This window comes from Macaca mulatta, chromosome Y, assembly GCF_049350105.2.
Source record: "Macaca mulatta isolate MMU2019108-1 chromosome Y, T2T-MMU8v2.0, whole genome shotgun sequence".
NCBI classification, from domain to species: domain Eukaryota; kingdom Metazoa; phylum Chordata; class Mammalia; order Primates; family Cercopithecidae; genus Macaca; species Macaca mulatta.
In genome coordinates, this window is record NC_133427.1 from 10,122,460 (window position 1) to 10,266,638 (window position 144,179).

The window sequence follows — 144,179 nt, forward strand, 5'->3', positions numbered from 1 at the left end:
ATTTGCATTTCTCTGATGACAAGTGTTGTTGAGCATTATTTTATTATTGACTTTTTGTTGTTATATTTATATTGTTGCCCCCAGAAAAGCATGCACGTGTTGTGCCACAGAAAACATTTTTTAAAACGTACTCTAAGCTCTACTTAGTAAAACCAAAAAAATTTATGCTAGTACATATAGCATTTATTTTTCTTAAATTCATGGTTTCTACAATGCTATACTAAACTGTAGTGAATGAAACAATCTGCTTAATTAGCATGATGCTGCACTATATAGAGAACACTTTCAAACAAGTGATTCCTTTACAGATATTAAGGCAGCAACAGGAATTTCTAGAGTACAAATTACTTTCTGTGGGAATTGGCAAAAAGCACTGATTTCCATTTCACAATATATTTTGCAATGCTAAACACTTGACATAGATTATAAGTCTGGAGGTTTTGCTTTTCTAAATCTGATTTTTCAAAAGTGAACCAAAAGGTGAAATCACATGTTTTTGGTCTGTTAGCTTTTCCTTACTATTCACAAAACATGCCACTGCCTCTGATTCAAAATTGAAGACAGACTTATTTATCAAAATATTCATCACTGTTCTTTTACTTTTTGCTTTTAGGTATCACAAGTTAAACTTCTGGAATTTCAACAGTGCATGCTTTAAATAAAAATAAAAGCCAGCAGAGATCTGGAAAGACGGCCAATTAGGAATAGCTCTGGTCTGCAGCTCCCAGTGAGACCAATGCAGAAGGTGGTTTACTTCTGCATTTCCAACTGAGGTACACAGTTTACCTCATTTGGAATGGGTAGACAGTGGGTGCAACCCACAGAGGACAAGCAGAAGCAGGCCTGGAAGACCCCTGAACTCTGAAGGAAGTTCAGAGTGGGTGTATGCGGGGTGTTGTCTCACCTAGGAAGGACAAGAGACTGGGAACTCCCTCTCCTACCATGGGAAGCTGTGATGGACTCTGCTATCTGGCTCAGATACTGTACTTTTCCCATGGTTTTTGCAACTCACAGACCAGGAGATTCCCTAGTGTGCCTATATTATCATGGCCCTCAGTTTCAAGCACAAAACTGTGTGACTACTTGGGCAGACATTGAACTAGCTGCAGGAGTGTGTGTGTGTGTGTGTGTGTGTGTGTGTTTGTGTGTGTACCTCGGGTGACACCTGGAAGCCCAGTGAGACAAAACTATTCACTCCACTGGAAAGGGACTGAAGTCAGGGAGCCAAGTGGTTTTACTCAGTGGGTCCCACTCCCACGGAGCCCAGCAAGTTAAGAACCACTAGCTTGAAATTCTCATTTCCAACACAGAAGTTGACCTGGGATAATCAAGTTTGGTGCAGGGAGGGGCGACTGCTATTACTTAGGCAAGAGTTGGTGGTTTTCCCCTTAACAGCATTCAGGAAGACATCAGGAAATTTAGACTGCATGGAACTCACTTAAGTGTGGCAAAGTGGATGTGGCCAGACTAGTTCTCTAGATTCCTCCTCACTGGGCAGGGCATCTTTGAAAGAAAGACAACACCCTCAGTCATGGTCTCATAGATAAAACTCTCATCTCCCTGGGAGAGACCACATTGGGGAAGGGACAGATTTGGGCACAGCTTCAGCAGACAAATATTCCTGCCTGCTGGTTCTGAGGAGGGCAACAGATCTTCCTGCATGGTGGTCATGCACTGCTAAGGAACAGACTCTCTCTTAAAGTGAGTTCCTGACTACTGTGCCTCCTGAGTGGAGGACACCTCCTAGCAGGGGTCAAAAGACACTTCATACAGGAAAGCTCTGGCTGGCATCATGTAGGTACCTTTCTGGGACACAGCTTCCAGCGGAAAGAGCAGACACCAATCTTCGCTGTTCTGCAGCCTGTGTTTGTGATATTCAGGCAAACAAATTCTGGAGTGGACCTCCAGGAAACTCCAGCAGACTTACAGAACAGGGGCCTGATGTAAGAAGACAAACTAAGAAACAAAAAGCAGTAACATCAAGACAAAGCACAACCACACAAAAACTGCATCCAAAGGCCATCAGTATTAAGATCAAAGGTAGATAAATCAATGAAGATGAGGAATAACCAGCACAAAAGTGCTGAAAATTCCACAAACCAGAATGTCTTTTCTTCTCCAAATGATCACAATTTCTCTCCAGCAAGAGCACAAAATTGGATGGAGAATGACTTTGATGAATTGGCAGAAGTAGGCTTCAGGAAATGGATAACAAACTCCTCCAAATATGTTCTAACCCCAATGCCAGGAAGCTAAGAACCTTGACACAAGTGTACAGGAGCTGCTAACTAGAATAACCAGTTTAGAGAAGAACATAAATGACTGGATTGAGCTAAAAAACACAGCATGAGAACTTTGTGAAGCAAACACAAGTATCAATAGCTGAATCAACAAAGCAGATTAATATCAGAGATGGAAGATAAATGTAATGATATAAGTGTGAAGACAAGATTAGAAAAAAAGAATGAAAAAGAAAGAACAAAGCTTCCAGGAAATACGGGACTGTGAAAAGACCAAACCTATGATTGATTGGTGTACCTGCAAGTGATGGGGACAATGAAACCAAGTTGAAAAAAACACTTCAGGGTATTATCCAGGGGAACTTCGCCAACCTAGTGAGACAGGCCAACATTCAAATTCAGGAAATATAGAGAACACCACTAATTTACTCCTCAAGGAGACCAACCCCAAGACACATAATCATCAGATTCTCCAAGGTTGAAACAAGAAAAAATGTTAGAGTAGCCAGAGAGAAAGGTCTAGTTACCTACAAAGGAAAGCCCATCAGACTAACAGCAGATCTCTCTGCAGAAACCCTACAAACCAGAAGAGAATGGGGAAAGAATTTTTAACCCGGAATTTTATATCCAGCTAAACTAAGCTTCATAAGAGAAGGGGAAATAAAATCCTTTACAGACAAGCAAATGCTGAGAGATTTTTATCACCACCTGGCCCACCTTACAAGAGCTCCTAATGGAAGCACTAAATTTGGAAAGGAAAAACTGGTACCAGGCACTGCAAAAACAACCAAAATAGAAAGAGCAACAACAATATAAAGAAACTGCATCAACTAATATGCAAAATAGCCAGTTAGAATTGTGATGACAGGGTCAAATTCCCACATAACAATACTAAACTTAAATATAAATGGGCTAAAGGTCCCAAATGTAAGACACAGACTGGCAAAATGGATAAAGAGTCAACACTTGTTGGTGTGCATATTCAGGAGACCCATCTCATGTTCAAAACCCTAGTCTCTGATACAACAGAGTTTAAAGCAACAAAAATAAAAAATGACCAAGAAGGCCATTACATAATAATAAAGGAATCAATGCAAAAGAAGAGCTAACAATTCTAGATACATATGCACCCAATACTTGAGCACCCAGATTCACAAAATAAGTTCATAGAGACTTACAAAGAGACTTAGACTCCCATATAATAACAGTGGGAGACTTTAATACCCCACTGTCATTATTATACAGATCAATGAGACAGAAAATTAGCAAGGATACTCAGGACTTGAACTAAGCTCTGGACCAAGTGAACCTAATAGACATCTACAGAACTCTCCACCCCAAATCAACAGATTATACATTCTTCTCAGTACCACATAGCAGTTATTCTATAATTAACCACATAATTGGAAGTAAAACACTTGTCAGCAAATGCAAAATTCTCTTACAACACAGTGCAATAAAATTAGAACTCAGGAAAAAGAAACTCACTGAAAACCACACAACTACATGGAAACTGAATAACCTGCTCCTGAATAACTACTGGGTAAATAAGGAAATTAAGAAAGAAATAAGTAAGTTATTTGAAACCAGTGATAAAGATACAACCTACTAGAATCTCTGGGACCCTAATATAAAAATAAAAAGAAAAGAGGGCTGGGGGCAGTGGCTCATGCCAATAATTCTGGTGCTTTCAGAGACCAAGGTGTATAGATTACCTGAGTTCAGGAATTCAAGTCCAGCCTGGTCAACCAATGTGGTGAAATCCCACAAAAATAATCTGGTGTGGTGGTGTGCACCTGGAAGCCCAGTTACATGGGTGGCTGAAGTGGTATAACTGTTTCAACTCAGGAGCCAGAGGTTGCACTGAGCCAAGACTGTACCACTGCATTCCAATCTGGGTGACAGAGTGAGACTCCTTCACAAAAAAAAAAAAAAAAAAAAAAAAAAAAAAAAAAGAAACCTGAACAGCAAGAGCAAATTCAAAATGTAGCAATAACTAAGGACACAGCCAAACTGAAGGAGATAGAGACATGAAAAACCCTTCAAAATGTCAATGAATCTAATAGCTGGGTTTTTGAAAAGATTAATAGAATAGAGAGAACACCAGTCAGAATAACAAAGAAGAAAAGAGAGAAGAATCAAATAGACACAATAAAACAGGATAAAGGGGATGTCATCACTAATCCCACAGAAATACAAAATACCGTCAGGGAATAGTATAAACACCTCTATGCAAGTAAACTAGACAATCTAGAAGAAACAGATAAATTTATGGACACATATACCTTCCCAAGACTAAACCAGGAAGAAGTCAAATCCCTGAAGAGATCAATAACAAGTTCTGAAATTGAGGCAGTGATTAATAGCCTACCAACAATAACAACAAAAAGCCCAGTACAAGAGGGAGTCACAGCTGAATTATACAAGAGGCACAAAGGGGACCTGGTACCATTCCTTCTGACAGTATTCCAAACAAGAGGAAAAGAGGGACTCCTCCCTAACTCATTTTATGAGGCCAGCATTATGCTGATACCAAAACCTGGCAGAGACACACACAAAAAAGAAAATTTCAGACCAAGATTTTTGATGAACATTGATGCAAAAATCATCAATTAAATAGTAGCAAACTAAATCTAATAGCACATCAAAAAGCTTATCCATCACAATCAAGTCAGTTTCATCCCTGGGATACAAGGCTGGTTCATCATATGCAAATAAAAAAATGTAATCTATCACATAAACAGAACCAATGAAAAAAAATCGCAGGGTTATTTCAATTGATGAAGAAAATGCCTTCGATAAAATTCTACACTCCTTCATGCTTAAAAATTCAATAAACTAGATTTTGATGGAACATATCTCAAAAAAATAAGAGCAATTATATGGCAAAACCATAAGCATTTCATGGTTGGCAAAAGCTCGAAGCATTCTCTTTGAAAACCAGCACAAGACAAGGTTGTCCTCTTTCATCACTTTTATTCAACATAGTATTGGAAGATCTGGCTAGGCGAATCATGCAAGAGAAAGAAATACAGCGTATCCAAATAGGAAGACAGAAAATCTAATTGCATCTTTTTGCAGATGACGTGATTGTATATTTAGAAAACCCTATCCTGTCTACTCAAAAACTTCTTAAGCTGATAAGCAATTTCAGCAAATCTTAGGCTATAAAATCAATGTGCAAAATCACAAGCATTCCTATACACCAATAACAGAAAAACACAGAGCCAAGTCATAAGGGAACTCCCATTCACAATTACTACAAATAAAATAAAATAAAATAACTAGGCCAGACACAGTGGCTCATGCCTGTAATCCCAGCACTTTGGGAGGCTAAGGCTGGTGGATCACAAGGTTGGGAGATCGAGACCATCCTGACCAACACAGTGAAACTCCGTCCCTACTAAAAACAAACAATGAACCAATGATGGTTTCCAGCTTCATCCATGTCCCTGCAAAGGACATAAACTCAACCTTTTTTGTGGCTGCATAGTATTCCATGGTGTAAATGGACAACACCGAGGCCTATAAGGGTGTTGGGGGTGGGGGTGGGGAGCAAGCAGAGGCAGATCATTAAGACAAATAACTAATGCATGCAGGGCTTAAAACTTAGATGATGAATTGTGCACAGCAAATTGCCTTGGCATGTGTATACCTAGGTAACAAACCTGCATGTTCTGCACATGTGTCTTAGAACTTAAAGTATAATTAAAAAAAGAAAATAAAATAAAAGCCAGGTAAAATGACAGCTTAAATAGTATTCATGAAGTTATGATGACTCTCCATTTGGTTTTTACATGATAATCTTACAAGCTTTGTGGCTTCAGGAAGCAAAATAACAATGCATTGTACCAAACATTCTAAAATAACTTACCAAAAAGCAATTGGAGTCAATTCTTTTATCTCTTTATGGAGACAAGTGTAGGTTGAAATCCAGCTCTCCTAATACTTGGCAGTGCCTCAAGGTTGTTAGGATGAAAATAAAATTTCCAACCTAAGTACACCTCCATAACTTTAAGAAAAGCTGAGAAATAAAGCATCCCACTTCTGGCTTCTTCTAGGACAGCATGCCCCATGCCTTGGGGATGCTTTGGCCCTGGAAGAAGGGCAGAAGTGAGGTAGGTATTTTGACAAAAATCAGTGAACTTAAGTCTGCTTTGGGGTTATCTATTCAGTTTCACTTATCTACTCATCTATTAAATCATTAATGTCATACTCTATTACACTAGCTTTAATATAAGTATTCAGATCCAGTTGTGCAAATCCTTTAACTTTGTTCTTCAGAGTCTTATTTTCTATATTCTAGGTTTAGGAAGAGTTTGTTGATGTCTTTTCCTGGAATTTGATTGGGATTTTGCTGAAACAATAATGAGTGTACTTCTCCTAAACAAGAAACTTTCCTGCCTTTATTTATGTATTGAGAAAGAGTCTCACTGTGTCACCCAGGTTGGAGTCCAGTGGCATGATATCAGCTCCCTGAGATTCTCCCACCTCGATACCCCAAGTAGCTGCAATCACAGGCATGCACCACCACCCTCATTTTTTGTTTGTTTGTTTTTTGCTTTTGTTTTTGTTTTTTAATTTTTGGTAGAGATGGCATTTCACCCTGTTCCCCAGGCTGGTCTCCAAATCACGTGATCTGCCGTTTTTAGCCTCTCAAAGTGTTGGAATTACAGGCCTATGCCACCATGCCTGGTCTAGCTGCATTTCCTTATATTTCTTTTGATTTATCTGAACAGTGACTCGTTTTCTGAATGAATTTTGATTTTTACATTTAGATTTAATGGATTCAATTTTGGAAATACTATAGTAAATGGGTTTTAATATTTCAAATTCCAATTATTCCTATTCATTATTGCCGATATAACAAAAATCAACTAAGGTTTGTCTATTGACCATCTTCTTTGCTGCTTCTTATCTCCATACTCATCAAGGTATGGGAGGGTGGGAAACAAGTGTGGGTTGAAAATCTATTTCACTTCCACTTTCTGAGATTACTGCCTGGATTAACCCACCCTGAACTTCAGAGATTCTCCAGGGCTACCATGAGGGGCGAACAGAGACACGCACAGAGCCAGAGAATCATCTCACTGAGGAGCAGAACAGTATCCCAGGGCTTCCGACAGGGCTTCCTTCTCCTCAGGACATGCCCGGGAGAGGCCGTGGCTTCAGGATATGTGGGGACTCTTGAGGACATGTCCATGGTGATGATGAAGCCTCTTTCTCCTCTGGACCGCCCAGGAGAATCCATTGCTTCAGGCCACCTGGTGCCATGTCCACGGTGAGAAGGAAGCCTCTTTCTCCTCAGGAAGCAGCCGGGAGAGACCGTGGCTTCGCGGCACCTGTGAACATGGGTACAAATCTACAATGAGGATAGAGCCTTCTCTCCTCTGGACTCGTCCTCTCAGAATAGGGTGGCCAGGTGAGGAAAAGGATTCCTGTCTGCAGTACCCAGTGCTGAAGAGGGAGTGGTGCCCTGGGCATTACTTTCCCAGCCCTGGCCTCCAAAGCTGACATTATAAAACTGTTCTTTGAGTAAGTCTGTAACCATGCATCCTCACAGGTACCAAAGTGTGGTTCTCCGATGATCTGGGCTGTTTTCTGGGAGAGATCCTGGTACAGAGAAAGGAGAGGTGCTGAGCAGTGCCACCATGACAGGCCATGGTAGACATTACACACTCCAACAACACTTTTATTCGTGCTTTAATGGCTCATTTTTCTCACTGCCCTAAAGTATTTAAAACAATATAGAAAAATTTTTAAGTAGGCATAATAGAGTTTGAATCATTACTTTAGTTTACATAAATGATGTGTGCTTTGCCAGCAATGTTTTTTTTCTTTTAGCAAGATAGTCACGGTTTAATTGGGAGTGAATTTGTAACGGCACTGAAAATATCTCTGTTTTATAAAGATTGCTGTCCTACATTAGCTGAGATACTAACCATATCAAATTTTGATATTTTGCTATAAAATTAATTGCAGAGAGTTGCCCTTCTGTTTTCTCATCCTTCACGATTTTAAATAAAATCAGAACCTATTAAAGGTCAATTGGTACTCAATTGTGAGCCTGTATGGTTCAAATGTGACTGCCAGTGAAAGCCTTGGAAATATGAACAAATTTCCCAACTATGTCCTGTTGCAAGGAGAACAGACGTTTATTGAACGCTTACAAATAACTATATTGCCATGAAAATAAGAACATTTTATGATATCCAAAATTCTGGAGGAATAAGCAGGGAGAAAAAAGATACATGTGTGCATGAAAGGAGTCAAACTCTGTAAAATATCTAAAGAGATTTATTCTGAGCCAAATATAGGTGACCAATGACCCATGACACAATCCTTCTCAGAAGATCCTGAGAACATGTATCCAAGGTGGTCTGGAGACAGTCTAGTTCTATGCATTTTAGGGAGACATGAGACATCAATTAAATACATGTAAGATGTACATTGGTTTGGTCCAGAAAGGTGGGACAACTTGAAGTGAGCGATGGTGCGGGGCTGGGCATTCAAGTTATAGGTATATTTAAATATGTTCTGATTGGCAGTTGGTTGAAATAGTTATTATCTATAGACATGGAAACAATAGATAGGAATGACTGGGTTACAATACATATTAAGAGTTGTAGAGACAAACTTTTATCAGGATGAAGACGACTCCATGTAGCACGCTTCAGAGAGAATAGATGGTAAATATTTCTTGTCAGACTTAATGTCTGTGTTGATGTTAATAATGGTCAACTTCTAAATTTCAACAGGGAAGAATGTATAACAAAGCATATCTGTCTTTCTTTCCTGTCGGGACCTAAATCAATTTAGGCAGACCCTTGGCCAAAAGGAGGGGACCTATCAGATGTCCGTGGTGGGCAGGTTGCAGGGCTGGGGAACTTAAAATTTTATTTTTGGTGTGCATGTCTTTCACCCTGTCTACGAAAATGTAATATATTAAATAGTTGTGAGTTATAGATAGCCTAAGAGGAGAAAGTGGGGTTTCTTAAACACAGAAAAATAGAATATTGAAGAATCAGCAATTTGCCAAACAAACAAAAAAAGCCATAAGATAATAGTTCTTCATCAGTTTATGAAGTACCATGTAACCGATTCCAGTCTTGCTTGATTTTGTATTAGCAGTTATATGAGCCCATCGGTTTCTCAACTAGAGTTCTGGATATCGTTACTCAGTCTCGTGATATAATCATAAAGTTATTGAAACATTGACATCAGATGCTTGTGACCAGAGGACCCATTATAGGTTTATCCATGGGTTTGAGAGGCAGTCTTTGGTTGGAGACAAACATTCTGATCTGTAACCAATGCAGATGCAAAAGGAAAAGCATGAATTGAAATAATAAGTACCTGTAAATAAAAAAAGGTGTAAAATGGCCATGAATAAAAATTTAATCAGAGCTCATTATATTAATTGACAAGAAAATTTGTTTTCTTCTGTGGCATGCAACATTTAAAATAATGACCGGAGTTATGACTCATGATATTATACTAGGACATATAATAGATAGGTCATTCACAAATTTCCAAGAATTCCATGCAGTTTCCAAAAATAAATAAATAAATAACATTTTACCAATACAAATATAACTTATGGAATATTAAGCATATTTTTCTATTTGCATATTTTGTATACTGCTTATTTGAAAGTGTCTGTCATATGTTAGCATTCCAGAGTGGATTAAATAATTTATGAACACACCACCCCAGAATTTTTAGAAGTGTATATTTCCTCATAGTACACTCTCTCATTATTGTAGAAATAATTTTTTAAATGGACCAAAATACCTTTACTCTCTAAAAATTAGAAGATACACCGCCGGAAGTCGTGGCTCATGTCTGTAATTCCAGCACTTTGGGAGGCTGATGTGGATGGATCACCTGAGGTCAGGAGTTCGAGACCAACCTGACTAACATGCTGAAACCATTTCTACTAAAACTACAAAAAAATTAGCCAGTCATGGTGGTACATGCCTATAATCCCAGCTACTCAGGAGGCTGAGGCAGGAGAATCACCTGAACCCAGGAGGCAGAGGTTGCAGAGTAAGCCAAGATTGCGCTATTGCACTCCAACTTGGGCAAGAAGAACAAAACTCCATCTTGAAAAAAAAAAGAAGCTACAAGTATATACACTTCAACTTATGTTTGATAATTACAGTTTTAGTATTTTATTTATAAATGATCTAGATATTTAATAAACATATTTTGTTTAGCATATCTTTAAAGTTACAAATTACCAGAAAGATTTTATTAATTAATATTAGGCAGGTTTACTGTAACACATTATTATTACAATAACGTTGGTCATAAGAATGACAACTTAATTAGAATCAAACTATAAGTTTTAATATTTTAAGTATTGAGTGAATATAATATCAATTTGTTTGAATGGTAAGTAAATACAACAAAAATATTGTCTGTTTTATATTTAATAGTGACAACTCTGAATACATACTTGTTTTATTAAGCAAAAAATACTACATTAGTTTTATTTACTAAAGATTTTTCCAAATAATTTCCACTTGAAAAACATTTGGATTAGTTCCTATATTTTCTGTGAGTTTTAGAAATATTTAACTTGTAAGTGCTATTTTTTCCAAGCCAACTGAGAACAGAGTACTTCTATATGATTTTACAAATTAATTTTGCATTGCCATTCAGAGATGTGAAAATATCACATGTAAAAAAACCTATACAAACATACATACAAACATATCTAAATAGACATCTTATAGAATTCATTCTAAATTTGTAGCCACAAATCAAGCAAAAAGATTGTAATGTCCAATTTTAGGTGTTCGCTTGACATGATTAAAGGATACTCACACAGCTGGAAAATACCATTTCTGGATATTTTTGAGGGTGTTTCTGGAGGTCTCCACCCACCCTACATTATTAATTATTTTTTCTGTTATGGATCAGCTTTGGTGTCATGTGTTAAAACTCATGACCAAACCCAAGGTTACATAGCTTTCCTTCTATGCTTTCTTCTAGAATTTGTACAGTTTTACATGTTAAGTCTCAGGACTATGTTGAGGACATTTTCGTACAAGAAGTAAAATTTGCATCTGCATTCATTCCAATAACTGTGGCTTCCAGTTATTGGTTCATTCATCATTTTTAGAAAAAAAAAACAAACAAACAGGATAATAGGGTCCATTTCATTTTGAATTATCAAAATGATGTCGCAGAACAATCTGAACTCTGCCTTTATTTGATGTCTCAGGCCACCCAGGAGGGGGCGCATGGCTGCCGCACCATGCCCACGTAGGTATTGCAGTTCCACTATTCTCCCGCACGGGGGCGCGTGAGCACGCCTTTTCAGACACTGGGCATACTGGGGTGGGTGTTCAGCGTCTGCTGCGGGAGAGGACAAGAGCTGCCTTCCCTTCAGGACACACCCTAACCCCTCTGCCTAGCTCAGGGACAGCTGGAGGCAGAGGCAAGTTAAAAACCTTCCTCTGACTGTTGGGGATCATGGGCCTAGTAAAATAGCTTTGTGTGGAAAATTAGAAATAAAAAATCTTACGGTTTTTAGTGCTCCCCAAGGTCCGTTCCCACACTGAAGGCGTGGTGGCCACAATGCAAAGTCAAAGCCATGTCCTTTGACACAAATATAACATTCTTCAGAAAAGTATAAGATCTGTAATACAAATTATAACATCAGTAAACATAACACCCAAAATACAGATGTTACATTCGTACTACAAATGTAACACCTGTAATACTAACACACTTGTACTACAAGTGTTAACACTTCTAAACAATGAAACACTCATAATACCAATGTACCATCCGTAATAAAAATATAACAACCATAATACTAACACTCATGATACAATTGGAATACTCATAACACCACTATATGATCCATAATCCAAATAAAACATTCATAATACTGATGTAACACCTCTAATGTTGTCCTGACACCTGTAATACAATGTAACACTCATAATATCAATATATGATCCACAATACAAATATAACAACTGTAATAGTGATGTATCAACTGTGATACTGATGTAACACTTGTAATACTAATATAACACTCATAATACTAATATAACATTTGTAATACAAATAGAACACTGATATAACACCCATAATTACTTTTGTTAACACTCATCATACACATGTAACACATGTAATACATAACATTTCTACTCTTACCAGGGCCCTTAGTTTTACGTCTTCCACTGAGCTGGATTTGCGTTGGATTTAGCCTCATAATGAAGTTTGAGGTTAGTGCCTTTGCTTTAGTGACATGGTATTGACATAGTTGTTTTTAATAAAAAGTAGTTTACTTCTCAATAATTTCATATTTCAAAGAAATTTGAAATAGCAATTAGTATACTTTATCCTTTTTTTTTTTTTTTTTTTTTTTTTCCAGATTTTCCAGTGGTTACTGCTGTGCTAGATTTGCAGCTTCATGCAAAATACACCAGTGTGTTTTACCAAAAGTGGGAACACTCTTTCGGGTTGCCATCACATAACTACCACATCAGGTAATACACTGTCTCTACATGAAAGTCCAATCCACAGACCTATTTCACTTTAACACCAGCTTCAGCTAGGAGAAAATTGTCTCCTTCCATGCAGGCCCAATTTTTGTTTGTTTTTTTTCCTGGAACTGTTCCAGAGACTCTCAGTTTTCACAACTTTGACTTAGGTAAAGAGCAATGATAACTCCAAGCCAGGTCTATCCAGCATTTCCTCCTGAACAGATGCAGACCTTGCATTCCTAGCTGAAACACCCTGGCATGGTGCTGTACTCTCCTCAGTGCAGCCCACCTGGAGACATACAGATCCATCCTGCCACTAATGGTGATCTCACTTCGTAATGGCTAAACAATTACTTATAAAGAAAATTTCATCCTGTTGTTTCCAGAATTGGTGGGTTCTTGGTCTCTCTGACGTCAAGAATCAAGCCGCGGACCCCTGCCGTGAGTGTTATAGCTCTTATAGATGGTATGTCCAGAGTTTGTTTCTTCAGAAGTTCAGATGTGTCTGGAGCATCTTCCTTCTGGTGGGTTCGTGGTCTCGCTGACAGGAATGAAGCTGCAGACCTATGCAGTAACTGTTACCTTAAAGGCAGCGCATCTGGAGTTGTTCCTTCTTCCCGATGGGTTCGTGGTTTCGCTGGCTTCAGGAGTGAAGTTGCAGACCTTAGCCATGAGTGTTACACCTCTTAACGGCAGCATGGAGCCAAACAGTGAGCAGCAACAACAGTTACTACAGAGAAGGAAATAACAAAGCTTCCAGTGTGTGGAAGGAGACCGCAGTGGGTTGCCCCTGGCTGGCTGGGGTAGCCTGCTCTTATTCCCTTATCTGGCCCCACCTGCTGATTGGCTCATTTTACAGAGAGCTGATTGGTCCACTTTACAGAGAGCTGATTGGACTGTTGTGACAGGGTGCTGATTAGTGCATTTACAATCCTCTAGCTAGACATGAAAGTTCTCCAAGTCCCCACTAGGTTAGCTAGATACAGAGTACTGATTAGTGTATTTACAAATTCTGAGCTAGACACAGAGTGCTGATTGGTGTATTTACAATCCTTTAGCTAGACATAAAGCTTCTCCAAGTCCCCACTAGGATAGTTAGATGCTAACTAATCAGAGTACCAATTGGTGTATTTACAAACCCTGAGGTAGACACAGAGTGCTTATTGGTGTATCCACAATCCCTTAGAGAGAGGTAAAAGCTCTCCGTGTCCCCACCAGACTCAGGAGCCCAGCCGGCCTCAGCCAGTGGATCCCACACTGGGACCCCAGGCGGAGCTGCCCACCTGTTTGTCCCTGAGACTCCAGAGGTCAAGAATTTGCATTCTAGCAGGAAGGAACAGGGGGAGTCATTGCGTTCATGGGGCACATGGATGCACACCTGCCCCAAGTCCTGTACCAGAGTTGTAACATAATTACATTCCCTCAACGCATTTCAATATTTAAATATTAATACTTCACCTCTTTAGATATCTAAGCTTACTTCACTAGTTGTTCATCGTACAGGTAAGGAAGTTTACAAATATTTACAATGTTACATAGATTGACAAGATGTGGGCTATGACATTTTGTCAGTTAACTATACCAACGAACAACATAATATAAGTGTTTAAACCTAGAATGCCTTGTAACTACTAATACCAGGTTAAGGAATATTGCAAGATAATAGTCTGTCCAATAAATTGTTTTGTAATTTCAATAATCAACTGTGTCATTTTTTTTCTTGAGCAGTAAGACTTGTTTGCTAATTATTGCAATCATGAACTTTTATTTCATTAATCATTTTATTTATAAATTGAGAGTGATCTCATCAATGATCTAAAAAAATGAATCATTATTTTAGAAACACCACATTTTCAACTTTACAGTTATATATCACAACTGCTGTGACTTTAAGTACTTAACTGAACAAAGCCTTAGAAAATTAGATAGGGCTAGGCACCAAATGAACGGGTTGAGCGAATGCATACAAAATCCCTGAGAAAACCAAGAACATGTGTCCCTACAAGCTGGAGCAGATAAGAGTGCAGGCAGTAGAGTGGACTGAACCGGAGAAGGAAACAGGCAGGAGCACTTGGGTTCTGCAGCCATGGTGGGTTCTGTGGTCCTTGTTCTAAGGTTAGTGAACAACTATTGGCAAAATTAAATCAGGAGAGTGACAGTGAGAAGTGACAACTTGCTAGTAGACCTCGCTCTTGGCACCTCCTCGGCCTCCGCGTCCAAACTGACAGCGCTTGAGGAGCCCTTCAGCACACCAATGCACTGTAGGAGCCCCTCTCTGGTCTGGCCAAGGCTGGAGCCAGCTCCCTCTGCTTGCTGGAAGGTGTGGAGGGAGAGCCACCAGCGAGAACCGGGGCTGTGCCTGGTGCGTGTCCAGGCCAGAGCGAGTTCCAGCAAGTGCAGGCATGTGCCTGGCTTGGCTGGCCCCACACTCAGAGCAGCCAGCCAGCACTGCCAGCCCAGAACAGTAAGGGGCTCAGCATCCTGGTCAGGAGCTGCAGAGGTTGCACCGGATCCTCTAGCAGTGCTGGCCCGTCAGTGCTGTACTAAAATTCTCGCTGGGCCTTAGCTGCTTCCCCCACGGGTCAGGGCTCAGGACGTGCAGCCTGCCCTGTCTGAGCTCCCGCCACCCTCTCCGTGGGCTGCTGCTGGCCCAAGCCTCCCTGACAGGCGCTCCGGCTGTTCTGTAGCGCCAGGTCCCATAGACAGCCCAAGGGCTGAAAAGCTCACTTACACACTTACTGGGATTGCATGCCTACAGACAGATAGGTCTCCTCCCAAGTAAGAGCTGCAGAGACATCTCAACAATCTTCCCAGGTAGAAGCTTCCCAGATAGAAGCTACCCACTGTGAATTTCCTCTCTACTAAGGGCTTCAGAGATGTTTTCACAATCTGCCTGTCTCCCGAGACTGATCACTCTGGGTCTCCTATTTGCTGAGTGTTGCACAGATGAAGGAATGTCCTCTTTGTAAAATTGATTTACCCACTTTGTGTCCCGTGAGAGCTCTATTTTCTCTCAATAAAGCATCTATTTACCTTGCTTATTCTCCAGTTGCCCACTTACATCATTCTTTCTGGACATAGGACAAGAACTCAGGACTAACTTAATGGCACAACTAAAAGAATAGTAACAGAAATGGGTCAGAAACCCTCCAACCTATAGTTGTTGCATTGTTGGTTACCAGAATTAAAAAAAAAAAAAAAAAAAAAAAAAAAAAAAACTAAACAGGAATAGAAGGGCTTCAACCCTTAGAGAAGCCCATACATAAACATGTTCCTAGTCAGAGCTCTGACACCATCATTGGGGCTCTGAAGTTTCTGGCATTTCTAAGCTTTTGGATGCCACCGCATTCCCCAGTTCCTGTGGAGGAAACAACTTTTGGTAATGCCTCATCCAGCCAAAGACTTGAAGGGAGTTGGCATCTGTCCTAGCACTTATACCAGCTCACCTTATCACAGCCAATTTTGCTAGCAATTTGCAGTGGCTGGACTCAACAGTCACTCAGGCACCTCTCCCTGCTCCGTGCCTGGCTCACCCATAGCAGGAATGGGATCTGAGCCCATAGTTTGAGCTGAGTGGGTTGCAAGCCTGCCAAGCTGAGTGGGTAAAATTAGCTCAGCAGCCCCAAGAGAAACTTGGACAATGCTGTCACCATCCACAGGGATTTTTTGCTGGTGAAACAACAGCCTAGAGATCCTGTGACACAATTAAGATTTTTCACCAGTGGCCAGTAGATTATTCAACAATGGCTATGTAATGAAGCCTCAATAAAAATCCAAGAGGACAGGCTTCAGAGAGCTCTAGATAGCTAAACTTGTAGAGGTTTGTGGAAAATTGTGAGCACATAAAAGCAGACACCAATAATTTTAAATGTAAAAGATAATGAAGGTGTTTTCCTTTATTTTGAAAGAAGTTTCTGCATTAAATTGTGTGTTCAGAATTTTAAATTATTAAATAGAATATACTCCAAGTTAGCCTAAAAACTACACATTATAAACATAAAAACTTAAATATTTCCACATAAATATTTCTATGATTTACTAATACTACACCAATTTTGCTTAGAGAGATAGCGGTTTCTTCATGTTAACTGCGTGAGAACTAGACACTTATGAAAGAAAACAAAATAAATTGATATCTCAGTTTACAATATTGTGTCTCTGAAGTATTTGTGCCTTTGTAAAGTCAAAGGCACTGTCTCAGGTGTTTACGTGTCTCTATTTAGGGGAGGGGAGAGAGAGTGCCCCATACCCCATTAGACTCTGCATTCTATGACATAAACATCAGAAAAACAAACGTTAGTACAGAATATTCTGTCATCCAAATCTAATAAAAGACAATTCTGATCTTTTATATAATAGTAGCCATAAATAAAAATTAGAGCTTGAAAGAACAGTCTAGTGCTCACCAGTCTGCTTTTATATTAGGGCTTATATATGCATAAAATAATGACACTTGGGCAAAGAAACTGTTTCATTAATTATTTTAAAACTACAGTGCTTAAATGCCTTGGTAATATTAAACAAATAGCTTGTACATTTCCAGTTTTCATTTCAATCCTTACCTGTGGGTAATATTGCTTTAGGCTATCAAGATGGATTAAGGCATCTTGCAGTTAACAATGTTTTCTACTTAGCTCAGTTCTTGTGTCCTGAGCAGACAGACTGGCACATACTTTAACATGGATTCTGTCCCTTGTGCTGAGCCCCAGATTTTCTTCAGCACTTCTCACATGGTCACATTGGTCTGTTCCTTCTCCATCTTAATGTTACAGTGAACAAGGGTGTTACATTCCTTTAGCACAACTGGATTACATGAGGCAAACTCCTTAATTGGAATAGTAACCTATTGGGTTATTGTCCACCATTTCAATGCTCGCTGTGTTTCTGTCATTTCTTAAATGCACTGCCAGCTGCACGGAGCAGCACAACAAAAGCTTTGCTGTCATCCACAACAGCCATATTTAGAGCATTCTCAATTGCTCTATTACTTCTTTATTTAGTGAGTTATTCTCTGTCAATCCAGTTGATAGCAATGTCTGGGTAAAGCCATCCTCTTTCCCCACCACAATGTCTCTAAATCTGCTGGCATTTTCTGTTAGCCTTATGGTTAAATACATCTTTTTGATAAAAGGCTGGTCATTTTCATCACCAGTAATCTTTCTTTGCCCACTTGTCACTCCTGGAACAGATGCATGCATGTTTTTTCTTCCGTTGACTGTTAATGGATCCATTAATAACCAATGTACCTTCTTTATTACCTGAGTCTGTGTCCATGGAAGTAGTAATTGAGGCAGACATCTGAGACATTAGTGGGTGTATCTGGGGCCACTTCTCTCTTCCATCCTGTTTTGCACACGGATCTGATAAAGCTCTAAGGGGCTTCTCTGATGCCACATTGAGCACCAGTGTGTCCTGCTAATTTGGTGCAACAGGGTCCAGTTTCTCAGGTTCCTGAAAGCCACTCACTGTGTTCTTGCTGTTAACAGTCTCGGAGTTGCAAACGTCTTGATAGTTGAATTTACTAGTTCCACGTTTTTGGGTTGGAGAGAGGTGAAGCTGCATTTTCCTAAAGTTCTGGCTGGCAGCAAATGACTGGCTGTTTTTGGATTTGTGGCGTTTGCCTGTCACTAGCATTTTAGGAGAGTTCTTAGAAAAGTTGGTATTGGTAGATCTAGAAGTTCCTTTTCTGGCATTATTTGAAAAAAAAAATTATCTATTCTGGTCAGTGTAGTTTTTTTCTGTTTTTCAGTCTGTCATCTCTTACAGTCATAAATACATTTTTTTCAGTTCATGTGGTGCTGCTCTGGTTCCCAAATGTCAGTCTTTTTATCAAACCAAATGTTCTGGCTTTCCTTTTATGTCTTGTCTTTTGTCAATAATAGTTTAAACCTCAAACTCCTGGATAGCCATGAAGAAAGAGACAGGATTGAGGCAGTTGCTGTGTCAACTTTGTTTCAGTTCAGTCTCCACATAATCACTGCTTTCTGCACCAAGTCCTGGGTATGGATGACCCTCTTCCACTTCATGGCCACTAGTATACTTAAAGGTATGTGAAACAGCAGCTATGCTATGTGCTTTGGACTCTGCACACTTACTACATAGTGGGACTCTGCTCAGGATTCTGTTCAGGGTGCCAAGATAGCTGGCTAGGTAGCGTCTGGTAAGAGCAGCTAAATCCACAGCTCCTTCTTGTGGATGTAGTTCAGAAAGATTTCTACCTGCCTATTACTCTTTCCTTCTGACAATTATATTGAACATTCTAAAGTCGTAACACTTTCAAAGTCATGTTGGGTTTACTTTGAATAACATATGAAACCCCTACTCATTTATAGCACAGACCCCATTATTTCACTTGTTGAGTTCTCAAAATTATACCTTTATGCATTGTATGTCAAAAACACAAACCAGACCAGGTGCGGTTGCTCACACCTATAATCCCAGGAGTTTGAGAGCCCAAGGCAAGCTAATCACCGGAGTCCAGAAGTTCGAGTCCAGACTGATCAACATTGAGAAACTCCATCTCTACTAAAAATACAAAATTAGTCAGGTGTGTTGGGTCATGCCTGTAATCCTTGGGAACATTTTCAGGCAGGAGAATCGCTTGAACCCAGAAAGCAGAGGCTGTGATGAGCCGAGATTGGCTATTGTACTTCAGCCCAGGCAATAAGAGCAAAATTCAATCTAAAAAAAAAAAAAGTCAAGCACGGTGGCTCACTTTTGTAATCCCAGTACTTTGGAAGGCTAAGGCAGGTGGATTGCGAGGTCAGGAGATGGAGACCATACTGGCTAACATGGTAAAACCCTATCTCTACTAAAAAATACAAAATATTAGCCGGGCATGGTGGCTAAGCTATTCATGGCGGCTAAGCTGGTAGTCCAGCTACTTGGGATGCTGAGGCAGGAAAATGGCGTTACCCTGGGAAGCAGGGCTAGCAGTGGGATGAGACTGCACCACTGCAATCCTATCTGGGCGACAGAGCGAGACTCTGTCTCAAAAAAAAAAAAAAAAAAAAATGAGGCCACATGTGGTGGCTCATCCCTAATCCCAGCACTTTGAGAGGCGGAGGCAGGCAGATCACGATGTTAGGAGATCAAGACCATCCTGGCTAACAAAGCGAAACCCTGTCTTTACTAAAAATACAAAAAATTATCCAGGTGTGGTGGTCAGCTACTTGGGAGGCTGAGGCAGTTGTATGGCGTGGGACGTGGAGCTTTCAGTGACGATAGGTGGCTTCACTGCTCTCCAGCCTGGGTGACAGAGTGATACTTTATCTGGAAAAAAAAAATTGTTCTTTTTTTTAATTTTAATAAAGTATTGTTTCAGATTATGTGGAGAACAAATTATGGAGATATACATTGTTAATTTTTTTTATAATTGTTCATGTATTTATATTTATCTTAATCTTTAATTATTTATACTGCTGTTTAGTGTCGTTTCACTGTACCTTGAAATACTCCATAAAGCATTTCTTAAAGCATTGTCTAAAAAGACCCCAGCTTACATCTAAGAATGTCATCATCTCTTCCTCACATTTGATGGACTTTATTCGGACATAAGATTCCTGTTTGAAAGTCTTTTCTTACATCATTTGGAGTATATTTGTCTACTGCTTTCTGGCCTCTGAGTTTTTAGATAATAAATCTGCTGATTATTTTGAGTGTCCTTAGTACATGACTAGTTACATCTCTTGCTGCTTTAAGGATTCTCTTTGTCTTTGTCTTAGTTTAATTATATGTAAGTTTGAGTGTGTTTCTTTGAGTTTATCTCACTTTTGAGTTTGTTGAGCTTCCTGACTGTGTGTTTATTTCCTGAAATTTGTTACTTTCTTGACCACTGTATTTTCAGTCTCCTTGTTTTTTTGTCTCTTTGAACTTCAAAATGCATAAGTAGGTCTGCTTGTTGGTGTGCCACTGAATCTAAGCTGTATTCACATTTCTTTCTTTATTTTTTCTTTCTGACTTAACAATTTCAACTGCCCTTTATCTAGGTTTGCCGACATTTTGTTCTTCTATCTGCTGAAGTCTCTTTTTAAAGATACGTAGAAAATTTCTTTGTCATTTGTTTTCCTTTTCAGGTTCAGAATTTTTTCTTAGGTTTAAAAATAAGTTTACTCCTCTCTCTTTATTAATATTTTTTGTTCATGAATTTCTTTGGTTTGAAAGGTAGAGGCAAGAGAATCCTTTTGTTTATTCTAGTCGCTTCTTAAGAACATTAATTTTTTAAATTATTTTTTAGTAAGATGCCTACTGGGCTTTCTAGAAAAAGCTTCTGTTAGTGGGTTTTTTTTCTTAGGATGAGCCATACTTTCTTATTTCACTTTTTGCTTTGTGATTTTGTTGGTGTTGAAAAGAGGCATTCAAATTTTAAAATGCTGAAACTTTGGAAATCAGATTTTCTCCCTCTGTGGTTTGCAAGGGTTTTGTTCATTCATCATGTTGGTTATTTCTGTCCTGTCAAACAGTCTTACTGAACTTATTCTTAGGTCTTTTTTGAGCCTGCACCATTTTGGAGTACATGTGGTTAACAGCACATTTTATTCTAAATTTTCACTTACATATGTTTTCTTTTTAATGTTTTTGTGCATAATTGTCTGTCCTCTTAATAGAAAAAAAAGAAAAATTAAAAAGAAATGCTCTAGCTCTTTAAATCTTCAGGAAAGTTACTTGAGCAGGAGGAGGAAACACCTGCAAAAGATCTGAGGAACAAAATTATGACTCTTTGCCTCTGTTGGGACTGCCATCATAGAAGCAACAATTGGTACCCAAGTGCTCCTGAGATTTGGAGGACTGGGTACTTTTTGTTTATCCTGGCTCTTGCCAGATACTCCAGAAGTATCTGCAAGGTAGCACACCACTGCAGTAGTTGATAACAAATAAATAGCTGCTGGTAATTTACGCTATAAAATTGATGAACTTTAATTGTTGTCTACTATACGAATCTTATTTTGGAAATTGTACACCTTCAGTTAGACTCTGGAGTTCCAAACTAATTGCATCATAACACTTCTGCCACTTGAAGAGACAGATAAATAGTGCTTTAGAGTCCATTGTCATGCTTTTCCAGAACCTGTATGATTTTACTTTCAATCTCCTTGTTTTTGTACCTATAGTAAGACTTGCATAGAAATTATATAAGTAAATCCTTCTTTAAAGGTGCATTTTTGCCATTCTTTGCCTTTTTTATGCAAGAGCTCATATTTAAAGTTATTACAAGTAAAAAAATACTTACTATAACATTTACTTATTTGTTTCCTTCACGTTATCTATCTTACTTGATTCTCAATTCCTCCATTGCTCATTTTAAAAATTTGATTATTTTTTAATTTATTCTTTTCAGTATTTTTATATTATAATTAGTTATATTTGGGACTTCATGTAATATTCTACACATAAAATTACCTACATTGAAGAATATTAACACAAGTGAATTATCTAAAATTTAATTTTAACAATATAAAAGTATGCTGCTCTTGTACTTTTCTATCCTTCTCATTTTACATTATTGTCTCAGATTATATCTGTACACATTGAGCATCCATTAAAGTAGATTTTTTTTTAATGTAATAGCTACCTACCAGAAGTATAATAGTAATAGCTAACTTTGCCAGTGTTGTAATAGTAATACTATTTTCCTTAGAGAAGGGTTAGTCACACATTCCTGTAGCTTTTATCTAGGCGTTTTTTGCTTGAGTATTATTTTACCAGTTGTGTATTTTCCTCATATCTCCAAGGTGTTTTCTTAGTTATTGAAAGCTTAGCATGCATTCCATTAGCATTTTGAATAAAAGCAATATGAAAACTATTATTTTAAAAACTGAATCTGTATTAACTGATTGTCTATTGTATGAAATAACTGTATTCTTTACTCTAAACAACATAAAGGTTTGTGACCAGTTTTTGGCATTTTTAACCAAGAGTGAGTTCTTAGTTAGGCAAAACAGAAATAAATGTGTGTTATCAATTCTTCATTTATCCCCTAGGTAGACTAGAACAAATACAATAAATTAGCACATAAAGGCTTCTTTACTCCTCCCTGAAACAGGAATCTGGGCCTCAGATTAAAAATATAAGTTTCAGTTTAGAAGGCTTCATCTGTGCCTGGGAGGAAGTATGCCAAACATATATATATATATATATGAGAGCTAGGAGGCACTCTGCCAATCCTATATACACACACACATATATATATACACACATATAAGCTGGGACCATCTCTCCTTTTCACATTTTTCTGCCTGCTCAATTTCTGTTAGTTTTTGGGGGCAAACACCTAATAAACACACCCAAGATTAATACTCTATATCCCCCAATCCAATGAACTCAACACTCAGTATTAATCATCACAACACCTTTTCAAGTTGAACTTATACACATCTCTTAAGATCACATATAATCTTCAAATAGACAATAATGAAGTCATAATTACATCTAACATAATAAAACAATCATTTATACAATCAGGAACATCCCAATCCCCAACCAAAATACTATTATGTAAAGTTAAGAATACTCAAATACTAATGTGAAGTCAATTAATATTATGTCATGTGATAAAGAAAATGAAAAAACAAAGATATGTACAGGTATATACATATACAAACATTTTTTAACAAAAGCAGGAACTACTTAGGACAATTAAAGTCCTCATTTCTGCTGCTTATCATGTGGTCATAGCTGGTATTGGTGACGACCTTATTCTACCAACTTTTCTTTGTTTCTTTTGCCTTCAGCAAGCACCTCAACCGGTGTTGTTTATACTTTTTCTTTTTTTTTTTTTTTTTTTTCCTGGTGGAGTGACCCAAACCTTAATCCCTGAAGAGTCTGGAATATTTGTAGCCCTGCCAGGATTAGGGCGGCTCTTGTTATCCACTGACCATAATCACTGGTCATGTTATATTAACAGGCACCCTGATGAATTTCCTCTATTCTATGCATATTTTTCCTTACTTCCATTGAAGTAGTAGATTGATTTCATCTTGATAGTTCAGGTCAATCACTACAGCCAAAACTATAACTCCTTTCTTTCCTTTTTTTTTCACTGATATTTGCATGTTTTTATTTTTACTTTTTTATTACACTTTAAGTTCTAGGGTGCATGTGCACAACATGCAGGTTTGTTACATATGTATACATGTGCCAGGTTGGTGTGCTGCATCCGTTAACTCGTCATTTACATTAGGTATATCTCCTAACACTATCCCTCCCCACCCCCCCCTACCCCATGACAGGTCCTGGTGTGTGATGTTCCTTTTCATGTGTTCAAGTGTTCTCATTGTTCAATTCCCACCTATGAGTGAGAGCATGCTGTTTGGTTTTTTGTCCTTGTGATAGTTTGCTGAGAATGATGGTTTCCAGCTTCATTCGTATCCCTACAAAGGAAAGGAACTAATCCTTTTTTATGGCTGCATAGTATTCCATGGTGCATATGTGCCATATTTTCTTAATCTAGTATATCACTGATGGACATTCAGGTTGGTTCCAAGTATTTGCAATTGTGAATAGCGCTGCAATAAACATATGTGTGCATGTGTCTTTATAGCAGCATGATTTATAATCCATTGGGTATATATGCAATAATGGAATGGCTGGGTCAAATGGTATTTCTAGTTCTAGATACTTGAGGAATCGCCACACTGTCTTTCACAATGGTTGAACTAGTTTACAGTCCCACCAACAGTGTAAAAGTGTTCCTATTTCTCCACATCCTCTCCAGCACCTGTTGTTTCCTGACTTTTTAATGATCACCATTCTAACTGGTATGAGATGGTATCTCATTGTGGTTTTGATTTACATTTTCTCCAAGTCATGAGTGAACTCCCATTCACAATTGCTTCAAAGAGAATAAAATACCTAGGAATCCAACTTACAAGGGATGTGAAGGACCTTTTCAAGGAGAACTACAAACCACTGCTCAGAGAAATAAAAGAGGACACAAACAAATGGAAGAACATTCCATGCTTGTGGATAGGAAGAATCAATATTGTGAAAATGGTCATACTGCCCAAGGTAATTTATAGATTCAATGCCATACCCGTCAAGCTACCAATTACTTTCTTCACATAATTGGAAGAAACTACTTTAAAGTTCATATGGAACCATAAACGAGCCCACATTGCCAAGACAATCCTAAACCAAAAGAACAAAGCTGGAAGCATTATGCTATCTAACTTCAAACTATAACACAAGGCTATAGTAACCAAAACAGCATAGCACTGGTATCAAAACAAAGATCTAGACCAATGGAACAGAACAGAACCATCAGAAATAATACCACACATCTACAACCATCTGATCTTGGATAAACCTGACAAAAACAAGAAATGGGGAAAGGATTTCCTATTTAATAAATGATGCTGGGGAAACTCGCTAGTCATATGTAGAAAGCTGAAACTCTATCTCTTCCTTATACCTTATACAAAAATTAATTCAAGATGGATTAAAGACTTAAATGTCAGACCTAAAACCATAAAAGCCCTAGAAGAAAACCTACACAATACCATTTGGGATATAGGCATGGGCAAGGACTTTATGTCTAAAACACAGAAACCAACGGCAACAAAAGCCAAAATTGACAAATGAGATATAATCAAACTAAAGAGCTTCTGCATAGCAAAAGAAACTACTATCAGAGTGAACACGCAGCCTACAGAATGGGAGAAAAATTTTGCGATCTACTCTTATGACAAAGGACTAATCTCCAGAATCTACAAAGAACTCAAACAAATTTACAAGAAACAACCCCATAAAAAAGTGGGTGAAAGATATAAACAGACACTGCTCAAAAGAAGATATTTATGCAGCAAATAGATATATTAAAAAGCTGTAACTCATTTCTTAGCCTGATGGTTGAATGGTAGGAGGACCCCAAGGTGCCAAGGGGACAATCTTAACTTCCTGTTTAATGTAATTATTCAATGGATCTCATTCAGGATGACGGAAAACATGGTAAGACCAGTGAATTCCATAATCAGGATCCCACTGCCACACTTCTTTAGCCATAGTCAGTGTCTTGGTCAGAGGCAATGCTATGTAAAATAATATGATGGATAAGCCATTTTATGAGTCCACAGATGGTAGTCTTGGCAGAAGCATTGCGTGCAAGATAGGTAAACCCATATCCAGAGTAAGTTTATATTTCTTTGAGGACTACCTCTTCCCTTTCTGTAATGGAAGAGGTCAAATATAATCAACCTGCCATCAGGCAGCTGGCTGATTACCCCACAAAAATGGTGCCGTATAGAGAGCTCAGTGTTGGTCTGTGATACTGGCAAATTGAGAATACAGCAGTGGCCATAGCCAGGTCATCCTTGATAAGTAAAAGTCCATTTTGCTGAGCCTATGCATAACCTCCATCCCTGCCATCACAGCCACTTTGCTTATGGGCCCATTGGGTGATGACAGGGTTGACTTGGGACCGAGACTGTGTGGTGCCCAGAGAACAGGTCATTCGATCCATTTGATTGTTAAACTTCTTATCTGCTGATGTAATCTGTTGGTGAGCACTGACATGGAACATCAATATCCTCACAGTTTTTGACTGCTCAGAGAGGACCACGCACACACCTTTTCCCCAAATTCCTTTGTCACCAATTTTCTAATCATGGTTCTTCCAATCCCTGATTGTCCAGTGAAACCACTGGCTACAGCCCATGAATCAGCATCTGGTAGCACATATGGCTACTTCTATTTGAACTTCTGCTCATTGGGAAGATTTCTCTTTACTGCTGTCTTCAGGAATGGCTAAAAAAGAGCTGTAGTGCTGCAGCTGTCTAATTTTGGGTGGTGGCTGCATATTGTGCAGAACCATCTGGAACCTGGCTATAGTTTTCTCTTATTTTATCAACTGATCATAGGGAACTCCTCATGAAACCATCATTGCAGGTTGAAGGAGAGAAGGCAGGGTGGCAGGAATGGAGAAGATGGACTCTTGAGCCACTTCCTGATATAAGTTAATTGTCCCTTCAGAACCTGCTTGAGCATTGTCACATATTTGCCACTCCCATTTGATGATGAAATGCTGCTGTGCACAACCCATTTTGTGGCTAGATGGTTAAGAAATTAAGCAGTCCATGATAGGCAGTTTAGTTCAAATAGTGAGTTGATGACCCATAGTCAAACATTTGGTTTCCACCAAAGCCCAGTAACAGGCCAAGAACTGTCTCTCAAAAGGAGAGTAGTTATCTGCAAAGATGGTGGGGCTTTTCTTCAAAATACTAGAGACCAATGCTGTGATTCACCTGTGGAAGCCTGTCAAGGCCTTCAAACAGCAACTTTATCTACTAATGATGCCTCAAGTACCATTGGATCTGCTAGGTCATATGACCCAAGAGGCAGAGAAGCTTGTACTGCAGCCTGGAGCTGCTTGCAGAGCTTCCTCCTGTTCTGGACACCACCCAAAACCAGCAGGCTTTCAGGTCACTCAATAGATAGGCCAAAGTAATACACCCAAATCAGAAATATGTGGCCTCCAATATCCAAATAGGCTCCCTAGATATTTTGCCTCTTTCCTGGTTGTAGGAGGCACCTAATGCAGCAGTTTGTTCTTTACCTTAGAAGGAACATCTTGACATGCCCCACACCACTGAACCCCTAGAAATTTTACTAAGGTAAAATGTCCCTGAATTTTAGTCATATTTATTTCCCATCCTCTGGTAAAAAAAAAAAAATGTCTCATAAATAAGTCCAGAATGTTTGCTACTTCTTACTTGCTGGATCAAATCAGTGTAATGTCTGCAATGTAATGAACCAGTGTGCTATCTTGCAGAAGCCAAGAGCAATGAAGGGCTCTCTGAATAAGATTATGACTCAAAGACAGAGTTGATATACCCATGTGGTAGGGCAGTAATGGCATATTGCTGGCCTTGCTAGCTGAAGGCAAATTGCTTCTGGTGATCCTTATGTACAGGAACGAAGAAAAAGGTATTTTCCAAGTGAATAGTTGCATACCGGATACCAGAAGATGTATTAATTTGCTCAAAAATTAAAACCACATCTGTTGTAGCAGCTACAGTTGGAGTTGCCATGTGGTTAGTCTTATGATAATCCACTATTATTCTGCAAAATCTGTCTGTCTTATGCATAGGCCAAATTGGAGAGTTGTAGGAAGATATTTTGCTAATTACCACTCTTGTGCCTTCCAGGTCCTTCCTGGTGCCATTAATCTTCACAGTCTCTCCAGGAATTTGATATTGTTTTTGATTTACTATTCTTCTAGGTATAGACAGCTCTAATGGCCTCCATTTGACTTTCCCATTATAGTAGCCCTCATCCTACAAATCAGGGAGCAAATATTGGGTTCTGCCAGCTGCTAGGTATGGTTATGCCAATTATGCATTCTGGCACTGGGAAAAGGACCACAGGATGAGTCTAGGGACACAGTGGACCTCCAGTGACATTTTGTGTCCCCTGGAATCAACATAAGCTCATAGAGAGTGTCCAGTAGTCCATGAAAAGCCTGATCATTTCCCTTTCTTAAATGCACAATTACCCTGGAAAGCACCTATGCCCAACTTTCCTCTAATGGTCGAGTGCTGCCACTTGACCCCTGCCACATCAGGATTCAATTTTTCCCATTGCATTTAAATTTTGTAGGTTAGTTACTATCTAAGGGTAGTTCCCACCCTTAGATCTAACATACAGAGAAGACAAATTGCAGGACTCTTCAAAGATGCAGGTGCTGATCTCACAAATCCATTTCACAAGGCATTAATCAAGGGTGTATTTTCATAACCTTCGCAACTGGGGTGACTATGTCTAAAATGACAAATTCACTCCACTATCCCAATCTCCCTAAGCCCTAAGATATAAATATCTTCCTTTATATTAAACTAATAAAGAAGAGACATTTATAGCCCACTAATCATGGGCCATGTTTTTATTTATATTTCAGCTAATCAAGCAAATAAACTATTAGAACTTTTTAAAAACGCCCTGAGCTGCACCTTTAAATACAGAGAGCCTAAATAGTGAGCCCTGATCAGTAAATTCAGCCTGATATCTTCTGTATTTCTTCCACTATTTTCTCATACTTATGCTATCCATTGTCATTCTCCAGACTGCCTTTTATATACATTGGAGGACTCAAACAGTTCTTTTTGTGTGTACCAAACCTCCTCAGGGGTCACACTCTAAACCTCAGCTCTAGGTGCCCACCAGAACTTAGTAGGGGTTCAGTCAGGATGGTGGAGAAAATTATAAGACACAAATCTTCTTGGAAATCCTGAAGGTTTTTGTAAAAGTCTCAGGATAAGGCTATGGCTGAAAGCAACCTAATCCTTACCTTGAGTAAACAGGTTAAAGTGGATACAAAGGAAGGCAGAGTAATTTGTCCTACTAGCTTCTTTCCTCATGTGGTCCTAAGACTAAGCTTTGATCCACTGCAGTTGCTTAATTGCTTTCTATTCGGGAATGTTTACTCATGACCTTTGTTATTTAATCTTTACTGTGCAAATGCAAGTCTCACTGGCTGGTATGGGCCATGGTCGCAACTGTTTACAGCATTCTGCATGGAATCTGTAAGTAGCCCAGATGCTTAGTTGAATTGGCAAAGCAGAATATCTTGTGTCAGTTTACTTTATTCATCCATCATTGAGTCATGATGATGAGTCATGATGGGGGTCACAGGACATAGCCAGTGCCCCCATGTAAAGAACGCTGCAAAGGTGGTGGGATGGACCCACTGAAAACAAAAGTACAAGAAGTCTCTGTGGTTAAGTCAGTAAAACAGCAGGCCATTGGTACCCACTTGGAATTTCCAAGTTTGGAGGGCTTGGTCAGGCTGAGGTTGCATCATGGGACAACAGTTATCAACTCAACAGAAATAGTATATAAAAGTATTATATAATGCTAGTGGAGCATCAGCTTCATAGGCTCAGTTAAGGGAACTAAAGCAAACTTATGCCTCACACAATCCATGGTTCCCAGAAGAAGAAATGCTAGATGTAGAACTCTGGGAACAAGTGGGGAGGAATCTGAATCAGTATTATGCACAAGGGCAAATCTTAAACAGCATTATGCACAAGGGCAATGCGTCCCAGTATCATCTTTAATACTACAGGACCCAGTATGAATGGCTTTAGTCAAATTATACACAGAAGAGCCTAAAAGGGGGAAGGCAACTTCCAATAAGTAGGAAAAAAGATGAGAAACATGCTCCAGCCATGAGACCTTGTCTTAGGAAGGTGACATTGAAAAGGGAGCTCTTAGCCTGCTAGGGAATGCAAGACCGACATGACAATTAGGTACACGAACCCATTTCTTTTAACACATATGAATAGCTAAGAAAAATCATTAAAGAAAATAGACTGTTAGACCATTTATGAAAGGAATGATTGAGGCCTTCATAGACAACTTTTGTATGAACCCGTGGGACTGGTTAATACTAGCTAAAACAACTCTGGAGCCTAGCCAATATGTCCTCTGGAAGTCAGAAGATGATGAGATGTGCGAACAACAAGCCAGCAAGAATCAAGTGGCCAGGAAACATATAACAGCTGATGTGCTCCAGGGGAGGGATCCTCATGTCAGTGTACAACAAGAACTAAATTTTGATCCCCAGGCCCTATGATGATATCTCTCTGTGTGCTCTCAGGCCTCGGGACCAAATTTCTGAAACGGAGTTCAACAGGGATCTTTTGTAAATGTTTGAGAAGGGCCTCAGGAGCCACTTGTTGAGTTTATCAATCAGTTAACTCAGGTAATTAAGAGACAAAGTAGTTAAGCCAAAGCCAATGATATCATTGCAACTGGTTTTCGAAAATGCTAATGTGGATTGCCAGTAGGCAATGCAGGTAATCAGAGGAAAGGCAATCACAATCAGGGAGCTAATACAAGGCATGTTATCTGGTAGGAACTAAGACACACAAAGTCAAAATATTGGCTATGGCAATAAGGCCTCCTAAAGTAAAAAGGGAGAGAGACCAAAATTGTGTTCCATGCAGTCAGCCACATCATATGAAGAGGGAATGCCCCCATAGTAGATACCAATGTAATTCAGGGAACGAATACCCCTCTATATGTCCCCAATGTAAGAAGGGGAAGCCTTGGGCAAATCAATGCAGATTCAAATTTGATAGAAATGGCAACCCAATAAGAAGCCAATCCGAAACTTCATGAGGGGCTGGTTTAAAGCCCCACTCCTAACTGGGGCAATGCCAGCAACTTTCCTTGGTCAGATGGGAAGCCCGCACTCCTCTCTCTCAGAGCAGCCACCATTGGGAGCACATGACTGCACTTACTCTGCCCTGGTGAATTAGTGCTAAAAGAATGAGAACACTCTAAAAAGGTTGTGATTGTGATCTGGGGTCCGCTGCCTCTGCGAATAGTGGGATTAGTCCTAGGGTCATGTAACCTACCTAGTAAAGGAATTATTGTGCTCAACATGGTAACTGATAGTGATAATAAGGGTGAGATATTGGTTATGATGGAATGTAAAGGTCTGCATATTCTTCCTGCTGGTTCAAAGATAGCTCAGTTACTGATTTTACCATACTGGGTTCCCAGTGCCCATGGAAAGGAAAGGGGAAAGGGAAGCTTTGGAAGCACAGGAGCCACGGGAGTATATTGGAATACACCAGTCACTGATCAGAGACCCATGATTACCTTAAAATTTGGAAATAAGAATTTTACTGGTTTATTGGACACAGGGGTGGACATTTCAATTATTAGTGATCACAACTGGCCTGAAACTTGGCTTTCAATCACACAGAAACAGAAAATTTTGTCATCGGTGAAGGACACACAGTCAAGCAGAGCATGCTCCCCCTAACAGGATGCAATTCTAAAGTAAGAAAGTTATGCAATGTCTAATCATGCCCATCCCTGTTAATTTTTGGGGATGGGACATTATAGCCCAATGGGGGAAGGGGATTGCTCTGCAGACTGCTTTCTAACAATGGCTACTGTTGTTATTCCTGCCCTACACCTGACACGACTCTCTCAGGATTGGTGTTGGGAAGAATAGTGGCCTGTGAAGGGAAAGAAACTGCAGAGGGCTCATGAATTAGTTGAAGAGCAATTAAAGGCTGGGCATATCAAATCATCTCACATCTCCTGGAATTCACCCATTTTCATAATTCCCAAAAAGTCTGGGAAATGGAGAATTTTGCATGACATACATACTATTAATGCTAAGTTACAGCCTATAGGGTCCCTTCAACAGCCCCCGCCCCCCCCGCCGCACTGATTCCTCAAGATTTGTGTGTAATTATTAGCTGATGTGTTTACAATATCAGCTATCAATAATGAAAAGGTAGCTTGTGGATTTCATTGGAAAGTGCTTCCTCAATGAATGCTAAACAATCTTACCATGTGTCAATATCATGTAAACCAAGCTTTGCTCCATAGTAGAAAAGAGTCTCTGATTGCAAGATTATTTATTTTATGGATGATATTCTACTTGCAGCCCCAATGGAGCCTATACTTTTAAATTTATATTCCTCTGTCATAGAGAATGTACTGCTAAAAGATTTAATTGTTGCACCTCAGAAAGTACAGATGTCTTCTTTGAAATATCCTGAGGACATACTTACTAACTTACACACCTTAAATGATTATCAAAAATTTCTGAGAGGCATTAATTTGCTCCACCCCACTTTGGGGATTTCTACTGATAAACTAGAGAACTTGTTTTCTATCTCAGAGAGCAATCCAGCCCTACATTCTCCCAGATATTTAACCCCTGCAGCAAAAAGGGAAATGAAGGAAATAAAACTAAAACTGCAGCAAAAAGGGAAATTGAGGAAATAGAACTAGCCATACCTCTGAGGCAGATAGGTCACATAGACCCAGGCATTTTAGTGCATGTTGTTATCTTTCCCACCAAACACTCCCCTAAAGGGTCAATAGGACAAATGGTCTCTGGGCTACACTTCCTAGAACGGGTTTTTTGCTCACATAATGGGACTAAAACACTATTTCCCTATATTCAGTTAATTAATAAAGTTATCTATTCAGGCTGCAAATGATGCAATTATTTGCTAGGTTATGATCCTGATGTCATCAGGATTCCTTCAAGTAAAAAGCAATTTGAAGCAGTATTGCCATTATCAATAGATCTGCAAATAGTTTTCTCTGATTACATGAGACGAACAAATCATGTGCTTCCTGCTGATAAACTCCTTCATTTCTCATATCTTGGTAATTTTGCCCGCAGAAAGAGTTCAGTTCCTATACCTAACTCTTTAATACTGTTTATTGATGGGTCTGGTAAACATGGAAAGGTGACAATCTAGTGGAGACCACATAGTTCAATCAGTTGATCTGGGTTTACTTGCACTCACAGAGCTGAGATTGGGGCTCTGATACTTACTTTGAAAAGTTTTCCAACTCAGCCCATAAATATTGTATGTGATTCTGCATACTCTTTCTACTTACTACAAAACCTTGAGAGGCCCTAATGAAGTCCAATCTAGAGCCAGCCAAGTGTGCGCTCTTTTTCTTTAACTTCAGCAATTGCTAGAACAACATACACATCCTATTTTTATTACACACTTTTGAGTCCACAGCTCACTGCCTGTCCATTGGCTTATGGCAATAATGAAGCAGACCTTCAGGTTATGACATTATTGCTTAATCAAGTCACCCAATTGCATCAATTTTGCCAGCAAAATTGAGGAAATGTATCTAAATAATTTCAACTTACCCAGAGAGTGGCTAAACTAATTGTCCTGCAATGCACAGATTGCCAGCTCACAGGCATATCCCCTCCTTCATCAGGTGTTGACCCTAGAGGACTAGAACCTAATCAGTTATGGCAAACAGATGTTACATGCATCCCCGAATTTGGAAAATGAAGATATGTACATGTACCCATTGAGAACAACACTAATTTAATTAGTGCACAATGCTCTGCCTGGAGAGTCAACTCCATATGTCATTAAACATCTCCTTTTAACTTTCGCGTTTACAGAATCACCTACAAAAATTAAGACTGATAATGCTCTAGTTTATGTCAGCTCACAATTTCAACAATTTTGTCACACATGGAGTATCCAACATTCCACAGGCTTCCCATAAAACTCTAAGGACAAGCCCACTCCACCCTTAAAAATATGCTCCAAAAAGTGGGGAGGGAGAATGGGTAAAGACCTTGCAACACAATTGGCACAAGCCTTATTTACCCTTTTTAAAAAAAATTTAGATGACAAATTTTAATCAGCTGCAGAAAAGCTCTTTGCTAAAACCTTTCAAGGCATAAAACCTACAGTTTTATGGAAAGATGTAAACAGTAATGAATGATGTGGTCCTAGTGAATTATCAACATGTGGAAGAACGTATGCTTGTGTAGATCCTCTCTTGATATCAGAATGATGCATCAAACCACACCATGGCATGGCTAGGATCCAACTCAGAACCACAAATGAATGAATTAACCCTGTAAGATCCACAACCCCAGACAATGAGGCTTCCATGAATGACACAAGTGTCAGATGTAACCTGGGGGATACTGAAGAGGACAACTCAGGGGGCTGAACAAATCCTCCTCTGGACACAGACACCATTTACTCCAGATAATTTATTTCTTGCCATGATTTCTGTTGTACACTGCAACTTATATAGGGCATTAATCCTTTTCATGCTGCTGCTTTGTTTGCAACCTGCACCTACTATACTCTATTGGGCTCATATCTTAGACCCCCCTTCTTTTCACCCTGTCACTTGGGTGGACTCTTCCTTCTCAGCCTATAATAACTCGAATGCTTGGCTAAGAGGGATAGATTTATTCCCTGTGTCACCGCTCAGTAATGGCACACATTGGGCTAAGGTACCAAGTAACACTACATATCACTCTGCTATCCTCCCACTGTGTGTAAGTTATAAAGACTCTAACCCTTACTGTGTGCCTGCCCAAAAACAAGTATGGCTACATCATGGCAAAGGAAATGCCTTTACATTCTTAGCTGCAGGAAACCTCCAACAAGGCAATGCAATAAATGTCACCTTCCCAAACATTCCTTCCTGTGCTAAAGAACAAAGCCAGGAAAGTAATGGATTCCACTTTAACTGGGAGGTCTGTCACAGAAAACAAGCTCATAGTCTTTGGTTAGGCAATTATAACATTTTAGACTGGAGCCCCCACGGCCTATTGCAGAGCAGTCTTACTGACATCTTTGTTTGTCATAGCATCAATCATAGTTTCATAGCCACGTGTCTTTCCCCTATAATTTGGGCTAATGTGGGGTGGGATATTCCAGACCCCGAATAAAATCCATGCCACCCCAAGGCACCTTATGGAGCCTGGGATATCTTAGCACCTCCGTTAATACCTGGCATGGTACATATCATAATTCCATTCACAACTATACTATAACCTTTGTTCATAATCACACTGATCAGTGCCTAATTTGCGCTACCCATCCATAGGTTTTCCTTATGGGAACTAACATTTCCATTACATGCCAAAACTCCACATTTGTGACCTGGGTGCAAAGACATACTTGGTTTGCCTCATGTATCACTAATCACAATATTTCTAATTTTAAGATTACAAGTGTCATGGTTTTAAGGAGACAATCTGAGGCATCCCTACGAGTCTATCTGACATGCAATTGGCAAGTTTCCTCTGTCCTTGCCACCTTAGAACATGCTCTGTCCCAGAACAGACACACAAAATTTATAGTTACACTTATGATCTTTATAGTCTGACCCATAGTCATCCTGGCAACTGCTGGCATTGATGTTGAGTCTATTACTGAGTCAGTAAAAACAGCTGCCTTTGTAGATAATCTGGCCAAAAATTTGTCTAATGAACTTCACTTTCAGCAAGGTATAAATCAAAAAATTCTTCATGTCTGCAAGCCCTCAAGGCTGCTTAAAATATGCAGGGGAATGACAAGATGCACTGGCATTCTGAAAGCAATTAAATGGTGACTGATAACATAAATATATCTATGTCACTTTTCTACCATGGAGTCAATCTATACATAGTTGAGATGATATGAAACAACACCTCTGGGAAACCTTCCATGACAATTTAACAACGGATGTAAAGCAACTTAAAACTAAAATGTTAGAATCCCTTTACACAATAGAGCTACACACGCAACAAACAGCCATAGGAAAGGTGTGCAAGATCATTTCTCTTGGTTAGACCTCTGCTCCTGGGGGTCACTCTTTGACCGGAAAAAAATGTTGCTAATTATACTCATGATTGTTTTATGTTCTTTGCTAATTCTAAGATGCAAAGCTGGTATAAGGGCAATGACTGCCACACCTGACAGACCGGTTGCTGCACCTATCTATGCTCTCCAAGTAAAAAAAAACCTGATGCAGAAAACAAAAAACATGGAAATGCAGGAGTTCAGTTAGGATGATGGGGAAAATTATAAGACACAAACCTTGGAAAACCTGAAGCTTTTTGTAAAACTCTCAGAATAGGTTATGGCTGAAGGCAACCTAATCCTTACGTTGAGTAAATAGCTTAAAGTGGTTACAAAGGAAGGTAGAGTAGTTTCCCTAACTAGCTTCTTTACTCATGTGGTCCTAAGACTAACTTTTGATCTACTGCACATGCTTAATTTATTTCCACTCGGGAAGTCCACAATGTCAATTATCCTCCAGTGGTGTTTACTCACAACCTTAGTCAATTAATCTTTATTGAATAAGTGTAAGTCTCAGTGGCTGGTCATGGCTGTGGTCATGACTGTTTATAGCACTCTGTGTGGAGTCTGTAAGTGGCTCAGATACTTAGTCGAACTGTCAATGCAGAATATCTGTGCATCAGTGTACTTTATTCATCCATCATTGGGTCAGGGTCTGCGTGACAGACCACTGCAGAACTTTATTTATAGGTCTAGAAGTAAAGAGAGGTGTTTACACAGGTGTAAACAAGGTTGCTTCTGAGGAGAATCAACATTATAGTGCCTGGAAAATGCCTCAGGGGAGCCATCAATGTTGCCTCAGCTAGCACAGGCTTTATATCTTTGGACAGAAATGGAAAAGCTGATGGTAGCATTTGCCTCTTTCTTTCTTGATGCAGAACAATAATTTGAGATCTGTTTAATGTCAGGGCTGAATGACCTGTAACACAAACAGGGTTAAAACTTGCTCATCACATTGTCAAAGGCAAAAATAAGAGGAGACTTGTGGTCCTTCAGATGTAGGGGCTGGCTGTGACACCTTCTTTGGGACATTGCAGTTTCTGGAATCTCCATGCTTCTGGGCAGCACTACATTTCCCAGTATCAGCTGTGGAAGCTGCTTGCAGTATTCCTGTTGCAGCTACAGCTTGTCACTTCACTGGTACTTCTGTTGGCACCTAAACCTTCTGCCCTCCAATACCTGACATCCTTGGCTGTGTTTAGTGGCTGCAGCCCACACTTGCTCATACACCACTAGCCACATACTTACGCTTGTCCTTGGCAGGTGTTAAATCCTGGCCTCTAATGCAAGCTGAGTGCACCCTGTGAGGCAGAGTGGTAGAACAAGCTTAGCAGGCATGAGAAAAACTCAGGCAAAGGCACCATTGTCCATAAAGGTTTTCTTCTGGCAAAGTGACTCTCTTAAAATTCCATGACAAAAGCAGCATAGCTAGTTGTGTTTAAGTGCCTTACTTCTCTTGGATCTTGAAATACTGATGATTTTTTGTCCTACATTTTGGTAGTTTTAACCTTATTAGGAAATTACTACATTTCAGAAAATTTTTTAAAAATCAAATTTGAAAGTTGGCATAACATTGAACCACCTGATCCCTCTTACACCGAAACATATCATGTAAGAATATAGTTCTGAAAGATATGGCATTGGGCTTCAGGTTAGCATTTTTTTCTGGGAGATTATAAAGATTCCTAATGAAACAATTTCTGATTTCTGGACTTTGGCAGTTTGTATTAATACAATTTTGTGGGGGAGATGCTTTTGCTGTGCATTCTAGGATAATGAGCAGCTTGAGCAGCCTTTCTGGCCTTTTTCACTAAGTGTAATAGTAACATCCTTTCTCAATGGTTGAAATACCCAAATACATTTGTGTCTTGTGGAAGCAAAATTGTTGGCGTTTACTATTCTACAGAGTTCTGAAGAAGAAATAAAAAATCACTTTAAACATTTTTGCAAAGATTCTGTGCTGTGTCTTATACCTGTAATCACAGAAGTTTCAGAGGTTGAGGCAGGAAGATCACCTGAGATCAGGAGTTTCAGACCAGCCTGGCCAACATTGTTAAATTCTGTCTCTACTAAAAATATGAAAAAAAAAAGCATAAGAAAACTTAGCTGGGTATGCTGTTGGGCACCTGTTATCCCAGCTATTTGGGAGGCTGAGGCAGGAGAATTGCTTGAACTCTGGAAGTGGAGTTTGTAGTGAGCCGAAATTGCCACACTGAACTTTAGCCTGAATGACAAGAGCAAAACTCCATCTTGGGGGGGGAAAAAAAAAAGATAAAATTTTTCAGACATTTTATATGAGATCTTATTTTTCTCTTACTTTTACTAATTACTAGGGAAATATAAATCAAAACTTCAATGAGTTATCATCTGAGACCAGTAAAAATGGTGATTACTAAAAACTCAAGAAACAACAGATGGTAGCAAAGTAGTGCAGTAATAGGAATGCTTTTACACTGTTGTTTAGAGTGTAAATCAGTACAGACATTGTGGGAAAGTGTGTAATAATTCATTACGTATCTAGAAGTAGAAATAACATTGGACTCAGCAATTCCATTCATTGGTATGTAGCAACCCCCCAAAAAATAAGTCATTCTATTTTAAGATTACATGCATGTGTATGTTTAATATTTCACAGTAGCAAAGACATGGAATTAACCCAAATGCCCATCAATGACAGACTGGATAAAGAAAGTGTGACACATATATGTCATGAAATAATGTGCAGCCATAAAAAGAAGATCACATCCTGTGAAAGGAGATGAATGAAGCTGGAAGCCATCATTTTCAGCAAACTAATGCAGAAATGAAAAAGCTAAGACTACATATTTACCGTCATAGGTGGGTCTGAAGTTTAAAGACATATAGACACAGGGAGGGGAACATCACACATATAGGTATGTCATGGGAAGGAAAAAAAGAGCTTCAGGATAAATAGCTTATTAATTCAGGGCTGAATACCGAAATGATGGATTGATAGGTATAGTGAACAATCATGGACATCTTTACCTATGAAATAAACCAGCATATGAAATAAATCCTGCATATGTACCCTGAAACAATAATAAATAAAACAAAATTACAAAAAGCAAAAATAAATTAAGTAAAAATAAAAAGGCTTTCTTTTTGTGCAGGTGAGGTTATAATAACTTTGAAATGTGTGCTACACTTTATTTAAGACATTTTATAATTACAAATCACAGATGTCACAAACTGCATGGAAAAGTAAGTGAGTAGTATGTCTCAATTCTTAGTTGATTACATTTCTTTTGTTTTCTTTTTGAATGGAATCTGATACTGTCCCTTTGGCTGGAGTGCCATGGTGTAATCTTGGCACACTGAAACCCCCTCATTCCCAGGTTCAAGTGATTATTTTGCATCAGCTTCTTGATTACCTGAGATTACAGGTGTGCATTACCACAGCAGATAGGGTTTCACTATATTGGTCAGGTTTTCCTGAAGCTTCAGACCTCAAATACTCTGCTTTCCTTGGCCTTCAAATGTGCTGGAATTACAAGTGTGAGCCACCATGACAGTTCTTTGATTAAATTTCTAACTGAGAAAAAATTCATCTTGAAAACTAATTTTTACATCTTTTTTATGAGTTTCTTTATATGTCTCATAATTGAAGAAAAATAGTGTAATTGTAATGCATTTTGTTTTTATTGGAAATAAGTGTATTTCTATTAATACATAATTAAAAGAGGTTAATTTAGAGTGTTATTTTTCGTTTGGATTAAGTTGAAGGGTTTTAGAAATTTTTAAAAAATCTAATTTGGGAAACTAATTACATTTGTTGATTATAGTCACTGTTTTCTTTTCTTTAAGGATAATCTGTGCAGAAATTCAAAAATCTTTCAGGATATGAGATGTTTATGTCAAATAAATTTATAAGTATTTTCTTTGAAAAGACATATTTTTATTAACCTATGTTTTCTACTAATAATATGTGATTACTTTTTCTGACTTACCAGGAATTGATTGATGTTTTCATTTTCCCTGAATCAAAAGTTTACTTGCAATGTATAAGAAGTAAAGAACTGCCAGCAGAGCAGGGGGTTCTAGTCTAGCTCAGACACTACCATCAATCCTGGTTTTGAGCTGTTTGTAGCACCGGTTAAAAAATCTCAAAAAGATAGTAGACTGATTGACTGAAATATATTACACAGACAAAGCAATAACTCATGAATATTTTAAATTATAAAGCTGTTTTTGTTCATTTATAATTTTTTTTTAAATTCAATTTTTTCATTTAGAAAAAATTAACTCATGGATTTTTTATTTTAATCAACTAGTTTGACATTCCATAGCCATCAGGCGTATAATAAAAACTGGTTAAATCAGAGCATATTAATTTTTAAAAATATGTATTTCTTAAATGCTCCCCTGTATTTGGTTTTAGTAACTTATCACAGTGGGCTTTATTTAATCAGATGTGAAAAAATATTGAAACTTTAGAGTAACAAGAAGCCATTTAATGATACAAAACTATATTTAAAATGTATACATTGAAAAGATTTTCAAAATCCAAACACTAAAGTTGCTTAATGTTATTTTAGTTAAATTCTAAGAGAGGTATGGCTTTAAAAATTATAATGTGAGAGGAGAACAATTGAGTACCTTTTATTGCTTTTAAATGTTCACATCAGTCTAACAAAGTGACTAGCAATGTTTAAATCTTACACAGAACTGAAAATCAGGGAGGGAGGTAATATAAGTAAATTAACAAATAATAGCATAAAATTTAGTTTATTTCAAGAGAAAACCAAGCGTTAAGAATACAATTAACAACAGCATTCCATAGAGATTTTTAATTGGTAAATGTTAAATTATGTTTATTTATGTTTTCTCTGTGTATTTTCTAGCACATTGTAGTAGTTTCTAGCTAAACTCACTGCTTAAGAGATCGGATCATTATTTATCTTGGGGACTCTATGTAGAGAGCAGAAATTCCTAGTTGAAAACACCTTTTATGTTAATATAAGTAACAATTGCATTGATGTCGCAAATATATATTTTAAAAAGAGATTTTTCTTAAATAATTCTGTTCTTTAGTCAATATTTTCTTGTGTTTAACATATATTTTATTTTAAAATATACAAGAAGATACATACTAAAAGTTATTGACTTGCCACCAATATTATATTTCTGATCCAGAGACTATTTCTGTATATGCCCTTCTCCATACATGTAGCTATTTTTTTAAAGAAATAAGTATGCAATAGAATATATTGCTAACTTTGTTTTATACTTAGACGCTGTCAATACATGAATATCTGTCTAATTGTTCTGTAGCTGCACAACTTGCAGTTCAATGTGCAGTCAACCACTAAGATGGTTTTATGTGTAAATTGTATTCAGTTTTAGAAAAAGTAGAGAAGCATTTCCAATTCTTAGGTGATTTTTAAATATACCAACTCAATGACTTCATCTCACAATAAAACTGTGAATAGAGACAAAGGAATTTTCACTGTTTGCTGAGGAAGAAAGCAGAAATTCATGTGACGATTATAGTTTTTATGAGTCAGAATAATAACTTTAAATGAAGTGCTGAATTGAAACTGAGAAAATTCTAATCTTCTATTTATATAAAGTTCTGATGACAGTGTTTTGAATATACTTATTTTAAATGCAAAATTTTTTCATAAGTAAAAATGATTAAAGCTAAATCTGTGTTTAACACATGAAAATTTAATATTATACCATCTTATACGATTATTTTTAACAAAATGGTTACAGAAGCAATGTCATTAAAAATGTGGACTTCAGGAGTCTGTAGTTAAAAGCCTGTATAGTGGCTCATACTGCTGACATAAAGGTTTAAAGTACTCTTTCAAATTTGCTGTATTAACCTGATAGAACAAATTTCCTAACCCAATTAGGAGAACAATGGACAGAATCTTTATTTTTGTAGCATAAGCATTTTGTTTCTTATCTCAGCTTGTGAAGCACTCAGTGAGTAGGAATATCTGTCCTCTGTTGGACCCTACTCACCAAAAAGATTTGTGGGACTCAAACTGGTACTACTTGTCACATATATTCTGTGATCCAGCATACATTATGACACTCACAGCAAACAGTATTTCTCTAACTGAAAACACAAGAGTGATATAGACAATTAGTGTTCAAATATGAGAAATAAAGTTTAAGTAAATTTTAATTATTTTTAAATATGCTGATAGCAGATACTGTTGTTCTTCCTGAGATTACTGTATTTTCATGAGAATTTTGTCAGAACTGCATTTTCATGGTATGGCTAGAATGTCTGTGATACTACATCTGGCATATATATCACCCACATTATCTAACAACTTGACATTTTAGTTGATAATGTGTATCACTATTTTTTGTTTGCTTTCAAAGTACAGTTGATATAATCACATTTGTATGACATGGTAAATGCAATTCAGTATTTGAAGAATTAGGAATCTTTATTTTTAATAATTACACTCTCATGTTTCTTAAGTATGCTATTTAATTTCTGTTTATTTTTATCCTGTCTGTGTTAAATTAGTTGTGCTTGTTTATAGAATTCTGTGTGTATTTTCTAAAATTAGAGATTTTTCTCCTAAAGAAAACAGTTGTTTTTCTAATAATACTACATAGACCTCTTAGCAACATTATATGACAATTACAATCAGGCTGCTAAAAGTAGGAAAGCATTTGTTTTAAAATAAAAAGTATCTGATAAAAATAAAGCAGCAAAAAGTTAGGTTTTAGTGGTAGATCACATATTTAAGATGTAACTATTAAATAAGTGAAAATAGAAAACTTGACTTTTGGAAATGTTTATACTCAAGTTGTTTACCATTCATTTACATTTTTGCATAGATATTGATGGAAACTAAATAGAGAAATTAGAATAATATATCTATAGTAAATGATTCTTAAATTTCTACATTTCTTTCCTTCATTCATTAGAAATAGTTTGTCTTTCCAATAGCATATCAGCACTTATCATTTATAAAGATTATAAAACACACAATTGTGTCTGCCTTTCTAGATCTAACAGATCACACCTTGCAGACATTACAATCTGGGTAGCATTCCTTTTACTAGAATCTCCATATGGGATGTTCACTAATACTTGGTCTACTATTGGACAAAAAAAGTGGAATGTAAGTCCTGATACTGTAGCTCCTTTTACCCCTTCTGGTTCTGAGTTTAAAATAGACAGAGATTGTGAATTATACTGGCAAGAAGTGAATGAGGCACACAATATATAAAATTCAAGTTACGTTCCCTATCTTTGTGCTTGGTGGCTTGTGCTTTATGTTATCTCAGCACTTATGGCATGCATGTCTACCTAGTTACTTTTTCTATGTGATGAGCTTCATCAGGCCACAAAATGGATATTGTTTATTTCTATATCGGAAACTTCAGTTGAAGAGCAAAGCATATAGAAATGTTAGATATGTGTATAACAACTATATTTTGCTCCGTAGTTAGAAGAAAATTATGATCTTTGGAGCTTCTGTTTATGCTCTTGTTTCTTCCACAACTACTCTTAATAGCCATATTTACTGATAATAATTCTAAATACATCACATAAATTATATTATATAATGTGAAAAAATGAATTATACTCACAAGAAGACACTGAAGGCAATCATGTGTTTTATAATCTTCATAAGTAGTAAGTGCTGAGATGCTATTTGAAAGACAAATGTCCGCAAGATATTTCTTGGAGAGAAGTGTCTTACTGTTTCTAAGTTATTTACGGAAGAGCACTGATTTATATTTAATGTTTAATGAATTTCAGGTTATAATTGCTATTATTTTATTATTTGTAATAATAACTTTTCTGTGAATTCTTTATGATGATCCATCTGTGAAATAAGCACTAATACTAAGTATTAAAACCATGAAGTTTTTAGAAAAAATATGAAAAAATGCATGTAATTTTATTAAACAACTTTTGGTATTTATTTCAACTTCTTTCATTATACTTTTAAGGTTAGATTGGTGCATCACTAATGTCTTCTGGTCTCTAGAGTAATGCTCATCCCCAAGATGATCTGTTTAGATATCATTATAAATTTGAACAGAAACTAGCATAAAACAAGACAGAAGATAGGAAAACGTACAAGATGGATGTCCTAAGACAACTTTAGGTCATCTTTTACATTTAGCTGCTTTCTGACCACAATACTTGTACCAAGAAATTTTTGGAAACAGGTTAGGTACATTATGGGTAAGATATAAAATCATCTGTATACTAACTAAAATTTTTAAATATATCTTAAAATACATAATTTATTAGGTGTTTAATATTTAAACAATAGCAATATTCTAGCTATCTTTCTTGGTCATTTTTATTAGTATTATCCCAATAGAAAAAGGTTAAAATTTTCACAGCAAAGACAGGCAGTGTATTTCCACATCTCTTATGATGTAAGCAACTTCTTATTAGGAGATTTACAAATTATATGTAAGCAAAATACTGAAATGTAGTCATCTCCTTGATTTAACAGTTCTCTAATAAAGCAAATGCCAAGTATATTGTTTTATCTTACAGATATTTTAATGCATCTCTAAACTTTAAATTTAAAAAGATGACCATGGTGCTGTTATCACACATAATAAAAATTATTTTATAAGCTTAGGTCATGTGACAAAACACTAACTCTACAAAAACTACAAAAAGTATTCTGGTGTGGTGGTATGAGCCTGTAGTCTCAATTACTTGTGAAGATAACATGCCATTTTATTCACTAATGGCTGGTGTTTGTTTAAACTTCTTTTATTATACTTTTAAAGCTATATTAGTGTATCGATGTATTTTAGTTTCTAGAGTATTGTTTATGCCTGAGGTTATGTATAATAATAACCTCTAAGATCAACGTGACTCATCATAAAATCAACATTTTCATTATCAAATGAACATTTTAATCACTGATACTAAAGTACCCCTTCCTAGCCCTGTAAGAAAAAAAAATACGATATACATATATATAAATATACAATGTATAGCTTTATACTATATATATATGTATTTGCAAGCTTGTAAAGTATTCATATAGTTTTTGAACCACTTACAAAAGTGACAAATAACATTTGGTCCTTCTTTACATTTGAAAAAGTGCAATTAGGCCAGGCACTATCACTCACACTGGTAGTCTGAGCACTTCGTGAAGCCAAGGTAGGCAGATTACTTGATTATATGAGTTTATATATAGCCTAGGCAACGTGATGATATTCTATCTCTATTAAGATGCAAAAAATCAGCTGAGTGTAATGGTCTGCACCAGAAGTCCCAGCTACTGAGGTGAAAACGTTGCCTGAGCTGTGACTGTGCTGCTGCACTTTAGCCTGAACAATGAAGAGAAACCCTGTCCCCTGCCCCTGCACACACACAGAGTTTAATGACATCTTGATTTTGTTTTTCTTTTATTTCACTCATTTTATTAAGGCCTAATTTGTGGCATGTATGGTAATAAACACTGTCACACAACTTTTTACTAGATATGTAGTATATAGCTTGTTCTAGTTTGTAAAAAAATAAAAAATAAAACAGCTACACCCCCTCAAGAGTTTAATGTTCTTTCAAGAAGGTACTTCCTAGATAGATCAGAGGTAGGAAGCAAAAGGGATCTTCTGATTTCTGGTCTGCCTTCTGTTTCATCCATAGCAGCTCCCCTTCTATGTATTAGTGTATCACTTAGAATTCTTTTAAAAGTCTGTAGGGTGCTTCTAATGCACTGACTTCCCATTATATCTCCCAGTATAAGTTTCTAGATTCCATAGTTAAACTGTAAGCCTAGGTTATAAGTATGATTTGCATATATAATTATTATTTACCTATTTTAGTTCTATAGTCTCATACATGCCTTGTGTGTCTCCTAAGTGTGTTAATAAATTTTTTTAGCTTTCTCTACTGAGAACATTATTTTCTGCAATCTAGTCCACATTTCTGTTCTTGTTCTTTCAAATTATTATAAAACTTTGAGTTTAGTCTTTAAAACTTTCACTCAAGCATTTATGTGTGTGTGTGCATCTATGTGATTGTTTGCAACCATCTGGCACCAGAGACTGTTTTTGTGAAACATAATTTTTTTAAAAAACACTGTGGTTGCAGGAACAGTTTGGGGAAGACTCAAGTGCCCTACATGGATTATGCCTTTATTTCTATTATTATTACGTTATAATATTTAATGAAATAATTATAAAACTCACCATAATGTAGAATCAGTGGGAGCCCTGAACTTACTTTCCTGCACCTAGACGGTTCTAGCTGGAGGTGATGGCAGATAGTTATGGGTTATAAGCCTTTAGATTCTTATAAAGAGTGCAAAACCTTGATTTCTCACATGCACAGTTAATAGTAGGGTTCTAGCTTCTATAAAAATCTAATTTTGCCAAGGATCCTTCAGAAAGTGGAGTTCAAGTGGTAAGGTGAACCATAGGTAATGGTTAATATAGAGATAAATCTTCTGTGATTGCCTACCACTCACCTACTGGTGTTAGGACCCAGTTCCTAAGAGGACACAGATGGGTACTGCTTGGTGACCCCTATCTTAAGCACAGAAGTTTGAGATCACAGTGAACTGTAATTGTCCCACTGCACTCTAGCCTGAATAACAACAACAACAAAAAAAACCACTGTCTATACAGGAAAATAAAATGTAAATAATACATTTTAAAAATTTGTTTCTTTAATAAAACCTTTTGGTACAAATGTGAGGAATCTTTTACAACTTTGAATGTGGACATTAACCATCATAAAAATCTTCTTGATTCTTTTGAACAGTATATCAAATAGAAGGTGCAAATGTATATTATTGTAAAATGTGACAAAAAGTATCTTTTGTTCAGTTTAAAAAAAAATGATCTCATTGAACAGAATCAAAAGACATTAGAGTTGTTTGTGCTCATCCTCAAAATTAACATCTGCTTTCTCTTTACTGTTTTAGTGGTATCAGAGAGGTGGTCTAAATGATAACTGGTTTAAAGGGAAATAATATTGACAAAATACAGTGACTGACCAGAAAAAAACAAAACAAAACAAAACAAAAAATTCTTATTAGGTGAATAATTTTGGATATGAAATAATCTCAAAGATTGTTTTCATCTCTAAAATAAGTGACAATTAAATGATTGAATCATGAAGAGTTGATAGAAGAAAACATTATTCTTTTTCTACTGTAGATATCTCTTGAAGTAAAAAAGTTTCTTAATTTAATGTGGTTACAACAGCTTTTAACACCCATTTGCAGTTTCACAAACAGATTTCATTCTCTAGGCCTAACCAGGTGATTTTATCTCTGTGCAAATTAATTGGGAAATGAAATGGTAAAATGTCTTTGAGGATGTTACATGTTAAGTAGCATGTATGTCTTTTGACCTTCATAACTTCTCACCTCCAAGCTGTCTGCATTGCTTTGAACTTAGCTGCCATTTAGATTGTGGTTTATTTAAAAAGTCATCCTGCTTGCTATTCACACCTCTGAGACTGGGAACAACTATTTTTACCCTTTCTGTCACTCTTAATCCACCCATTTAAAGTAATTATATACAGGGATTACCTTTTTGTAAGACAGACCAGCCTGGCAATGGGGTGAAACCCCATCTCTACTAAAAATATTTAGACAGGCATGGCAGCAGATACCTGTAATACTGACTACTGGGGAGTCTGAGACAGGTGAATTGCTTGAATCCAGGAGGCATAGATTGCAGTGATCTGAGATCCTCCCATTGCACTCCAGCCTAGGTGAAGAGAGTGAAACTCCATCTCAAAAAATACAAATAAAAAAGACAGTCAGGATTAAATTTATTAATCTTTGTGCAGCTCTCAGTGTATTACCTAGTCTGTAAGTTCTATAAATATTCACTGCTATTATTATTGCTTAGCATATATCTTCAGTACTCACACCAAATTCTAATTAATAGCATAAAAGAAAACATCAGAGGAATAAAACAGATAGTAGTGGCTATATGGAACCACATAGCCATCAGGGTCTGTGTCAGTAATGTCTTCTAATTTGAAACAAATAAGTGAGCTTTTACACCCACAGTCTGCAAACACAGATTTGTCTAAACATGTATTAAAATGTTCAAAAACAAAAAATAACAGTAATACAATAAAAACGAACATAAATTTAAAAGCCCTTACAGTTTAATGGTCTATATGACATTTACATTTTATTATTTATAGAGATGAAGTAAACTCTACAGACAGATGTGTGTACATTATATTTGCATACATTACACCATTGTTTATTAGAAACTTGAGCAGACACAGATTATAGTAATCATGGGGATCCCGGAGCCAATTCCCTACAGATACCAAAGGATTATTACATATACATATTTTAGACTTTGGTAAGTAAGCATTGCTTACGTTAGTTATGACATCATTACCCTGATGGTGTTCATTATCACTTACTAATGTGTATGTGAATAAATTGAGAAAGATTATAACCTTTTTTGTTTTTTGAGACAGAGCCTTGCTCTGTTGCCCAGGCTGGAGTGCAGTGGCACAATCTCTGCTCACCGAAACCTCTGCCTCCCAGGTTCAAGCAGTTCTCCTCCCTCAGTCTCAGTAGCTGGGATTACACGCGCCACCATGCCTGGCTAATTTTTTTTTGTTGTTAAGTAGAGATGGGGTTTCACCACGTTAGCCAGGATGGTCTTGATCTCTTGACCTTGTGCTCTGCCAGCCTTAGTCTCCCAAATTGTTGAGATTATAGGTGTGAGCCATTGTGCCCGGCTGGAAAGATTATAAACTTCAAAATTCTTATTACATTGTTTTAATGTTTGCTCAGGTAACAAGAGAACATTTATTTATATTATCTGTTTATGGTATGTTAACACAGTAAAGCACTCACTATTTAAAATATTGCCTTTTGTTTTTGCGACCAACTCAAACGATCTGAATATGACTAGGAAAATGTGCAGTTACAGTCAATGATTATTTTGAATTTCTTTGGGAGCTGTATATGGGAAGTTACACAGTAGCAGACATTGCAAAGCTGGAACAGAATCATGTCAATTCAGAACATCAGTTGATTCAACAGAAAGGGTAGTGTGAAAACAAAACTACAGACATCACAAAATACAGACTTGTAGGTGTGCTTGTGCACAGTGATCAAGCAAGTGGTGGGCATTATTATTCGATTTTTTTTTTTTTTTTGAGACGGAGTCTCGCTCTGTCGCCCAGGCTGGAGTGCAGTGGCCGGATCTCAGCTCACTGCAAGCTCCGCCTCCCGAGTTCCTGCCATTCTCCTGCCTCAGCCTCCCGAGTAGCTGGGACTACAGGCGCCCGCCACCTCGCCCGGCTCATTTTGTAATGTTTCTTTTTTTCTTTTTTTTTTTTTTTTTTTTTTTTTTTTTTTTTTTTTAGTAGAGATGGGATTTCACTGTGTTAGCAAGGATGGTCTGGATTTCCTGACCTGGTGATCCGCCCGCCTCGCCTCCCAAAGTACTGGGATTACAGGCGTGAGTCACTGCGCCCAGCCTATTATTCGCATATCACTCAAATGATGGTAGTATGATGACTAAGATCACTGGTACAAATTTGATGATGGACATGTAACAGAATTGAAAATGGATGATGATAAAGAAATTTTAAAAAGTCAGTGTTTTGATGCAGAATACACAAATTATTTGATTACACACTGAAGTGCATGTCACCTAGGCAAGAGAAGAGGTGGTTAAATGCTTATGTACTAATTTTTAATAAACAAATGCACATGATAGATGAAGATGATGAGATAATAAGGTATATATTATGACTAACTCTTTCAAGACCACGTCGTATCATTATGTCACCAGCCATTGGAGAAGGGTATGGAAGCAAAATGTGAAATTTATGCATAACTGAATATATTTTACATGTAATGGTGTTTACATGTAATGGTGTTTATTTAAATCATGCTCAAGGTAAGCTTTGAGGTTAACTTCTTACTAATAAAAAATAATTAGTGTTTGGCTTGTATGATTCTTTACAAGGCATCAAAATCTGTTAAATTTTTTTCTTCAGTTTTTATTTACCTTTTCTTGTTGAATCATTAGCTTGAATGTATGTGAATGTGCTGCCTTTTTGGTTTAGTTATTTGAAGTGAGAAATTTAAGATATGTGTACCTTTGAATAGTGGTTCTTAATATATGAAAATATAAAAGCATTATTTAAAATAGTAATTATTTTTAATCAAACTTGTATGTAAAAAATTACTATTTTTTTACTTTTATTTTGCAATATGGGTTAGTGAAGTGTTAAGTTAATCACTAATAATTAATGTTAATTAACAAAAACTGTATTAAGAACGTGCTTGAAAATACAAATGTTTTTGACTGTATATGTATTTTTATTTGAAGATTAGAATTATTTTTCTGGTAAAGCAAAAGAAATTACTATGATTAGTAAGCAAATTGCTGGTATATTCCACATTACCACTGGATTTCACAGGAAAAAAATAATTTGTAGTCCTGCCAGTGATTACACTTTTTATTCACAGAGTACTTATAATATGTTGGTTCCTATTATATTGCTTTACATTTTCCTACCATAAAAATATTATTTCAAATTTTAAATACACATTTTTGCAGTAACTGTGACAAAGTTCTTAGTAAACTTAAAATTCTCTACTGTAAATTTTCATCTATTATTTAAAAATTGGTTCCTACACCAATAAATTTGTATCATAGCTTTTTCTATTTATCATTAAGTATGAAACTTTATCTCTATCAGATAAAAATTCAATTCATAGTTAAGAACATAGATCATTTTTTAGACCAGGTTTTGTGGCTTATATTTGTAATTCAAAAAATTTGGAAGGCCAAGGCAAAAATAACCTTGGGGGCAGGGATTTGTAACCCAGTTTCTCAAAATAGTGAAACACCATCTCTACAAAAAGTTTTTTTAAATTAGCTAGATATGGTGGCTCACACCTGTAATCTTAGCACTTTATGATGCCAAGGTGGGTGGATTTAGGCCTAGAGTTTGAGGCCAGCCTGCGTAACATAGTAAGATTCTGACTCTAACAACAAAATTAAAATAAATAACCAAATTAAATAACTAGCTAAGCCTACTGGCCTCTTCCTATAGACCCAGCTCATTGGGAGGCTAAGGCAGCTGGATAACATGAGCCCAGTAGTTAGAAGACAACGTGACCCCACAAGTTAGAAGCTGCAGTTAGCTATGATTGCACCACTGCATTCAATAGAAACTTCGTCTTTTTTTAAAAAATAAAATTATTGTAGCCTTAAGTTGGCACTAATTATAAAAGTACAGAGTACATTATAATAACTTGATTTAACAAGTCTTTTCAGCATTGTTTATATTAAAATATGTTAAGAAAATGTTATTGAACTAGAAAAAGATTGATATGAATTTTCAGAGACCTACACACAATTGTATTTTACTTACATCTTTGACTTTACTATGTGAAATTAAAGTCACAGAGCTTTATCAGTCAATCTGATATTTGTACTGTATTAGTCTATCTTCATGCTAAAGACATATGTGAGACTGTGGAATTTACAAAAGAAAGAGAAGTTTAATGGACTAACAATTCCGCATGACTTTGGATGCTTCAGAATCATGGTAGAAGGCAAACAGGAGCAAGTCACATCTTACCAGATGGCAGCAGGCAAAGAGAGAGCTTCTGTAGGAAAATTCTGATGTTTCAAGCCATCAGATCTGGTGAGACTTATTCACTATCACAATAACGGCACAAAAAACATCTGCCCCCATGATTCAAGTATCCCCCATCTCATTCCTCTCACCACATGTAAAAATTCAAGTGCGGTGGGGACACAGTCAAACCATATCATTCCAACCCGGGCCCCTTCCCAATCTCATGTCCTCACATTTCAAAACCCCGTCCCATTTCAGCATTAACTCAATGGTCAAACTCCAATGTCTCATCTGAGACAAAGCGAGTTTTTTCTGCCTATGAGCCTGTAAAATGTAAAGCAAGTTAGTTACTTCCTAGATACAATAAGGTACAGACATTGGGAAAATACAGACATACCAAATGTGAAAAACTGACCAGAATAAAGGGGCTACAGACCCCATGCGAGTCTAAAATCCAATGAGGCAGTACAATCTTAAAGCTTCAGAATGATCTTCAAGAGCTAGATTTCCATGGTCTTGAGCAGCTCCACCCATGAGGCTTTACATGGTACAGCCTTCCTCCCAACTGCTTCCACCAGCTGATATTGAGTGTATGTGGCTTTTCCAGGCACAAAATTCAAGCCGTCAGTGGATCTACCATTGTGCGGTCTGGAGGCTGGAGACCCTCTTTTAACAGCTCCACAATCATCGTCTATGTTGCTACGTGGGTTTTCAATGGTAGAAATACTGCTGCTGATGACAGGGATCAGGTACAGCTGCTGGATCACAGAATTTGCATGATGAGTAGCACCAGCCTCTGAGTCCCACAGATCTTTTTTGGTGGGCGTGGTCCAGCAGAGGCAGATATTCCCACTCAGGAAGTACTTTACAAGCTGAGATTAGAAAAAATGCTTTCTCAGAAAGAGTTATATAACATGGTATAATATTAAATTTTCAGGTGTTAAACGTGGACTTAGACTTAATCATTACAAGTTTACTTACTATAAAATGTTTGAGCTTAAAATAAGTGTATTTAATTAATTTTCATCAGAATTTTATATGAATAAAACATTAGTTTTCTCAGTTTTAACTGAGCACTTTGTTTAAAGTTATTGTTGTGAATCATAAAACTATAACCCTCAAATAAATATCTGCTTTATTCCTCAGTAAATAGCAATAATTTCTTTGTCTTGTGTATTTAAAAATACTGTGAGAACTATAAATTCTTCTCTACTTTGAGTAAAATGTAATACAGCTTATGCATTAATCCATTTTAGAGATGAACTGCATAAATTAGAGCACATTTAACTGCAAGCTATGAAGCTGCAAAACAGAATTAAACAGATCTTCACGTACTGACAGGTGTTTGACTACAAAAGAAAGTTAACAATACTGTATATTGTATGTTTTCATTTGTGTGAAAAAAAACAAATAGCTACATGCATGGATATCTGCACATACAGGGATAATCTCTGGATGAGAAATATAATATTGGTGACAAGTTAATAATTTGTAGTACATATCCTCTTATGTATTTGGAAATATATATTAACCCCATAAAACTGTTAGCTAAATAGGTTAACAACAGCAGTATTTGTTTCAAAAAATTCTTTTGAAACTATATAGTTACTATGTCAATACAATAGTTAAATAAATTAAGAAAAAAGTGTTTTTCAAAAGGAAACTCTTTCCTCTACCTACAAGCCACAGGACAAATAAAGATCTGACCTGTTAAGCAGTGAATTTAGCTAGAAACTCATACAATGTGCTAGAAAATATACTCACAAAGAGAAAAACATAAATATAATTTCACATTTACTAATTGCAGGTCTATACTGAATGCTGCTGTTAATTATATATTTAACATTCAGTTTTCTCTTGAAATAAACTAAATTTTATGTTATTTGTTAATTTATTTACATTACCTCAGACTTGTTTCAGCTCTGTGTAAGATTTGAACATTGCTACCCTTTTTGTGGAACTGATGTTTATTTAGAAGCAATAAAATGCACTCAAAGGTTCTTTTCTTATATGATTTTTTAAACCATAACTTTATTAGAATTTAACTAAAATAATATTAAGCAACTTTAATTTTTGGTTTATGAAAAACTTGTTAATGCATATATTTTAAATATAAACTTTTTATAGCATTAAATTTGGCTCTTTGCTACCAGTATTTTTTCACATGTGATTAAAACGACTCACTGTGTTAAGTTACCAAAACCAACTAAAGGGAAGTATTAAAGAAATAGATTTTTTTTAAAAAAGAAATCATACTCTCACACTAAAATTGTTTTAATTATATTTAATTATATGCCTGATGGCTACAGAATGTTAAAATAGTTCACCAAAAAAAAAAAAAAGAAAAAACCCCGAGTTGATTTTATCTAACAGAAAACAGAATTTCACATACTACTATTATTAATGAACAAAAGGAGCTTTATAATTTAAAATACTCACTAGCTATTGTTTTGTCTATGTAATATGTTTTAGCCAAACAACCTACTATCTTTTAAAGCTTTTTTTACAGTCAATAGCTGGTACTACAAGTAGCTCAAAACCAAGATTAATGGTAGTTGGTAAGCTACGTGAACAGCCAGCTCAGTTGGCAGTTGTTTACTTCTTATACGTTGCAGATGAACTTTTTATGTAGGGAAGAGGAAACAATCAATTAATTCCTAGAAAGTAGGAAAAAGTAATCACAGTATTATTAATAGAAAACATAGGTTAAAAAAGGCTTTAGAAAAAAATACTTTTAAGATTATTTGACATAAACATCTCATTTTATCTTAAAACAATTTTGAATTTTCTTACAAAAGCAAATCCTAAGAAAACCCCAAGTATAATCAATAAATGTAATTAGTTTCACAAATTAGGTTTGTATAGAAATTTCTAAAACCTGAGAACTTTACCCAGAAGAAAAATAACATTCTAAATTAACCTATACTTTTAATTAAATTAAAATGGAAATAAATTTATTTAGAATAAAAGAGAATGCATTAAAGTTACATTGCTTTTTTCTTGAATTAGTATATATAAATAAACTCATAAAAACGTGATATAAAAATAAAGTTTTGCAAGATGTATATTTTTCTCAATTATAAATTCAATCAAAGATCAGACATGGTCATTCACACCTGTAATCCCTGCCTATTCTGAGGATGAGGCAGGCAAATTACTTCAGGTCAGGAGTTAGTGACCATTCTGGACAGCATAGTGAAACTCCATCAGCTGTGGTGGTGCCCACCCGTAATCTCAGCTAACAAAGAGGCTGAGGCAGATTAATTACTTTAACTGTGAGGCAAATGGTTGCAGGGTGCCAAGATTGCATCCTGCACTCAAGCCAAAGGGACAGTGTGAGATTCCATTTTAAAAATAAAAGGAAATAAATTCAGTCAAAGAAGAATTGAAATATACTGCTTATTTACTTTTCAATGCAGTTTGTCAGAAATTGATTTGTAATTGTATTTTAAAAATGTCTTAAGGCTGGGCATGGTGGATCACACCTGTAATCCCAGCACTTTGGGAGAGCAAGGCGGGTGGATCACAAGGTTAGGAGATGGGAGACTATCCTGGCCAACACAGTGAAACCCCATCTCTATTAAAAATCAAAAATTAGCTGGGTGTGTTGGCATGTGTCTTCAATCCCAGCTACTTGGCAGACCGAGGCAGGAGAATCACTTCAACCCAGGAGGCAGAGATTGCAGTCAACCCAGATCACACCATTCCAGTCCGGGGACAGAGAGAGGCTCCATCTTTCAAACAGAAAGTCTTGAAGTGTGACACATATTTCAAAGTTACTATAACCTCTACAAAAATAAATGACTTCTTGTTTTTATTTAATTTTATTTTATATTAAATTCCATGGTACATATGGGGGCATGAAGGTTTATTTCATAATTAAACAAGTGCCATGGTTGTTGAATGCACATATTAACCCATAATTTAGGTAGTAAGCCCTGCATAATTTATCTATTTACCCTGAAGCTCTTTTTTTCACCCTGACAGACCCATGTGTGTGATGTTTCCCTCCCTGTGTCTATGTGTCTTCAATGTTTAGGTCCCATGCATGAGTGTGAAAATACAGTGTTTGTTTTTTTGTATGTGTTTTGTTTCTGTGTCAGTTTAGTGAGGGTGATGGCTTCCAGCTTCATCCATGTCCCTTCACGGGACACGATTTCATTCCTTTTTATGACTGCATATAAATTCACTTTGTAAATGTACCACACTTTCTATACTCAGGCTGTCATTGATAGGCATTGGGGTTAATTTCATGTCTTTGTTATTGTGAATAGTTCTGTAATAAACATACACATACATGTATCCTTGTAACAGAATGACTTGTGTTTGGAAGGGTATATATCCAGTAATATAATGGCTGAGTCCAGTGGTATTTCTGATTCTAAATACTTGATTAATCATCACACACTTTTTCACAGTGTGTACTGATTTGCAATCTGAACAACAATGTAAAAGCTTTCTTGTTACTGAACAGCCTCACCACCATCTGTTGTTTCTTGGCTTTTTATTAATTACCATTTTGACTGGCTTCAGATGCTATCTTATTGCAGTTTAGATTTGCATTTCCATAATAATTAGTTATGGTGAGCTTTTTGAGATAAAGACAAATAATTCTTTTCTTACCCAAATGTGGCCTCTTATATCAGCTGTTCAACATCCATTTAGCCTGTGTTTTTAACACTATCCTGCAAAAAGGAAAGTATTATAGTCTTAATTTACATAATAATGATAGAAAATGACAGAATGTCAGAAGAGCAGTAGTTATAGTGAGATCTCATGTAAAATTTCTGCAAATTTTTAAAAAGCAGATTCATATTTCTTCATCAGAACTCTCTAGAATAGTAAATGTCATCAGTTTTGCTTCCACACGATACAAACATGTTTGGGTATTTCTACCACAGGAAAAAAAAAAAAAAAGGTTACTATTGCACTTAGTGGAAGAGACCAGAAATGCTACTCATCATCCTACAATGCACAGGAAAACTCCTCACAAAAAAAATTACATGAGTACAAAATGTCAAAATCCAGGAATCAGAAATTCTTTTCCATTAGTAACCTTTATAATCTACCATGAAAAATGCTATTCTGAACCCCAATTTCATATATTTTAGAAATATGCTCTCACAGGATATAAAAAAGAGAGTGTAAGTAAAACAGGTGGTTCAATGCAAATACCAATCTTTCAAATTTAATTTTTAAATAATTTTGAAATATAATAATTTCCAAATAAGGTTTAAAAATATCAAGTTTGGCCGGGCGCGGTGGCTCAAGCCTGTAATCCCAGCACTTTGGGAGGCCGAGGCGGGCGGATCACGAGTTCAGGAGATCGAGACCATCCTGGCCAACACGGTGAAACCCTGTCTCTACTAAAAATACAAAAATTTAGCCTGGCGTGGCAGCGTGCGCCTGTAGTCCCAGCTACTCGGGACGCTGAGGCAGGAGAATGGCGTGAACCCGGGAGGCGGAGCTTGCAGTGAGCCGAGATCCGGCCACTGCACTCCAGCCTGGGTGACAGAGCGAGACTCCGTCTCAAAAAAAACAAAACAACAACAACAAAAAAATCAAATTTTGGCCAGATGAGGTGGCTTGTGCCTGTAATCCCAGAACTTTGCAAAGCTGAGGAGGGTGGATAACGATGTCAGTAGTTCAAGACCAGCCTGACCAAGATGGTTAAATTCCTTCTCAACCAAAAATACAAAAATTAGCTGAGCGCGGTGGCAGATGCCTGTAATCCCAGCTACTTGAGAAGCTGAAGCAGGATAATCACTTGAACCCTGGGGGCAGAGGTTGAAGTAAACTGAGATAATGCCACTGCACTCTGCACTCCAGCCTGGGTGACAGTGTGGGACTCCGTCATACCCACCCCCCCGCCCCCCCCCACACACAAATTTCTTTCTTTCTTTCTTTCTTTCTTTCTTTCTTTCTTTCTTTCTTTCTTTCTTTCTTTCTCTCTCTCTCTCTCTTTCTTTCTTTCTTTCTTTCTTTCTTTCTTTCTTTCTTTCTTTCTTTCTTTCTTTTTCTTTCTTTCTCTTTCTTTCTTTCTTTCTTTCTTTCTTTCTTTCTTTCTTTCTTTCTTTCTTTCTTTCTTTCTTTTTCTTGCTTGCTTGCTTGCTTTTTCTTGCTTTCTTTTTCTTTCTTTCTTTCTCTTTCTTTTTCTTTTTTCTTTTCTTTCTTTCTTTCTTTCTTTCCTTTCTTTCTTTCTTCTATCAATCATCTATTTATCATCTATCTATACGTATGTCAAGTTGTAAGACACTCAATTGTCAATATTTAAAGATCCAATAGAAGTAAGGCATCCCTCTTTTGTCATGGGATTTTGGTGGAGTCAGCTTGCCAGATGGAAACCTCTGTGGCCAGTGGTGCCTTTGCCTGAGTTTTGCTCAGGCCTGCTAAGCTTGTTGAACTCACCCTGCTTGAGAGGTTGCCCACAGCTTGCACCATGGGCATGAATTTAACAGCTGCCAAGGGCAAATGTGGCACAGAATGGCAAGGAATGTATGAGCAAGTGTGAGCATCAGCCACTACACACAGCCAGGCATGCCAGCTGTGGCAGGGCAGGAATTTTTAGGTGTCAACTGAAGTGCCATCTCACTGAGAAGCTGCAGCTTGATCTGGCACGCTGCAAGTAGCTTCCACAGTTTATACTGCACAGTGGTGCCCAGAAGCCTGAAGATGCCAGAAACTTCAAAGTCCTAAAGAAGATGTCACAGCTCTGGCTTTGAGAGCACCAAGTCTGTGCGCCCTGAAGGGTCATAACTCTCCTCTTATTTTTGTCTTCTATGATGTGATGAGCAAAGCGTATCTTTTTTTCCTCAGTTTGTGTTACAGCTCTTTTAGCTCCATCATTCAGCAGATCTCAAATAATTGTTCTGCATTCAGGAATAATGAGGTAGATGGACAAGTGGAGAGTGAGCTATGTAAAGAGAAACTACCGAATCGGAGAACACAGAAAAGCCCCTCACTGGGTCGCTCTTCCACACGGGCCAAATGTCCTGATGAGTGTCCAACTCTCAGGAGAGAGACTGGGTAGCTCCTCTCTACAGGCAGGATGTCAGTGATTAGTGTCCAACTCTCAGCAAAGAGGAGACCCTGGAATAGGTAGCTTCTCCATCCAGCTGGTCATCTTACCAGGTTTTAAGCTCTCCGGAGAGAGAAAGCCCTGGAGTGGGTAAATCCTCTTCACATCTGGTGATCCAACATCTAAGCCTTCAGCATAGAAGAGACCCTGGAGTGAGTAGCTTATCTCTCTATTTGGCTGTTCCATCATCTCCCCACCTCTCTGCATCCTGTTGTGGGTAGCACCAGTGTATTGCTAAGAGTTCTGATGCCTCCTCAGCTCTTAGCAGAGAGAAGGCCCTTCAGTGGTTGCTCCTCTCCACAACTGATAATCTATCAAGTCTTTGAGTCTGGCTAAGTCCAGGAGTTCTATGTGCTTCAAAGAAAATAAAGTTATTGCTAATTGGATTATTGGGCACCAATGGGTGCACTTAATAAAAGCATCATCACTTCCCATTCTTGTCCATCAGCCTAGGCCCCAGACTTCAGGATGTCACTGGCTTGAAAAAGGGAGCTTCAGTACAGAGCAGCAAATGTATTCCTAGGAACCTGTGATGGTTACTACTGAGTGTCAACTTAATTGGATTGAGATATACAGAATATTATTCCGGGGTGTATCTGTGTGAGTGTTACCCAAAGAGATTAACATTTGAGTCAGTGGGCTGGGGAAAGCAGATTCAACCTTAATCTGGTGGGCACAATCTATTCAGCTTCCGGTAAATACAAAACAGGCAAAAAACATGAAAAAGTGAGATGGACTAGCCTCTTGCCCACACCTTCCTTCTGTGCCTGATGCTCTCTGCCCTGACATAGTGGACTCCAGGTTGTTCAGCTTTGGAACTCAGATAAGTTCTCCTTGATTCTCAGCTTGCTGACAGCCTATTGTGGGACATTGTGATGATGTAAGTTAATATTTAATAAACCCTCCTATAGATATTAGTTCTGTCCCTGTGAGAGAATCCTGACTAATACAGATTTTGGTGCCAGAAGTGGTTCTAGAGGAACATAATATTATAAATGAAGTACTTTCATTTGATTTGAAGTTTCTGGAGTTGGCTGCCTAATATAATTTGATGCAAAAATGCTATGAACTCTACTTCCAAGAATATGGAAAACAGTGATAGTCCTTGGTGGAAACTGTTTAGAGACTTATGCAAAATAAATGATTTTGGCACTCCTGATTCACTGATTGTGAGAGTCAAGGAGTTTAGTGACTCTGTAAATAATACCTTTGACAATATGTAAAGAACCAAGGAACATAATGAAGCCATTTGGTAGCTCTCAAGTTTAGTGAACAAAATGATAAGAGAAAATGGTGAACTCAAGGATTCTATCTCCCAGCTTCAGAAGCAGATATTGAGCCTCAAATCTGCTAATTTTGCCCTGAGTGAGAGTCTTGTGACTTGTTGGGAAAGAGCTAAAATTGTGGAGAAACAGACACAAGCTCTTATCATGTGAGTAACCGACCTGCAATAAAAGATGCATGTACAGCCTCATCAGCTGTCTACTTTTACAGTGAGGGCATTGATTGGAAGAGTAAGAAAACCCTCCAAATTTGAATGGTGACATGTGGGAGGACCCTGAAGAATCTGGGACACTTAGTGTGTAAACTCTGATGAACTTTTTTCTTTTTCTTTCTTTCTTTCTTTTTTTTTTTTTTTTTTTGGCAGAAAGAACAACTTCCTAATCTTGAGAAGTGTCAACATCCCCTTTCTGACGTGTGCTTCCATCAGACTTTCCAACTTGGTCTGAAGAGATAAACCCTGCACTGGCTGAGGCAACAGTGATGGCCTCCCCTGGGGTAGTTGCCAGGAAAGATAATATTGATTCTCTTCAGAAACCATCCCCAATATTTGTTTCAAGACCTGTAACTAAAGTTCTGTTGGGCTCCTAGAGGTGAGGTTGAGAATGTGACCCATGAGGTGGTGTGCTACACTGAAAAAGAACTGTTAGAGTTATCTCATTTATTGGAACAACAATCTGGAGAACAGGCATGTGAATGAATATTAAGTGTATGGAATAATGGGGGAAGAAGGGACATGGAGTTGAATCAGACTTAATTTATTGAGTAGAGCCCACTAAGAAGGGACTTTGCATTTAATATTGCTGCTTGGGAAGTTTAAAGGAAAAAAAAAAAAAAAAAAAAAAAAACTTCTAATAGTTGATTTGTTTTGTTACCTGAAATACGAATTAAAAGATGACCTACCATGAGTGAGCTGGAAATGCTTCGTCTCCATTGGTTTAATGTAGTGAAAGAGATCTGAAAGTTTATGGAAATTAGGATGGTCTAGTGGATCCATCTCTGTTCGACTTACTTATCCCACTTTGGAGGGTCCAGAAGGGATAGCTTTTACCGATACCTTGTGAAATAGATTTGCGAGGGAAGCACTTGCATCTGTGAATAGCCTTGTAATTGCTCTGCTCTGTATGTCAGATGTAATGGTGGGAACCACAGTCACTCAACTACAAAATTTAATTATGATCAGAAACATTGGATCCCAAGGTGGCAGAGGCCAAGTTGCAGGACCCAACCATCAAAAGCAAAGTGAGCATAGCTAAGGGAAAGTAGCACTTAGAATAATCTGACTCCTATGAAACTCTGGCATTAACTAATTAGTCACAGTGTTCCTCGAAGTGAATTTGAGAGAAAGCCTACTGCATTCATACGTAAGTTAAACAAATAGATAACTTTTTGGTCAAAATAAAAAATGACTATTTTGAAGTATAAAAACAGAAAATTACAGGCTCCTCCCCCATCAGTTTCCAGATAAGAGTCAATTTAAAGACCAAGAACTCCTTGAAAGAAAAAGAGGCCAGTTCCCCTTGAGGAAGTACCCCACTACATTACCAACAAAGTCATTGTGGTTCTACAATTAAAGTAAGAACTTATGGAGGTCAGGTAATTAATGTAGCTTTAGCTTAGCTTGGACTTATAGAGCCTCCCATGGGTCCCAGGACTCATCCTGGAGTCATTTTCCCAGTGCTAGAATGCATAATTTGCATAGACATACCTAGCAGCTGGCAGAATCGCACATTTGCTTCCTGATTTGTAGGGTGAGGTGTACTACACTGGAGAAGTTTAAATGGAAGCCATTAGAGCTGACTCTATGTAGAAAAATAGTAAATAAAAAAACAATATCACATTCGTGAAGGGATTGCAAACATTAGTGCCAACATCAAGGACTTCAAAGATGCAGCAGTAATCCAACAGATCGCAGTTCTTTCATTTGGCCTGTGCAGAAGACAGATGGATCTTGGAGAATGATAGTGGATTATCAAAATGTAACCATGTTGTGACTCAAATTGCAGCTGCTGTACCAGATGTAGTTTTATTGTTTAGCAAATTAATACATCTCCTGGTACCTGGTATGTAGCCATTGACATGGAAAATGGCTTTTTCTTTATTACTATTTATAAGGCCCAACAGAAGCAATTTACCTTCAGCTGACAAGGCCAGCAATATACCTTACTGTCCTACCTCAGCGGTATATCAACTGTCTGTCTTCATGCGAGAATCTTATTCAGAGAGACCTTGATTGCTTTGCATTTCTACTAGATATCACACTGGTCCATAACATTGATGACATGATTTTATCCAATGAGCAAGAAGTAGCAAGAACACTGGGCTTATATGTGTGACATATTTGTAACAGAGGATGGGAAATGAATCTGATTAAAATTCAGAGACCTTCAACCTCAGTAATATTTCTAGGGCTACAGTATTGTGGAGCCTATTAAAATATTCCTTTTAAGGTAAAGAAAAATCTGCTGCATTAGGCACCTCCTGCAACCATGAAAAAGGCACAGTGCTTAGTAGGAATATTTGGATTTTGGATACAACATATTTTTCATTTGGGTGTGTCACTCTGGCCCATGTATTGAGTGATCTGAAAGGCTGCCAGCTTCCAGTGGCATCCAGAACTGGGGAAGGCTTTTCAACAGGTGCAGGCTTCGGGCCAAGCTCTTCTGCCACTTGGGGTATATGACCCCACAGATACAATGATGCTTGATATGTCAGTGGCAGATAGGAATGATATTTGGAACCCTTGCCAAGCTCCCACAGGTGAATCACAGTGTAGGCCTCTAGGATTTTTCAACAAGGCCTTGTCCTCTTCTGCAGATAAGTAATCTGCTTTGGAGAGACAGTTCTTAGCCTGTTCCTGGGTTTTGGTGAAAACTGGAAGTTTGCCTATGGGTCGTCAGGTCACCATGTGAGCTGAACTGCCTATCATGAACTGGGTGCTTTCTAACCCATCTAGCCAGAAAGTGGGTTTTGCACAGCAGCATTTCATTATCAAATGGAAGTGTTATATACATGACCAGGATTGAACAGGTCCTAAGCCACAAGTAAGTCACTTGAGAAAATGGCTTAAATGACAATGTTCTCAACTCCTGCCACCAACACCTTCTCTCCTCCAGCCTGCACTGATGGCCTCATGGGAAGTTCTTTATGATAAGTTGACAGAGGAACATAAGAGTGGGGCCTGGTTCACAGATGGTTCTGCACAATATGCAGCCACCACCCAAAAGTGGACAGCCAAAGCACTACAGCTTCTTTCTAAGACATCCTTGAAGGACAGTAGTGAAGATAAATCTTCCTAGTGGGGAAAACTTCAAGCATTGAACCTGGTGGTACACTTTACATTGAAGGAGAAAAGGCCAAATGTGTGATTATATACTGAATAATGGGTCATAATCAATGGGTTGTCTGGATGTCTGGCACTTGGAAGAAGCATGATTAGAATATTGGTGACAAAGACATTTGAGAAAAATGTATGTGGATGGGCCACTGAGTGGTCAAAAACTGAAGATACTGGTATCTGATGTAAGTGCTCATGAACAAGTGACCTCAGTAGAGAAAGTGTTTAGTAATCAAGTGGATAGAATGACCCATTTTGTGGACACTGCTCTGCCTCTTTCCCCATCATGTTATTGCCCAATGGGCCCATGAACAAAGTGGCCATAGTGGCAGGAATGGAGGTTACATATAGGCTCAGCAACATAGACTTCCACTCACTAAGGCTGGACCTGGTTATGGTGTCTGCTGAGTGCCCAACTTGCCAGCAGCAGAGAACAACACTGAGGTCTTGGTATGGTACCATTTCTCAGGGTAATCAGCCAGCTACGTGGTGGCAGGTTGATTATCTTGGAACTCTTCCATCATGCAAAGGGCAGAGGTTTGTACCACTGGAATAAACACTTACATTTCTCATGGGTTTGCCTATTCTTCATGCAATGCTTCTGCCAAGACTGCCATCAGTGGACTCACAAAATGCTTTATTCATCATCATGGTATTCCACACAGTGTTTCCTCTCAAAAACACACTCACTTTACAGCTAAGGAAGTGTGGACTCACAAAATGCAGCTAAGGAAGTGTGACACTGGGTTTCTGTTCATTGAATTCACTGCTTTTATCATGTTTTTTTTTTTGTTTGTTTGTTTTGTTTTTTTTGGTTTTTTTTTCTACCATCCTGAAACAGCTGGATAAATAGAATGGTGCAATGGCCTTTTGAAGTTACAATTACAATGCCAACTATGAGAGAATAAGGGACTGTGGAAAAGTTCTCTAGAAAACCACATATGCTCTGAATCAGCATGCAATATATGGTACTGTTTCTCTCATAGCCATAATTCATGGGTCCATAAATCAAGGGATGTAAGTAGAAATGTCACCATTCACCATCACCCCTAGTGATCCACTAGCAATATTTTTGCTTTCTGTTTCCATAACATATGTTCTGCTGGCCTAGAAGTCTTAGTTCCCAGGGGAGAAATGCTGCAACCAGAAGACACAGCAATGATTCCATTAAACTGGAAGTTAAGATTGCCACCTGGACACTTTGGACTTCTCCTACCTTTGAGTTAACAGTCTAAGAAAGAAGTTACAGTGTTGACTGAGGTGAGTGATCCAAACTATTAAGAGGATATCAGTCTACTGCTCCACAAATTAGGTAAGAAAAAGTATGCATGGAATACAGAAGATACATTAGGATGTGTCTTAGTATTACCATGACCTGTGACTAAGGTCAAAACAGCCTTAATTAAACAGCCCAATCCTGACAGGAATACACATTGTTAAATCCCCTCAGGAGTTAAGGTTTGGGTCACACGTTAGGAAAAAAGAAAAAAAAGAAACACACACACACACACACACACACACAAACAAACAAAAAAACATGACCTCTTGAGTTGCTTTGCTGAAGGTAAAGAAAACCCAAAATGGGTAGTAGAAGAAGCTAGTCATCCATACCAGCTGTAAACACATGACCAGCTGCAGAAATGAGGGCTTTGTCTTTAGCATTTCTTCCTTTTTTTGTAAAAAAAAGTTTGTACATATATACACATGTGGTAAGAAAATATCTTCTTTTTTTCTTTCCTTTTATTATGTGATGTAAGATATATTGACTTCATATCAACATTTGAGCATAGGTAACTTTATATAATAGTGTTTGTCTTAGAGATTAGTGTTCCTGGTTGTATAAAAGATAGTTCCATTATGTTAGGTGTAAATATTACCTCATTTTTTTGTATTGTGTTATTTGTAATTATAACCTAATTTTTGTCTGTATTTGAACATTATGCATTATCTCAGAAGATGTGTATGGATTCAAATTGACAAGGGATGGATCAGTGATTAATACTTAGTGCCAATTTCATTGTATTGAGGATACAAAGTATTAATCTGGGTCGTATCTCTTGGGTGTTTTCTAAAAACAGGTTAAAATTTGAGTCAGTGAGCTGGGGAAGGCAGACCCACATTATTCTAGTGGGCACAATAAAATCAGCTTCTAGTGAATGTAAAGCAGACAGAAAGATGAGAAAAGGTGAGATGGGCCTAGCCTCCAAAGCCTACATGTTTCTCCTGTGCTGGAAGCTCCTTGCCCTCGGACACTGCATTCCAACTACTTCAGTTTTGGGACTCAGACTTGTTCTCCTTGCTCCTCAGCTTGCAGACACCCTATTTTGATCATGTAAGTTAAATTTCAGAACCTCCATATATGTATATATTACAGTCTTTGTGTATATGTGTTTGTATGTGTCTATATATATACACAAAAAGGGATAACAAAGTATACAGTTTGTTTGTATGTGTTCTCAAAAAGCACTATTTGAATAAACACTAAAATGGTAAAACTTCTTTTAATAAGTCAACTGATTTGACAGTGATAAAATAATTCTATATAAAAAAACTCACATACGTATAAGTGTGTGTGTCTAAGTTTAAATGGTTCATTCTGATCTCTGTAAAACAAACACTCCAAAAGCACTCATTTTTCTATTTAGTTACTGCCAAGGCCCTAGAACCTACATCAGAGGAGTTGCTTAATAGATAGTTACCAATTAGTACATACTATTTATTTCTTTAAGCATATAGGTGTATTATATTTTCTTAGGAAATAGCAATTAAACTTTCACACAGATTTAGGAATTGGTTCTGTAATCATGGTAAAATGTAACCATTTAAATCAGGTATAAATATAAGCAATCTGTAACCTAACTGCCTCAGTGAAATATCTTTTACAAATAATAATAACAATAATCATAATAAAACAGTGCCAGCACTTTGAAAAATTAGTAAGTAAAGCACAGGCTTCAATAAATACACCTCTTTTGCCGCAAGTTTGGCCTGAATAACTTCATTTCTACAAACGTCAGCTTGTATACACCATCTAATGTCTGCTAATGCCTTGATTTCACACTGACTGTATTTTTCCAAGAATGTATCTAAATAACTTAGCTCTCCCTTAGTACATTAAGCAAAAACAAAACAAAACAAAACAAAACAAAAAAACATCTTGTCTGTTTACTTTAGGCATCAAATAGCAATTTATTAATTTTGGAGAAAAAGCAAGCTCTATACAGATATGAGTTCTATGTTGTGGAGAAATTTCTAGCCAAAAGTTCAGGTGTTAAATGAGAACAACTTGACATTAAAAATGTGGATAACTGCCATGTTGCTACCTATTAACCTTCTGAATGTTCTGAAATTTTTGATTCAAACGTAAAAGATTTTCCATTGTATGAATTCACCTCCTTTTTGGATTTACCTTAATATTTTCACATATTTTTTCATATTTCATTAATTTCCTAATTCTGTATCTTTATTTTATCTTATTGTCTAACAAGCATTTTGTGAATGTATTTATCTTTTATTATTTTAGAACATGATGGAAGACAAATAATTCTGATAAAAGATGCCCAGTATGCAAACATCTATGAAATAATTTTTTAAACAGCAGAATATACTTGAATATTTATTCTACTCAACAATTTCAGCAAAAGCAAAATTTTTCTAACCCCAGCTGTAATCTTTGAAAGCTTTGTCTTTATTTGGCTTGCTTATTGTAATACCTTAGCAACTTTCAAATTGTAAGATAAGATTTATGCACAGTATGAATGCATAATGTAGTGTGCCAATGCACATGTGTGCCTGTGTTATATGTGTACCTTCAAGCTGTAGTCAAGATTAGCTCTATCCCAAATGCCATCAATTGAGTTTTCTCGCTTGGTACCTCCAAAATAGAGACTGCCTAGTGTTTTATTTTTCTATATTAGTGTTTTACAGAAATATTTAAAAAGTAATGGGAAAAAAGGAGAGAATAAGGAAATACATGGTTTAGTTTGTAATTATGGATTAGCTAACTGACTTCACTTTACTAATGCTTACCTTAACTTGAATCAATGAAACTTTATATAAGCTTTTTAAAATCCTTCTGATATAGGAAACAAAAGATTGAGTTAAGAAATCTTCAAATATAATATCAAATAATTTTAACGTGTTTTTAAAATAATTTTCTTGAGAGATTGTTCAACACTCTTAATTTTTCAAAAGTACCAGAGACTCTAGATTTTAGGATATTTAGCAGCATTTCTAAACTTTCAGTACTAGATGCTAGTAACAAGCATACCAATTCCACTTCAAGTCATAAACTCAGCTTACAGTGAAATCTAAAGTGTAATCTACTAACCTATAAAATCCCTAGACAATCACAGTGACTATCTGTTACTTGTATGAGTTCATCTTCTATAATTATTTTCCTTCCACAACCTGCTTCAGCCACAGGGACCTGACTATTTTTCAACAACTTAAGCAGGCTTCCACCCGGGATCATCATACTTGTTGAACTTGCTGCATGTTTATATAATTATTTCCTTATCATCTTATTTAGATATTTACTTGAAAGTCACTTTTAAGCAAATTATTGTACATTTGTTTTATATAAAACCAAAATGTACTTTATACTGATCTTGTCTCACATATTTTATGTGGAATATAGAAACTTAATTAATAAAAAGCAAATAAAAAACTACATAACATAACCACTAACACAAAAACCTAACACCTAAAATCCCAAATTGGAAGTATAACACATAATTTAAGTATTTTAAACAACAATTTTAAGATAAAAACATAAATCTCATAGATAAAAATAAACTGAGATTAGAAAAAATCAATGCTTTTTAGATACAAATGTAAAAAAAGTGCAGGGAAGACAGCTTCAAACCCTGCAAAGAAACCTTAAACCTATCATAAACAGCCTGAACCTTGGAAATAAATAGTTCATATTAACCAAGTGAACGTGTAATCAAGAGAGACATTTATAAAATTGTAATTTTTAAAAATTTACCATAGTATCTCCTAAGCACAAATGAAGGCTTATCAAAATTGAAATACAAATTTTCAGTATGAAGCCCTGAATCCTGCTTCTGGAAGGGAGTAAAGAAGCCCTTACTTGCTAAAGTATTATGTTTTTTTCTAGTGTATATAGGGGATACACGAAGAATTGATGAAATACTTTTACTTCTGTTTTGCCTAACCCAGAACTCACTCTTCATTGAAAATGCCAAAACTTGGTCATAAATATTTAAGTTGCTGAGAACAAAGAATACAGTTTTTATACAATAGACAAAAAACACAAGAATCAAAAATTGAAGAGATCTTTATTTGAAAAAATCTGAATATTCAAAAGCAGTTTAGTGTACTGAAAGATTTAGAAAATCGTGTCCGTGTTCATGACGGAAAATTTTATCAAAAAATATATAAAACAATATACGTTAGTTCTTAAGTTTATCTATAGTTTCAGTGTGAGAAGAAAGTGAAGGCCAAGACAGAATTATAAGCAATCCCCCTGAGAGTTAAAGAAGAGTGTTAATACAGATCTAATTTTAAAAAAATGATAGTTTTAAAATTGCTCTTATTCAAAATGCTAATGGAACACAAGCTAAGCTTTTATATCTAATAAAGCAGCTTGGAGAAATGAAGAAAAACTAGATTTCAGAGTTAGCATATTTTGACATTTTGAATATTGTTTTCTGCAAAACAAAAATGTAAAAACCAACAGAAACATATGACTAACGTAAAGTAAATGCAGAAACTGAAATATCCCAAATTTTATATATAAAGAACTTAAAACAACAGTTTTAAGTACGGCTAAAGAAAAGTGACACAGAATTGATGAAAGAACAACATGAGAGCAACAGTGAGACAAAATATTTAAAAATATGAAAATTTTGAGATAAAGAACACAATGACTGAAAGAAAATCTAAAATAAAGGAGTTTAACTGCAGACTTGAGCAGGAAAATATTCAGTCAATTTTAAGAAATGAAAACTGAAATAACCCAGCCTGAGAATTGAAAAAAAAATTAATTAAAAAAATGCTAAAACATCAATAGAACACCATGAGCTATACCAATACATGCAATATGGGCATCTTATATATACAGTAAAAGAAGAGGAAAAAAAATCTGAAAGCAAAAAGATGGCTGAATATTTCCCAAACTTAATTAAAAATCTAAATCTTCAACCAGAATATAGTCAACGATAGCCACATCAAGAAACCTTATAGTCAGTCAAGAGCTAAGGCAAAGAAAATTGTAAAACCAGAAAGTTATAAGCAACTTGTTATGTTCATATGAGCCTTGATTAAAATTAATGGATGATTGTTCATTAGAAACCATGGAAGTCAGAAGGCGGTAGGATATCAAATTTTAATAGAAAAAAATGCTATCAAACTTGAAATCTATAAATGGTAAAATGATACTCAAGTAAAAATATCTAGATAAAGGAAAGCTAAAAGAATTTGTGACTAACCTTCTTTAAAATTGTTATTACTATTACAACCCTGGCAAAGTTATCTATTACTGAGCACTCACTGTTTACACATATAATATAAGATAATAATATAAATTTAGAAGAATAGGAAAGCAAAAAAGCAGCACATTTTTATATTATTTTAATTGAAATTCAGGTTATTGAAACAAGTTAGTGTTATTAAAAGTAGGCTATTTTAAATTTACAATAATCATTGAAGTTCCAATTATAACTAACTAAAATATAAAAAATACATATTTTTTTCTAAATTAACCAAATTTTTAAAATGAGCAAACAAGGAATTAAGGATAAAATAAAATAATTAAAATATTGACAACAAGGAACTAAATCTCAGAAGAAGTAATGTTTGACTTGTAATAAATTTAAATATGGACTCATCCCTAAAAAGACAAAGACTGGCACAAATGTACCTTTAATGAAAAATTTATTTATATCATTTCTATGAAAGTCTTTCTTTGGGTATAATGACACAGAGGCCAAAAGTAACATGATACAAGTTCTGGGAAAAGCATGACAAGTGACTCCAGAGCACTATATATCTGTCACTTCAACTATACAACAGGTGCAGGGTCAGAATTGGTAAGATGCAATTTTTTTTGGAATCCCAGAGTCTATCTGAAGGTTTACAGCATCCAAAAAAAAGATATGTATAGTAATTAATAATTAAATTTTATCCATTTGATAGCATAGATAAACAGCAGCTATTTATTCTTTATTAACCACCTCTGTGGTATGCTGCCTTGCAAATAATTCTGGAGCACTTTGCAAGAACCATGAGAAACAGAAAAGACCCTGCATTTTAAATCTCAGAAGGACTTGTGCACCAATATCTGCTTCTGATTATAGAGGCCCTGACATAGGTGAATAGCCATTGTTTCACTACCCAAACATTTTGCAGGCCTTTCCTTCTCCTGCTCGAGAAACTATCAGAATATATAAAGAGAAAGAATATACATATATATAGATATATATTTATTATACTTTAAGTTCTAGGGTACATGTGCATAACATGCAGGTTTGTTACATATGTATACTTGTGCCATGTTGCTGTGCTACACCCATCAACTCTTCAGCACCCATCAACTCGTCAGCACCCATCAACTCGTCATTTACATCAGGTATAACTCCTAATGCAATCCCTCCCCTCTCCCTCCTCTCTGTGATAGGCCCGAGTGTGCGATGTTCCCCTTCCCGAGTCCAGGTGATCTCATTGTTCAATTCCCACCTATGAGTGAGAACATGTGGTGTTTGGTTTTCTGTTCTTGCCATAGTTTGCGACAACGATGGTTTCCAGCTGCATCCATGTCCCTACAGAGGACACAAACTCATCCTTTTTTATGGCCGCATAGTATTCCATGGTGTATATGTGCCACATTTTCTTTCTTTCTTTTTTTTTTTTTTTGATATGGAGTCTGGTTCTGTTGCCCAGGCTGGAGTGCAGTGGCCGGATCTAGCTCACTGCAAGCTCCGCCTCCCGCGTTTACGCCATTCTCCTGCCTCAGCCTCCAGAGTAGCTGGGGCTACAGGTGCCCGCCACCTCGCCCTGCTAGTTTTTTGTATTTTTTAGTAGAGACGGGGTTTCACCGTGTTAGCCAGGATGGTCTCGATCTCCTGACCTCGTGATCCACCCGTCTTGGCCTCCCAAAGTGCTGGGATTACAGGCTTGAGCCACCGCGCCTGGCCGTGCCACATTTTCTTAATCCAGTCTGTCACTGATGGACATTTGGTTTGATTCCACGTCTTTGCTATTGTGAATAGTGCCACAATAAACATACGTGTGCCTGTGTCTTTATAGCAGCATGATTTATAATCCTTTGGGTATATACCCAGTAATGGGATGGCTGGGTCATATGGTACTTCTAGTTCTAGATCCTTGAAGAATCGCCATACTGTTTTCCATGATTGTTGAACTAGTTTACAATCCCACCAACAGTGTAAAAGTGTTCCATTTCTCCACATCTTCTCCAGCACCTGTTGTTTCCTGACTTTTGAATGATTGCCATTCTAACTGGTGTGAGATGGTATCTAATTGTGGTTTTGATTTGCATTTCTCTGATGGTCAGTGATGATGAGCATTTTTTCATGTGTTTGTTGGCTGTATGAATGTCTTCTTTTGAGAAATATCTGTTCATATCCTTTGCCCACTTTTTGATGGGGTTGTTTGTTTTTTTCTTGTAAATTTGTTTGAGTTCTTTGTAGGTTCTGGATATTAGCCCTTTGTCAGATGAGTAGATTGCAAAAATGTTCTCCCATTCTGTAGGTTGCCTGTTCACTCTGATGGTAGTTTCTTTTGCTGTGCAGAAGCTCTTTAGATAATTAGATCCCATTTGTCAATTTTGGCTTTTGTTGCTGTTGCTTTTGGTGTTTTAGACATGAAGTCCTTGCCCATGCCTATGTCCTGAATGATATTACCTAGGTTTTCTTCTAGGGTTTTTATGGTATTAGGTCTAACATTTAAGTCTCTAATCCATCTTGAATTAATTTTCGTATAAGGAGTAAGGAAAGGATCCAGTTTCAGCTTTCTACTTATGGCTAGCCAATTTTCCCAGCACCATTTATTAAATAGGGAATCCTTTCTCCATTTCTTGTTTTTCTCAGATTTATCAAAGATCAGATGGCTGTAGATGTCTGGTATTATTTCTGAGGACTCTGTTCTGTTCCATTGGTCTATATCTCTGTTTTGGTACCAGTACAATGCTGTTTTGTTTACTGTAGCCTTGCAATATAGTTTGAAGTCAGGTAGCGTGATGCCTCCAGCTTTGTTCTTTTGGCTTAGGATTGTCTTGGAGATGCAGGCTGTTTTTTGGTTCCATATGAACTTTAAAGTAGTTTTTTCCAGTTCTGTGAAGAAACTCATTGGTAGCTTGATGGGGATGGCATTGAATCTATAAATTACCTTGGGCAGTATGGCCATTTTCACGATATTGATTCTTCCTATCCATGAGCATGGTATGTTCTTCCATTTGTTTATGTCCTCTTTTATTTCACTGAGCAGTGGTTTGTAGTTCTCCTTGAAGAGGTCCTTTATATCCCTTGTAAGTTGGATTCCTAGGTATTCTATTCTCTTTGAAGCTATTGTGAATGGAAGTTCATTCCTGATTTGGCTCTCTGTTTGTCTGTTATTGGTGTATAAGAATGCTTGTGATTTTTGCACATTAATTTTGTATCCTGAGACTTTGCTGAAGTTGCTTATCAGCTTAAGGAGATTTTGGGCTGAGACAATGGGGTTTTCTAAATATACAATCATGTCATCTGCAAACAGGGACAATTTGACTTCTTCTTTTCCTAACTGAATACCCTTGATTTCTTTCTCTTGCTTGATTGCCCTAGCTAGAACTTCCAGCACTATGTTGAATAGGAGTGGTGAGAGAGGGCATCCCTGTCTTGTGCCAGTTTTCAAAGGGAATTTTTCCAATTTTTGCCCAGTCAGTATGATATTGGCTGTGGGTTTGTCATAAATAGCTCTTATGATTTTGAGATACATTCCATCAATACCGAATTTATTGTGCTTTTTTAGCATGAAGGGCTGTTGAATTTTGTCAAAGGCCTTTTCTGCATCTATTGAGATAATCATGTGGTTTTTGTCTTTGATTCTGTTTATATGCTGGATTACGTTTATTGATTTACGTATGTTGAACCAGCCTTGCATCCCAGGGATGAAGCCACTTGATCATGGTGGATAAGCTTTTTGATGTGCTGCTGAATCCGGTTTGCCAGTTATTTTATTGAGGATTTTTGCATCGATGTTCATCAGGGATATTGGTCTAAAATTCTTTTTTTTGTGTGTGTCTCTGCCAGGCTTTGGTATCAGGATGATGTTGGACTCACAAAATGAGTTAGGGAGGAGTCCTTCTTTTTCTATTGATTGGAATAGTTTCAGAAGGAATGGTACCAGCTCGTCCTTGTACCTCTAGTAGAATTCAGCTGTGAATCCGTCTGGTCCTGGACTTTTTTTGGTTGGTAGGCTATTAATTATTGCCTCAATTTCAGAGCCTGCTATTGGTCTATTCAGGGATTCAGCGTCTTCCTGGTTTAGTCTTGGGAGAGTGTAAGTGTCCAGGAAATTATCCATTTCTTCTAGATTTTCTAGTTTATTTGTGTAGAGGTGTTTATAGTATTCTCTGATGGTAGTTTCTATTTCTGTGGGGTCAGTAGTGATATCCCCTTTATCATTTTTTATTGCGTCTATTTGATTCTTCTCTCTTTTCTTCTTTATTAGTCTTACTAGCAGTCTATCAATTTTGTTGATCTTTTCAAAAAACCATCTCCTGGATTCATTTACTTTTTGGAGGGTTTTTTTTCTGTCTCTATCTCCTTCAGTTCTGCTCTGATCTTAGTTTTTTCTAGCCTTCTGCTAGCTTTCGAATGTGTTTGCTCTTGCTTCTCTAGTTCTTTTAATTGTGATGTTAGAGTGCCAATTTTTGATCTTTCCATCTTTCTCTTGTGGGCATTTAGTGCTATAAATTTCCCTCTACAGACTGCTTTGAATGTGTCCCAGAGATTCTGGTATGTTGTATCTTTGTTTTCGTTGGTTTGAAAGAACATCTTTATTTCTGCCTTCATTTCCTTGTTTACCCAGCAGTCATTCAGGAGCAGGTTATTCAGTTTCCATGTAGTTGAGCGGTTTTGATTGAGTTTCTTAGTCCTGACTTCTAGTTTGATTGCACTGTGGTCTGAGAGACAGTTTGTTATAATTTCTGTTCTTGTACATTTGCTGAGGAGTGCTTTACTTCCAACTATGTGGTCAATTTTGGAATAAGTGTGATGTGGTGCTGAGAAGAATGTATATTCTGTTGATCTGGGGTGGAGAGTTCTGTAGATGTCTATTAGGTCTGCTTGCTGCAGAGATGAGTTCAATTCCTGGATATCCTTGTTAACTTTCTGTCTCATTGATCTGTCTAATATTGACAGTGGGGTGTTGAAGTCTCCCATTATTATTGTATGGGAGTCTAAGTCTCTTTGTAAGTCTCTAAGGACTTGCTTTATGAATCAGGGTGCTCCTGTATTAGGTGCATATATATTTAGGATAGTTAACTCTTCCTGTTGAATTGATCCCTTTACCATTATGTAATGGCCTTCTTTGTCTCTTTTGATCTTTGATGGTTTAAAGTCTGTTTTATCAGAGACTAGTATTCAACCCCCTGCTCTTTTTTGTTCTCCATTTGCTTGGTAGATCTTCCTCCATCCTTTTATTTTTAGCCTATGTATGTTTCTGCATGTGAGATGGGTCTCCTGAATACAGCAGACTGATGGGTCTTGACTCTTTATCCAGTTTGCCAGTCTGTGTCTTTTAATTGGAGCATTTAGTCCATTTACATTTAAGGTTAATATTGTTGTGTGTGAACTTGATCCTGCCATTACGATATCAACTGGTTATTTTGCTCGTTAGTTGATGCAGTTTCTTCCTAGCCTCGATGGTCTTTACATTTTGGCATGTTTTTGCAATGGCTGGTACCAGTTGTTCTGAGAAAGAATATTTTTTCCTAATTTTTCTTCTTTTCCTGTTAAAATGTCAGACATTTGTGTACAAAAACATTCAAAAGTAAACATATATAAATAAAAAGTTATAATAAATAAGGATATTAACCATATCTTCCCCAGATGCTGCAGGCTCAAAGAAGACCTAAGAAGTTCAGTAAGACTAACTTCCAGGACAGGAAGGGCCTACATGATAAATAAACAAAACCCTAGCCAATCTCAGGGAAAGAAAATCTGAGTTAAAATTTTACAGCATTTTAATATTTAAATGCCCTTTTTCAGCATTAATAGAATCACTAATCATAAACTGAAAGAGAAAAGTAGGGCTCATTCTAAGAAAAAAAAATAACTTACAGTAGCTTTTCCTACACAGCCCAAATGGCAGGCTTACTAAATATATTTTTCTAAATTAATGTTGTTAGAAAGGGAATAGAATAAACATAAAAGCACAGACAGTCATGAACAAAAAATTAGTAATAAAAAGAGGTCAAATTATTTTAAAAACTAAAAAAATTCTAGAGATGAAAAATAAAACAATGAAATAAAAATCCACTACAGTCATTTAAAAGCAGACTTGAGCAGATAGAACACAATATCAGCAAACCTAAAAAAAGACCAGTTGAAATTTTAAGTAAGGAAGAGAAAGAAAAAAAAAATAAAGAAATGTGAACACAGCCTAAAACATGTGGGATGCCATCAAGCAGCCTTATTGATGCATTTTGGAAATTCAAAGAGAAGAGACAAAGAATCAGTGGACGATTTTTAAAAATAGGGGTCAAGACTATCACAAGGGTGAGGAAAAAAACACCCGAGAAACTCAATAAACTCCAAGTAAGAAACTCAAACAAACACACTGAAACATACTTGATAATTCAATCTTTTTAAACAAAGACAAAGAGAATCTTGAAAGCAGCAAAAGAAGTGACTAGTCATGTACAGAGGACCCTCAAAAACAAACAACTGATTTCTTATCTAAAAATTCAGAGACCAGAAAGCAGTAGACTAATATATTCTAAGTGATGTAATAAAAAACATTCAATCAGAAATTTTATGTTCAAAGTGTCCATCAAAAGTATGAGAGAAATTATGACATTCCCAGATAAAAGCTGATTTTTTTTTTTAACACTAGACTACCCTTTGGGAAACGCTTTATGGGGTACTTCATGGCAAAATGAATGGACACTAAACAGCAGTATGAATAAATATATATTAAGGTAAAGATAAATACATGAATAATTTTAAAATATGTATAAAAATTAACATGTACACCTCCACAATTGTTTCTCCATATAATTTCAAACACACACACATATTATATATATATTTTTATATATTATATTATATATAATATATAGTGATTACATATATATATATATAATCACTAACTTGTGTTTTTTACATTCAATATATAAACGTATAATTTTGAAAACTCAATGAGTAAAATAATGGGGGCCAGGCTATACAAGAGTAAGGGTTTTATATATTATTGAAAGTAAATTAGCGTAACTTTAACAATGTTGTAACTTTAGAATGTTCGATGTAATTGTCAGAACAACCATAAAGGAAAGAGTAACAGGCAGGTAGAAAGCTTTCTGCAGTACACCAGAGTAGGATTGGTGAATTCAGCTTATCTTACCTGAGAAACCAGTTATCTTGGCACCATGAGACCAAGCCCAAGTTGTCCCATCAGGGAGTAACTGTGGAGAGCCTGAGGTATATAGCATAGCTGTTCCTTAACACAACTTTTACTACAACAGTGGTCACAAAGTGGAAGAAGCTCATCCATACTTAGCAACGGATGAAGCGCTAGAGGCAGAAAAAATGTAACTATGTGAAGACCCAACTGAAACAAATTTGGCACAGCAACTGTCCCAAATCTGTCTTTCTTCATGGACTCCCAGGAGTCTGAGGTTGAAACTATTGTTTACGCAAGACAAGAGAAAAACGGGAAGACAGAGCATTTGGTTCAGTGGAAAGGTTATGACAAAGAAAGTGACACTTGGGAACCAGAGCAGCACCTCATGAACTGTGAAAAATGGATTTATGTCGTTAACAGATGACAGACTGATAAGCAGAAAAAAAAGGACACAGGCAAAACAAGTAGAATTTTGTCAAACAATGCCAGAAAAAGAACTTCCAGATCTACCAACATCAACTTTTCTAAGAACTCTCCCAAAATGCTGTTGACTGGCAAACTCCACAAGTCCAAAAGACAGCCAGTGGGTTGCTGCCAGCCAGAACGTCAGGAAAAATGCAGCTTCACACCTCTTTCACCCAAAGAATATGGAGATAGTAAATTCGACTGTCAAGACACTTGTACCTCAGAGCCCCTTTAACAGCAAGAACAGTGAATGACCTTCAGGAACCTGACAAATTAAACCCTACGGCACCAGATTAGCAGGACACAGGGGTATCCAAAGTGGCAGCAGAGAAGCCTGTCAGAGCTTTATCAGGTCCCAGTGCAGGACAAACTGGAATAGAAAAAAAGCCCACTGATACAGCCACTAATGTCTCAGATGTCTGTCTCAGATGTCTGCATCCGTGGTCACAGCCTCAGCTAACAAGGAAGGTGTATTGGTATTAATGGACCCATTAACATCCAATGGAACAGCAAATATGCATACACCTGTTCCAAGAGTGAGAGGTGGGTAAAGATAGGTTATTGGTAATAAAAGAGACCAACCATTTATCAAGATGATCTATTTCACCAGAAGGCTAACAGAAATTGCCAACAGATACAGAGACATTGTAGTGAGGAAAGAGGATGTATTCACCTAGACATTGGTATCAACGAGATTGACAGAAGAAAACACACTGAATACAGAAGTAATGAAATAAACCATTAATGCTCTGAATAGGGCTGCTGTGGATGATAACTTGTGCTGTTCAGTGCAGCTGACAGTGTCTTTTGCTCTGGTCTTGATTTTGGATACTTCTTGAAGCAATTAAGAAATGACAGAAACAGAACAAGCATTGAAATGTTGGACAACATCAAGAATTTTGTCAATATGTTTATTCAATTTAAAAAGCCTATTGTTGGCCGGTCGCGGTGGCTCACGCCTGTAATCCCAGCACTTTGGGAGGCCGAGGCTGGCAGATCACAAGGTCAGGAGATCGAGACCACGGTGAAACCCCGTCTCTACTAAAAATACAAAAAATTAGCGGGGCGAGGTCAGGAGGCTGAGGCAGGAGAATGGCGGGAACCCGGGAGGCGGAGCTTGCAGTGAGCCGAGATCCGGCCACTGCACTCCAGCCCGGGCGACAGAGCGAGACTCCGTCTCAAACAAAAACAAAAACAAAAACAAAAACAAAAACAAAAACAAAAACAAAACAAAACAAAACAAAAAACCTATTGTTGTATCAGTCAACGGGCCGGCCATGGGACTAGGTGCATCAATACTGCCTCTTTGTCACTTGACTTGGGCTAATGAAAGCCTTGATTCCAGACTCTTACATGACATTTGGACAGAGTTCAGATGCCTTTCTAGTGTTACCTTTCCCAAGATGATGAGTGAAGCATTTGTCAATAAAGTGTTGATTGGTGGGTGAAAGCTGACAGTATAGGAGGCATGTGCCAAAGGTCTGGTCTCTCAGGTGTTTTGGACCGCAATTTTCACGCAAGAGGTTATGATTCATATTAACAAGCTTGCCTCATGTAATCCGGTTGTGCTGGAGGAATATAAGGCCCTTGCTTGCTGTAATATTAAGATGGAGTTGGAACAAACCGATGAGAGAGAGTTCGAAGTGCTGAAGAAAATCTGGGGCTCAGCCCAAGGGATACAATCCATGTTAATGTAAGTGCAGGATAAAATTGATGAGTTTTAATTGTCAGTCTGTTTGCTCAGACACAATAACTGAGCTAAGCCTGAGCTAAGCAGAAGACATTATTAGCTTCAAGATGTCCTAAGCCATCTTCATAACCCAAAACAATTTCCCCCATACCTAAGGCTTGGAAGGAGAAATAGGAATATCCAAGCTATTTATTTAATATTATCAAGGAAGTTTTAAGTACTGTAACTTTAAAACAAACAATGAAACAGCTTCTTTGCCAAAATGTCATAATTTCATGCACATACAAGCCCACATATAAAAGCAGACTGATAAGTACTTGACTGCTCTTTCAAGTTCTAATTTTTATATATGGCTATTACTCTATATAAAAAAACAGAATTTTTATTTGTTACATTGAATGACCAAAAAATAGATAATTTATTTTTTAATTTTTATATTCTACTATGCAGGGTTTAACAGGGTATGAGGCAGCCTGAGCTCCTTTCCCCAAAATAGAGACATAGAAATATCTGAGATAATGCCCTTCAATTTATAGTGGCACAAATACCACAAAGACACAAAATGCTAAATTAAAAGGATAGTTATTTTAGGATAAATATTTCCAACACAAAATTCACTGATGATTACTCTCCCAAACTGAACCTAAGTTACAATGTATGCTGAAATATCAATTCACTTTCTTTTTCTTTATAAATTTCTAGTTTTTACCCAGTTAACATGAAGAAATCTTTATCTCTCTGAAGCAAAACTCGTACAATATTAGTGAATCACGGAATCATTTTGGTAGAATTATCCAAGTGTTAATGTTTACAACATATACTTTTGAGTTAACTTTGAATATGTTCTATTTAATAAGTTAAAATTCTAAACGTATTATTAAAGGCAGAAATTTCTTCCAAAGCAAAGAAAAAATATGTACACTATATATGACATTTAAAATTACTGGTGTTTGCTTTTATGTGCACACAATATCTTAGAACACGCTACATGTTCAGCTATCCAGAAGCTCTTGGAATCTTGTACTCCTGGGTTTTTATGGAGGCTCCATTATGTAGGTATGATTAAGTAATCCACTGGCTAATGGTGATCAATGTGACCTTTGTCACAGGCACAGAGATAGGTGCATGAATGAGTGACTGTTGAGTCCAACCACCACATATAACTAGGCACATTGGCTATGATGAGTTGAGCAGGTCCAGGAGATGGCAGAGGGGCCAGCTCCCTGAAGGTCTTCGGCTGAATTTGGCATACCACAAGCTGCAGGCACTGGGGAATGCAGTGGAATCCAGAAGCTTAGAAATGCCAGAAACTGCAAAGCCCCAAAGAGGGTGTCACAACTCTATCTTTGGAAAGTTTAGGTCTGAGTTCTTTTAGGCTCAAAGCTTTGCTGTCTTTTTTTTTATGGTAAGCAACAATGTGGCAAGTGAGAGTTTGTGAGTTTCAGCCCTGCTTGTGTTACTAATTTGTCAGTTTTGCCATTCAGTCCTGAGTCCTTGTGTGATGTCCTGGAAGAATGAGGTTTGTAAACAACAACAAACAGTACAGTTTGCAGGAGATGTAAAGTGGGCAGTTCCTTTTTACAAGCAGGACATCCATTTGTCTGTGCAACACTCAGTGAAGAGGAGAACCAGAATGAAGAGCTTCAATCTTCAGTCAGGTTGTGCTGACATCTCTGCAGCCCTCAGTAAGGAGGAGATGCAGAGTGGCAAACCTTTATCTGCAGGAAGGTTATTGAGTTGTCTCTGCAGCCCTTAATGAAGAGGAGACCTATCGAACTGTAGGCATGTAATTCCAGTAAGTGTACAACTCTCAGTGGAGATGAGACCCACAGTTGGTAGCTCCACTTTGTAAGCAGGTTATCCACGATCTGCCTAACTCTGGAGTTCATATGACCTTCAGTGGGAAGAAATATTATGCTGATTGGTCAATGGGTGGTCACTGGGGAGCCCAGAAGGAGACATAACTTCTCACCCTCATCTCTAGAACATGCAGCTTGGACCCCAGTCTTCAGAAAATCCATGGATTAAAGATGGAGTTTTAATGAGAAACTGAATCTTTCTGCCTAGGGGCCTGTCTCCTGCTACACAGTTCATGGTGCCAAGACTGTTTTTGCAGAGAAACCTGAAGGCCTATACCAAGCTTCCCTTAGTCGCTACCCAGCTCTAGAGCCTCCTATGCTCCCTGGGGCCCAAAGACTAGAGAAAACCAACATGGCAGATGGTTTTTGTTTCAGCACAACCTCAAATGTAAGCACACCCGTTCAGGTCATAACAGCACTTAGGCTTGGCCAAAAAATTTCTTCAACATTAGCGGGGGCACTAGGAGCTGGGAGAAGCCAGACAATGAGATCAGACATTTCAGAGACTTTTTGGGAAGGATGGCTTCCCAGACCCCAGAAAGCACAGGGATGCCTGAGTCTGCAGCTGTGGCTAAGCAGCTACAACTGTGCCTGAGTAGGTAAAGTTCCTACTAATTCCACTTGGATGTAGGTATGGCTTCTGCCTGTTCTTTGTTCCCATCAGCTTCATAGAGGGCAGAGCCCTGGCTGCCGCTCCCTCACTGCACCTGGCATTTTTTCAGCAGCCCCCCTAAATAGGCTGACACTGCCAGTACCTGCAGCAACTCTCCCATTCCAAAATAATGCAGGGTGAACCTGAGTTCTGACCCTCTAATCATGCATCTATCTTTTTATTGACAAGCCCCCACCTGAAGCTGTCAGTTATTAGCATATAAAAAGACAGCAATTTGGAGATTCCAAAGAACTCAGTATTTCTATGCAGAAAGCAGAGACAAACACCAAACATATTTCACAATCTTACAGCTACTAAAAAGAAAACCCGAGGGCCAGAGTGTTCAAGTGTTGAATTCTACCAAATGATCTAAGAATTAAAACAACTTATTCCCTTTTTCAAAGTAGTTAATTTTAAAAGAAAAAAGGGCAGGTTGAACATTGCCAATACAAAAACTTTAGATTTACTTCAATGTGAAACTTTAGTGAGGACATGAAACAAGTAGAAAACTCCACAAAAGATTCCTTAGCACAAGCTTTGTTTTATGCACAAAACACATTAAAATTACTTTCATGAGGTGAGAGGAAATAAAGAACAGAAAACTAGGAAGGGTTCTAGGTAGAACTCTTTTAATCAGAGAAACAGCCTGAAAAATGATGTTGTAGGCACCTATTAGTGAACTAGAAGAGGAGGAAAGTCAGAGATATGTTCAGAGCTGCACTAATAAGAAAACAGGGAAGAATATGAAAATTCCTTTCTTGTTTTTGGCTAAAACATATGCACAGGTGCACAGAAAGGGGAACAAGACCAAATGTAGAAATACTTTTGTCATTTGTACAATCAGCAAGCTTCAAAAAAATAGACAATTTTGTCCTTGTGGGCATGATACATGGTAGGCTCCAGTGGACTCTGTTGGGACACTTTTCTATTTTGTACATGCTTTGAACTATGACCCAAGTGTTTCTGAATCATCCCTTCAGCTTCTGCTTTTTCCAGCAGAAGCTCCAGACCCAATGTCCCAGACAATGCTATTACTTCAGCCTCTGATTTGTCCCAAGTCAGGTCTTGAACCAAGCTGATTAGTGTTTTCTACAAAATAGCCCACTCAGAACATAGACAACTCAGAACATTTCTCTCTTTCCAGTACATAAAAATTTAAGACCCAGCCTTATATTTCAAAACTCTCATGGACCCCCCTTTTAATGTGGAGAGCTTTCTTCTTTTACTTATTAAACTTTGTCCTAACTAAACTTTCTGTCCAGGTTCCTTAATTATCTTGGACATGAAACATCACTTCAGCATGTGATCAGGTCAAGGTGTCAGGTCAAGATTTCACTTCAGCTCCTGCTTGGTCCAGGGCCAAGGGTGAAGGCCAAGCTAAGTTTCATCTATGAATCATCACTTCACCTCCTGATGAATCCCAGGCCAAGGTTCAGGGCCAAGTTGAGTAATGCTTTCTCCAAGACAACTAAGGACATTTATTTACTTTTGTGTCTTTACCAACCCTGAAGCCAGTCTTATAGTAGGCAAACCACTTAACCCCCACTTTAACTGTAAAGAGCATTTTACTTTTACCCTCTCTTTGGGTCTGCACTACCTTTATGAGTTGTAACACTCAATGTGAAGGTCTGCAGCTTCCCTCCTGAAGCCAGCGACACTACCAACCCATGGTGAGGAACAAACAACTCTGGACACACCAACTTTATGAAATGTAACACTCAATGCGAAAGTCTGCATCTTCCCTCCTGAAGTTAGCAAGACCACGAACCCACCAGAAGGAAGAAACAACTCTGGACATGCCAACTTTAAGAGCTATAATACTCACTGCAAAGGTCTCTGGCTTCAATCCTGAACTCGAGTGAGACGATGAACCCACCAGAGGAAGAAACTCCAGACACATCTGAATATCAGAAGGAACAAATTCCAGACACATCATCTTCAAGAACTGTAACACTCACCATGAAGGTCTGCAGCTTCATTCTTGAAGTCAGTGAGACCAAGAACGCATTGGAAGGAACCAATTCCAGACACATTTTGGCAACTACAAAGGGACCATCGACTATTGCCAAGAGGTGAGTACCATCTGACCTCTTTCACTTGCTATTCTGTCCTATTTTTCCTTAGAATTTGGGGGCCAAATACCAGACAACTGTTGACCAGTTAAAAGCAATTAGCACAGCCACCAGACTAAAGACACAGGTGTCAAGCTTTCTGGAAAAAGGGCTCTCTAATAAACCCTAACTCTTTGGAGTTTGGAGCATTGGTTTACTTGCAACAAGTTTCCACTTTTCCAGTACTTCTGGACTGAGCTGAGGGTTGGCAGAGTGGAAAGACCTGCAGCTCCAGGGTTCTGACAAGTTTTCTGACTCTGCAGCCATAAACAGACCTCTCAAAGTTAGGTTGCCCAAGTGAAACTCACCCATCTATCCTATATATCCTGACCCTCATCTCCTGGGTCCTAATACGTGCCAGAGAAACTTCCTCTCTTCTCTGAGGCCAGTCCTTCTTCTAAAAACCACTGCCTGTCTCTGATGCTTTTCTAGTTTCTCCTATCACAATGATTTTTAGGATAAACTTCAGGACTCTGTTACCTTCTTTAGGCACTTGGACTCACCAATCAGAAAGACATAATTTTTGCCCAAGGCCCCATTGTAGGGGGTACTATCTGGAATTTTAAGATCCCTCCTCAGGCAAGCAGGCCTAACAAAAGCTATTCCTGAAGCTAGGACATGGGGAGCATCAGAAATTGTATCCTTCCTATTCTTGTAAGTGAGGCCAAAAGGCATCACTCTTTCAACTCTAGAGATCCCTTCCCTCCCTCAAGGTATGGTCCTCCACTCCATTTTTGTGGCATAGCATCTTTATAGGACAGGGGTAAAGTCCCAATACTAACAGGATAATGCTTAGGACTCTAAGAGGTTTTTGAGAATGGGTTGGTAAGGGCCACTAAATCCAATTCTTCTTGGTCATCCTTGTGTTCTAGGAGGACAGGTAAGGGTGCAGGTTTTTGAGAATGGTTAGTAACAGCTACTAAATCCAACCTTGCTTCATCTTCCTGTGGTCTAAGAGGAAAACTAGTGTTTCTGCTGCTGCATTGGTGAGCACAACTGTTCCAATCATCAGGGTACAGGACTGTTGTGGGTTCTTAGCAGGAGGTGTTTCTGCTGCTGTGTTGGTGAGTGCAACTATTCCAGTCAGCAGTGTCCAGGGACTGTTGCAGGTTCATGGGCAGGGAGAGAAACAAACAAAAACTGTGGGCAGTTTTATCTTTCAGATGGGAAACACTCAGGCATCAACAGGCCCACACTTGAAATGCATCCTAAGCCATTGGGTCCAATTTAACCAGCAAATGCTGAGAAAGAGGTGGCTTATCTTTTTGTGCACTATGGCCTGGCCCCAATACTCTCTCTGATGGGAAAATGGCCACCTGAAGGAAGTATAAATTACAGTACTATCCTGCAACTTGACCTTTTCTGTAAGAGGGAAGGCAAATGGATTGGAATACCTTATGTCCAAGCTTTCTTTTCACTGAGGGAGAATATACAACTATGCAGAGCACACAATTTACATCCCACAGGAGGAGCTTTCATTTTACCCCCATATCCTAACCTCCCTATAGCTCCCCTTCCTATTAATGATAAGCCTCCTCTAATCTCCTCCACCCAGAATGAAATAAGCAAATAAATCTCCAAAAGACCACAAAACCCCCTGGACTATCAGTTATGTCACCTTCAAGCTGTAGGGGGAGGGGAAACTGACGCAACCTGGGTTCATGTCCCCTTTTCCCTCTCTAATTAAAAGCAGATCAAGGCAGATCTAGGGAAGTTTTCAGATGATCCTGATAGGTACATAGACGTCCTACAAGGTCTAGGGTAAACCTTTGCTCTCCCTTAAAGACATGTCATTCTTTTGTTATATCAAACCCTGGCCTTTAATGAAAAGAATGTGCCTTCAGCTACAGCCTGAAAATTTGGAGATATGTGTTATCTTAGTCAAGTAAATGATAGAATGACAGCCAAAGAAGGGGAGAAATTCACTTCCAGTCAGCAAGCCTTCCCCAGTATGGATCCCCACTGGGACCTTAACTCAGATCATGGGGACTGGAGTCATAAACGTCTGTTGACCTGTGTTCTAGAAGGACCAAGGAGAATTAGGAAAAAGCCCATGAATTATTCAGTGATGTCCACCATAACTCAGGGAAAGGAAGAAAATACTTCCGCCTTCCTTGAGCCACTATGAGAGGCCTTAAGAAAATATACTCCCCTGTCACCCAACTCACTCGAGAGTCAACTGATTCTAAAAGATAAGTTTATTACCCAATCAGCTGCAGATATCAGCAGAAAGCTCCAAAAGCAAGCCCTGGGCCCTGAACAAAATCTGGAGGCATTGTTAAACCTGGCAACCTCAGTGTTCTATAATAAGGATCAAGAAGAATAGGCCAAAAAGGAAAAGCAAGACCAGAGAAAGGCCGCAGCCTTAGTCATTACCCTCAGACAAACAAACTTTGGTGGTTCAGAGAGGACAGATAATGGAGCAGGCCAATCATCCAGTAGGGCTTGTTATCAGTGTGGTTTACAAGGAGCCCTTAAAAAAGATTGTGCAATGAGAAACAAGCTGTCCTCCTCATCCATGTCCACTACGCCAAGTCAATCACTGGAACGTGTACTACCCTGGAGGGAAAAGATTCCCTGGGCCAGAAGCCTTTAACAAGATGATCCAACAACAGGAGTGAGCATGCCAGGAGCAAGCGCCAACTCATGTCATCACCCTCACTGAGCCCCGGGTATGTTTAACCATTAAGGGCCAGGAAATTGACTTCCTCCTGGACACTGGTGCAGCATTCTAAGTGTTAATCTCCTGCCCTGGATGACTGTCCTCAAAAGCTGTTACCATCAGAGGAATGCTGGGACAGCATGTAATCAGGTATTTCTCCCACCTCCTCAGTTGTAATTGGGAGACTTTTCTCTTTTTACATGTCTTTCTTGTTATGCCTGAAAGTCCCACACCCTTATTAGGGAAGGATATGTTAGCCAGAGCTGGAGCTATTATCTACATGAATATGGGGAACAATTACCCATTTGTTGTCTCCTGCTTGAGGAGGGAATCAACCTTGAAATCTGGGCATTGGAAGAAACAAACTCAAGCTCCAGTCTTAAACCTTCACACAGAATGAAAATTTTCTTTATACATCACAGGGAGAGCAGGAATAGCTCTTGGAGTCCCTACTCAGACTCGTGGGACAACCCCACACTGGTAGCATACCTAAGTAAGGAAATTGATGTAGTAGTGAAAGGCTGGCCTCAATGTTTACAGGTAGTTGCAGTGGTGGCCATCTTAGTGTCAGAGGCTATCAAAATAATATAAGGAAAAGATCTTACCATCTGGACTACCCATGATGTAAATGGCATACTAGGTGCCAAAGGAAATTTATGGCTATCAGACAATGCCTGCTTAGATACCAGGTGCTACACCTTGAGGGACTGGTGCTTCAAGTGCATATGTGTGCAGCCCTCAGCCCTGCCACTTTTCTCCCAGAGGATGGAGACCTGGTCGAGCATGGCTGTTAACAGGGTGTGGTCCAGACTTATGTTGCCTGAGATGATTTCTTGGCAGTCCCTTTGGCTAATCCTGACCTTACCCTATATGCTAATGGCAGTTCATTTGTGGAGAGTGGGATACGAAGAGCAGGTTATGCCATAGTTAGTGATGTAACCATGCTTGAAAGTAAGCCTTTTCCCCCAGGGTCCAGCACCCAGTTAGCAGAACTAGTGGCACTTACCCAAGCCTTAGAACTGGGAAAGGGAAAAAGAATAAAAGTGTATACAGATAGCAAGTATGCTTATCTAATCCTACATGCCCATGATACAATATGGAAAGAAACAGAGTTCCTAACCTCTGGGGGAACTCCCATTAAATACAAAGAAATCATGGAGTTATTGTACTTAGTGCAAAAACCCAAGGAGGTGAGAGTCTTACACTGCTGAAGCCATTAAAAGGGAAGGAGAGGGGAGAGCAGCAGCGTAAGTGACTGGCAGAGGCAGGGAAAGACCAGCAGAGAAAGAGAAAGATAGGAAGCCAAAGAGAAGGAGACAGAGGAGAGACAGACAGGAAGTCAAACACAGAAGGAAAGAGAGAAAGAGACAAAGGAGTCAAAGAGATATAAGTAGTAAAGAGAAAACAGTGTACCGTATTCCTTTAAAAGTCAGGGTAAATTTAAAACCTACAATTGATAATTGAAGGTCTTCTCCATAACCCTAAAACATTCCAATACCAGCTTGTTGACAGGTAAACAAGTGCGGAGCCCAAAAGCACTGAGGTCACTGACAACCTGTAACCTTCCTATCAAAAACCCTTAACCCAGCAAGTTTCCTAAAAGGGGGATCTAAATCTTAATTAATTACTATACAAAAGTCCGACCAGATCTAGGAGGAACTCCCTTCAGGACAGGACAATAGACTGTTCCTCCCTGGCGATTAAGAAAAAAAGACACAATGGTTACTCAGTAAATAATAAGGAAAGTTTTAGAAACAGAATTAGGAAAATTGCCTAATAATTGCTCTGCTCAAATTTGTGAGCTGTTTGCATCAGCCAAATCTTAAAGTACTTACAGAATCAGGACAGAGCCATCTATACCAATTCTAAGTTAATATGGACTGACCAAAATCTTATTAATAGTAAAGAATAATTAAAATACCAAACTTACAAGGTTTTCAACAAAAATAAGTTTAGCTAAAAGGTAACAGTGTAATTAATTATCCTAACTTCTAATCTTATGGAAATCAGACCCTATCAGTTCCCCTCAAAGCTCAAGTCCTTCAGCACAGGTCCAAACAACTAATACCCCTACTTATAGGATTAGAAATGGACACTGCTACAGGAACTGGAATAGCCAGTTTATGTACTTCATTATCCTACTACCACACACTCTCAAAGGATTTCTCAGATAGTTTGCAAGAAATAACAAAATATATCCTTATTCTACAATCCCAAATAGACTCTGGCAGCAGTCTCTCTCCAAAACTGCTGAGACCTAGACCTCCTCGTTGTTGAGAAAGAAGGACACTGAACTTTCTTAGGGGAAGAGTGTTGTTTTTACACTAACCAGTCAGGGATAGTACAAGATGCCACCTGGCGTTTACAGGAAAAGGCTTCTGGAATCAGAAAATGCCTTTCAAACCCTTATACTAACTTCTGGAGTTGGGGAACATGGCTTCTCCCCTGTCTAGGTCCCATGATAGCCATCTTACTATTACTCACCTTGGGCCCTGCATTTTTAAACTACTTGTCAAATTTGTTTCCTCTAGGATTGAGGCCATCAAGCTACAGATGGTCTTACAAATAGAACCCCAAATAAGCTCAACCAAATACTTCTACTGAGAACCCCTGGATGGACCCACTGGCCCTTCCATAGGCCTAAAGGGTTCCCCTCTGGAGGACACTACAACTGTTGGCCAAGTTCCCAAAAGCACTTGCAGTATCCTGTTAAGAGGGGGGATTGAGAGGTGAAGCTGGCTCTGCTCCTGACTTGGGTGGGGACTTGGATAGTGTTTCTGTCTAACGAAAGGATTGTAAATGCACCAGTCAGTGCTCTGTGTCTAGCTAATTGGGTGGGGACTTGGAGAACTTTTCTTTCTAATTGAAGTATTGTAAATGCACCAGTCAGTGCTCTGTGTCCAGCAAAGGTTTGTAAATGCACTAGTCAACACTCTGTAAAAACGAACCAATCAGCTCTCTGTAAAATGGACCAGTCAGCTTTCTGTAAAATGGGCCAATCACCAGGATGTGGGTGGGGCCAAATAATAAAGGAATAAAAGTTGGCCATGGGAGCCAGCAGTGGCAGTTCCCTTCCATGCTGTGGAAGCTTTGTTCTTTCCCTCTTCAAAATAAATCAAGATGCTGCTCACTCTTTGGATCTGCACTCCGTTTATGAGCTGTAACACTCAAAGTGAATGTCTGCAGATTCCCTCCTGAAGGCAGCAAGACCACCAACCCACCATGAGGAACAAACAACTCTGGATGTGCCACCTTTAAGAACTGTAACACTCACTGTGAAGGTCTGTGGCTTCACTCTTGAAGTCAGCGAGACCACAAGCCTACTAGAAGGAAGAAACTCTGGACACATCTGAATATCAGAAGGAAAAAACTCCAGACACACTGTCTTCAAGAACTGTAACACTCACCACAAGGGTCTGTGGCTTCATTCTTGAAGTCAGTGAGACCAAGAACCCACCAGAAGGAACAAATTCTGGACATAGTTACAGCCATTGAAGCTGGAAAAATGAGAACCACAACTGTTGAGTTCTGCTTGATCATCTGAAGACTGGCTCTGGACATAGTGACCTATGTCTCTAAACAAAGGTCCTTCTGTGGTCTCCATCACAAGCTGAACAGGGTTAAGATATCTTCTGGATGCCTGGGCAAACCTTTCTGAAGTGTTCCAGCTTGCCACACCAGTAGCAATTAGCAAGTGTACTTGGGGATTATAGATCTTATAGACCTATAAAGTGGCCACTAATGCCTCTTTTGTTCTCTTGTGTACCTACTTATTTTCCTGGGCCTCCTTCTCCTGTTCCTTCTTGTGGCATACTGAGGAAACAAACCCAGAAAGGTTTTCCAATATTCTATCTGATTCCATAGACTGCTTTTGTAGTTTCACTCTAAAATTAAGAGCTGCTTGATAAATAAACTTGTCTTTTAAGATTATCTGTGTCTCAGTTGAATTAAGAAATAGAAAGATGTGTTTCACTAAAGTTTTCTCAACCTTTCCAAAAAGGATGATACATTTTCATCTTGTTTCTGATTCAACAAGAACATTTTAGAGTAATTAAAATGTTTATTTCTGTTTGTTTGCAAGTCTCTTAATATGCACGTTAAAAAGTGTAATTTTTTTCACTTAGGACCTCTAGGGATCCAATTCAGATTTTCAAAAACATTGCTTCTCTTTCAATTGGAAATGAGGTTTCAGTCTCTATTTTATTATTTTATTTACTTTTGACTGTTTTTTTTTTAATTTGACTGGTTACAGAATACTTGCTGTTCATTTCCAAATCTCTCTACTGCCTTTAGCACCGCCTGTTTCTTCACAGCAGTTAGGATACAGCTTACAAGTGTCTTATATTACAAGATAATATAAAGCTACTTATGTGAAGTAGCATTACTTCATATAAAATTAAATACTTGGGTTAGATTTTTAGAAGCCTCCGTATACTTATTGAGGTCTTCAGATAACTTCCTTAAGTCTTTTTTATTTAATTTATTTAATGTCCTTCTGTGAGAAAAAAAAAAAACAAAAACAAAAACAAAAACAAAAAAACTTGAACCTTAGTAGCATCATGTTTATTGAGCATTTTCTGAAACCCTGAATTGTAAACTTTTTGGTGACACAACTGAAGAAGCTGATAATATGGCTGCTGGGAACCTTTTATAAGGGAGGCAGATAGAGCACCCAAAAGTTGCATTTGAGAATTCTCTAAAAGTTTATTTCTCTGAGTTTAGAAAACGCCTTTTGTAGACTTGCCTGCTATGGTTGCCAAGAAACAGGATTAATTTTACAATGCTTACAAAGAATTGGGTTGTCTGGAATAGCAAATAAAGATTTTGTCATTGGATATTATTGAGATTATGTTTTTTCCAAGAAGGTCAGAACTCTTGCTCATAATATGACTATGTCTTTGTGCCCAATAATATAAGCCATTTGTTTTCTTCAGAGTCGAGTCAAAGAAGTTCTTGTGTTAAAGAATAAACTTCAGGGGAGTACAGAATGCAAATAGTTTGTTACTATGCAGAAACAGAGAGGATATTTTCTAAACCCCTCAGCTGTAGTTGCGGAGACCTAGTATTTAAATATCTCAATTTAATTATTCTTGAAAGTTTCAATTTTATACTACGCAATTTTAGCTCATATGGACACCATCATTCTAATGGATTCAAGACAAAGCTCTTTGTCTCTCCCATTGGTTAAAACCAATTTTAACCCAGAAGTCTGGCCACATCAAGGAACAACTTGCTGAGCTACAACTGCTATACTCATCCAGATTAGCCTTAAGAGTTTCATTTTTACCCTAGCAGTAGGCAATATCTTTTACAGCCAAAAGCTAGAAAAGGGCTAGAAGCAATCTGGGATAATCTAAAGGCTAAATACTTCCTTAAACCCTGCCACTGTCTTTACAACACCCAAATATTAGAGGTACAGAAACACAATAAAGAATGGAGGCTAGATCAGAACCTCTGTCTCATTAATAACACTGTTGGGAAAACAAAACGTTAGTAAAGCAAAGAATTATATCTTCTCCTTCTTTCCCATTCCCAAAACAGTCAAACATCTAGAAGGATTTTTAGGCAGTATACGTTTTTCAGGATTGTCGATATCCAGGTTTGGTGAAACAGCTAACTATATTATCTTATAAAAGAATCTCAAGCAGCTTTGGCTCCCTTTCTAACATAGGAACCTGAAACTCAAAATACCTTTAAACAGATCAAACAATCCTGACATAAAGCACCTGCCCTCGGTGTACTCACAAAGAAGGCATTGTATTTTTATATCTTAAAAAAGAAAAGGGACATCAGATAAAAATTATTTTATACACCATACGTATAGGATTTATGTTCCTTACTTTACTTCTTGTAATGGGGTTATGCACTGAGACACCTTCTAAAATATCAGAGAATCTCTATTACCATTTTACTTAGTTATTATAATTATAGCAAAAACAATAGTGACAAATAAAAGATAAACATGAAGATTTTGTTACTATCAAGTTCACTAACATTTACTGTTAGATGTAGCACTGTCACACACCATAGGGTCCCTACAGTATTAGCCATTGCCCATCTATACAAGAAGACAACTTCTAGGTTTGACTTGAAAAATCTTCTCAGATTTAAAACAGATTCTTTAATTGTATGAACTCAATATCTTAGTGTTCTTGCTGTTAATGTTAATTTAACCTTTAACCATTAAGCACTTGATAGGTATGAATGAAACCTTGTATGGAATCACTTTTAACTCCATCCAGAAAGACACATTTCTCCAGTGTAAGACTCTAGGTGAGGTTGATAGAATAATAGCAAATGCCTTTCTCTATTTTAGAGGGAAAAGAAACCATACTTGGAGAATCTCAAAATTGCAATGCCCCTCTTGTAATATCTGAGAGTATGGAGATCTGGAGAGTAAATAAAGCACAGGTGATATCAAATCTTGGGAACAACTATGAAGAAACGTTAACAATCTAACCAGACCTTTCCATTGGTATTTCTAGAAGAAATCACTATCCATAGGCAGAAATGCTGCCTCTTTCCAACATTATTATCAGGTAATAAATAACACCTGTTTGCAACCAAACGTGTCCACACATGGAATCCTGAACCCTTATATAATATTTTACAATGATGGTGTCCTACATGTATGCGGAGAACTGTAAACATCTGGACTAATAGCCCTTGTCATGATGGTTACCTAAGATACTGGGCAGAACATGCTGTGTCTCTGAATGTCTGAAATTCCATCTGCCAAAACGATTCTTCCAAACTAGCACTAAAAGGAAAAAGATACTCTAACAAGAGTGGTCCTGGTCTGGTTTTTAATTTTAATTTTTATTTTTATTTATGTATTTATTTAAGACAGAGTCTTGCTCTCTTGCCCAGGCTAGAGTGCAGTGGCACTATCTCAGTTCACTGCAAGCTCTGCCTCCCGGGTTCCCACGTCATTCTCCTGCCTCAGCCTCCTTAGTAGTTGGGAGTATGGCACCTGCCACCACGTCCAGGAAATTTTTTCTATTTTTAGTAGATACGGGGTTTCACCGTGTTAGTCAGGATGGTCTCGATCTCCTGACCTTGTGATCTGCTCACTTCAGCCTCCCAAAGTGTTGGGATTACAGGCATAAGCCACCACGCCTGGCCCGGTCTGTTATTTTTGTATCTCACCAACATGACAGCATCATCTGGTGAAAATTTTATTCGGGACTCTTCTTTGGAGTACAGTATCTTGCACACAGAAAAATAGATCACTTGTGCCTATGCTATCACGTGGAGATTTATATTCTCATGCCTTTGTGCATGATTAGGTACTAGCTCCAGGATGAGAAAGGTGTTACTTCTTTTTGGGTTTTTTTTGTTTTTTGTTTTTTGTTTTTGAGATGGAGTCTGGCTCTGTCGCCCAGGCTGGAGTGCAGTGGCCCGATCTCAGCTCACTGCAAGCTCCGCCTCCCGGGTTTACGCCATTCTCCGGCCTCAGCCTCCCGAGTAGCTGGGACTACAGGCGCCCGCCACCTCGCCTGGCTAGTTTTTTGTATTTTTTAGTAGAGACGGGGTTTCACCGTGTTAGCCAGGATGGTCTCGATCTCCTGACCTCGTGATCCGCCCGTCTCGGCCTCCCAAAGTGCTGGGATTACAGGCTTGAGCCACCGCGCCCGGCCGAAAGGCGTTACTTCTGAAAAAAAAAAAAAAAAGAAATGTAAATTTTAGTATTCTTGCAAACTCACCAATTCACCACACACAATGTAGCAGATTCTTTTTGTAAAGTATCACCCAGAGTTTTATTTTATCTTCTCACAGCAAAAAAATTAAGAAGCATGAACACAAAGGGTAACATTTGAGTAAAAGTTTACTAAGCAAAATAAAGAAGGACTCTGCAGTGGAAAGTGGGGCCCAAGTGTATTACCCACTATGAGGCAGGGTTGGAGATTTTTATAAGCTCAGAAGAGAAGAAATAAGAGAGAGAGAGAGCGCTGAGGAAAATATACACATTATAATCCTATACTGTAAAAATTAAAATTGAAACATGAAAGATCAGGAGGCTGATTTTGGTTTCTCTGTATTACTTTTCTTGAAAGATTAGAGGTTAGTATTTTCATCATGATGCAACAAGGATTGAAAGCAACTGTAGAAGTCACAGAAGCCCAATGCCAGTCGGTAAATTCCCTAGCCTCAGTGATAATGCAGAATAATTACACTCTGGATGTCTTTTTGGCCTAAGTAGAGTGGGCCTATGCACTATTCAATGAGACATGCTGCTTCTGAATCAGCACTTTTAGTCATATAAAAATATAAGTAAATAAACACAATTGCTAAATTATCAAATTAAAATCTTCAGTGGATTAAGAAAAAGTGGGGACTCTGGTCCAGTTGGCTACAATCTTTTCTTAATAAGATTCAACACCAGTCGTGGTGGTTTACAGCTGTAATCCCAGCATTTTGGGAGGTCGAGGGGGGCAGATCACGAGGTCAAGAGATCAAGACCATCCTGGCCAGCATGGTGAAAATCCATCTCTACTAAAAATACAAAAATTAGCTGGGCATGTTCGCATGTGGTATAGTCCGAGCTACTTGGTAGACTGAGGCAGGGGAATCTCCAGATTTAAATCTTCTCTTTAGACCTAATTATCTCCTTTGCTAATATCTCTTTTCCTTGTATATGTGGTGTTAGTGTTTGGACCATCTATACTCAATGGTATAACCATAATTATTTCCCCTCATCTAGAGGCTTTCAAGCTCCAAATGATGATGTGTGGCTTCACCTTTCTACTGAGGACACTTATACTAGTCCCAGAAGGGACCCTATCTTCTGTTACTTAGATGGCATCTATCTTCAGAAAAAAGTAACCAGAAATATTGTCACTCCACTTTTTTTTATTATCGAGACAAAGTCTTCCTCTGTCACCCATACTTGAGTATAATGACGTGATTTCACCTGACTGCAACCTCTGCCTCCTAGGTTCAAGCAATTCTCCTGCCTAAGCCTCCCAAGTAGCTAAGATTACAGGTGTGTGCTAACACATCTGGCTAATTTTTTGTACCTTTAGTAGAGAAGAGATTTCACCATGTTCACCAGGCTGGTCTCAAACTCCTTGCCTTGTGATTCACCTGCTACAGCCTCCCAAAGTGCTGGGATTACAGGCATGAGCCACCGTGCCCAGCCTATCACTCTACTTTTCTAACAGCTGTTAGTGTCTCCATTCATGAAAGAGAAAATATGGGAGAAATGTTAAGTAGTTAGGGAGAATTACTGGTAAAAAATCTTGAAGCAGAGAAAAAGATTGATAAATCAAGTGCAGGCACTGATAGGAAAACTAGATCAAACATTGGTCGATTCATATACTTCTCTTAAAAAGGCCAAACATAGACATGTCTTTCTTGTTTCTAATAAAAGCCCACAGGTGCTCTCGTGAGAGAGCAAGTTTCAACATAAAAATTCCTCTGTTCTTTGAATAGTCAGTAGGCCACCAGGAAAGAGTCTATTCTTTGTTTGTGGGCATGTACACAGGGGGCTTCAGTAGGTTATGGTAGGCACTTTTCTTTCTATTTTTGAACATGCTTGCACTAGGAAATGAGCTTCTATAAATCATCACTTCAGCCTCTGATTGGTCTCAGGCTACGATCTCAGGCCAAGGTTTAACTTTACCTCCCGATTGACCCTGGACCAAGGTCCCAGGCAAATCTGATAAGCGTTCCATAATAATAATTTCAGCTCCTGATTGGTTCTGGGTCAAACCCTGAGCAAAGCTTAGTTATGCTGTTTCAAACCAGTCATTGCATTTCTTCTCTTCTGAGCTTATAAAAATCTCCAACCCTGCCTCATAGTGTGTAATATACTTGGGCCCCACTTTCTGCTGCAGAGTCCTTCTTTATTTTGCTTAGTAAACTTTTACTCAAATGTTACCCTTTGTGTTCATGCTTCTTAATTTTTTTGTTGTGAGAAAATAAAATAAAACTCTGGGTGATACTTCACAAAAAGAATCTGCTACATTGTGTGTAGTGAATTGGTGAGATTGCAAGAATATTAAAATTTACCTTTCTTTTTTTTTTTTTATCAGGAGTAAAGCCCTGTTCATCCTGGAGCTAGTACATAATCATGCGCAATGGCATGAGAATATAAATCTCATTTTTTTCAGAGTCCCAGTCTTCAGTACATGCTTGAGAAAAGTGCAGTCTAAAGATGGTTTATTACCTATCTGGAAAAGGAAAGAGCAGATGCATTCCTCTGTCTTCCTCCTTCTTTTCAACATGACCTAGGGAGAAGAGAGTGATAGAAAGGCCATCCCATTTCTCCACTTTCTTTACATCCTCTGGGTCCCAGCAACTGTTAGAGGTGGAGTCTATAAATGCAAGCATAATTTTCACCCATGTATTTGGAGGGACCAGCCTATAGAAGTAGTCACGCTCACTTTTCTGAGGCTAGAGCTCTTTAGCCTTCTGTGTTTTCTAGATTCACTTGGCCCATAAGTCTTGCAGGGTATTCTAAATGTATGGGAGACGTAATGCAGTAGTTGGATTTCAGTGAAATCTCTTAATGGAGACAGCATTTCTAACACCCATTTCTGCTTTCTGTAGCTATTGCCCTAGTAAAGCTTTGGATTTCCAAATAATGATACCAATTGACTACTATACAGGTAATTCTTTTTGTTGTTAAAATGAAAATGTAACTAATTTTAGAATAATTATTTTAACAGAACATAAAAATAGAATTATTATCTTTCCTCTGATAGGTACAGCACTTAGGCTTGAATTTTTCACTCAAGGATTGTTTTTTTCCGGTTTTTGAAAAACAAGTTTTTCGGTGTGTAAATGAGGCATGGAGCCTGATTTTTAAAAAAAGGAATAAAAAAGAGGGAGATATTAGGAGAATAGAGGGTTTATCCAAAGAGTTAATAGAACACATATGGAGAAATAAATCCCATTACGTGGTGCTGTAAGGTTTGAGTGTTAGGTAAAAACCTACTTCAACTTATTTTCAGGTAGAAGTTAGGAAAAGATAATTGGGGCTTAGTAGGCTGTTCCCAGAGTGTGTCTTCCAGTACAAGAAATCTGTCTTAAAAACAAAGTGGTTTTGTTTTGTTTTGTTTTGTTTTGTTTTGAGATGAAGTCTTGCTCTGTTGCCCAGGTTGGAGTACAGAGGCATGATCTTGGCTCACTGCAAGCTGCACCGCCCTGGTTCATGCCATTTTCCTGCCTCAGCCTCCCTAGTAGCTCTGACTACAGGTGCCTGCCACTGTGCCTGGCTACTTTTTTTTTTTTTTTTTTTTCATTTTTAGTAGAGAGTAGGTTTCACCGTGTTTTCCTGGATGGTCTTGATCTCCTGACCTCAAGATCCGCCCACCTCAGCCTCCAAAGTGCTAGTATTACAGGTGTGAGCCACCGTGATTAGCCACCATGGAAGTTTTTATTTCTCATTTTCCCCAGAAAGCCTTTCTACTGGGTCCCTGACGCTCATAAGTCAGTGTAAGGTTTCTACTTACCTCTGCTTCTAGCTGTCGCAGAGTGAAGCAGTGGTGGTGCTCAGTGTGTGCTAAGTAGAATGCAGATCTCATCCTCTAAGGCAGTCGATGCTGATTTGGGAGCTCCCATGGTCAGAAAATGTGGCATCGAGTGCCCCCTGTGGTGGTCCTGGCTTGCCTATGGCAGCAAATGAAGGCCGAGTTCAGATTGTTCAGTGCCATTGTTTTAGAAATTCAAATAGAAATGGAGCCTATTTGTGTGTGTGTGTGTGTGTGTGTATATATATTTTAATGATGAAAGAAGCATTAATTGGAAACCACAGGAAATAAACTGAACACAGTTTCAAACTTTCCATCTTACATAAAGTTTTCCTCAACATAATCCTGAGATTTGAAATGTAAAATCTAAAAATATACAATTTTTAAAGGAAAGCACAGAAAGAAAGGTATGTGACCTTGGGTTTGGTCATGAGTTTTAACATACGACATCAAAGCTGATTCATAACAGAAAAAATAATTAGCAATATAGACTTTTCTTACATTAAAAGTTTATACTCTATGAAAAGTCCAGTACAGGAAATTGACAAGCCACAACCAAGAAGAAATATCTGCAAAATACAGATCTAAGCAAGAACTTGCACTCAAAATATACACAGAAATCTTGAAGCTCAACAATAAAATAGATTACCCAATTAAAATGGTAAAGAACTGAGCAGACACCTCACTAATGAATATACACAGATGGCAAGCAAACAGAAACATGCTTAACTTCGTATATCATTAAGGGACTAAAAATTACCACAATGAGATGCTGTGGCCCAGCTATATTTGCTAGAACTGCTAAACTGTCTTTAAAATATGACAAACGAATTGTATTTCAAATGAATTGAAATATGACAGGGTTGCATTCATTGCTGGTGGAATGCATGATGGCACCAAAATTATAAAAAACAGTATAGAAGACAAGAATATGCCTCTTCAATATATGACTATAGAAGAACAGAAGCACCCTCCCAAATATACCCAGAAATGGTACTTTACCAGCTATGTGCACATCCCTTAATCCTGTCAAGTGAACACTTAAAATTTACTATCACAATTATTATGCCTGATTTGTGACTAAAATTTTAGAATGAATGCTATAAGATCTCTATTTAGATGTGTCTGTACATGTGTTTGTATACATTTTCTATAGGTGATACTTTCAAATCTCTGCATGGCATTGCAAACAATTTCTAAAATCATTTAAAAGTGCTCTATCCTACATTGGCCTGGAAAAAGTAAGCACTTATAAGTTAAATATTAACAAAACACCCAGAAAACATAGAAACTGATCCAAATGTTTTTAAAGTACAGCTTATTTTGATAAACCTTAGGTACGTGGCACTATTTTAATAATTTTGACTTACCAAAACAAGTATGTCTTCAAAGTTTTCACTATTAAATACAAAAAATATATATTTTTATTCTGTTTGGGTACCAAGCAAACTGGTATTATATTCACAGATATTTAAAATATTATAAGATACAGTTTGATTTTAATTAAGCTGTCATGTTATGATCATTATTATAATAATAATTATGTTATACAGTACATCTAATAATTTATAAAAATATTTCTGGTAATTTGCCACCTTAAAGTTATAGTAAGTAAAAGGTGTTTATTAAATATCTAGAATATTTATAAATGAGATAAAATATTAAACCTTTAATTACTAAACATAAACTCTGTATATTTGTAGCTTCTTATTTTTACAGAGAGACTAAAGATATTTTGGTCTATTTAAAAATCCTTTTATGCAATAATGAGACATTGTACTCTGTGGAAACGTATGCCTCTAGAAATTATGAGATGGTATATTCATAAATTCTAATCTATGTAGTGCTAGCATTTGACAAACAGTATGAAATGAGCAGTATACAAAATATAAAAATAAGGAAAGATACTTAAACTATCATAGGCTATATTTGTATTGATAAAATGTTATCTTTTCAGAAATTGTATGGAATTCCTGGAAATTTGTAAAGGACCTCTCTATCTATTATATGCCGTGGTATAATATCATGCATGAGTCATAATTCCAGTTACTAGTTATTATTTTAAATTTTGTATGCCACAGAAGAGGACAAATTTCCTCCTTAATTGTGATATAATTAGCTTCATTAGAGTTTTAACCATGGCCATTGTACACCTTTTGTAATATACAGGTAGGTAGTATTTCAATCTCATGTTTTCCCAAAAGGTTCTGCATCTATATTGGTTACAGGTCAGAATGTTGGTCTCCCAACAAAGAACTTCCTATGAGACTATATAGGAAGTTCTATCTATTATATGCCGTGGTATAATATCATGCATGAGTCATAATTCCAGTTACTAGTTATTATTTTAAATTTTGTATGCCACAGAAGAGGACAAATTTCCTCCTTAATTGTGATATAATTAGCTTCATTAGAGTTTTAACCATGGCCATTGTACACCTTTTGTAATATACAGGTAGGTAGTATTTCAATCTTATGTTTTCCCAAAAGGTTCTGCATCTATATTGGTTACAGGTCAGAATGTTGGTCTCCCAACAAAGAACTTCCTATGAGACCCATGGTAATAACTCTGATGGGTCATCTGGGTATAAAAATTCCATGTCAATGTTTAAATAACTTTAAGATTATAACACAGGACTGAGGAACAATATCCAGAGCTCTAGTTGACAATTGATGGGTTCATGGCACTGCTAACCCAAGATCAAGCAAGATAGGAATTGATTACATTGCACTGAATAAACTGATAAAGAATGTGTATAATTTTGTAGCTTTATTTGGAAGATTGCTGGTTCTTTAATATTCTATATTTTTGGACTTAAGAAATCCTTCTTTTTCTCTTAGGCTAATTATAAATCATAACAATGTAATAGATTATACTTTGTAAACAGAAGTAGAACACTTGTAAACCAAAAATGAAATTTTAAGCCCAACCTGTCCCAGCCATCTGATGGACCCCTCTTGTTGCCTAAGGGCATTCCAAAGTTGGTTCAGGTCCTAACCTGAACCCTCAGGAAGGAGGGTCAGACACACTTCATTATATGCTCCTACCTTTAGCAATTCAGAAAAAGTTAACCATCATTAAATCAACACAGACCTTGAGTCTGATAAGAAATATTTATAATCTTTTCTCTAGCCTGTGACATGGAGGCTTCATCTTCATAATAAAACTTTGGTCTCTACACACTGTATTATTTATTGTAACCCAGATATTCCTTTATATTGATTCCATGTCCTCAGAAAATTCTTTCAGCCAATTCCCAATTAGAATGCACCACCACCCATTTTAAGTGGTCCCACCTTTGATAACCAAACCAATGTATATCTTACATGTATTTGATTGTTGTCGCATGTCTCCCTAAAATGTATAAAACTAGGTTGTGCCCAGAATAACTTGGGCACACATTTTTCAGGATCTCTTGAGAAGGGTTGTATTATGGGTGACTGGTCAGTGATATTTGACTCAGAATAAATCCTTTAAATATTTTACAGAGTTTTAGGGTTTTTATCAGCATATTTCTCTTCTTTCTCTCTGTCCATTCCTCCAGAATTTTGAACTCTTATAAAGTTTTCTTATGTTCATTGCTCTTTCTTCTCTCTGCCTATTCCTCCAGAATTCTGAAACTCATAAAATGTTTTATTTCACTCTTCATAGAGTCATTTGCAAAAGTTCAGCAAACATCTGTTCAACTTTTAACAGGACATACTTGGGAAATCTGTTCATGTTATGGAGGTTTTCACTTGAAGACACATTTGAACCATACAGGCTCACAGCTGAGTACTAACTGACCTTTAATAGTTCTGATTTTATTAAAAATTGTGAAGATTGAGAAAACAGAATGACACATTTCTTTAATTAATATTATGCTACAATATCAAAGTTTGATAGTATATCTCAGCAAAGGTAGGATGTCAATTTTTATTAATCAGAATTTTCAGTACCATTAAAAACACACTCTCAATTAAATGGTGACTGTCTAAAAAAAAGAAAAATAGTTGCTAACAAGGTATGCATCATATATTTACACTTAAATAATGATTTAAGTTCTAATATGACTACTTAACATTTTTTTATATTGTTTCAACTACTCTAGCACTGTAAGAAAAATGAGCCAGGAAAGCATGAATAACAGTGTTGATGGAGGGTGTGCTGTGTCCCTGGCCTCAGCCTGTCATGGTGGTGCTGCTCAGCACCCCTCCTTTCTCTATACCAGGATTTCTCTTCAGAAACAAGCCCATCTGTGAAGCACATGTTGGTGGCTGTGACAATGCATGATCACAACCTCACTCAATAAACACTTTTGTAAAGTCATAGTTGGAGGCCACGGTTGGGGAAGAAAGGCCCAGGGAAGGAAACCCTCCTCAGTACTTGGGGTCTCAGACAGAATACCTTTTCCTCAGCTTTCCTCACTTGGCCAACAGATGTCCTGATGTTCTGGCCTTTCCAAGTAGGTCCAGAGGAGATGACGTACCATCCTCACTGTGGATGCAGACCGAGGTGTCCCAACTGCACCACAGCCATGAACTCTCCAGGGAGGGTTCTGAGGAAAAGAAAGCCCTGTTTGATGCCCCCAGGAAGCTGCCCTGCAGCGCATTGCATGGGCTCCTTGAATCTGTTTCATGAGCTTCCCGAGACAGTCATAGAGAATCTCTGAAATACAGGGAGGATGAATCCAGGCAGTAATCTCAGGAAGTGGTAGTGAAATAGAGACTACCTTTGTGTGCCTTGATAGGAATGGAGATAAGAAGAAGCAAAGCAGATGGTCATTGGACCAAATGTCACTGATTTTCTCTATGTCGGCAATAATGGATAGGAATAATTGGAATTTGAGTCATTAACACATCATTTACAATAGTACCCCTTAAATTGAATCCATTTGTAGGGATTCAATCAGGCTGGTGGAAAATTTTTAAAGATATTATAGAAGTACACAGAAACTTTCTGGGAAAGCCTGAAGGTTTTTACAGAAGTCTCAGGATAGGGTTATAGCTGAAGGCAACCTAATCCTTACCTTGAGTAAACAGCTTAAAGTGAGTACAAAGATGGATAGAGTATATTATCTAGCTAGCTAGTTTACTCATGTGGTCTTAAAACTAACCTTTGATGTACCACAGGTGCTTAATTGCTTTCTACTCAGGAAGTTCACAGTGTCAATTACCCTCTAGTGTGTTTACTCATGACCTTTGTCAATTAATCTTTACCAAATAAATGTGAGTATCACTATGTGATCAAGGTCAAAGTTGCAAGTGTTTACAGTACTCTCCAGGAAGTCTGTAAGCAACTTGGATACTCAGCTGGATTGGCAGAGCAGAATATCTGTGTGCCAGTGTGCTGGGTTTATCCATTGCTGGGTCAGGGTCTGTGGGTCGACTCCTACACCTGGAGCACCTGTGTGAGGAGAGCTAACACAGTTGGTGCCCCTGTGTGAGGAACTCTGTAAAGGGAATGTGATGGCCTCCCCAAAACAAAGGCAAAGAATGACCATACAGTCGAGTCAGTGAGTAATCAGTAATCACTGGGGCCCACTTGAGATTTTCAAGTTTGGAGGATATTGGTTAAACTGAGGTTTCATCACGGGACAACAGTTATCAACTCAAGAGAAACAGTATATAAAATTGTTGAAACAATTACTTAAGGCTAGCAGAGCATCACTTTCTCAGGCTCAATTAAAAGACCTAACAATGCAAACTATTGCAAACCATAGCCCATGGTTCCCAGAAAAAGGAACACTAGACATGGAACTCCGGGAAAAAGTGGGGAAAAATCTTAATATCAGGCACACAACATGTCCCAGTAACACTTTTAACATTATGGGCTTTAATTAGAGAAGGCTTGGTTTTGTTATACATGAAAGAGCCTACAAAAGAGAAGCAGGAGAAAATGTCACCGGCCTTATCACCTGCTCTTCCCTTAGCTCTGATATCACTGGTCCAAAATAACAAAGAGGAGACAGATGTTTTACCTGAGCCCTCTCCTCCACTAGATAATAAAAAAGAGAATACATTACAGCTGTAAGTCCCTGGCTTAACCAGGGAGCATTAGAAGGAGAGCTCTTAGCCTGCCCAGTAATGTAAGATCTGCAAAGTAATCATGTACCTAAAAGGTTAAGAAAAATCATTAGAAGCCAGAGCCATGTGCCCAAGCAAGCAGTAGGCAAAAGGGAAAACTCAGTCGGGAAGTTCGCAACCCAAGCCAACAGGTGCTCACAGGAACTCCACCCCTATAGTGGCACTGGCAACAAAAAGCCAAGCATAGTACACCTATGCTAGCCTCCTGGGGAGGGGCAAGAAGTACATGTCATAGCATCTGCCAGAGCCAAGGCATGCACAACATGGTCCGCCCTGGCCATAACAGCTACCCAGCAGTGAAAGGAAGAAACAGTATAAGCGAAAAGCCAGCAAAGGAAAAAAGGCACACCTTTACAAATATAAAGCAGCTACTGCTCCAGGTCCCTCCTGGTGAGCTCTCTAGCTCTACAGATGATCCACTTATGGCAAAATCTCTTGTTTCTTGTTTTCAAGTGACGTCCTGGATTATAATGCTCTACTAAGATTTAAGTAAAATTTAAGGATGTGCAAAACTGTTTTCTAATTGTGGCCAGGGTTACCTCTCTCATCCACCTAACATGACTCTCTCAAAATCCAATTTAAATAAAAACATAACCTCCAAAGGGAGAGATGTTACAAAAAGCCCATGGGTTAATTAAGGAGTAATTACAAGCAAACTTTCCTCCCCAGTAGAAAAGAGCTTCCTGATTGCAAGGTTATTCAATTTATCGGTGATGTTTTACTAACAGCCCTTAATACTTGGCCATTTTTTGTCATTCCCAAAATGTCTAATAAATGTTTTACTAACAAAATAGTTTACTCCCCCATATCTAATGTCTTAACACAGTTTACTGTTGTTTCTGATAAACATGAAAAGACAGTATCTAGCAGAGGCCATATATTTCATTCATTTACTCTGACTTTACTAACACTCAGAGAGCTAAAGTTAAAACCTCAATATTGACTCTAAAAAGATTTTACAGCCGTAATTAAGTCCACTGTAGAGTCCACCCTGTGTGCTTGTTTTCTCCAAGTACAGCAATGGCTACCCCAAGATACACATCCTATTTTTATTACACACTTTCCAGTCCACAGTTCTCTAACTGGCCCATTGGCTTATGGCAATAATCAAGCAGACCTTCAAGTTTTGACATCACTACTTGACCAAGTCACCCAATCGCATCAATTTTTCCATCAAAATCAGATAAACTTATCTAAATAATTCCGACTTACCCAGAGACTGGCTAAACAAATTATCCTACAATGCCAAGATTACCAGCTCACAGGCACATCCCCTTCTCCTACAGGTGTGAACACTAGAGGATTGGAACCTAATCGGTTGTGGCAAACAGATGTTACAGACATCCCTGAATGTGGTAAACTAAGATATGTACATGTATCAGTTAACGTCAACACTCATTTAATTAGTGCACATGCTCTGCCTGGAGAGTCAACTTGGTATGTTATTAAATATCTTCTTTTAACTTTTGCATACATGGAGTGACCCACAAAAATTAAAACTGATAATGCTCCAGCTTATGCCAGCTCACAATTTCAACAATTTTGTCACACTTGGGATAGCCAACATTCCACAGGCATCCCATAAAACCACCAAAGAAAAGCAATAGTAAAATGTGCCAACTTCACACTCAAAATATGCAGAAAAACAGGGGGAAGGAGTAAAGACCCTGCAGCACTATTGGCACAAGCATTATTTATCCTTAATTTTCTAAATTTAGATAACAAATTTCCATCAGCTATAGAAAAGCACTTTGCTAAAACCTCTCAAGGCATAAAACGTGCAATTTTATGGAAGGATGTAAACAGTAATGAATGGTGTGGTCCTAGAAAATTATCAACATGTGGAAGACGGTATGCTTGTGTCCACATCCCCTCATGTCCTCTTTGGATTCCAGCATGGCTAGGACACAATCTGGTACCAGAAATGAAGGAGTTAAACCTGAAAGACCCATAGCCCCAGATGACGTGGCTTCCACAGATGACACAGGCCCTGGGCATTATGCAGAAGAAACAGAAGGCTAAGCAAATCCCACTCCAGACACACACCCCATTCACTTCAGATAATTTATTTCTTTTCTATTTTCTCATTGTGCCTACTACCTGTACTTGCTACAATCTAATAAGCCCATCTTCTAAATGTGACATTTTTCAGCCCTGTTATCTGGGGAGACACTCCGTTTCCAGCTTCTAACAACATAACTGCTTGGCTGGAAGGAGTTTAATAAAACCCCAGTAAGGCTCCTTAGTAACAGTATTCATCAAACTGAAGTGGCAGGTCACACTTAGACAGGAAAAGAATGTTGCTAATTGTACTTATGATTGTTTTGTGTTATTGGCCAATTCTAGGATGCAAAGCCAAAATAAGAGCGAAGACCGCCTCACCTGACATAACGATTCCTGCACACATCTACACTCTCCAATCAAAAGGACATGAGGCAGAACACACAAAAAAGGGGAGATGTAGAAATATAATCAGGCTGGTGGGAAATATATTGAAGATAGTTACATAAATAAACACAAACCTTCTTGGAAGTCCTGAAGGTTTTTACAAAAGTCTCAAGATAAGGTCATGGCTGAAGGCAGCCTAATCCTTACTGTGAGTATAGCTTAAAGTGGGTTCAGAGAAGGGCAGAGTAGTTTATCTGGCAAGCCTTTTTACCCAGGTAAAACAAAACTTTGATGTACTCTGGCTGCTTAGTTGCTTTCTATTCAGGAAGTCCACACTGTCAATTACCCTCTAGTAGTGTTTACTCATGACGTTTGTCAATTCATCTTTACCATATAGAAGTAAGTCTCACTGACTGCTCTAGGTCGAAGTCAGAAGTCTTGACAGTACTCTCCAGGGAATTTGTAAGCAGCTTGGACACTCAGCTGGACTGGCAAAGCAGAATATTTTTGTGTCACTGTACTTGATTCATCCATCACGGAGTTAGGATCTGTCGGTCTGGCCCCAGCACCTGATGCCCCCATGTGAAGAGCATTACCACATCCATTAAGTATAAATGTAACAGAATATGTAAAATTCATTCAGAAAACCATGAGTCACTGTTGAGAGAAATCAAAAGAAATATAAATAAATGGAGACAGGCCAGGCATGGTGGGAGAGGACTGTAATTATAACACTCTGGGAGGCTGTTGCAGGCAGATCACTTGAGCCTATGATTTGGAGACCAGACTGAGCTGCATAGTGAAACTGAGGTGGGAAATTAAAGCTATAAAGAAAAATAAAGTTAAGAAGAAAAAGAAATAAGCATTCCTGTATTATACTGACTTGTCCCAGAGGCAGAACAAGCATGGCCCAGACCCAGGAAACGTCTTGATAAACACTATCTGAGAAGCCAGGACACAAAGGAATGTGCTCTGGAGACTCTTTCAGTGCTCCCTCAACATGGAGAAGAAAAACAAATTTTCCTTTGTTTTATTGTATGAATTTATAGATTCTTGTTTTCTTTAACTAGTAACTTCAAGTACTCTGTTTTATCACAGAAGTACAGTGAAGGTCATGAGAAACCTGAGCAGATCTGAACTACAGCTGTCTGGGCATCATAGAGAAGGTTATGAGGTAAACCAGTGCAAGGCTCTTTAAAGCAATGCTGTTCTGCCTCTGTATCCTTGCTTTTGTGCCACTGTAGCTGTAGGCCAGAAGCCTGCTTCAAGCTAGCCCACCCCCTTTTTGAAGTGTGTATAAAAGTCAACTGCTATCTTTGTTCTTGGCCCAGTTTTTCATATGTTGAGTCTGCTGGATCTGAGTGCACTCAGTAAAAATCCATCTGTTCCCAAGGCCTCTCTGGGCCTCCTCATTCTGCAACAAAACCTTATATCTACCAAAAATACAAAAAGTAAGCCAAATGTGGTAGTGCATACCTGTAGTCCCAGATACTTGGCGTTCTGAGGTCACAGAATCTCAGTGACCTAAGATCTTGCCACTGCGCTCCAACTTGGATGGCAAAGCAAGACTCTGTCTCAATAAATATAAGAGAGAAGTTTCTTGTTTAGGAGTAGTACACAAATCATTGTTTCAGCCAAATCCCAATCAAAATCCAGGCGAAGATATCAACAAACTCTTCCTAAAATTAGAATGAATGAAATAAGACTCAGGAAGGACAAAGTTAAAAAACTTACACATCTGGGTCAGAATAGTTACACACAGTAAGCTAGAGCAACAGAGTGTGGCATTGATGATTTAATAGATAAGTAGACAAGTGAAATAGAATTGGCAACCCCAAAACAGACCCAACTCAACTGACTTTGTCAAACGAGCAAAGACAATTCAATGGAAAATATTAATCTGTTCCACAAGTGGCAATAGAGCAATTGGAAATGATATGAAAAAAATCAACATAGATGCAAACTTCACAGTTTTCCCAAAAACTCACTCAAAAATATTCATGCATTGAAAATTTCCAATGCAAAATTGTAACAGAAGATCTGCATAGTCTTGGATTTGGAAATGAATTATTATCCAGTCTACAAAAAAAAACACAAAAATTGATAATGTAGACTATATTAACTTTTGAAATATATACTCTGTAAAAGACACTTTTAAAGTCAGGTTCTGTGACTCACTGTAATCCAAGCACTCTGGGATGCCCAGTTGGGTGGATCACCTAAGGTCAGGAGTTCCAGATCAGCATAGCTAACATGGTGAAACCCTGTCTCTACTAAAAATACAACAAAATTTGCTGGATGTGGTGACAGGTACATGTAATTCCAGGTAAGCAAGTGGCTGAGGCAGGAGAATCCCTTGAACCTGAGAGGCAGAGGTTGCAGTGGACAGAGTTCACACCACTGCACTCCAGCCTAGGTGACAGGGCAAGATTCTGTCTTAAAATAAAAAAAAGAAAGAAAGAAAAGAAATATGATCCTGTTAAGAGAACCAAAATACAAGCCATAGGCTGAGAAAAATTGAGCAAACACATCTGTAAAGTAACTTGTATGCAACATATAGAAACTCTAACACTGGAGAAGATAATCCAATTAAAAGGAAAAGAGTTGAAAAGATACCTCACCCAGGAAGATATGTAGATGGAAAACAGGCACACAAAACATTGCTTGCTGAGCTCCTGCTGCTTCTGCTGAACATAGAGGCTCCAGGCTGTCCCCTGAAGAGCAGCAGTGGCTGCTAGAGTGGCAGTGGCTCCAAAGGACATCTCAACCTACCCCAACTCTACCCATCCTCCAGGATCCAAAGGTCCCCCAGGCACTGGGCATCCTCTCCTGAAACGCGCTGAAAGCTGGATGTTTTATTTCTCAGCTTTTCTTAAAGTTCTGGAGGCACCAAGTATCCATAAGTTGAAAGTTTTATTTTTATCCTAACAGCCTTGAGGCACTAAGAAATATTAGAAAATTGGTTTTCAACCCATATTAGTCTCCATAAGGAGATAAAATAATTGTTTCAGCCAGTCACGGTGGCACTCGCCTGTAATCCCAGCACTTTGAAAGGCTGAGGTGGGTAGATCACCAGAGGTCAGGTGTTGGAGACAAGCCTGGCCAATATGGTGAAATAATGTCTCTACTAAAAATAAAAATTTAAAAAATTAGCTGGGCATGGTTGTGGTCCCCTGTAATCTCAACTACTCAGGAGGCTGAGACAGAAGAATTGCATGAACCCGGGAGGCAGAAGTTTCAGGGACCCAAGACTGCGCCATTGTATTCCAGCCTGGGTAATAATGCCAGAAAAAAAAAAAAAAAAGGAATTCTCAAACAACCAGTTTGTACTCCAGAAATTCCGATTTCTCCCTTAACACCAGTAAAAGAATTACTGATTGAAAGGTATCTCTACATACTGATACATCACACTAATTCACCACATTGTCTCATTAGCTAGATTTTGCTACCTCTTTGTAGTAACCATAAAATTAAAAAAAATAACAGGATAATAACAGGAAAAAATGACTATGTGTACTAGTATTTTTTTTTTTAGTTTTTACTAAGTAGAGATTAGAGTGCTTTTTTTTTGTTTCTCTTTGGCATAACACATGCATGCTTTTTGGCAGCAATCATAGGATAATGAACAAACAATAACAACCAAATAATGCTAAACAACACTTGCTGTCAGGGGAAAGCAAATTAACAATGAGAGTACTGAACATCTATAATATGCCTTAAACATTTTTTAAATGCAATGAAAACTGCAACAGGAACTTTTGTTCTTCACTGGTGGAATGCATAATTGTACAACAACATTAAAAGTTATTTTTTTCTTCTACCACAGTTTTTGCAGTTTTTTTTTCTTTTTCTCTAAAGCTAAACACGGTCTAGCCATATAGGCTAACATTTGCATGCTTAGGTATTTAGGCAACTGTTTTAGAAACTCTCATCTAACCAAAAACACATGCAATTTTGTATATGTGCTCTCTTGACAATGGCCAAATAGTTTAGGGAATCAGAATGCCCTTCAATAGTAACCAAGTCAGGTAAATCCATGAAATGGAATACTATTGATCAAAAGAAAGAGAGTGATTTATGAGGTCATGCAAACCCATGGATGCATCGGACATACATAAAGCTAAGCAGAATAAGCCACTCTGAAGAGATCACATAATGTATGATCCCATTTCTGTGTCATTATAGGGAAGAATTGTCTACAGAGAGGGTAAACAGACCTGTAATTTACAGTGGCTTATAGGTGGCAGGGAGTGAGCTGAACAGGGGCACGGGAAAATGGAAAGAGGCACAAACGAGCCAGTGGGAGTGAACTCCTTCTGATTAGTGAGATCATATTGGTCATGTGGAAGAGCCAAGACTGTGTAGTATCAGCATGAATAAAAAGGCTCCTACTCATTCTAGGAGTGGAGCATCTTCTTTCTTCACACACAGAACTGTCTCAGGAACAGTTCTGAGAAAGATTTTGTTGTATGTGGTAAAAGATACATAACAAAATTTACCATTTCAAACATTTTATGTGAATATTTCAGTGACCTTAACTATTCTCAAGTTGTGCTACCATCACCACCATTTCAATTTCCACCAGAAATCCATGAGAGTTCTAATTTTTCCACATACTCTCCAACTCTTTCATTAAAAGAAAAATAGACATTCCAATGGGTAAAAGGTGATAATTTTATTGTGATTTAGATATTCATTTACCTTAGGGCAGGTGATATTGAACATCTTTTAATGTGCTTATCGATTCTGGTTTTGTCAATGATTGAATGAACTGAAGAAAAAGAAAAAGAATAGATAAATTGAACTTTATCAAAACTAAAAACTTTTGTGCATCAAAACACACTGTCAGGATAGTTAAAGAAAACAAAAAGCATGGGAGAAAATACTTGCAATTCATATATATGGTAAGCGTCTAGTATCAAGGATATAGAAAAAATTCTTACAATTCAAAAACAAAAAGACAAAAACCCACTTAAAAAAATATGCCAGGCACGGTGGCTCATGACTGTAATTCCAACACTTTGAAAGGCTGAGGTAGCTGGATCACAAGGTCAGGGGATTGACACCATCCTGACCCACATGGTAAAACCCCATCTCTACAAAAACACAGAAATTAGAAGGGTTTGTTGGTGCGTGCCTGTAGTCCCAGCTATTCAGGAGGCTTAGGCAGGAGTGTAGTTTGAACCCAAAAGTCTGAGGTTGCAGTAAGTTGAGATCATGCCATTACACTCCAGCCTGGGTGACCACCCAAGACTCTGCCACCCCTCCAACAAAAAAAAAAGCAGAGGAGTTGCAAGGACTTTTCTTCAAAGGTAAACAAATAGCACATGAAAAGATGCTCAATATCACTTACTTTAGGGAAACGCACGTCAAAGCCAGAGGAAGAGATCACTTCATACCCATTATAATTACTATTATTAAAGAAAAGCTAACAAGAGTTGACATGGAAATGGAGAAATGTGAATTTAAAATGGTGCAGCTGCTGTAGAAAATAGTTTGGTAATTCTGAAGAAAGCTAAACACAGAATTACCATAGAACCCAGCAAATACACAGGAGAATGTAAAATAGGAAATCAAACAAAAACATATACATATACGTTCATAGCAACATTATTCACAATAACTAACAGGTGGAAACAAACTAAATGTCCACCACCAAGTGACAGAAAAACAAAATTTACAACACCCATACAATGGCATAATATTCAGCTGTAAAAAGTATTGCGGCCCTAATACTACAATGTAGAGGAACTTCAAGACCATTTGGTTAAAGAAGCTGAACACAAATGTTCACAAACTATAAGATTTCATTTATATAAATATCCAGAATAAGTAGATAGAGACAGAAAGCAGATTACTGTTTGCCAGGGGTCAGAAAAAAGGATAGATTGGGAAGTAGCTCCTTAGTAGGTAGAGGATTTCCTATTGGATAATAAAAATAATTTGAAACAGGGCCGGGCGCGGTGGCTCAAGCCTGTAATCCCAGCACTTTGGGAGGCCGAGGCGGGCGGATCACAAGGTCAGGAGATCGAGACCACAGTGAAACCCCGTCTCTACTAAAAATACAAAAAATTAGCCGGGCGCGGTGGCAGGCGCCTGTAGTCCCAGCTACTCGGGAGGCTGAGGCAGGAGAATGGCGGGAACCCGGGAGGCGGAGCTTGCAGTGAGCCGAAATCGCGCCACTGCACTCCAGCCTGGGCAACAGCGTGAGACTCTGTCTCAAAATAATAATAATAATAATAATAATAATAATAATAATAATAATAATAATAATTTGAAACTAAGAGGTGGTAGTGGCCCAGAAATGTGCATGTACTAAAGGTCACTGAATTACTCATTTAGAAACAGTTAATTTTATACTATGGAAATTTTACCTGAATAAATCCTAACTCTAAATCTGAACATTAACCTGACCCTGATATTACCCTAACCCAAGACTGATCCAAACATAACATGAACCAAACCCAAACCCTATCCTTAACCTAACCTGAGCCTAAAACCCTAACCCTAAACCTAAAAATTTAACACTAAGCATAAAATGATAACACTAACCCACTTCTACCAATAATCCCTTAAAACATAATACTAACACTAAAATCCTAGCTTAATACTAACCATACCCCCTAACATCTAATCCTAAACCCTAGTCCCTAAACCTGAATCCTGAACCTAACATTAACACTAATACTAACTTAAGACTAATACTAACCTATAACGCTAATCCTAACATTCTATTTCTAGCTCCAACCATTACCCTAAAAATATACTTACCACAACCTCAACCCCAAAGAGAAACCTAACCCTAACTCTTGCCTAAACCCAATCTGTAATCCAAGAACTAATGCTTAGCCTAACCCTAACCCTAAAGCTAAGCCTAACCCCTAACCCTTAGCCTAAGCACTAACAATGACCTTAACCCTAATGTGTTACCCAAACCTCTACCCTAACCAAAACCCTAACACTAACCCTAACCAATAATCCTAATGCTAACCGTAATCATAATACTAAACATGACCTTAACCCCTAACCTAAACCTAAACACTAACCATAACCAAAACCAAAATGCCTAACCCCAACCACCGACCTAACCTTAACTCCATAAGTAACAAAAAATAATTCTAAACTTAACCCTAATCCTAACCCCAGGATCTCACCATAACACTAACAACCCCAAAACCCAAACTTATTGAAAATCCAAACACACACTTACTAGCAGTAAGCCCTAACCCTAACATTAACCCTTAAGACTAATCCTAAATCCCACAACTAATCCTAATATTGAACCCTAACCAAAACCCTCTAACCCTAATTGTAACCCTAAACCTAAAATGTACCATGACTAATAACCTAAACTTAACCATTACCCTAAATAATAACCCTAACACCTAACCCAAACCCTAATCTTGAAACCCTAACCCAAAACAAAACCATAATCCTTAAATGGAACTCTAACGGTAAAACCCTAAAACACTAAACATAACTCTGATCCCAACACATCAGCCTAACAACAACCCTAACACTCACTGAAAAACCATAAAAACTGAACCCTAAGGCTAAACCTAAACTAACTCTACACCTAAGCATAAAATTAAACCTAAGATGTAACTCAAACCTTAAAGCCTGAAGCCTAACTGTAACCCTAACCCTAAACCATAAAGCCTGACCATAACTGTTAAACCTCATCCTAAACAGTAAATCTAACCATAGCCCCTAACAATAACCTATCACAAATGCTAATCCCTAACAGGAATTCTAAACTCTTAATGCTCACAATAAGCACTAACCCTGATCTGTAACCCAAATTTTAACCCTAAACCCTCATCCTAATTTTACACCTTAAACCTAACCCTAACTGTAAACCCCTAACCCTAACTGAACCCGGATACTACCCGTAAAATTTAACCCTAATAGTAAGTTTAATACCAACCCTAACCACAAACCTAACACTTACCCCAATCCTAACCCTGATAAGCTAACTTTAACCCTACCCCTGCACCAACACCAACCCCAAACCTAAACCTAAACCATACCCTCACTTAAACACAGGCACTTAAGCCCATACCCTAACCTTAATAATAACACTAATGGTAAACAATACCCTAAACATAAAACAATACCTCACCCCTAAGCCTAACTTTAAAAGTTAAACCCAAATCCTACCCCAACCCCAAAACTAACCAAAATCTTAACCTATAACCACAATCCTAACACTAACTGAACACCAAAAAAAAAAAAAACCCAGCACCAATCTCAACACTAATACTAAACCTCAGCCCTAATCCTCACTACTGACCCAAACCCTAAAGCTTAATACTAAACCAAACACTTAAACACAACCCTAAAACTAAACCTAAGGCTTATCCTAACAATGATGCTTATTTTGAATCCTAAACCTTAGACTAACCCTAAAAAGCTAACCCAAACCCTAAGGTCTAAATCTAACTCTAATTCTAACTATAAAATACAAAATTCCAAAAACACTAAAAATAAGTTTAACTGCATCCCATAACTCTAAGAGTAATACTAACCCAAAACTCTAACACTAACACTAATACATAATCCTAAAATTATCTAGACCCTAGCAATAAAACAAAACCATAACTCTTACCCTGAACACTAAACCCAAACACTAACCTTTACGCTAAAGCCTAAGCCTACCCCTACCCATAACCCTAAACCAAAACCCTAACCCAAACTAATCCTAAACCCTAAACCTAACCTTAATTATTGCCCATAACTCTAGCAATACCTTAACCCTAACTCTAACCATAAATGCTAACCCCTAACACTAACATTAAACCAAGCCCTAACTGTAAACCCTAACCCTACTCCTAAACATTAAACTCAACCCTAACTGTAACACTGACCATGACAACTAACCCTAACCCCAGGCCTAACCCAGCCCTAACAGTCATGCCAGACCTAAATCCAAAACTCTAACCACATACCTAACAGTAAACCTTATATCTAACCATAACCATAACCATAAATGTTAGATGCTAACACTAACACTAACCCTAAACCCTAACACTCAGTGCCAAACCCTAAACCTATATGTAACCCTGAACACTAATCCTAATGCTAAATTCTAACCTTAAAGCTTAACCAAACAGTAACAGTAACACTAACACTAACCCTCTAACCCTTACCCTCAACAAAACCCTTAACACTAATCCTAATCCTAATCCAGGCCATGACCATAACCCCTAACACCCTACTGTATGCCTACCTTTTTACCCTAACCCTAAACATAATGCAACCCCAAACCTAACCTCTAACACTGATTCTAAAACCTAACCCTAACCCCTAACCCTAATCCTAACTCTAACTCTAAAGCTAATCCTATGACAAGACTATCCCTTATCCCAACCCCAGCCCTAACAAACAATCTAATCCTAAACTTTGTTCAGCAATTGTAAACCCCTATCCCTAATCCCCAACTTCTTTTTCTTCTTTTTTTTTTTTTTTTTTTTGACACACAGTCTTGCTCTGTTGGCAGGCTAGAGTGCTGTGGCGTGATCTCGGCTCACTGCACCCTCCACCTCCCGGGTTCAAGTGGTTCTCTCGCTTCAGTCTCCCAAGTCGCTAGGAATACAGGTGCACGTCACCATGCCCAGCTAATTTTTTCCTGTATTTTTAGTAAAGACTGGGTTTCATCATGTTTGCCAAAATTATTTTGATCTATTGACTTCCTGATCTGCCCATCTTGACCTTCCAAAGTACTAGGATTTGAGGCATGAGCCAACCAGCCCAACCTAATCCCCAACTTCTATCCTATCCTTAATGTTACCCCATCATGCTTCAAAAAATATTAAATACATCCTCTATGACTCTAACCTCTGACATCTAATACACCTAATCTAATACACCTAACATCTAATGTTACACCAAGCTATACCTTTTTCTTACCCCAACAGAGCACTGAATTAAAAATACAGTATCACTAGGACAAAAAAACCTAAATATTAATAAATTTGATAATTACAGACATCATAATGTTTAACCAAAAAATAGTACATGGCATCCAATAAACAGTGGTTCACATTTATTTCACATAATGAAACATCTTAATGCAAACCTACAACAATCATCATCTGAATTGTTGGGAACCAAGGCTTTAAGATGAGGAACACAGTACTGATGCTCACTTTCATAACTGTATGCAATATTGTACTAGAAGTTCCCCTAGAACCATTAGAAAAGAAAAATATACACAAAGTCCTTCATATGTGTAAAAAAGAAGTAAAGCTACTCACAGATCACACACACACACACAAAACCACGAGGAACCAACAAGAAATTATAAAATGTGACAAACAAATTAAGCAAGATAACAGGACAAAATATCAATACACAAAAGTCTTTTCCTATACATTAGCAAGAAACCATAGGGAAATAAAATTAAGACAACAATTTCATTAAAATAAAATAACAGGCCAGAATTTCTCCAACTGCTCCAGAACCCACAGATTCAGGCAGCTAGGGGCAGGGGAAAGCTGTGGAGTGGTAGCTGTGCTGCTACATTGAGAACTGGTTGCAGTGGCTTTGGGGCTAACCAGAAACTGTTCAAGCACCTTAGAAATCAAAGTAAACTTACTTAAAACCATAATGGATGAAGAAGAGAAAACCTACACTGGTTGTGAAAGCTCTAATGTCATGATGTCAAATGTATAATTTCTGAGTCCTAAATTTCTTGTAAAAAGGAGAGCATGCACAAACTTCAGTAACAACGAAATCCTTGCTGAGTGGCCCAGATCGTTTTGCTGAGAAAGAAACCATAGATGTCAATTTGAGAGACATCTCTTCACAAGTACTTCCAAAAGCATGCACATATTTTACCTACACATTTCACTACACTGACAATTCCACAGAGATTCCTAAATTGCTGTTTCACCTGAAACTGCAGTAGAACTGCTGATGGCTGTGAACTTTCTAGAATCTATGTAAATACAATGGATTGTATATAAATACAATAGATTGATATAATAAAATAATTTATATTTTTAATTATATCAAATAAATATAATTTATTTGATAAACACTGGTAACTCTTTTCAGTGTTTAAGACCTGTAGTTGAGTTTGTTTTTTCATAGATTGTATATACTCTATGTAGTAGGCAACATAACTATAAAACTAATTGCAAAGAAGATTGTCTCCTGTTTTTTGCATAATAGAGTTGAAATTTGTTTGCAATGTCAACAAATTAAGGGCTTTTTCACAAACTGAGAAATAAATACCCCAATTCTTAGGTGGTTTTGCCTTATCCTTTGGATATGACTTTTAAAATGAGCAATGATGATATAAAAATGCTGAAAAATAGACATAAATAAACATGTTCTACAATTAAATCATGGAGCTAAGAGTTTTTATGTATTATTGGTTATTTTTAGTAATACTATTTTGATTTTTTGGCTGCCCATAGCATTGCTAGAGTTATGCAAATAATTGCATTTTAAGTACATTTATAACTTAGCCAAAAATTTGACTTTTTTAAACTAACCCTAATGTAATAAATGTTTTATCAATGCCTATAATCCCAGCATTTTGGGAGGTCAAGGTGGGCAGATCACTTGAGCCTAGGTATTTGAGATGAGCCCAGACAACAGGGCATACTCTTGTCTCTACAGAAAATAAAATCTAGCCAGGAATGGTGACTGAGGCTAAGGCAGAACAATCAATTGAGCTGGGGAGTGAGTGTTAAAATTTCTTATGTCCTTGGGAAACGTCAGTATTGTTTAAATGTGTCTTGTCTTGTCATTATTTTTATTGCCACAATTTAAGAACTTTATTTAAAGACAATTTTGGAAGGCTACCAGATACAAATTTTGAAGAAGTAATTGAACTTTACCCAGATGGTCAAGAAGTAAACTATGTAACTTGGAGTTATTGTGCAATATGCCTTTTGGGTAATTCAAAGTACTACATTTTCAATGATTATAAAGCAAAGCATCCTTTGCAACTTTCAAAACAGAGAAAAAAAAAAAAACCCAACACAAAAAACCAGGTTGGATGTGGTGGCTTATACCTGTAATTCCAGTACTTTGGGAGGCCAAGGTGTGAGGACCACTTGAGCCAAAGTGTTGGAAGCTGCCGTGACCTATGATCACACTACCACACCCTCGCCTGGGCAACAGAATAAGACCCTGTCTCAAAACAAACAACAAAAAAACAACAGTAATAAAGTTTTCAAAAATAAATTTAACCAAGGTACAAGACTTGGACTTGGAAAATTACAAAATGTTGCTGAAATAAATCCCAGAAACTCTAAATAGATGTAAAGACTCTCCATGTCCCTGGATTAGAAGATGATTTTTTTTTAAGATGACAATAATGCATAAAGCAATCTACAAATTCATTGTGATTTCTATGAAAATACCAAAGTCTTTTTGACAGAAATGGGCAAGCCAATGCTAATATTCATATAAATTTCAAGTGATACTGAATAGCCAAAATAATCTCGGAAAAAAAAAAAAACTTAGAGTCTCACATTTCTTGATTTCAAATATTACTGCAAAGCAACTGTAATCAAAATAGCATAATACTGGCATAAGGACACATGTGGAGATCAATGAAACTGAATGATGAGTCCAACCATACCTCTACGGTCAATTGATTTTTGACATGTAGACAAGACCATTAAATTCAACAGACGCTGTTAGGCAACTGACTACTCATATTCAGACAAAGAAACTGTATCCTTTCCTCAAAGCTCAGAATGGTTCAAAAGCCTACATATTAAAGGTAAAAACATAAACTCTAGAAGAAAACAGAGGGATACATCTTCATAACCTAGGATTTAGCAGTGTTTTCTTAGATCTGATACAAAAATCTTAGATCTGATAAAGCCAACTAAATAGTTTCCTCAAAATTAAACATTTTTGTGCAGTGAAAGATACTATCAAGGAAATGAAAAGATATTCCATAAAAAGGAAGATTTGCACGTTACAGATGTAAGAAGTCTGTTATCTACAGTATATGAAGAACTTGTGTAACTCAACAACAAAAACAATACAATCGAAATACAAAATGGAGAAATAGTTGAACACATACTTCAACAGAAAAAAATGCATAGAGAAAACAACCACATAAAAAGATGAACAGTAAAATATATAAGTTTACATGAGGATGTGTTTCATATGTTAGATTTTCTCATAGTCATGTGATTCTGTGTAGTAAAATTAGCCCTGTACAGCTCCAGCTGAGGGTGAGTTAAGGTAACAGTATGATTGTGTAGGAGATTTCATTGAAGGAGAAAAAAAAAAAAACCTGGCAAAAAAGGATATTCTGAAATGAAAACTTTTCTGCTGAACTAGAGTTTCCAATGAAGGTAACAGTTTGCAGTCAGTCTACACAGGTCAAGAATTTATCATCCATTATTAAGGAAAGAGGGAGCCATTAAGATCATGGGGTACATGGATACACAATTGCCTCATGTCCCCTACCAGAACTGTGATATACTTACATTCCCTCTCAGAATCTCAATATAAAAATATTAACAATTCATCTCCTTAATTATCTAAGCTTACTTTACTTACTTTACATTGTACACTTAAGGATGTTTTTAAATATTTATATAGATTGTCATGATGTGGATTAGGACTTTTTGTCAGTTAACTGTACTGATAGATTACATAAAATGTAAGTATTTAAACCTAAAATATCTTCTAATTAATAGCATACAGTTACAGAATATAGCAAGGTAATAGTCTCTCCAATAACTTCTTGTGTGATTTCAATAATCAATTGTGTTATTTGTCTTCAGCATTGAGATTTCTTTTCTTTACTAATTATCCCAAACATGGGCTTTTATTTGATTTACTATTATTTTCTTGATTTATAAATTGAGAGTGATTTGATCAATGATCTAACAAATAATGAATCATTTCTTTATCTTTAGAAACACCATATTATTAACTTTTCTACAGTTAGATATCACAACTGCTGTGACTTTTATGGATCTAACTGGACACCTTAGAAAATTAGATAAATTCGCTAAGGGTGAGCACTGGATGAATGGATCGAGAGAATGTACATAAAATCCACGAAACACCCAAGTGCTGCAAAAGTGGGATCAGACAAGGCTGCAAGCAGTTGAGTGGAGTAAATGGGAGAGAGAAACAGGCAGGACCACTTGGTGTCTGCAGCCATGGTGAGCTCTATGGTCCTTGTTGTAAGTTCAGTGGAAAACCATTAACAAAATTAAATTAGGAGAGTGACAGGATTAAAGTTGTGCTTGTAAAAAAAATTTTGCCATTCCCATTACCAATACCAATCCTGTATTTCCTGATTTTGTGGTTATGTGATGGTAATTTGGGAGAGTGTTTTCACTTTTGGTAAAACACACTAGGATATTTTGAATGAAGCTGCAAATCTAGCACAGCAATAACTACTGGGGAATCTGGGAGAAAGGATAAAGTATACTAACTGCTATGGCAAGTTTCCTAGAAGCATAAAATTATTGGGAAGTAAACTACTTTTCAACAAAAACAACCATGTCAATACTGTGTCACTAAAGCAGAGACAACAAGATCAAACTTCATTATAGGGGCCAAATCCAAGCCAAAGCCAGCTCAGTGGAAGCTGCAAAACCAAGTATCTTTTTCAGAGTAGGAATGTGATGTCAGTATTACAGGTCTCACATCTGTATGACGGGTGTTATATCAGTATTATGGCTGTAACATCAGTTTTATGGTTGTTCCATTTGTACTACAAATGTTACAGTAGTATTATGATTGTTATATTAGTATTACAGGTGTTACATCAGTACAAAAGCTGTCATATTTGTATTGCAGATGGCATATTGGTATTATGAGTGTTACAGTTGTATTACAGGTGTCAGGACAGCATTACAGGTGTTACATCAGTGTAACGAATGTTTTGTTTGTACTGCAAATCGATATTGGTATTATGAGAGAGTTATATTATGGGTGTTATATCAGTATTATGGTTGTTACGTTTGTGTTGTGGATGCTATATTGGTATTCTGAGTGTTTTATTGTGGTTATGAGTGTTACAGTTGTATTACAGGTGTTAGGTCAGTATTACAGGGGTTACATTAGTATTACGAGTGTCACATCTGTATTATGGGTGACATTTGTTTACAGGTTATATCTCTATTGCGATATATGCAATATATATAAATACATATATATTTGTTTACAGATGTTGTATGTCTATTGTAGATGTTATAATTGTTTGACAAATGCTATATTTGTGTCACGAGGCCACGGTGTGCACCTGCCATTGTGGCTACCACATGTTAGGTGTGAGAAAAGACCTCGGGGTGCACTAGAGCCGTGGGATATTTATTTTTACTTTCCACACCACGCCCTTCTACTGGGTCCCTGATCCTCAGCAGTCAGAGGAAGGTTTTTACTTATTTCTGCCTCCAACTGTCCTGGAGTCAGGCGGTGTGGCTGCTTTCCGTGCTGAAGAGAAGTCAGTGCTCGTCCTCAGGCGGCATGCGCAGAGCACCCAGGCGCTCCTAGGGTCAGAAAAGGCGGGCTCATGCGCCTCGTGCTGGCCGCTGGCAGAACTGCAGAACCGATGTGGTCACAGTGCCGCAGCCGTGCGCCCTCTCCTGGCTGGTGTGGGGCACCAACTAAAAGCAGAGTTCAGATTGTTCGGCGCCATCATTTTGGAAATTACAACTGCCTATTACCCTGTTTTTTTGTTTGTTTGTTTGTTTTGTTTTTTGTTTTTTGTTTTCTAAAAATGATTAAGGAACCATTAACTGGAAACCATAGGCAATGAAATGTACACAGATGCAAACTTTACAGTTTATACGAAAACTTTCTCGACATAGTCCTGAGACTTAAAATGTAAAACTATTCAATTTGTAAAAGAAAGCGCAGAAGGAAACTTAGGTGACCTTGGGTTTGGGCATGAGTTTTAACATATAACCCCAAAGCCGATCCATAACAGAAAAAATAATTAACAATGTAGGCCTTCTCATGTTAAAAGTTTATACTCTGCATAAGATCTTGTTCAGGAAACAGAAAGATAAGCCACAGACTAAGAAGAAATATCTGCAAAATACAGATCTAAGTAAAGACTGGCACTGAAAATACAAAAAGAAATCTTGAAACTCAACAATAAGAGAGATTATCCAATTAAAAATGGGTAAAGAGCTGAGCAGATAGCTTACCAACAAAGATACACAAATGGCAAGCAAACAAGATGCTCAACCTCGTATACATTAAGGAAGTGACAGTTACAACAATGAGATATAATGGCCCATCTATATTTGCTAGAATTGTGAAAGTGTTTTAAAAACATGACAAATGATTTGCTGAAGGAAAGACAGGAATACATTCATTGCTGGTGGAATGCACAACGTGGTACAGAAAATAATAACTCTTTTAAATCCTCAAATTTATTGGAAAGCCTGTTTCTCTTCTCTACCATGCACAGAAGGAACTCTATCTGGTCCACCTATTGATGACAGCTCTGAGATCCGATATGATCTGTGCATCTTTCAGTAGCAGTTCGGAGACTGGCAGAAGGCAGATAGCTCCCAGAGTCAAGTTCATGGAGGAAATTTTTAATGAAGGGTGACTTATTCAGGGTACTCACAAGTAATGGTGGAGTTCCCTGGGATAATAACAGGCCACACTAACTGTTAGCACTATTGGGAACAGAGGATCAGAGGAGGGAGAAATTCTCAGCACTGGAGAGAGGCAGGGGATGATGAGCACTTGGAAGAGGTCATCACAGGCACTATGACCTCACTTGGCCTTGAGACCCAGCAGGCAGTCTAGTGCCACTGTATGTGGAGGCTGGTGTCCCATCGGCCAAACCCAATCAGCAGGCATAGGGCCAGGACAGCCTTGATACCACCTTGAGGCAGGTTAGCAGAATTTAATCCAGAAATATTAGTTTTGTAAATCTTCCCAATTTAATCCTCCCCTAACGGGTATAAAGCACAGTTTTATAATGCTGACATAATATGAATTATTAAAACATGCAGGCTATGCACAGTGGCTTATGCCTGTAATTCCAGCACTTTGGGAGCCCAAGGTGGGAGACCACTTGCGGTCAAAAGTTTGAGACCAGACTGGCTTACATGTTGAAACCCTGTCTCTACTAAAAATACAAAAATTAGCTGAATGTGGTGGTGAATACCTGTTGGCACAGCTATTAGGAAGGCTGAGGCAGAAGAATTCCTTGAACTCGAGAGGTGTATAATAGACATGGTTTAGGAGACACAAGTTTTCATTTCTATTCTCTTTCAGTTGTCATTTAAGTAATTGATTTTGTGCCAGAAGCTCCAGTTTCTCTTCTTTTAGTAGTGGATAATCATTCATATCTTTAACCTTTTCATTAGGCATATGGTTTTGTTTTATTATTGCCAAAGAGTGAGCTTTGACAGGCTCTAGCTAAATTTTTTTTAAAATATTGTATGGATGAGCACTTTGGGAGGCCAAGGCAGGTGGATCACGAAGTCAGGAGTTTGAGACCAGTGCACTCCAGCATGGGTGACACAATGAGACATTGCCTCAAGAAAAATAAACAAATAAATAAAAATCTGTAACATGTTGCATATTGCTTTCATTTTCTGAATTTACTATATCTTATATTTGAGTACAAAGCCTACAAATTTCCCACATAAGTTAAACTTGCAAAAATAAATTTTATATACAAAATATGTTGTAAGTACCTAAAGTCCAGCTTTATCCTTCAGACAGTAAGCCCAGGAAATAATGCAACAATCAGTGCTGTGTGTCTAGCTAAAGGTTTGTAAACACACCAGTCAGCACTCTGTAAAAATGGACCGATCAGCACTCTGTAAAATGGACCTATTATGTCTCTGTAAAATGGGTCAATCAGCAGGATGTGGGTGGGGCCAAATAAGGGAATAAGAGCAGGCCACCTGAGCCAGTAACAACAACTTGTTTAGGTCCGCTTCCGTGGTGTGGAAGTTTTGTTCTTTTGCTCTTCGCAATAAATCTTGCTGCTGTTTAGTCTTTGAGTCCTCTCTGGATTTATGAGCTGTAACACTGCAAAGAGCTTCAGCTTCACTTCTGAAGCCCTTAAGACCATGAACCCACTGGGAGGAATGACAACTCTGGGCGTTCTGCCTTTGTAAACTGTAACACTCACCACAAAGGTCTGCAGTTTCACTCCTGAAGTCAGCTAGACCACAAAACCACCAGTAGGAATGAACAATTCCAGACATGCCGCCTTTATGAGCTGTAACACTCACTGCGAAGATCTGCAGCTTCACTTCTGAAACCAGTGAGACCACAAACCCACCAGGAGGAATGAACAACTGCAGATGTGCCACCTTTAAGAGCTGTTACACTCACTGCGAAGATTTGCAGCTTCACTCCTGAAGTCAGTGAGACCACGAACCCACCAAGAAGAATGAACCACTCTGGATATACCACCTTTAAGAGCTGTAACACTCACTGAGAAGGTCTGCGGCTTCACTCTTGAAATTAGCAAAACCATGAATCCTCCAGAAAGAAGAAACTCTGGACATATCATCTTTAAGCACTTTAATACTCACTATGAGGGTCCACAGCGTCGTTCTTGAAGTCAGCGGGACCAAGAACCCACCGGAAGCAACCAATTCTGGACGTATTTTGGCTACCCAGATGGGATGATTGTCTGTCGCCAAGCAGTGAGTACCATTGGACCCTTTTGCTTGCAATTCTGTCCTATTTTTCCTTAGAATTTGGGTGCTAAATACCGGGCAGCTGTCAGCCAGTTAAAAGTGACTAGCATGATCACTGGACTAAAGACATGGGTGTCAGGCTTTCTGGGAATGGGCTTTCTAACAACCTCCCACTCTACGGAGTTAGAGCATTGGTTTGCCTGGAACCAGCTTCTGCTTTTACTATACTTCTGGGCTAAGCTGATGGTTGACAGCGAGTAAAGCCGTAAAACCATTCAGCTCCAGGATCCTGACAACAAGATAGTTGACCCTGCGGCTATGAGTAGAACTCTCAAAGTCATGTCGCCCAAGTAAGACTCACCCATCTAACTTATCTATCCTGACCGTTGCCTCCTGGGTCCTAATGCCTGTTAGACAAACTTCTTACCTCTCTTCTCTGAGGCTAGTCCCGCTTCTAAAACCACTCCCTGTCTCTGGTGCTTTTCTAGTTTCTCCTGTAAGAATGATTTCTAGTATAAACTTCAGGACTCTGTTACCTTCCTTAGACACCTGGGCTCACCAATCAGGAAGACATAATTTTTGTCTATAGCCCCATTGTGGCAGGGGGAGGGGGATTAGCTGGAATTTTAGAATCCTTCCTCAGACAAGCAGGCCTAAGAAAAGCTATCCCTGAAGCTAGGATGTGGGGAGACTCAGAAATTGTATCTTTCTTATTCATATAAATGAGGACAAAAGGCACCACCCTTCCCTCCCTCAGGTTATGGCCCTCCACTTCATTTTTGGGGCACAACATCGTTATAGCATATGGGTAAGGTCTCAATACTAACAGGATAATGCTTAGGACTCTAACATATTTTTGAGAATGCATTGGTAGAGGCCACTAAATCTGATTTTTCTCGGTCCTCTTTGTGGTCTAGGAGGACAGGCAAGGGTGCAGGTTGTTGAGAATGCATCAGTAAAATGGACCTATCACCTCTCTGTAAAATGGGCCACTAAGTCAGATCTTCCTTAGTTCTTGTGGGCTAGGAGGAAAACTAGTGTTTCTGCTGCTGCATTGTTGAGTGCAACTAATCCAATCAGCAAGGTCTAGGGATCATTGCAGGTTCCTGGGCAAGAGATGTCTCTGCTGCTGTGTTGGTGAGTGCAACTATTCTGATCAGCAGGGTCCAGGGACCCTCGTGGGTTCTTGGGCAGGGGGAGAAACAAACAAACCAAAACAATGGAAGGTTTTGTTTTTCAGATGGGAAACACTCAGGCATCAATAGGATCACCCTTATGCATCCTACACCCCTGGGACCAATTTGACCCACAAACCCTGAAAAAGAGGCAGCTCGTTTTTTTGTTTTGTTTTGTTTTGTTTTTTCCTTGCACTGTGGCCTGGCCCCAATATTCACTCTCTGATGGGGAAAATGGCCTCCTGAGGGAAGTATAAATTACAATACTGTCCTGCAGCTTGACATTTTCTGTAAGATGGAAGGCAAATGGAGTGAAATGCTTTATGTCCAAACTTTCTTTTTACTGAAGGAGAATACACAACTATGCAAAGCTTGCAATTTACACTCCACAGGAGGACCTTTCAGCTTACCTCCATATCCTAGCCTCTGAATTTCTCCCCTTCCTATTAATGATAAGCCTCCTCTAATCTCCCCTTACCAAAAGGAAACAAGGAAAGAAATCTCCAAAGGATGACAAACACTGTGTGTGTGTGTGTGTGTGTGTGTGTGTGTGTGTGTGTGTGTGTCTATTGGTTATGTCCACTTCAAGTTGTAGGGGCTGGGGAATTTGGCCCAAGCCAGGTACATGTCCCCTTGTCTCTCTCTGATTTAAAGCAGATCAAGGCAGACCTGGAGAAGTTTTCAGATGATCCTGATCAGTACATAGATATCCTACAGGGTCTAGGGCAAACCTTCAATCTCACTTGGAGAGATGTCATGGTATTATTAGATCAAACCTTGGCCTTTAATGAAAAGAATGCAACTTTAGCTGCAGCCTGAGAATCCAGTATCTAGTCAAGTAAATGATAGAATGACAGCAAAGGAAAGAGACAAATTCCCTACCAATCAGCAAGCTGTCCCCAGTATGGATCCCTACTGGGACCTCGACTCAGATCATGGGGACTGGAGTCATAAACATCTGTTGACCTGTGTTCTAGAAGGACCAAGGAGAATTAGGAAAAGCCCATGAATTATTCAGTGATGTCCACCATAACTCAGGGAAAGGAAGAAAATAGTTCTGCCTTTCTTAAGCCACTATGGGAGGCCTTAAGAAAATATACTCCCCTGTCACCCAACTCACTCGAGGGTCAACTGATTCTAAAAGATAAGTTAATTACCCAATCAGCTGCAGATATCAGGAGAAAGCTCCAAAAGCAAGCCCTGGGCCCTGAACAAAATCTGGAGGCATTATTAAACCTGGCAACGTCATTGTTCTATAATAAGGACCAAGAAGAACAGGCCCAAAAGGAAAAGCAAGACCAGAGAAAGACTGCAGTGTTAGTCATGGCCCTCAGACAAACAAACTTTGGTGGTTGAGAGAGGACAGAAAATGGTGCAGGCCAATCACCCAGTAGGGCTTGTTATCAGTATGGTTTACAAGGACACTTTAAAAAAGGTTGTCCAACAAGAAACAAGCTGCCCCCTCATCCATGTCCTCTATCCTGAGACAATCAGTGGAAGGTGCACTGCCCCAGAGGACCTTTGTCCCCGGCCAGATGATTCAACAACAGGACTGAGGGTTCCCAGGGCAAGCGCCAGCTCATGAAATCACCCTTACTGAGCTCTTGGTACATTTAACCATTGATGGCTGGGAAATTATCTTCCTCTTGGAAACTGGTGCAGCCTTCTCAGCGTTAATCTCCTGTCCTGGATGACTGTCCTCAAGGTCTGTTACCATCCGAGGAATCCTGGGACAGCCTATAACCAGGTATTTCTCCCATCTCTTCAGTTGTAATTGGTAGACTTTGCTCTTTTCACATGCCTTTCTTGTTATGCCTGAAAGTCCCACACCCTTATTAGGGAGGGATATATTAGCCAAAGCTGGAGCTATTATCTGCATGAATATGGGGAACAAGTTACCTATTTGTTGTCCCCTACTTGAGGAGGGAATCAACCCTGATGTCTGGATATTGAAACGGCAAAAAATGCCCACCGAGTCCAAATCAGGATAAAAGAACCCACCACCTTTCCTTATCAAAGGCAATATCCCATAGGGTCTGAAGCTCATGAAGGACTACATGATATTGTTAAACATTTAAAAGCTCAAGTCTTAGTAAGGAAATGCAGCAGTCCCTGCAACACCCCAATTCTAGAAGTACAAAAATCGAATGGTCAGTGGAGACTAGTGCAAGATCTTACACTCGTGAACAAGGCAGTAATTCCTCTATATTCAGTTGTACAAAACCCCTATATCCTGCTCTCTCAAATACCAGAGGAAGCACAATGGTTCACTGTTCTGGACCTCAAGGATGCTTTCTTCTGTCTTCCCCTGCACTCTAACTCCTGGTTTCTCTTTGCCTTTGCGGATCCCACAGACCACATGTCCCAACATACGTGGATGGTCTTCCCCCAGGGGTTTAGGGATAGCCCTCACCTGTTTGGTCAGGCACTGACCCAAGATCTAGGCCACTTCTCAAGTCCAGTAACTCTCATCCTTCAGTATGTGGATGATTTACTTCTGGCTACCAGTTCAGAAGCCTCATGCCAGCAGGCTATTCTAGCTCTCTTGAACTTTCCCGCTGATCAAGGGTACAACACGTCTAGGTCAAAGGCCCAGCTTTTCCTACAGTAGGGCAAATATCTAGGCCTAATCTTAGCTAGAGGAACCAGGGGCCTCAGCAAGGAATGAATACAGCCTATACTGGCTTATCCTAACCCTAAGACATTAAAACAGTTGCAGGGGTTCCTTGGAATCACCGTCTTTTGCCAACTATGGATTCCCGGATACAGCGAGAAAGTCAAGACCCTGTATACTCTAATCAAGGAGACCCAGAGGGCAAATACTCATCTAGTAGAATGGGAACCAGGGGCAGGCCCTAGTACAAGCTCCAGATTTATGTCTTCCCAGAGGAAAAAACTTCTCTTTATATGTCACAGAGAGAGCAGTGATAGCTCTTGGAGTCCTTACTCAGACTCGTTGGACAACCCCACAACCAGTGGCATACCTAAGTAAGGAAATTGATGTAGCAGTAAAAGGCTGGCCTCACTGTTTAAGGGTACTTGCAGCAGTGACTCTCTTAGTGTCAAAATAATACAAGGAAAGGATCTCACTGTCTGGACTACTCATGTAGTAAATGGCATACTAGGTGCCAAAGAAAGTTTATGGCTATCAGACAAATGCCTATTTAGATACCAGGCACTACTCTTTGAGGGACTGGTGCTTCAAATACATACCTGCATGGACCTCAACCCCACCACTTTTCTCCCAGAGGATGGGGAACCAATCGAGCATAACTGACAACAAATTATATTCCAGATTTATGCTGTCCAAGATGATCTCTTAGAAGTCCCCTTAGCTAATTCTGACCTTAATCTATATACTGTTGGAAGTTCATTTATGGAAAATGGGTATGAAAGGCAAGTTATGCCAGAGTTAGTGATGTAACTGTATCTAAAAGTAATCCTCTTCCCCTAGGGACCAGCACCCAGTTAGCAGAACAAGTGGCACTTACTTGAGCCTTATAACTGGGAATAGGAAAAACAGTAAATGTGTATACAGATAGCAAGTATGCTTATCCAATCCTACATGCCCATGCTGCAATACAGAAAGATGTGACCTCTGGGGAAACCCCTATTAAATACCACAAGGAAATTATGGAGTTATTGCAAGCAGTGCAGAAACCCAAGGAGGTGGCAGTCTTACACTGCCAAAGCCATCAGAAAGGTAAAGGAGAAAAGGCAGAAGGAAACCTTCGGGCAGATGCTGAAGTCAAAATTGCTGCCAGGGGGAGCCTCCCATTAGAAATACCTATGGAAGGACTCTTGGTTTGGAACAACCCCCTCCAAGAGATTAACCTCCAGTATTCTGTGACTGAAAGAGAATGTGAACTTTCACGAGGGCATAGTTTTCTCCCTTTGGGGTGGTTAATGATAGAAGAAGGAAAGGTACTTATACCGGAAGCCAGCCAGTGGAAAATACTCGAAGCTCTCCACCAAACTTTTCATATGGATATTGAAAACACTCATCAAATGGCCAAATGCCTGTTTACAGGGTCAAATCTCCTCCACACCACCTGACAAGTAGTCAAAGCCTGTGAGATGTGCCAAAGGAATAATCCCTTGGTCCATCATAAGTCCCCTTTAGGGGAACAAAAATAGGTTGCTATCCTGGAGAGGACTTGCAGGTAGACTTCACTCATATGCCTGAGTCAAAGGGATTTCAATACTTGTTGGTCTGTGTTGATACCTTTACAAATTGGATAGAAGCTTTTGCCTGCAAGAGAGGGAAGTCTCAGTGGTAATTAAAGCCCTAATTCATGAAATAATTCCTAGGTTTGGGCTTCCCCAAAGCTTATAGAGTGACAATGGTCTGACTTTTAAAGTCACGATAACTCTGGGAATTTCCAGGGTGGTAGGGATGCAATATCACCTTCACTGTGCCTGTAGGTTACAATCCTCAGGGAAAGTCAAGAAGACAAATGAAGCACTCAAGAGACACTTGAGGAAACTAACACAAGAAACTCATCTGTCACAGCCTACTCTTTTGCCCATGGATTTGTTGAGAATCCAAAATTATCCTCACAAAATGGGGCTCAGTCCATATGAAATATTGTATGGATGACCTTTTCTCACAAATGACCTCTTACTTGATCAGGAAATGGCCAACTTTTTCAAATATATAACTTCTTTGGCAAAATATCAACAAAACCTTAAAAACTTACCTGAAGGATGTCACAGAGAAAAGAAAACAGAGTTGTTTCAACCATGAGATCTAGTATTGGTCAAATCTCTCTCCTCTCCATCTGCATATATGAACTCTTTGTGGGAAGGACCATACTCGGTAATCCTCTCTACCCCCACCTCAGTTAGGGTGGCAGTAGTAGAATCTTAGATTCATAATACCTGAGTTAAACTTTGGACATCTTCTGAGGATGTCTGAGGGGCCACCAGTTCAGGAGTCCCAAGATCAACCAGAACAGCTTCGATACACCTGTGAACCGTTGGAGGACTTGCATCTCCTATTTTGGAAGGAAACATCCCAGACTAAAAGGCTCCTATCACTGATCCTGAAGAAAAACCCCTTCCTCCTTAAAAAAGGTAACTGGAAACCTAAATAATCTTTATGTTTAACACCTCTCCTTGCCTCTTTATTGGAATCCTTTTACTATTTCATCGTGTTATTAAGTAGCACACTAACCATATTTTTGCAATAGGGCTATATACTGCAGCTCCTGCTGGGATGAAAATCCTACTCACTTCAACCTTCTTTCTATTTTGCTTCCTTCTGACAGCAATTTACATCTACATTTAACTCAGCCTGGATAAAATGATCTCATATTCCAGAGCATGCTATTTACCTTCCTATTTATTGTTCACCTATCTATCCTTCCTTCTTCCTTGGACACCTCATACAATCACCGCTCCCCTTTCACTAGCTCCTAATTACCTCTACAAGACTCTCAACTTAACCCACTCTCTGTTAAACCAGTCCAATCCTTCCAAATGACTGTTGGCTTTGTATCTCTCTGTCAACCTCTGCTTATGCTTATGCTGCCACTCCCATTCCTGCAAAAAACTGTGTCTTTACCAACTTAACCTACCACCCTCATTATGAAGGAAAAAACCCTGTCCAACTTCTAAATATGCTATCATTAGCTGACTTCCCCATCTCTGATAGGACCAAGAACACCCCAACAGGATGTCTAATCCAACTTTTACATACTTACATTTCCAACCTCACCTATTACACAAGCAATGAAAAGCCCCTACATGGCCTTGTAACTATGAATACCATCTTCACTTTCAAGCCCCTTTATGTATCCAACACAACCTGTTATCAGGCCTGACCCTGGAGCACCTACTACCCCATCAGTGTAATTACACCCTACAACTTCAAGCTCCAATGATCATAGTAACTTCTGAGTCACTCAAACAGCTTCATTCAGATGGCTTGTCAGCTTCTCAGGGCCCGCCAAAATCATCACCTCCTCCCTGATTAACAAACAGTCCAGGTTTTGTAAAGGCGAACATACTCCCTGGATGACCATTCACCCCTGGACCCCCTGCAGCAGCACCCCGACCAATAGTGAATGCCTTCTCATCCCCTCTTTCAATCACTCTCTTGAATGGTTCCTAGTAGATACAAAATGGTTTTTTCTCCAATGGGAAAATAGAACACAGGGAGCCACTCAGTTTGCTCCCAACACCCCTTTCCAGCAGCTCACTGGAGCTACCTTGGCTAGTACTCTAGGAGTATGGGAAAAATGAAAACAACAAATTCACATACATTTTAACATACGCAACCTGTTCTCTCTATCCAGCTAAGGTATATTCTTATGTGAAACATAGACCTATATCTGCCTCCCCACTAACTGGACAGGCACTGGCACCTTGGTCTTTCTAAGTCCTAATGTTAATATTACCCCAGGAAATCAGACCTTGTCATTACCCCTCAAAGCTCAAGTTCATCAGCTCAGAGCCATACTACCAATACCCCTACTTATAAGGTTAGGAATGGCTACTGCTGCAAGAACCAGAATAGCCAATTTATCTACTTCATTATCCTACCACACACTCTCAAGGGATTTCCCAGATAGTTTGCAAGAAATAATGAAATCTGTCCTGACTCCACAATCCCAAATAGATTCTTTGGCAGTAGTGACTCTCCAAAACCGCTGAGGCCTAGACCTCCTTGCTGCTGAGAAAGGAGGACTCTGGACCTTCTTAAGAGTGTTGTTTTTACACTAACCAGTCAGGGGTAGTGTGAGATGCAGCCTGGCATTTACAGGAAAAGGCTTCTGAAATCAGACAACACCTTTCAAACTCTTATACGAACCTCTGGAGTTGGACAACATGGCTTCTCCTCTTTCTAGGTCCCATGGCAGCCGTCTTGCTGTTACTCGCCTTTGGGCCCTGTACTTTTAACCTTCTTGTCAAATTTGTTTCCTCTAGAATCGAGACCATCAAGCTACAGATGGTCTTACAAATGGAACCTCAGATGAGTTCAACTAACAACTTCTACCAAGGACCCCTGGACCAACCTGCTGGCCCTTCCACTGGCCTAAAGAGTTCCCCTCTGGAGGACACTACACTTCCAGGGACCCTTGTTCATGCCTGTCCAGCAAGAAGTAGCTAGAGCAGTCATCGGCTAAATTCTCATTGGCAGTTGTAGTGTCCTGTTTAGAGGGGAGATTAAGACGTGAAGCTGCCGGGCTTCTGGGTCACATAGGGACTTGGAGAATTTTCTGTCTAGCTAAAGGATTGTAAATGCACCAATCAGTGCTCTGTGTCTGGCTAAAAGTTTGTAAATGCACCAATCAGCACTCTGTGTCTAGCTAATCAGGTAGGGGACTTCCAGAACTTCCTTGTCTAGCTAAATGTTTGTAAATGCACCAATCAGCACTCAGTCAAAATGGACCAATCCATACTCTATAAAACAGACCAATTAGCTCTCTGAAAAATGGGCCAATCAGCAGGATGTCGGTGGGGGCAAATAAGGGAATAAAAGCAGGACACTTGAGCCAGCGTGACAACTTACTCTGGTCCCCTTCCATGCTGTGGAAACTTTATTCTTTTGCTCTTTGCAATAAATCTTGCTGCTGCTCACTCTTTGGGTCCATGCCACCCTTATGAGCTGTAACACTCACTGGTAAGGTTCACAGCTTCATTCTTGAAGTCAGTGAGACCAAGAACTACCAATTCCAGACACAATGGGATCAAGCAATCCTTTCACTGCAGCCCCCCAAAATGCTAAGATTACTGGTGTGAGCCACAGCACCTGTTCAATGTTTTCTTTTCTTTTTTCAAAACAGGATCTCACTCCCATCACAGAGGCTAAAGTGCAGTGGTGAGATCATGGCTTGATACAGCCAAGTTACCAGGCTCAGGTGATCCTCCCACCTCAGCCTCCCAAGGAGCAGAGACATTGTCTCACTCCAGTTGCCCAGGCTGGAGTGTAATGAACAAATCATGGCTCACTTGAACCTCTGCCCCTGAGGTTCAAGCTATGTTTCTGCCTCAGGCTCTTGAGTATCTGCAAGTATTGCTGTACACTGCCATGTTGCCAAGGCTTGTCCCAAACTCCTGGGCTGAAGTAATTTTCATCTCTTGTCCTCCCACGTTGCTGGGATTATAGGCACGAGCTACCATACCTGGCCTGTTATTTTTCTAAAGAAGATCAAAGTCCCTTTCATGTATCAAAATACAATGCAAATGTAGTTAATAATGATGAAATAGATCTAAAAAGTAAATAAATATCATTCCATTCTCGTGGTTCTAAATACGTAATTACAGTTGAGTCAGACAGCTGGCTGTAGAGAAGATCCACCACTGACTCAGAATAATTCCCTGGCAGAATTCAGCCACGGACACTAGCCATGTCATGATGCTGGGTGCTGACAATTGTGCAGTCACTGGGGACAATGAGTATAACCACTGTTTTTGATAGTTAGGTAGTGTAAATGGGAGGGAAAATGGTAAATATAACATGAAAAACAGTATCTTTTCAAATGATCAGTGATATATGTCATCCTACATATTTGTTTGATAAAGAGGAAATTAAGGAAATACAGAGAAGGATAAGAAGGAGTAAAGAAAAGCACTGTAGAATTAAGTGAAACAAATCTATCAATAATAGTAAATGAGATAAATAATATAGGAAGAAAAAAGATAGTATTTTAAAGACTAAACAGATAACACAACCTAAAGTACTCTGACAAACAAGTCTTAGGAAGGAGACTTTCTTGAGAAAAAAATCCCGAGTATCTGCAACTTACCACTAGAACAGTGAAGAAACAAGCCCCAAGAAGAAAAGCAGAAGTTTCATGTTGGCTTAAGTGTATGTGAATAGAAGATAGGGTTTTAGGAAACTATCTATGAAGGTGGAGATTGAAATGGTAGGATATAGAATGTCTGACATCATAAGAGGTCCTTGTGAGATAACTGTCTTCCATTAGGATTAACTAAATGTTATATGCAAGAAATGCAGCCAAATTAAAGGGGATATTAAAACCATAACTCTTTCATTAGTTCAATGTTAACCACTAATTTTGGAGCAGGGACAGATAATATTCCAATCCCACACCTTGTAAAAACTTAGGGTATATTCTCTGATACTATGTGACTTTTTTCTTTTTTCTTTTTCCTTTTTTTTTTTTTTTTTTTTTTGAGATAAAGTCTCACTCTGCCACCCATGCTGGAGTGCAGTGTTATGGTACAGTATTGGCTCACTGTCACTTCTGCCTCCAGAATTCAAAACATTCTACTGTCTCAGTCTCATGAGTAGCTGGGACTACAGTTGCACACTAGCAAACCTGGCTAATTTTTTTTTTTTTTTTTTTTTTTTGGTAGAGATAGATCACACTGTCTCAGCCTCCCAAAGTGCTGGAATTACAGGTAGAAGCCACCATGCCTGGCCAATATGTAGCATTCTTTGTCTACAAAATACTATTTTGTAATGAAAAACAATTAGATAACCTCTATTATTTGCCATATTTTCTGAAAGAAGTGAAGGAAATATTTATAATTATTTAAAATAACCCATAAATCAATATAAAGAACAATAACACATTTCATTCATATGTTTATTGACATACCCACATCTACTAATTATTGTATCTCCACTCAGAAACATTCATGTTGTAAATTTACAGAAAATATCTCAAGACAAATTATATGGCTTTCCTTTAATGGCAATCTGAGGCAAAGAGCTGCAATTCACTAAATATTTATTAAACCTCTCAAATTGAGTGTGCTACATATTAGCCACGTATATGCTGTAATTACAGGCATGATGTACCACACCCAGCCAGTAAATGATTTTTGAAAAATACTTAGCCAGGCATGGTGGTGCAATCTCTTAGTCTTAACTGCTGGGGAAGCAAAGAGAGAGGACATGTGAAACTTGGAATTGGAGGCTACAGCGAGCTATCATGGCACCACTGCACTACAGCCTGGGGACAGAGACCCTGTAACAATAAAATAAATAAATAAATGAGAACAAAAGAAGGAAAGAAGGGAATGAAAGGTAAGAGAAGGGAAGGGAAAAAGAAAAAGAAAGAAAGCAAGAGAAAAAAGGAATAATTTGTTAGCAAAATAATGGCTCCTAAGAAGATTTTTCAGAGTTATTACCTAGAAGTCATTACATACAAATTTGTTGTGTGTGTGTGTTTACTTACTTGTTTTGTTTTATTTTTTGTTTTTGATACAGGGTCATGCTGTATCACCCAGTCCAGAGTCCAGTGGCATAATCTTGGCTTAGTGCAAACATCACCTCCCAGGTTTAAGGGATTCTCCAAGCTCACCACCTATAGCTAGGACTACAGGTCCATGCCACTACTCCCAGCCTTTTTTTTTTTTTGGTGGAGACAGGAGTTCATCATTTTGCCCAGGCTGGCCTCGAACTCCCAGCCTCAAGTTATCTGCACCCCATTGGCCTCCCATAGTGCTGCAATTACATGTATGAGTCACCCAGCTGGGCCTACATATAGGATTTTTATTTCTTTCCAAACAATTATTGATAAATCATTTTTGAAATTATCTGTTATCTTATTTTCCACATCACTATGATAATATTGCAAAGATTTCTTATATCTTTTATGTTTCTTTCTCTTGTTAACTTATTCTCATTATTTATTCTTCCAGGTGTATGTGTATGTATGTTTGTGTACTCATGCATGTGTATTTGTTCATTTCTTTGTCTTCCTTGTTTATGCATGTAGAAGTGTAAGTATACAATAATATAATTAAACTATTGGATGTTTTATGTGATGCAAAACATCCAAAGCAACACAATTTTTTGAAGCACATTTTGTATATTTTTGACCAGTCTCTAAACAAAGAAGGAGTGCAAGTAAACCTCTAGGTCTCACTGAAAATAAAAGTATTTAAAACAATTCTATATATTTTTGAGCCCTAAACTATGTCACATGTACTGTGCTCAGTAAATTATTAATCTTATGGTAATAATATCTATTATATAATAGACATAAATATATATGTTATATATGATACCATCATTATATTATCTTTGTTCATTGGATACATTTCAAAGATTAAGCAGTCTAACTTCACACAGCTATTAATTGGTGAAGGTTAGATTTTTCTTGGTTTGCCTACCTTTATATTTTACAAATCACCACATGCATTATAGTATCTTATAGACGTTAAGCTTTTGGCTCAATGATTATTAACTGCTGCCCTAAAAATGTAGCCTATTTGCATGGCAAGCAAAAAGTTTCCTGAACTTGCCCTGCTTCCCTGTGTCCACTACTGACATTCCCTCGTCTTTGTATATTTAGTCCTACTTCATTGATCACAAGAAAATGAAGGTTATTCCACCAAGTTGACTTTTACTTGTAACACTGCATGTTTCTGCATGGTCTCCCAGCAAATATCATTCTGTATGTGTGTTTTTGCTTTTCTTTCCTCCATATGCATTTTAATAACTCCATTAATCATCACATGTTTTATCTCTGCATAGACAATGTTTCTTAGTAGTGTAAGTAATAGATTAAAAATCATTTTCAATTTGTTTTTATCATGTCTTTATAAGAAGTGTTTTCTTTAAGAACAAAATATTTCTGGAGGAAGGATTTGTTGGTTTAAATACTAATTTGTTTAGCAATAGACTCCTAACTGTGTACCTTTTAAACACTTGTAAGTTAAGTTTCCTGCCTTGCAAATTTGGGCTAACAAAAATTATACAAATGTAATGGGACTTCTAAAAATGAACTTGGTATAAAATATATGTACATATTTTGTCAAAGAGGTTGATCTTTATTATTTAGAAAATGACTTTACATGTATCCTCTTTTTAAAAAAACACTGAAGAATTTTCTCAGTGTTATGACATTGACCATAATGTTTTATTTACACATCTATTTTTCCTGTGGTGTAGTCTCACTAGCTAACTTACTAATTCTTTATTTGTATTAGTTATTAATTAAGTATAATATACTACTCAATTACATATAACATTAGTAAACACGTTCCCTCAAGTAAATGTAAACTGAAACAAAGGGAAATATTATCTGTTCAAAATGGAAAAAGGGTAATATATAATGTAGACAAAGCCATGGTCAAATTAATGTTTTTATGCTAAGAAAGTGACAAAAAGAATTTGAGAATAAAATGCTATAGTGGGTTTTGGAAACTATTAATGCCAATATATTTTTAACCATAATTTAAGAAACATGTTTCTAAAATATACATAAACATATAAAAATATCTTTACCTTCAGAGCATGCTTTTACTATTAGGTTAGTCAGAAAAGGAAACATTAAAAAGATGAAGTATTTATGCAGACACAATGAGCTCTTTATTGGTATGGCATAGTTTATGAACTAAGTAGTTCATTAAGTATGAGTATACAATGTATAGATTTTAATTTGTTAAAATCAATATAAAGCACTTAAATGTGTCATCATTTTTAAAATAACCATCCTTTCAAATTCTGATATGCAAAAAGTATTGACAAACTCAGAAAAAATAAATTTGGGTTGCATTGTGTAGATATTTAAATGTATTTTCTTATGTTACATTTTATTTTGCAACAAAATTCATAGAATGGAGTAATTTTACTGTGGGCAATATAGTCTGTCAGCTAATAAAATACTTTTTTCAGGAACATAAATGGTATTTATTTCACTAGAGCTCTGAGAAATAAGGATGCTATTTATCATGCAAAAATTGGGAACAGAGAAATTGTCTATGTGTGTACATTGTTTTTGTAAATTTTGGAAGTTTGGGTCAAATGACTATATTTATCTACTAAGCAAATAAAATAAGTCATCTATATATTTATATTACAACCAAAAAGGGAAGATAGTAGAAACTTTACATGCCTAATTGACTTATTTTTCTTGCTTTCTTTTAATGTTATTTTACTTATTGCTTGTTTCTTACAAACTTCTTTAAAATTTAGTTATTACTTTTCCCCTTTATAAAATAAGCAGACACCATACAGAGAGAGCTGATTGCTAATATTTGAGAAGGGGATGAAACATGGATGACTATTTCATAATAAAAATATTTCTTTAAGGTTGATCACACTACCACATTTGAAGAAAGTAAAAAATGAAAATAATGTAGAATATATTTTGGCATTTTAATTGTCTTTCCTTTTTTTTTAATTCAGAAGTTTCTTGGGTCGTCCTCACTTCGATTTATGTTATGCTCCTCTTTCCCTACTTCCTCTGCAGCCCTCCTAGCGGTAGTACATCCGGATTTCTAACCTTAGACTTTTTGTTCAGCTGGTGGTAACAGAGTGTATCGCACAGGCGGTTTCTCAGAAAATCAGGGAAATGAAGCAAAAAATTCTTAATTTTAAGTAGAGAAGACATGTTTGTATCTCAGGAGAAAGAATTTATGTCTAAATCATGTCCTACATACAGAAGAAATGTGGTAATTCAGACAATTTATCTCAGGCCTTTTCTTTCTTTCTTTCTTTTTTTGTTTTGTTTTTGGCAAATGTTAAGAAATGTTTTAATTATTGTTATGTGTAGATTTATGTTTATGGGTATAACTGTATATTTGAAAGTGATGGATGTCATTTTGTTCTAGCAACAAGCACATTTATTTTCTGTTTCTTTGCACATACTGGTTTCTTGGCAGGAATACAAAGACCCCGAAGTTTTTGGATTTTGTCTGTAAAAAGGGATGGGTTTTCAATGTGTGGGCGCTGAATTATGGGAGGAAACAATAGAGAGAGAACTCCTTAGTTCTATTAAGAACCTCACTTTTGTTAAACTCATTGATTTTTGTTGAGGATTCTTCCCTTTACCTCCGAACATGTCCGACATGCGGGCAAGTTCTGGGAGATGGCTCTATGGCGCCATTTTTTTTTTTTTTTCTCCATGCGCTCTTTTTGTTAAAACAGTTTTTCTCTGAGAATGTGGTCATAATTCAAATATAAGGGCAATATACTTAACCACTGTGATTAAAAACTTGTACTTTTACTCATCGCAAGTCAAATTTGTGATTTGCTTGACAGGAATTATGGAATTTTGACGTAAATTGCATTACTTTAGTGTATGAGGAAGTCTGGGGTCATAAATAATCTCAGTTTAAATTTGTCTCCATAAAGCCTTTGTCTCCTTCCTTGTATGACAGTATTGGAAACATGTTTCATGTATCTCTGGCACCATAAATAATTTAAACCGAATAAATGGGTGTAATCGAGATAAATGGTGATAGATAACTTAAAACTGAAACAAAATAAATGAGTTTTAGTTGCTCTATTAACTTGGCACACTGACTTACTCTTGTAATGCTACAATTTTGGAAGAGGAGGAGGTGTGAGGATGGTTTGAAGTGACGAGTTGGAGACCATCCTGCGTAATATAATGAGCCCCTTTAGTCTACTGCCATTTTGGCATCAGGGGCCGGTTTAGTGGAAAGTATTTTCCACAGACAAGAGGTGGGTAGGGGAGAAAGTGGCAAGGTGGACACCTTGGGGAGGTGAGGGCCAGCAGTTCCAGGAGGAGCACAGGGCAGGGAGGGGCTTCGGGTCAGAACACTATGACAGGAGGTAGCGGTGGGGCTGCGTGGCTGCGAGGGGGCAGTGCAGGCCAGAGGAAAATAGGGAGAATGGATTCTGAATGAAACTGTTCTACGTCAGGGCACACTCTGGCATTACCGTCTGCTAAGGAGAGGGCCTCCTAGATTCTCTCATGTGCAGTTCACAGTAGGGCTCCTACTCCTGTGAGAATCCAATGCCTTGGCTGACTGATCTAATAGGAGGCGGGGCTCAGGCAGTGTGAGCAGTTCGCCACCTGTTCTCCAGCCGGGTTGCTAACAGGCCACAAACAGGAACCGGTTGGAGACCAGGATTTAGGGATCTCTGATCTAATGTATCTTTCAAATTCCTAAAACATTGTAAAAAGTTTAAAATGTTCTTCCCCAAGAAAGCATGTATTTTAATTAGCTTGATTTAATCCTTAGTTAAAATTTCAAGCTGGACGTAGTGGTTCACCCTTGAAATCTCACTACCTTGGTAGCACCAGACTAGAAGATCTTTTGAGCATAGGAGTTCGAGACCAGCTTGGGTACCTGGGGAAACCCGTGTCTATTAAAGAAACACACACACAAAATGCCTTCTAGCTGTGATAGCAAGGGTCTGTGGCTTCCCAAGTAGCTGAAACGTGGGAGGATCACTTGAGGCTCGGTAGTGGAGGCTGCAGTGAGAAGTGTACTTTGGCAACAGGAAATTTACATCTCAAGAAAAAAAATGCACCAAACATCACATTGTACAGTATTAATATATAGTTTTCAAATAAAATTATGTAAAGGGGGCATCCTGCATATTGCAGCTTAAGAAAATTACAATAGCTTTTCTCATCTCATTTTTACAAACAAGTTTTTGTTAGATGCGTATTAAAATGGAGCGTTTTTCCATGAAGTCAGTGCCCCTTTCGCTCTGCATGTTAAAATTTTACCTGTTTAAGGTAGAAATACTAAAAAGATGTAAGCCTCTGCAAAGGAATTTCACTTGAGTTTTCAACTGATGGCCTCTGTTTAGAAACCAAAGAACAGACGCTTAAAGCAGTATTTGAGAAATATGGTCCCATATTGGAAGACAGTTATATATGTATATATATGTGTGTGTGTGTGTATTGAATATATATATATATGTGTGTGTGTGTGATATGTGTGTTTGTATGTTGGATATATATATATATATTCTAAAGTAAATATATATTTATATTTACTGAATACATAAATTAAAATATTTATTGGTTTTTAAACTGTTTTTAGGTTTCTATTTGATTTGGGGAAAATTCTTATGGCAGCAGGTGAACGGCCTGTGGTGAATGTCCCCTACTACTGAGAAAGGAAAAATAAGCAAAAGTAAATGTGTTGTGGAAGAAGGGAACAAATTGGAATAAAATAGGCTGACTACAGAGGTGACTTAGTATTAAGAATCATAATAATGGTGTGAAATACAATTTTATTTTGGTTTGTTAGTACTATGGTGAATCTATTATATATGTAAATTTTTTATATATGTTAGTTCTTCTAATAAATGATTGAGAAACCAGAAGGTTCAGATGCTTTGCATTTATTTTGAGAATGCTGCAGATGCTAAGAATACTGTTGAAGGCATAAATGGAAATGTAAGAGACCCTTATTATGATCTTAATTTAACAGCATTTCAAGGTCTTTTTAGCATTACTAAACTTCTGAGGATAGCATAATGTCATATGATCTCAAATGCTTTAGCCATCTTGTTGCCATATAAGTGCAAGTGTAGTTGGGAGAATATTAAAATAAACCTTACATTATTTAATATATGGTAATCCTCTTTGTATGTTAATATTTCAATACAAGTGTAAATAGATTTTCAAAGCTCTCAAGAAGCTTTAAAACTTAGAAGGAATCCTCACAGAAATGAGATAAATCAGTCAGTATTTATTAAATACTATTAATGGAATTACTGCCAATTCATGGAAATACTTCTATAGCAGAGATTAACAATGGCTAGACAGACTTCAAGATGGAAATCTTCTATAGAGAGACATCTAGACAGACTCACAAGAAGGAAGGACTCTTTCACAATTTCTGAAAATACATTCTTGAGAAAGTATATTTAAACAAGACATTACATTTAAAGAAGTTTTAAGTACTTGAAAGTAGAAAATAATATGAGAACATTGAGGTTGGGTAACTGAACTACTAACTGGCATTTTTGCTCCATCCTTGCTCTTTTTCTCCTTAAAACATTTTTATCCTATCACCAGAGTGATTTATGTAACATTAATACCTAATTACTCATTTTCCCAGTGTGTTTGATGACTTGGTTTGATCCAACCAATGGCCTCTGTCTTATTGAATCTTAAATTGTAGGGATCATGTGTTTATTACAGCTTTAAACTTTTGTGTAATTCTATTACCTACTGAATTCCTTTATCTTACCATCAAGATGATTGCATTCTGGATACTATGGAGCTTTTTTTGTTTTATAACATTATTCCAATCTGTTTTTACATAGCGTTACTCTTTATGCTATCACCAATATACTTTTTTGGACTTCCTGAGAGTTATTCGTCGCAGTGTATGTCTCACAAATAGCAATGTATGCTTCAGAAACAGCTCAGATTTTACATTTTCTTCTTCATTGTATATTGTGGGTATTTTATCCTCACTGTACCATGTATTAATTTGTTGATTGTTAAATCATCTTTAGTACATATTTAAGTTTTCCTGGTTGCTTTTGTTTCTGTTACATCTAGCACACTTCCTGGCACATTGCAAACAGTACATTTTTATTCAGGGTTATACTTTCATATTTTAAGTTTTGGTAGAAACTAAAAGTTGCTTTTGGCTCATGGTTTTGTAGGTATGGAAGTAATTTTGACTTATTTATGGTAATCTATGACAATTTATTTTTTCCTGTAGTTTTTAAGCACAAGAACAGGTGATTTCTGTAGATGTTATTTCTAAATTATTCATCTAACATATCTTTTGTGGAAGAGTAAATATAAATGTAATAGGCACACAGAAGTTAAGAAGGGAACTAAAGGAAGTACTTAGAGGTTTCTGGAGGAATTAACAGTTTAAGAAAGTTTGGCTGACTTCCAAATACTGGGGAAGAAAAGAGTCATGCACAAATCTGGGAACATATTTTGGGTCCAGAAATAACAAAAGAAGTCCCAAGGTTGGAATGAATGGCTATGTGACTGCAAGACGTCTTGGAAATGATTTAAGATCTTCCCACAAATAACAAAGCAATGTAATTTTTAAATACAATTTTTTGCTGATGTTTTTTTCAAAAATCACCTTAACCTATAGAAAAGATTAAACTGAAGAAAGTTATTATAAAATTAATTAGGACATTTAAGCATTTCTGAGAAATAACATGAAGTATTATATTAAGAGTCATTTATTAGGGACACTTCTAAAGCAAGATAACAAATGAGCAAGGCAAAAAACCTGAGTGAGACCAAACAAGAATCACATTTACAGAAACAGAACTACAGTAAATATAGAAATGTAAATCACATTGCGACATTTAATGTAAGTGTTAGCAGAACAAACAAGAAACAATTCATAATGAATAATGTGGCTAATCACTTTGAATAAATAATCTTTTTTTAGATGACACATTCTTTCATAAACCCTTAGGACATTGAAACGATTAAATAAGTGATATGAACACAAAGATGAAGTAGATTATATTTTATAAAAAAGAGATATGCTACATTATCCTATAGAATGTGTGATGGATTAATTTTTTAGGTGATTTTTAACACTGGAAAACTTTTCAAGGAATTTGAACGATAGAATTTGTGTTTGATCCCTTAATGGAAGGGATGTGCTCAGTAAATGTCTC